The sequence below is a fragment of the Tachyglossus aculeatus genome, chromosome 3 (genome assembly GCF_015852505.1).
Source record: "Tachyglossus aculeatus isolate mTacAcu1 chromosome 3, mTacAcu1.pri, whole genome shotgun sequence".
NCBI lineage: Eukaryota > Metazoa > Chordata > Mammalia > Monotremata > Tachyglossidae > Tachyglossus > Tachyglossus aculeatus.
The window spans coordinates 38,765,151-38,901,642 of NC_052068.1; the positions used below are offsets into that span (position 1 = coordinate 38,765,151).

General features: G+C 43.6%; 1 protein-coding gene across 1 annotated transcript; it reads right to left on the minus strand.

Moving 5' to 3' along the window:
• Positions 1-41,306: 41,306 nt before the first annotated feature.
• On the minus strand, positions 41,307-121,594 carry PTEN (phosphatase and tensin homolog). Its single transcript, XM_038743579.1, has 9 exons — positions 121,284-121,594; positions 96,921-97,005; positions 78,728-78,772; positions 75,298-75,341; positions 73,936-74,174; positions 60,794-60,935; positions 52,099-52,265; positions 47,929-48,156; positions 41,307-44,988 (listed from the first exon to the last, which is right to left on the minus strand). The coding sequence occupies exons 1-9, from the start codon at positions 121,360-121,362 to the stop codon at positions 44,803-44,805; spliced, it is 1,215 nt and encodes a 404-aa protein (XP_038599507.1). The 5' UTR covers positions 121,363-121,594; the 3' UTR covers positions 41,307-44,802.
• Between the last annotated feature and the right edge of the window lie 14,898 nt (positions 121,595-136,492).

Consider the following 136,492-nt stretch of genomic DNA (forward strand, 5'->3'; position numbering starts at 1 on the left):
GCTACGAATCGGAAATGACTCGGCGGCACTTAATGAAAGTAATAAATTAATAAACATTTATGGCGTATTCATTCATTTAATCGTATTTATTGAGCACTTACTGTGTGCAGAGCACTGTACTAAGCGCTTGGGAAGTCCAAGTTGGCAACTTGTAGAGATGGTCCCTAACCAACAGCGGGCTTACGATCTAGAAGGGGGAGACGGGCAACAAAACATATTAACAAAATAAAATAAATAGAATAAATACATACAAGTAAAATAAATATTCATTCATTCATTCAATCGTATTTATTGAGCACTCACTGTTTATTCACTCAATCGTATTTATTGAGCACTTACTGTGTGCAGAGCACTGTACTAAATGCTTGGGAAGTACAAGTTGGCAACATAGAGAAACGGTGCTTACCCAACAGCGGGCTCACAGTCTAGAAGGGGGAGACAGAGAACGAAACAAAACATATGCAGGAGCAGCGTGGCTCAGTGGAATGAGAACGGGCTTTGGAGTCAGAGGTCATGGGTTCAAATCCCAGCTCCGGCAACTGTCAGCTGTGTGACTTTGGGCATGTCACTTAACTTCTCTGTGCCTCAGTTACCTCATCTGTAAAATGAGGATTAAAACTGTGAGCCCCCTGTGGGACAACCTGATCACTTTGTAACCTCTCCAGAGCTTAGAACAGTGCTTTGCACATAGTAAGCGCTTAACAACCACCATTATTATTATTATTATATGCACAAAATAAAATAAATAGAATAGTAGATATTCATTCATTCAATCGTATTTATTGAGCACTTACTGTATGCGGAGCACTGTACTAAGCGCTTGGGAAGTACAAGTTGGCGACATATAAAGATGGTCCCTACCCAACAGCGGGCTCACAGTTTAGAAGGGGGGAGACAGACAACAAAACAAAATATATTAACAAAATAAAATAAATAGAATAGTAAGTATTCATTCATTCAATCGTATTTATTGAGCACTTACCATGAGCAGAGCACTGTACTACACGCTTGGGAAGCCCAAGTTGGCGACATCTAGAGACGGTCCCTACCCAACAGCGGGCTCACAGTCTACAAGGGGGAGACAGACAACAAAACAAAACATATTAACAAAATAAAATAAATAGACTATGTACAAATAAAACAGAGTACCTGTGCGCAGATCACTGTACCAGGCTCTGATAGACATCACACATCCAGAAGGTGGAATGTGCAAAGTGAAGTGTTGGATCTTCTATTACCTCAATGGCAGAATGGGGTGACGATATTGAGTTATGTGACAGATCATCATCATCAATCGCATTTATTGAGCGCTTACTATGTGCAGAGCACTGTACTAAGCGCTTGGGAAGTACAAATTGGCAACATATAGAGACAGTCCCTACCCAACAGTGGGCTCACAGTTTAAAAGGGATGTAAACAGGGATCTAAATCCATACGCCTGCTAAGCATTTTGTTACTCCAAAGCACTTCTGTACATATTTTTATTCTCTGTTACTTTCCCCTTCCTGTAACTTCTTTTAAAGTTTGTAAGCTTCTCAAAGGCCAGGATTGGTTTATCTACTATACTGCATTCATTCATTCATTCAATCGTATTTATTGAGCGCTTACTGTGTGCAGAGCACTGGACTAAGTGCTTGGGAAGTCCAAGTTGGCAACATATAGAGATGGTCCCTACCCAAGAGCGGGCTCACAGTCTAGAAGACAGCGGGCTCACAGTCTAGACGCAGTAAGTCAATCAACAAATGTCATTTTTTGATCACTTAGTATATGCAGAGCACTGTACTAAGTGCTTGGAAGGGTACAGTACAAAAGAGTTGGTAGAAAAGTTCCCTGTCCACAATGCGCTGACAGTGAATGAGAAGCAGTGTGGCTTAGTGGAAAGAGCATGGGATTGGGAGTCAGAGGTCGTGGGTTCTAATCCCGGCTCTGCCACTTGTCAGCTGTGTGACCTCGGGTAAGTCACTTAACTTCTCTGTGCCTCAGTTCCCTCATCTGTAAAATGGGGATGAAGACTGTGAGCCCCCCGTGGGGCAACCTGATTACCTTGTATCTACCCCAGCGCTTAGAACAGTGCTTGGCACATAGTAAGCACTTAACAAATACCAACATTATTATTATTAGTGTAGAGGGGCAGACAGACACTAATATAATTTCTAATACGCAGTTTATAGATTTGGACATATGTCCTCAATAAATACTATCAATCGATTGATGAAAATCTTTGGCTGTGTATAAGACTTCCAGAGGACCTCTCTTCCACTGACGTATTGGCTCTTTGTGAGCCGAGAACATATTGTTGTACCTTCCCAAGTGTTTAGTAGAGTGCATTGCCAACTCTGTATGGGTTCAATCATCAACATCATCATCAGCCGTATTTATTGAGCGCTTACTATGTGCAGAGCACTGTACTAAGCGCTTGGGAAGTACAAATTGTCAACATATAGAGACAGTTCCTACCCAACAGTGGGCTCACAGTCTAAAAGGGGGAGACAGAGAACAAAACCAAACATACTAACAAAATAAAATAAATAGAATAGCTATGTACAAGTAAAATAAATAAATAAATAAATAAATAAATAAATAAATAAATAAATCCTCCTCCTCCCTGTATGAAGCTTCAGTTTCTTCAGGTTTATGTTCAGCCCAAAACTCTGCAGAGCAGTTCAATATCACCCCTTGCCCATCGGATTTGCGCTCTGAATAATGTCTTTTATATTGCCATTGTGTTTATATTATTTCACCTTTTCTATTGTACTTTTTCCCTATGTGATTCTTCGATTGTGGGTCCCTGCAGGGTCAGGGCCCATCTAACTTTCATCCACATTTTTTTCCCCAGGGTTTAGTACGGGGTTCTGCACTCACTAGGTGCTTAATAAAACGGTTACCACTGCATGTGTTCACACAGATGAGCCTCCAGATGATGATAATGATGATGATGGTGGCATTTATTAAGCGCTGACTATGTGCAAAGCACTGTTCAAAGCGCTGGGGAGGTTACAAGGTGATCAGATTGTCCCCTGGGGGGGCTCACTGTCTTAATCCCCATTTTACAGATGAGGGAACTGAGGCTCAGAGAAGTGAAGTGACTTTCCCAAAATCACACAACTGACACTTGGCCTTCCCAGACTGAGCCCCCTCCTTCTTCTCCCCCTCTCCATCCCCCCCGCCTTACCTCCTTCCCTTCCCCACAGCACCTGTATATATGTACATATGTTTCTACGGATTTATTACTCTATTTATTTGTTTATTTTACTTGTACATATTTATTCTATTTATTTTATTTTGTTAATATGTTTTGTTTTGTTCTCTGTCTCCCCCTTCTAGACTGTGAGCCCACTGTTGGGTAGGGACCGTCTCTATATGTTGCCAACTTGTACTTCCCAAGTGCTTAGTACAGTGCTCTGCACAAAGTAAGCGCTCAATAAATACGATTGAATGAATGAATGAACTTGGCAGAGCCAGGATTTGAACCCATGATGTCTGACTCCAAAGCCTGGGCTCTTTCCACTGAGCCATGCTGGATCACAGTCCAGTCAATCAATGTTAGAATAATAATAATAATAATAATGGCATTTGTTAAGCGCTTGCTATATGCAAAGCACTATTGAACAACCTGTCATGTATTAACAAGTACCATAATTATTATCCTTCCTCAGGCTTGGAACTTCCTGGTTAAGAGAAGCAGCGTGGCTCAGTGGAAAGAGCTTGGGCTTTGGAGTCAAAGGTCATGGGTTCAAATCCCGGCTCTGGCAATTGTCAGCTGTGTGACCTTGGGCAAGCCACTTAACTTCTCTGGGCCTCAGTTCCCTCATCTGTAAAATGGGGATGAAGACTGTGAGCCCCCCGTGGGACAACCTGATCACCTTGTAACTTCCCCAGTGCTTAGAACAGTGCTTTGCACATAGTAAGCGCTTAATAAATGCCATTATTTAAAAAAAAACTTCCTCCCCCTCTATATGCACCAGACCACCACTCTCCCCACCTTAAAAGCTTAAATAATCTCACATCTTCTCCAAGAGGCTTTCCCCAATTAAGTCCTTTTTTCCCCCCCGATTCCTTCTCCCTTCTGCCTTGTCTATAACTTTGGATCCAAACCTTTTGGGCATTTAGTATTTACCCCACCCTCCACCCAACAGCATTTATGTACGTATCTGTAAATTATCTATTTATGTCAGTGTAAGCTCACTGTGGGCAGGAAACATGCCAACCAACACTGTTGTATTGCACTCTCCCAAACCCTTAGGGGAAGCAGCATTGTGTGGTGGTTAGAGCACGAACCTGGGAGACGTGGGATTCTAATCCCAGCTCCGCCACTTGTCTGCTGCGTGACCTTAGGCAAGTCACTTCACTTCTCTGTGCCTCAGTTACCTCATCTGTAAAATGGGGAATAAGAGTCTGAGCCCTATGCGGGACAGGGACCGTGTCCAACCCGATTTGCGACAGGGACTGTCCAACCCAATTTGCTTGTATCCACTCCAGCACTTAGTACAGTGCCTGGCACATAGTAAGCACTTAACAAATACCATAATTATTATTATTATTATAGTGCTATGTACTCAGCACATGCTCAATGACTATCTTGTACTTGCCAAGGCGCTTAGTACAGTGCCTGAAACCTTGTAAACACTTTAGCTAGTAACCTCCGAGAAGCTGGATGGCCTAGTGGATAGAGCACAGGCCCGGGAATCAGGCGGACCTGGGTTCTAATCTCAGCTCCGCCACTTATCTACTGTGTGACCTTGGGCAAATCACTTCACTTCATTGTTCCTCAGTTCCCTCATCTGTAAATGGGGATTAAGACTGTGAGCCCCATGGGGGACAGGGAGTGTGTGCAACCCAACTTGTACTTCCCAAGCGCTTAGTACAGTGCTCTGCACACAGTAAGCGCTCAATAAATGCGATTGAATGAATGAATGAACCCGATTAGCTTGTAAATAACCCAATGCTTAGTACAGTGTCTGGCACATAGTAAGTGCTTAAATACCATTAAAAAGCACTTAAGTATAATAATAACAACAACAACAATAATAATAATGATATGGTAAGCACTGGGGTAGATACAGTATGATCAGTTTGGATATAACTGATATAACTCCCCCTTTTAGACTGTGAGCCCACTGTTGGGTAGGGACTGTCTCTATATGTTGCCAACTTGTACTTCCCAAGTGCTTAGTACAGTGCTCTGCACCCAGTAAGCGCTCAATAAATACGATTGATGATAATCCTGTCCCACCCAGGGCTCATAATCTAAGAGAGAGGGAGAGTAGGTATTGTATTAAGAGAACTGAGACACAGGGGGGTTAAACGACTTGCCCAAAGTGCCACAGGAGGCCAGAGGCAGAGCTGAGACTAGAACCCAGGTCTCTTGACTCCCAGATGTGTGGTCTTTCTACTAGGCCATTAATGGAGGCTATTTGTCTGTCTGGGGTCCCCTTCATTTTTCCAGAAGACCCAGAAGAGTTTCACAATTTTAACTGCTTCCGGAGGTCCACCTATTTATTACTTGCTGCTTTTTTAAAAAAAAAAAAACACTTAAAGCAAAAAAATACAAGGAGCAAACCCACTATTGAAGGAAAACGAAGCCATAATTGTGCTCAAGAGACGTCAGAGTATTATGAGCAGGAAGTGTTTAAGTGGAAAATCCTGAACTATGGAACCAATACGGCAGACATCTGAATGTAAGTATGAAAACTGGTTAAAAGATGTGAGGAAAAAGAGAGAGGCTCTTTTGCCTTTGAGTCAATTCATTGGTAAATGATCCTTGATGAATCCAAAATTACATAGGGATTTAAAACGTTCCATGCTCTTCTATTTCATCAGCTGCTTTTAGTTACTTTAAAGAAAGATATTTTTAATGAGAAATTTTGACAGAGAATGCGATGCAGATGGAAATCTGAGGAACAGTTCTTTACTTTCCTCCTGCTGCTGACACAATATGCTTTAACCATTTAATAAAATATCGATTAAAACCCTACCCTTTTCAGGGTGCTGGTCCTAACTATGACCCTCGGGAAGCAAATCCCTTCCCATCAAATGCCCAACTGATAGGGAAGCCCAAAAGGGAAAAGTAGCTCCAACTTTCTTATATATGCTGCGTCCCATCCTCCCTCACTGCCCTCAACTACTCAGGATGCCGACAGTGGTGATTTGTTAAGTACTTACTAGGTGTCATGGGTTGTACTAAATAATAATAATAATAACGGCATTTGTTAAGCGCTTACTATCATCATCAATCGTATTTATTGAGCGCTTACTATGTGCAGAGCACTGTACTAAGCGCTTGGGAAGCACAAAATGGCAACATATAGAGACAGTCCCTACCCAACAGCGGGCTCACAGTCTGAAAGGGGGATACAGAGAACAAAACCAAACATACCAACAAAATAAAATAAACGGAATAGATATATATGAATAAAATGAATAAATAGAGTAATAAATATGTACAAACATATATACATATATACAGGTGCTGTGGGGAAGGGAGTTACTATGTGCCAAACACTGTTCTAAGCGCTGGGGAGGATACAAGGTGATCACGTTGTCCCACGTAGGGCTCACAGTCCTAATCCCCACTTTACAGATGAGGCAACTGAGGCCCAGAGAAGTTAAGTGACTGGCCCAAGGTCACACAGCAGACACGTGGGGGAGCCGGGATTAGAACCCATGACCTCTGACTCCCAAGCCTGTGCTCTTTCCACTAAGCTTCTCACTTCCAGGCCAGACTCGGCCTCAAATGGCAAGACAAGATCAATAATAGTGAAGTTCTGGAACATTGTCAGTCTCCTGGCATTGACGCTCTGGTCACCTTAACTCAGTTACCCTGAGTGGTAACACCTGGAGAAAGAATGAGCAACAGCAAGACACCTGAGCAACTGCTGTATAGACAGCTTGTGGTGTAGATACAGGATAATCGGGTTGGGCGCAGTCCCTGTCCCACATGCGGTTCACAGTTTAAGTAGGAGACAGAAGGATTTAATCCCCATTTTACAGATAAGGAAACAGGCACAGAAAAGCAAAGCGACTTGTCCAAGATCACACAGCAGGCAAGTGGCAAGCGCTGGGATTAGAACCCAGGTCCTCTGACCCCCAGGCCTGGGCTCCTTTCATTAGGCCACAGTGATTCTTGTGCTATTATTACTACTACTGTTAATAATAGTGGCATTTGTTAAGTACTTACTATAAGCCAAGCTAATAGCTGGAGATCAATCGATAAATGGTATTTATTAAGCGTTTACTGTGTGCGGAGAACTGCGCTAAATGCTTGGAAGAGTACAATACAACAGAGTTGGTAATGGTAAACACGTTCCTTGCCCACAAGGAGATTGCAGTCTAGAGGCTACAGTCTGGAGATAAAAGATAAAAGATCATCAGATACAGCATGGTCCTTGTCCCACAGGAGTTGCCCGGTCACCATTCATTCATTCATTCAATCGTATTTATTGAGCGCTTACTGTGTGCAGAGCACTGGACTAAGCACTTGGGAAGTACAAGTTGGCACCAAGGGGGAATATCAAGGATCCATGGAAAGTCAGTTCTAACAGGTGATAGGAGGCAGACCGGGGTGTTTCTGGAGTCTTAACAGGACACGGGGGCCACGGAATCCGTTCTTCTCCAGGAACTGCCAACTGTTGCCCTTTACTCAATCAATCAATCAATCAATCGTATTTATTGAACGCTTACTGTGTGCAGAGCACTGTACTAAGCACTTGGGAACTACAAGTTGGCAACATATAGAGACAGTCCCTACCCAACAGTGGGCTCACAGTCGAAAAGGGGGAGACAGAGAACAAAACCAAACATACTAACAAAATAAAATAAATAGAATAGATATGTACAAGTAAAATAAATAAATAAATAGAGTAATAAATATGTACAAACATATATACATATATACTCTGCTCTTTAGGGGTCATAGCCACTCGCTCCGCCACTCAACTCTCCAGACAGCATGGCCTGGTGGAAAGAGCCGGAGCCTGGGATTCAGAAGGACCTGGTTTCTAATCCCCGCTCCTCCGCTTGTCCGCTGTGTGACCTTGGGCAAGTCACTTCACTTCTCAGGGCCTCGGTTTCCTCATCCGCTAATGGACTGTGGGCCCATGTGGGCCATGGATTGTGTCCCACTTGATTAGCACCAATCTCCTCCAGTGCTTGGCACATAGTAAGTGTTGAACAAAGACCATTTTAGAAAAAAAAAGACAAACAAAAGCCTCCTGGAATGCCGGGATCCTGGGCCGCCTATTTCCTCTTCCCGGGAGAGCCGTGCTACAGCTTGCCAACGACCGGGCAGTTGCGTGTCATGGAACGTCTGACTTACAACTGGATTTTTTTTTTCAATAAGCAAAAGATTATTGCCCAGAAACTGCCATCTGGAGAGAAAACCAGAGAGGGCGAAAATACTTCTCAATTATCTTGGTATCTTATTGCCGGACAACTTTCTCTTCTGGACCGAGGCCACCGCGGCCTCTCTGAATATGCCAAGAGACAAAATGGAAATCGCTTCCCAGGAACCCTTCCCACCGATAGCTCAGGCCGAGCCAACTGGGAGTTCCCAGGATGATGACTTTCAATATGTCTTGGAGCGGCAGCGGAGCAGACTGAAGACCCTGGGCCACGCTCGTTAACGGGGGGCTTGCCTGCATTTTCCAGCTCTGTTGCTTCTCCCAGCTCTTCCTGTCGCTTTATGCTTTCGGCAATTTCTCAGTTCAGCAGCACTCCTCCAAGAGGATGCGCAAGGATGAGTCAAGCTGGAAATTTTGCCCCTCGCTGGCATCTCTGGAAAAATATTGTGTGGGAAAGAAGGTTAATCACTGGTGGCATAAGGACGAAGCAGCATTTGTCTGTAAGCTCATTGTGGGCAGAAAATGTGTCTGATTATTGTTATATTGTACTCTCCCAAGTGCTACTAATAATAATAGTAATAATAATGGCATTAGTTAAGCGCTTACTATGTGCAAAGCACTGTTCTAAGCGCTAGGGAGGATGCAAGGTCATCAGGTTGTCCCATGTGGGGCTCACAGTCTTAATCCCCATTTTCCAGATGAGGTAACTGAGGCCCAGAGAAGTGAAGTGCCTTGCCCAAAGTCACACAGCTGACAAGCAGCGGAGCTGGGATTTGAACCCATGACCTCTGGCTCTCAAGCCCGCGCTCTTTCCACTGAGCCACTAGTACAGTGCTCTGCCCACAGTAAGTATTCAATAAATACGATTGACTAACTACTGAGTGTCCATTTGGGGAGGTGCATTTTATTAACCTTGGGAAGTTCAAAACCAAGTGATAAGTTCCCCTTGAGGGCCAAGGATCTTGTCTAATTCCCACATCTGTTTAATTTCCTGGAGCTTAGTAGAGTGCTCTGCGCACAGTAAGTACTTAATAAATTCATTCATTCATTCAATCGTATTTATTGAGCGCTTACTGTGTGCAGAGCACTGTACTAAGCGCTTGGGAAGTACAAGTTGGCAACATATAGAGATGGTTCCTACCCAACAGCGGGCTCACAGTCTAGAAGGAGGAGGTAATAAATATTATCACTACTGTGAGGCTCGCCTATATTTCACATATAGCTGTATAATTGTCAGCTGTGGGACTTTGGGCAAGTCACTTCACTTCTCCGGGCCTCAGTTCCCTCATCTGTAAAATGGGGATGAAGACTGTGAGCTCCCTGTGGGACAGCCTGATCACCTTGTAACCTCCCCAGAGCTTAGAACAGTGCTTTGCACATAGGAAGTGCTTAATAAATAAATTATTATTATTATATAGACTTTTTCAAGTCCTACACCACCTAAGCCAGTCTTCAGCATCGTATATATCAATCTTTACTGGATAAATACCGGATCGTTGGGCATTAGTTGCAATCCAATCTGAAACTTGGTTAAGTAACTATGTCATACAGGAAAAAGGAACCAGGCCTTAGGAGTGAACCAGACTATCAGTCAATCCCGTTTAGACTGTATGCTCCTTGTGGGCAGGGAACATGTCTACCAATTCTGTTGTACTGTACTCTCCCAAGTGCTTAGTACTTATTTATTAATTATTATGTATTTATTGAGCCTTTACCACGAGCGGAAGACTGTACTAAGTGTTTGCTCATGGTAAACGCTCGATAAATACGTAATAAGTAATAAATAAATAAGACTGTGAGCCCGCTGTTGGGTAAGGGACCGTCTCTATATGTTGCCAACTTGTACTTCCCAAGCGCTTAGTACAGTGCTTTGCACACAGTAAGCACTCAATAAATACGACTGAATGAATGAATGAAAGTACTAAGCGTTTGGGAGAATACAACTGAGTTGATAGACACGTTCCCTGCCTATAAGGAGCTTACGGAGGCCTTCCCAGACTGAGCCCCTTCCTTCCTCTCCCCCTCATCCCCCTCTCCAATCCCCCCATCTTACCTCCTTCCCTTCCCCACAGCACCTGTATATATGTATATATGTTTGTACATATTTATTACTCTATTTATTTATTTTACTTGTACATATCTATTCTATTTATTTAATTTTGTTAGTCTGTTTGGTTTTGTTCTCTGTCTCCCCCTTTTAGACTGTGAGCCCACTGTTGGGTAGGGACTGTCTCTATATGTTGCCAATTTGTACTTCCCAAGCGCTTAGTACAGTGCTCTGCATGTAGTAAGCGCTCAATAAATACGACTGATGATGATGATACCAGAATCCTTCAGATCTTTCCAATCCTTCCATGACTGACTAACGAATGTAAGGAAAACAGTAGCACCAAGAGAGACAAGTGGACGTAAATTCAGAAGAGGAACCACGTCAGCAGAATGTTTGGAACACTCAGATGTGTCCCGGGAATCACTCAAAGGACGGTCAAGAAATCCCTGATAAGGGAAGATAAATGGGAATCCTCTCAAATTGAAAGCCTAGACAGAGGTGCGGTGAATCAAGGACGGGTTGTCACCCATCTTGCAGGGAATTTCCTTTAGTTGCCCTATCAGTCATCCCCGGGTCGCTGTTGCTTTTGACCTACTGATAACCCTGCAGCAAGAGATGGACAGAGGAAGCCAATGACCCTGGTCGGAGACAGGCTGCGGAGACAGAGCCTAAGGAGGAAACTCATCTTTGCAAGCCCTTGTAGATGAGAAAATAATAATAATAATCATAATAATGGTATTTGTTAAGCGCTTACAATGTGTCAAGCACTGTTCTAAAAGCTGGGGTGGATAGAGGGTAGTTAGGTTGGGCACAGTCCCTGTCCCACATAATAATAATTAAAAATTCTGGTATGTGTTAAGCACTTACTATGCACCAGGCACTGTACTAAGTGCTTTGGTGGATACAAGCAAATTGGGTTGAACGCAGTCCCTGTCCCACGTGGGGCTCACAGTCTCAGTCCCCATTTTACAGATGAGGTAACAGGCCCAGAGAAGTTAAGTGACTTGCCTAAGCAGACAAGTGGCGGAGCCGGGATTAGAACCTATGACCTCCTGACACCCAAGCTCATGCTCTATCCACTATACCATACTGCTTTTTTTGGCATTTGTTAAGCGCTTACTATGTCCAAAACACTGTTCTGAGCGCTGGGGAGGTTACAAGGTGATCAGGTTGTCCCACGTAGGGCTCACAGTCTTCATAGGGAAAATAATAATAATAATGGCATTTGTTAAGCGCTTACTATGTGCAAAGCACTGTTCTAAGCACTGCGGAGGATGCAAGGTGATCAGGTTGTCCCACGGGGGGCTAACGGTCACAGTCCCCATTTTACAGATGAGGCACAGAGAAGTGACTTGCCCAAAGTCACACAGCTGACAAGTGGTAGAGCCAGGATTAGAACCCATGATCTCTGACTCCCAAGCCTGGACTCTTTCCACTGAGCCACGCTGTTTCTCAGACTACTCCTGACGTGGTTAGAGAAGCAGCGTGGCTCAGTGGAAAAGAGCAAGGGCTTGGAGTCGGAGGTTATGGGTTCAAATCCCGGCTCCACCAATTGTCAGCTGTGTGACTTTGGGCAAGTCACTTCGCTTCTCTGGGCCTCAGTTACCTCATCTGTAAAATGGGGATTAAGACTGTGAGCCCCACATGGGACAACCTGATCACCTTGTAACCTCCCCAGCGCTTAGAACAGTGCTGTGCACATAGTAAGTGCTTAATAAATGCCATTATTATTATTATTAAGCAATTTCCTTTTCTTGAACCATCCCAGATCCCTACATCTTGGCAAGCCCAGGTAGATTGTAAACTCTTTCACTTGACTGTAAGCTCTTTGAGGGTAGGAGTCATGTCACCCACCTCTGTTGTACTGTACTGTCCAAAGAGTTTAGTACAGTGCTCTGCACATAGTCAGATAAACACGCGGTAGATTGATGGAAGACGGACAGCTCTGAGGTAGAAAAATGCTCAGGTCCCAGCAACATCCCCTTGCTTCTCCTGGGAATGGAGGAGATTAATCCATTCAGTCATATTTATTGAGCGCTTACTGTATGCAGAGCACTTTACTTAAAGTTTGGGAGAGTACAATACAACAATAAACAGAGAATTCCCTGCCCACAATGACCTTACAGTCTAGAGATGACACCACAAAGTCCCAGGAGGGCACCTAGGAAAAAGAAAACCTGGGAGGTGGACATTCCTTCCCTTGCATTTCAGGGCAAAAAGGGTCAGCTGGGAATGATTTAAGTGGCATCTTTACCTCCCTATTCAGGATGTGGCTCTGCTTTCAGCCGGAGGTTGGTAGAAGGCATCGCGGAGTACGCCGGGGTCCCACCGTTCTCCGGGATCATCCGAAGCGGGATAGATTCGGAGGTGGGAAAAGTAGGAAAGATGTGGAGGAGAGGAGTATCTAGCCAAAGGATTCCAGCCAAGTCCAGGCTCCTTTCCAACTAGTCCGGGCACCCGGCCATCGTAACAGCTGGGTGGGTACGGGATGTTGGCTGCATTTCATCTTTCTGTTCTCTGTGGATTCTCCTGTTTGAAGCTTCTTAATATGTGAGCTGTAACAACTAATCCCAGGGACTATTCCAGCCTAACCCACAACACGTAGGCTGCACCATCCAACCCTATGGGATAAAATGAGGTTTGGGGACTAAAGACTTCAGCTCTCTTTCCCCCCCTTCCCAGGATTAATAAGGAGATTCAGTCCAGATCCACATCTAGCATATAGAGTCCTGAGCATCGGCTTTAAAGGCACCCAATCAGATCTCTCCTTCCTACTTACCCACTTTTTTCCCGTTACCCCCCAGCTTGCTCTCTTGGTTCCTTTCAAGCTCACCTACTCTCTGTACCTCACTGTCTCTCCTGCTGACCCCTTCGTATCTGACGGTGCACAGATTCACCATCATCAATCAATCAATCAATCAATCGTATTTATTGAGCGCTTACTATGTGCAGAGCACTGTACTAAGCGCTTGGGAAGTACAAATTGGCAACATATAGAGACAGTCCCTACCCAACAAAACCCTTCTGAAATCACGTGGCCACCAGGAGACCTTCCCTGGTTGATTTCTAATCCTGCCATTTTATCCGCCCCCGCAAGAAAATGCCACTTCAGCGTCAACCACCTAAGTGCTTAAATACTCTCCTCCTCCCTTAACACACGCACCATATTCTTGTCTTAATAAATAATAATAATAATAATAATGGCATTTATTAAGCGCTTACTATGTGCAAAGCACTGTTCTAAGTGCTGGGGAAGTTACAAGGTGATCAGGTTGTCCCACGTGGGGCTCACAGTCTTAATCCCCATTTTACAGATGAGGGAACTGAGGCCCAGAGAAGTGAAGTGACTTGCCCAAAGTCACCCAGCTGACAAGTGGAGGAGCCGGGATTTGAACCCATGATCTCTGACTCCAAAGCCCGGGCTCTTTCCACTGAGCCACGCTGCTTCCCTAATAATAAAAATGATAATAATAATAATAATAATGATAGTATTAAGTGCTTACCATGCAGCAAGCACTGTTCTAGACTGTTAGCCCGTTGTCGGGTAGGGATCGTCTCTATATGTTGCCGACTTGTACTTCCCAAGCGCTTAGTACAGTGCTCCGCACACTGTAAATGCTCAATACATACGATTGAATGAATGAATGAATGTTCTAAGCACTGGGGTAGATACAAGGTAATCAGGTTGTCCCACGTGGGGCTCACAGTCTTGATCCACGTTTTACAAATGAGGTAATTGAGGCACAGAGAAATGAAGTGACTTGCCCAAAGTCACTCATCTGACAAGTGGCAGAGCCGGGATTAGAACCCATGACCTCTGACTCCCAAGTCCGGGCTCTTTCCATTAAGCCACACTGATTCTCTAGCAACCTTCCTATCTGTAACTTCAACACCTGTTTCCCCTGGTAGATTGTAGGCTCCTTGAAAGCCACAGGGCAGAGATAATGTTTATTATATCTCGTCACTCATTTGATTATATTTATTGAATGCTTACTGTGTGCAAAGCACTGTACTAAGTGCTTGGGGGAATACAATATAACAGGCACATTCCTGCCCACAAGGAGTTCACAGTCTAGACGGGGAGACAGATGATATAAATAAATAGATAAATAAATTACAGATACATAATTAATTAATGATGGCATTTATTAAGCGCTTACTTTGTGCAAAGCACTGTTCAAAGCGCTGGGGAGGTTACAAAGTGATCCGGTTGTCCCACAGGGGGCTCACAGTCTTCATCCCCATTTTGCAGATGAGGGAACTGAGGCCCAGAGAAGTGAAGTGACTTGCCCAAAGTCACACAGCTGACAATTGGCGGAGCCGGGATTTGAACCCCTGACCTCTGAATCCAAAGCCCACGCTCTTTCCACTGAGCCATGCTGCTTCTCTATACCTACGTACAGATATATACATATGTGCTGTGGCAATAATAACAATTTTGGTATTTGTTAAGCACTTACTATGTGCAAAGCACTGTTCTAAGCTCTGGGGAGGATACAAAATGATCAGGTTGTGCCATGTGGGGCTCACAATTTTGATCCCCATTTTGCAGATGAGGGAACTGAGGCCCAGAGAAGTTAAGTGACTTGCCCAAAGTCACACAGCTGACAATTGGAAGAGCTGGGATTTGAACCCATGACCTCTGACTCCAAAGCCCGGGCTCTTTCCACTGAGCCACGCTGCTTCTCCGTATGATACATCATGAGAATCATGAGAATGAGAATCACACATCCCCGTATGATTCTCTCCAGCTTCTCTTTTATTTCAATGGATGTCAGAAAGACCTGGGTCCTAATCCTGGCTCCACCACTTGTCTGCTGTATGACCTTGGGCAAGTCGCTTAACTTCTCTGTGCCTCAGTTACCTCATCTGTAAAATGGGGATGAAGACTGTGAGCCCCATGTGGGACAGGAACTGCATCCAACCTGATCAGAAGCAGCGTGGCTCAGTGGAAAAAGCCCGGGCTTTGGAGTCAGAGGTCATGGGTTCAAATCCCAGCTCCACCACTTGTCAGCTGTGTGACTTCGGGCAAGTCACTTCACTTCTCTGGGCCTCAGTTACCTCACCTGTAAAATGGCGATGAGAGGGAGGATGAATGAGGGAGCAAGTGAGAGCGGTGCAGAAGGGAGCGAGAGAAGAGGAGAGGAGGGCCTAGTCTGGGAAGGCTTCTTGAAGAAGATCTGCTTTCAATTTCTACTTCAATTTCAGTCCCATTCCATTCTATTCAATTTCTCTTCCCACAGCTGGTTAATACAGTCCTCTCCCTGCAGTAGGGGCTCAATAAATACAATTGATTGATTGACTCTATTCAACGCATGGGGTTCTGAGAAGAATTTGAATAAACAACAAAGAGCCTGCCTCCAAATTAATCTAAGAAAACAAGCAGAGGCACAATTACTCTTACAGCCGTTGATTCGGTGCAGGGTGGGGGGGACTGGATTGAGTGGGTGGAAGGAATAGGAATTAATCTGGGGAAGGCTCCGAGCAAGCCAGCGGGATGGAGACATAAGAATCATCCATGGAGCGGGGCCAGATGTGAGGAGGCGAACCTCACCCTGCTCTGGGAGGACTGGGTTGGAGTCTCATTTTACAGTCTCATCTCTAGTCTGTAAACTCACTGTGGGTGGAGAATCTGTTTATTGTCCTACTGTACTCTCCCAAGTGCTTAGTACAACGCTCTGTACACAGTAAGCGCTCAATAAATGTGATTGAATGAATGACGGGGATAAACGTTTTCCCGTATTCTCCTGGATTCTTTCATCCCCACCTAGAAAAGCACTGTGGTAACCACCACTTTCCCGCCCAACCCAGAGGGTCATTCCTCCGGACATGCTCCGTTCACGCCAGGCCTAGGATAAAAGCTGCTCCTGCGCATTCTCGGACCTCTCCGTCCCCGCCGAGACATGAGCCTGGGAAACATCTTGACCTAGCGGAGAGAGCACGGGCCTGGGTTCCAGTCCCACGACTTGTCTGCTGTGTGACCTCAGGCATGTCACTTCACTTCTCTGGGCCTCAGTTACCTCATCTGTACAAAGGGGATGAAGACTGTGAGCCCCATGTGGGACAGGGTTTGTAACTAACCTGATTAACTTGTATCTGCCGCAGCGTTTAGTACAGTGCCTGGTGTATGGTAAGCACTTAGATACCATTAAAAGAACCATGAGCCTATTTTATGTATTTGCTGATGCTGCGCTTTAGGAGTTCATCTTCCTGATGTGCCTGTGTCCAATCCCTTCTCCCCACAAATTCTTAGATTGTGAGCCCTAAAAGAGACAGAGACCGCGTCCCAACCATGTATTCTCTCCCAGCACTTAGTTTACTGGTCTGCACACAGTAACTGCTTGATAAATACTACTACTACAGCCAGAGGAGCAGAGATCCGGTCCCCTAAAACCCAACCATTTAAAAGATCAAAAGAGAAATAGGCTTCAGCTGGGGAAATCTGTGAAAATCCCAGGGAAGCAATGAGGCCTAGTGGAAAGAGCTCAGGCCTGAGAGTCATAGAGGCTGGGTTCTAATCCCGGCTCCACGACTTGCTGTTGTGGGACTTTGAACAAGTCACCTGACTGCTCCGTGCCTCAGTTTCCTCATTTGTAAAACGGGGATTAAATCTTACTCCCTCTTAAACTGTGAGCCCCATGTTGGACTGGGTCTGTGGCCAATCTGATCACCTTATATCTGTGCCAGTGCTTAGTACAGTGCTTGCCACATAGTAAGAGCTTAACAAATACCATAATTAGTATTCTTATAAGGCACCTGGAATCTACTGAGCCTAAGAGGTAGGAGAGATCAGCCAAATGAGAGTGAGGCGGATTGCTGAGGGCTACGAAAATGTGATTAAAAACGAGGGCACTTTTTCAAGTGGCTGTGTACTGATTGGATAGGAGAAGTTCTCCCTCAAGAATGGTGGAGAAGGGATGGAGTGCTGGGGTGGAGGGAAGAAATTCCATTCAATGCATTATATCAATCAATCAATCATATTTATTGAGAGCTTACTTTGTGCAGAGCACTGTACTAAGCGCTTGGGAAGTACAAGTTGGCAACATATAGAGACAGTCCCTACTGAACAGTGGGCTCGCAGTCTAAAAGGGGGAGACAGAGAACAAAACCAAACATACTAACAAAATAAAATAAAATAAAATAAATTATAAAAATTATAAAAATAAATTATAGACTGCGCGCCCATTGTTGGGTAGGGACCATCTCTATATGTTGCCAATTTGTACTGCCCAAGTGCTTAGTACAGTGCTCTGCACACGTAAGTGCTCCATAAATATGATTGAATGAATGAATTCTGTTCCAGAGGTCATTCCAAAATGGCCCTTTAAAGACCCTGCTCCTCATTTTCCTAGAATTCCATATTTAAGTCACAAAGCGTAAAAAAAAACTATATAGACAGAGAGGAATCCACTCAGAGAGTGGGGAAAGTTCAGAACCCATGTCTGGGAGTCAGAAGGACCTGAGTTCTAATCCCCGTTCCATGACTTGTCTGCTGTGTGATCTTGAGCAAGTCACTTCCCTTCTCTGGGCCTCAGTTCCCTCATCTGTAAAATGGAGAGTAAGACTGAGTTCCATGTGGGACAGGGGCTGTGTCCAACCTGATGATCTTGTATCTACTCCAGAGCTTAGAGCAGTGCTTGACACATAGTTAGCACTTAAAACCATCATCATCATTATTATTATATAAGAGGGGGTTCAGCTGCTCAATTCAAGAGGGGATTCCTATCTGGGAGGGTAGATAGGGGACTGTAGGCTGCGAAAAATGGGCGAGTGGAGGGAAGAGGAGGTTAAAGGAGAATAAGTCTTAAGCAGATGGGCAGTCCCCCTCTCTCAGGGTTGCACCTGGAAAATTTCCAATACTCCTCCAGTCTCGGTCCATTTCAGCTTCCTAGCTCCTTGTCGGCAGAGAATGTGCCTACCAACTCTGTTGTATCATACTCTTTCAAGCGCTTAGTACAGTGCTTGCATAAAATAAGCACTCAATAAATTCCACTGATTCATATCGGGGTGGAAGGCTGTAGAAAAATGATGTAAAAAACACTTTTTCATTCATTCATTCATTCATTCAATCGCATTTATTGAGCGCTTACTGTGTGCAAAGCACTGTACTAAGTGCTTGGGAAGTACAAGTTGGCAACATATAGAGACGGTCCCTACACGACAATGGGCTCACAGTCTAGAAGGGGGAGACAGACCAAAATATGTGGACAGGTGTCAAGTCATCAGACCAAATAGAATTAAAGCTAAATGCACATCAAACATAATAAATAGAATAGTAAATATGTACAAGTAAAATAGAGTAATAAATCTGTACAAACATATATACAGGTGCTGTGGGGAGGGGAGGGAGGTAGGGCCAGGGGGATGGGGAGGAGGAGAGGAAAAAGGGGGCTCAGTCTGGGAAGGCCTGTCGCTGAAGAACTTTGTCTTGTCAAGTCAGAAAAAAGATGCCCACAATCAATCAATCAATTGTATTTATTGAGTGCTTACAGTGTACAGAGCACTGTACTAAGCGCTTGGGAAGTACAAGTTGGCAACATACAGAGACAGTCCCTACCCAACAGTGGGCTCACAACTACCCTTTCCCCACTGCAGCACTTTATGTTTATATTCTCTTACATAATGATAATTGTGATAGATAGAATTTACTATTCTATTTATCCTATTCCATTCTATTTATTTTCTTAATGATATACATCTAGCTTTATTTCTATTTATTCTGATGACTTGACACCTGTCCACGTGTTTTGTTTTGTTGTCTGTCTCCCCCTTCGAGACTGTGAGCCCGTTGCTGGGTAGGGACTGTCCCTATATGTTGCCAACTTGTCCTTCCCAAGGGCTTAGTACAGTGCTCTGCACACAGTAAGCGCTCAATAAATATGATTGAATGAATGAATGACTAAGGGAGGGAGAGTTAAGCAGAGGGATATCCACTCCATTCCTAGATTGGCCAGTGGCTAGCGAGTGGAAAGCAATCTGCTGCAAGTCAAAACTCACCTGTGCTGGGTGAGTTAAGAAGCAGCGTGGCTCAGTGGAAAGAGCCCGGGCTTTGGAGTCCGAGGTCATGGGTTCGAATCCTGGCTCCACCACGTGTCTGCTGTGTGACCTTGGGCAAGTCACTTCACTTCTCAGGGCCTCAGTGACCTCATCTGTCAAATGGGGATGATGACTGTGAGCCCCACGTGGGACAACCTGATCACCTTGTATCCCACCCAGCGCTTAGAACAGTGCTTTGCACATAGTAAGCGCTCAACAAATGCCATCACCATCATCATCATCAACAGCAGCAAGGGAGAGAGTCGAGGGTGGAGACTCGAGTTTACTGAGTGGAAGGAGGCAGTGGTAAACCAGTTCCATATTTTTACCAAGAAAACTCTATGGATCCACTACCGGAACGATTGCAGATGGAGGTGGAGCACTGCCCATGTCGTCTCTATGGGTCAGAGGTGACTCATTCATTCAATCATATTTATTGAGCGCTTACTGTGTGCAGAGCACTGTATTAAGCGCTTGGGAAGTCCAAGTTGGCAGCATATAGAGACGGTCCCTACCCAACAGCGGGCTCACAGTCTAGACAGTGTAAGACAAGAAAGGCAGATGGGCAGCCCCGGGTGCCCACTGTCAGACCACCGGCTGAACTGTACGGGTGTGGGAGCAGGCAAGAACCCAAAATTCAAAGCTTGGTTCGTTGTTTTTGGGATGGGGAAGGAACCAGTTGGATGCATGGCCTAACAGAAAAAGCATGGACCTGGCCATCACCTGGGTTCTAATCCCAGCTCTGCCAAGTGCCCGCTTATAACCTTGAGCAAGTCAATTAACTTTTCTAGGTCTCAGTTCCCTTAACTGTAAAATGGGGTTTCAATTTCTGTTCTCCCTCCCACTTAGGCTGTGAGCCCTAAGTAATAATAATAATAATGGCATTTATTAAGCGCTTACTATGTGCAAAGCACTGTTCTAAGTGCTGGGGAGGTTACAAGGTGATCAGGTTGTCCCTCGTGGGGCTCACAGTCTTCATCCCCATTTTCCAGATGAGGTAACTGAGGCACAGAGAAGCTAAGTGACTTGCCCAAAGTCACACAGCTGACAACTGGCAGAGCCGGGATTTGAACCCATGACCTCTGACTCCAAAGCCCATGCTCTTTCCATTGAGCCACGCAGCTTCTCTAAGTGGTACAGGCTCTCCATCTGACCCAACTGTCTAGTATCTACCCCAGTGCTTGGCACATAGTAAGCACTTAAATGTCACTATTATCATTATTATTATATGATACATTGCACTATGATCATTATCATCACCCTATAGACTGTAAGCTCCATGTGGGATCACATCTCCCAACCCTGTTGTATTGCACTTTCCCAAACTCTTAGCATAGTTCTCTACACCCGGTAAGTGCTCAGCAAATACCACTGATTGTTCAATTGTACAACAATAGCCTTACTGAATGCCTACTGTGTGCAGATCTTGGAAGAGTAAAGTAAAAAAGCATGGCTCAGTGGAAAGAGCCCGGGCTTGGGAGTCAGAAGTCATGGGTTCACATCCCAGCTCTGCGACTTGTCAGCTGTGTGACCTTGGGCAAGCCACTTAACTTCTCTGGGCCTCAGTTCCCCCATCTGTCAAATGGGGATGAAGACTGTGAACCCCACGTGGGACAACCTGATTAACTTGTATCCCCCAAGCACTTAGAAAAGTGCTTTGCACATAGTAAGTGCTTAACAAATACCATCATTATTATTACATATTCCCTACCCTCAAGGTGTTTACAGTCTAGAAGGAGCCACAGGCAGACATGGAATTTCTTCATTCAATCATATTTATTGAGTGTTCACTGTGTGCAGAGCACTGTACTAAGCTCTTATTTATTTATTTTACTCGTACATATCTATTCTATTTATTTTATTCTGTTAGTATGTTTGGTTTTGTTCTCTGTCTCCCCCTTTTAGACTGTGAGCCCACTGTTGGGTAGGGACTGTCTCTATATGTTGCCAACTTGTACTTCCCAAGTGCTTAGTACAGTGCTCTGCACACGGTAAGTGCTCAATAAATGCAATTGATTGATTGATTGGTGAAAAAACAGAGACCCAATTAGTAATAGCCAAAGTATGAAAAGATGGCTAATTGAATAAATACTAAATACGTGGCGCATCACTATGTACATAGCAGGTAAGGGGCTGGACTGTGAGTCCATTGTTGGGTAGGAACCGTCTCTATATGCTGCCAACTTGTACTCCCAAGCGCTTAGTACAGTGCTATGCACACAGTAAGCGCTCAATAAATATGACTGAATGAATGAATGGTGGGATGAAATTATCTGGAGAGCTAGAAAATACGTGGGGAATGTGTCCTGGAGAAGGTGGGATTTCATGAGGGTTTGACGACGAAGAGCACTGTGGTTTCATGGGTTGGAAGGGGCTTGGAGATCCTGCAGTCAATCCAAAGGAGGGTGAAAGTGGTGGCCATGATCATGTTCTCCTGTAGTCGAGGTTGGTCGCCACCCCTCCTGCCCACCTCCCCCAGCTCTGCCCGGACCTCCCACCCACAGAGACGGGCCGATTCTTCCAAAATCCCCCGCCCAGGACTTTCAGAGCCAGGAGCTTTGAGTGATCTCCCCCGACGACCATCAGCCACCTTTGCAGCTCAGCCACGTCGGCCCTCTTTACTTGTACATGTCTATTCTATTTATTTTATTTTGTTTGTACGTTTGGTTTTGTTCTCTGTCTCCCCCTTTTAGACTGTGAGCCCACTGTTGGGTAGGGACTGTCTCTATATGCCGCCAACTTGTACTTTCCAAGCGCTCAGTACAGTGCTCTGCACACAGTAACCGCTCAATAAATACGATTGATTGATTGATTTACTCTCTCTATATATATATGTTTGTACGTATTTATCACTCTATTTTACTTGTACATTTCTATTCTATTTATTTTGTTAGTACGTTTGGTTTTGTTCTCTGTCTCCCCCTTTTAGACTGTGAGCCCACTGTTGGGTAGGGACTGTCTCTATATGCTGCCAACTTGTACTTTCCAAGCGCTCAGTACAGTGCTCTGCACACAGTAAGCACTCAATAAATACGATTCATTGATTTACTCTATATATGTATATATGTTTGTACATATTTATCACTCTATTTATTTTACTTGTACATTTCTATTCTATTCTATTTATTTTGTTAGTATGTTTGGTTTTGTTCTCTGTCTCCCCCTTTTAGACTGTGAGCCCACTGTTGGGTAGGGACTGTCTCTATATGCTGCCAACTTGTACTTCCCAAGCGCTTAGTACAGTGCTCTGCATACACACAGAGTAAGTGCTCAATAAATACGATTGATTGATTGATTTACTCTATATATGTATATATGTTTGTACGTATTTATTACTCTATTTTACTTGTACATATCTATTCTATTTATTTTATTTTGTTAGTATGTTTGGTTTCTCTATATGCTGCCAACTTGTACTTCCCAAGCACTTAGTACAGTGCTCTGCACACAGTAAGCACTCAATAAATACGATTGATTGATTGATTGACTCGATGGGGTAGATTGGTGCATCCGGTGTCCTCGGCCACCAAAAGACAGAACCTGGGGACTCAAAATGCAGCTGTTGTGGAGAGCACGGGACGATCAGAGCAGATGCCATTAGCTCCCTTTCTAGTTCAGCATCCTCTCTCGACCGCATGGGCCCACTCACCTCAGTCTGATATTGCTCTATCAGAGCCAACCAATTGCTCCGAGAACAGAAACCTATCCCTGGATCATTTTTCTAAAAAAACAAACATTCAGTCTGTGCCGACTCCTCAAGAATCTCCAAATCAAGCAGAAACTCCTTACCACTGGCTTCAAAGCACTTCATCAGATCACCCCTTCCTATCTAGCTCCCCTCCTCATCCCTCCCCGCCTTACCTCCTTCCCCTCCCCACAGCACCTGTATATATGTATATATGTTTGTACATATTTATTACTCCATTTATTTATTCTATTTGTACATATTTATTCTATTTATTTTATTTTGTTAATATGTTTTGTTTTGTTCTAGACTGTGAGCCCACTGTTGGGTAGGGACCGTCTCTATATGTTGCCGACTTGTACTTCCCAAGCGCTTAGTGCAGTGCTCTGCACACAGTAAGCACTCAATACAGTTTAATGAATGAATAAATCTAGCCATGCTGCTCTCTTACTCCAGTCCAGCCCGCACATTTTGCTCTTCTAGTGCTGCTTACTTACTGTGCCCCGATCTTGTCCATCTCGCCATCGACCCCTTTCCATTGTCCTGACTCGGAACTTCCTCCCCCTCCATATACACCACACCACCACTCTCCCCACCTTCAGAGTCTTATTAAGGTCACAACTCTGAGAGACCCACCCTGTTGAAGCCCTCTTTTTCCTGGCTCCCTCTCCCTTCTGCTTTGTCTGGACACTTGGATCTGTGATCTTTGGGAATTTGGTATCCGCCCCACCCTCAGCCCCACAGCACTTATGTACATTACATATTACAAATTATTTCTTTGTATTAATGCCTGTCTTCACCCACAGCACTTATGTACGAAACGGTATGTTACATATTACAAATTATTTCTTTGTATTAATGCCTGTCTTCACGTCTATCAATCAATCAATCATATTTATTGAGCGCTTACTGTGTGCAGAGCACTGTACTAAGCGCTTGGGAAGTACAAGTTGGCAACATATAGAGACGGTCCCTACCCAACAGTGGGCTCACAGTCTAGAAGGGGGAGACAGAGAACAAAACAAAACATATTAACAAAATAAAATAAATAGAATAGATATGTACAACTAAAATAAATAAATAGAGTAATAAATCCGTACAGACATATATACAGGTCTAGATTGTCAGTTCGCTGTGAGCAGGAATGTGTCTACCAAATCTCCCTAGCACTTAGTACAGTGCTCTGCACACTGTAAGCGCTCAGTGAATACCACTGATAGATTAATGGATGCCCTCCCAGAATGCCAGCAATCATCCCCCCCCCCCAAAAAAAGGGCACTATATAATAATAATGGCATTTATTAAGTGCTTTCTATGTGCAAAGCACTGTTCTAAGCGCTGGGGAGGTTACAAGGTGATCAGCTTGTCCCAAAGGGGGCTCACAGTCTTTATCCCCATTTTACAGATGAGGGAACTGAGGCCCAGAGAAGTGAAGTGACTTGCCCGAAGTCACACAGCTGGCAATTGGCGGAACCGGGATTATATGAAGTATTCATTCATTCAATCATATTTATTGAGCGCTTACTGTGTGCAGAGCACTGTACTGAGCGCTTGGAATAGCCTTTGGTCCTGAGGGCAACCTCAGGCCGCTCTTCCCTCTCCCCCACCACCCCGGAATTGAGTCGGGGGGACAACTGGGGTTCTCTTCCTTTCCTTGCTCCCAGGGCCATCCCTGCTGGTCTTTCTGGTCGCCCAGCTCAAGGTACGGCCCTCGGACTCTCACAGGCCCCGTGAAACCAGTGTCCTGGCAGGAGGGGCAGAAGTGCTGGCTTAAACCCTATTGCTGCTGATCTTGGGCCACCAAACAATTCTCTCCACTTCCCACTTCGAGAGAAGACACTGTCAATCAATCAATCAATCAATCGTATTTATTGAGTGCTTACTGAGTGCAGAGCACTGTACTAAGCACTTGGGAAGTACAAGTTGGCAACATATAGAGACAGTCCCTACCCAACAGCGGGCTCACAGTCTAGAAACTGTGGACTCTCCCCATCGTCCCCCTCTCCATCCCCCCATCTTACCTCCTTCCCTTCCTCACAGCACCTGTATATATGTATATATGCTTGTACATATTTATTACCCTATTTATTTACTTATTTTACTTGGACATATCTATTCTATTTATTTTATTTTGTTAATATGTTTGGTTTTGTTCTCTGTCTCCCCCTTCTAGACTGTGAGCCCATTGTTGGATAGGGACTGTCTCTATATGTTGCCAACTTGTACTTCCCAAGCCCTTAGTCCAGTGCTCTGCACACAATAAGCACTCAATAAATACAACTGATTGATTGACAGAAGATAATAATGATGGTATTTAGCTCTCCTGACCCTTTGACCCCTAGGGCTCAGTGCCCCTGGCACACTAATGCCCCAGAGAGGATTGTGGTTTGTACATATTTATTACTCTATTTATTTATTTTACTTGTACATATCTATTCTATTTATTTTATTTTGTTAATATGTTTGGTTCTGTTCTCTGTCTCTCCCTTCTAGACTGTGAGCCCACTGTTGGGTAGGGACTGTCGCTATATGTTACCAACTTGTACTTCCCAAGCGCTTAGTACAGTGCTCTTCACACAGTAAGTGCTCAATAAATACGATTGATTGATTGATTGATTGATAGAAGATAATAATAATGGCATTTAGCTCTCCTGACCCTTTGACCCCTAGGGCTCAGTGCCCCGGGACACTAATGCCCCAGAGAGGATTGCCAATTTGCCAATGTTGCCAATTTGTACTTCCCAAGCTCTTAGTACAGTGCTCTGCGTATAGTAAGCGCTCAATAAATACGATTGATGATGATGATGATGATTGCGGCTCCATCTGCCAGACTAAGGCCCGGAGATGGGACGGCCTGCCCTGGGACGCCCAGTGAGGCAGTTAGAGGAGGCCAGGTGAGGGCAGGACCTAATTCAGGGCAGGACTTGGGCAAGCCCCGGCTTTGGAGTCAGAGGTCATGGGTTCAAATCCCGGCCCCGCCGCTTGTCAGCTGTGTGACTTTGGGCAAGTCACTTCACTTCTCTGGGCCTCCGTTCCCTCATCTGTCAAATGGGGATTAAGATTGTGAGCCCCACGTGGGACAAGCTGATCACCTTGTGTCCTCCCCAGTGCTTAGAACAGTGCTCTGCACATAGTAAGCGTTTAACAAATACCAAAAGCAAACAAATAAACAGTCTGCCCCCAGATTTCTGCAACACTTAGACACTTATCCATCCTCCCACCCAAGTTGGCACTGTGTCAAGTGCTCTGTGCCTGGCTCCTTTCATCTTTCTTCATGAATCAAGCCCCACACTCCCTTCATACTTCTTATCCTCCTCTCTGGACTCCCTCCTAGGGGTTACTGCCTCTCTGGACCTGCAAAGCACGGTTGCATCTGGATTCCTTCCTTCATTCGATCATATTTATCGAGCGATTACTGTATGCAGAGCACTGTATTAAGCTCTTGGGAAGACGTCAATAAACAGTGACATTCCCTGCCCACAAGGAACTCAGTCTTGAGTGGTGGGGGTGGGAGGGAGGGAAATGGACATCAATACAAATAAATAAAATAACAGATATAATAATAATAATAATGGCATTTGCTAAGCGCTTTCTATGTGTAAACCACTGTTCTAAGCACTGGGGGGGGGGGGGGATACAAGGTGATCAGGCTGTCCCACGTGGGGCTCACAATTTTAATCCCCATTTTACAAATGAGGTAACGGAGGCCCAGAGAAGTTAAGGGACTTGCCTGAAGTCACACAGCTGACAAGCGGCGGAGCCGGGATTTGAACCCGTGACCTCTGACTCCAAAGCCCGGGCTCTTTCCACTGAGCCACGCTGATTCTCTACATTATTGTCTTGGGGCTGGGATTGGGGAAGAGCAAAGGGATAAATAAAAGTACAGAATAATAGGCTTCTCCAGACAGGGTGAGCATCCAATTTTTTCCTCCTCCTCACCCCCTTCATCCTCACCACAGAAACGGCTTTAAGGCACATATAAATCAACTCTCTCCTCCTCCCCATCTTAATAATAATAATAATAATAATGGCATTTATTAAGCGCTTACTATGTGCAAAGCACTGTTCTAAGCGCTGGGGAGGTTACAAGGTGATCAGGTTGACCCACGGGGGGCTCACAGTCTTAGTCCCCATTTTACAGATGAGGTAACTGAGGTCCAGAGAAGTGAAGTGACTTGCCAAAAGTCACACAGCTGACAGTTGGCGGAGACGGGATTTGAACCCATGACCTCTGACTCCAAAGCCCGGGCTCTTTCCACTGAGCCACACTGCTTCTCAGCGTCTCTTCTTCACTCCTCTCACACTACAATCCACCCCACACAATTTGCTCCTTAACACCAACCCACTTACTGGGCCTCAGTCTCATCTGTCTTGCCACCAGCCTCTCGTTCATCCCTTCTCTCCTGACAGGAACTCATGGCTTAGTGGAAACAGCCAGGGCTTTGGAGTCAGGGGTCGTGAGTTCTAATCCCGGCTCCGCCGCTTTCATTCATTCATTCAATCGCATTTATTGAGCGCTTACTGTGTGCAGAGCACTGGACTAAACGCTTGGAAAGTACAATTCAGCAACAGAGAGAGATAATCCCTACCCAACAACGGGCTCACAGTCTAGAAGGGGGAGACACACAACAAATCAAGTAGACGGGTGTCAATACCATCAATAGAAATAAATAGAATTATAGATATATATATTCATTCATTCATTCAATCGTATTTATCGTATTCCTTTCTCCCCCTCCCCATCCCCCCGGCCTTACCTCCTTCCCTTCCCCACAGCACCTGTATATATGTATATATGTTCCTTCCTCTCCCCCTCCTGCCCTTCTCCATACTCCCGGCCTTACCTCCTTCCCTTCCCCACGGCACCTGTATATATGTATATATGTTTGTACGTATTTATTACTCTATTTATTTATTTATTTTACTTGTAGCTATCTATTCTATTTATTTTATTTTATTAATATGTTTTGTTTTGTTCTCTGTCTCCCCCTTCTAGACCGTGAGCCCACTGTTGGGTAGGGACCGTCTCTCTATGTTGCCAACTTGTACATCCCAAGCGCTCAGTACAGTGCTCTGCACACCGTAAGCACTCAATAAATATGATTGAATGAATGAATGAATTTATTGAGCGCTTACTGTGTGCAGAGCACTGTACTAAGCGCTTGGAAAGTACAATTCAGCAACAGAGAGAGATAATCCCTATCCAACAACGGGCTCACAGTCTAGAAGGGGGAGACACACAACAAATCAAGTAGACGGGCGTCAATACCATCAATAGAAATAAATAGAATTATAGATATATATTCATTCATTCAATCGTATTTATCATATTCCTTCCTCTCCCGCTCCTCCCCCTCTCCATCCTCCCGGCCTTACTTCCTTCCCTTCCCCACAGCACCTGTATATATGTATATATGTTTGTACGGATTTATTACTCTATTTATTAATTATTTTACTTGTACATATTTATTCTACTTATTTTATTTTGTTAATATGTTTTGTTTTGTTCTCTGTCTCCCCCTTCTAGACTGTGAGCCTGCTGTTGGGTAGGGACCGTCTTTATACGTTGCCAACTTGTACTTCCCAAGCGCTCAGTACAGTGCTCTGCACACAGTAAGCGCTCAATAAATATGATTGAATGAATGAATGAATGAATGAATGAATTTATTGAGCGCTTACTGTGTGCAGAGCACTGTACTAAGCGCTTGGGAAGTACAAGTTGGCAACATATAGAGATGGTCCCTACCCTACAGCGGGCTCACAGTCTAGAATGGGGAGACACATTATAGGTACACATAACTGAGAAGCAGCATGTCTCAGTGGAAAGAGCGCGGGCTTTGGAGTCAGAGGTCATGGGTTCGAATCCCAGCTCCACCACGTGTCTGCTGTGTGACCTTGGGCAATTCACTTAACTTCTCTGGGCCTCAGTTACCTCATCTGTAAAATGGGGGTGATGACTGTGAGCCCCACGTGGAACAACCTGATCACCTTGTATCCCCCCCAGTGCTTAGAACAGTGCTTTGCACATAGTAAGCACTTAACAAATGCCATCATTATTATTATTATAATTAATAAAATAACTAGAATACTAAATATATACATATATACACACCTGTGCTGTGGGGTGGGGGGTGGAGGGGAAGGGCAGAGGGAGGGAGTCTGGGTGATGGGGAGGAGGAGCAGAGGAAAAGCGAGGGCTCAGTCTGGGAAGACTTGTCAGCTGGGTGACTTTGGGCAGGTCACTTCACTTCTCTGGGCCTCAGTTCCCTCATCTGTAAAATGGGGATGAAGACTGTGAGCCCCACGTGGGACAACCTGATTACCGTGTATCTACCCCAGCGCTTAGAACAGTGCCTGGCACATAGTAAGCGTTTAACAAATACCATCATCATTATTAACTACTCACCTCTTTGATATCTGACCTACCACCACTTTCTCACAAATTTCCCATCACAGACCACCACGTGAAGCAGTAAGGTCTAGTGGAAAGAGCAAGGGCCTGGCAGTCAAAGGACCTGGGTTCTAATCCTCGCTCTGCCACCACTTTGCTGTGTGACCTTGGGCAGGTCACTTCACTTCTCTGGGCCTCAGTTACCTCATCTATAAAATGAGGATAAAGACAGTGCTCCATGTGGAACTTGGGCTGTATCCTACCTCATTAACTTGTATCTATATCAAAATGAAACAATATACGTAAGAGCAATGGAGACAAACTCATTAAGAAGCACACCTGGGTAGAGCAAATCACTTTAAACGTTGGATTAAGTCATTCCAACAGGATTACACAAACAGCAGGTGGAAGGAACACAACACAGGTCCTAATTTTGTACTTTCTGAAGCGTGGTGTTTAGGATATTTACAAATAGAATATTTATACCTGCATATATCTGTATATTTATACCTGCATATATGTATATATGTTTGTACATATTTATTACTCTATTTATTTTACTTGTACATATTTATTCTATTGATTTTATTTTGTTAATACGTTTTATTTTGTCTTCTAGACTGTGAGCCCGCTGTTGCATAGGGACTGTCTCTATGTGTTGCCGACTTGGACTTCCCAAGCGCTTAGTACAGTGCTCTGCACACAGTCAGCGCTCAATAAATACGATTGATTGATTGATTGATTGTTTTGTTGTCTGTCTCCCCCTTCTAGACTGTGAGCCCACTGTTGGGTAGGGACCATCTCTATATGTTGCCAACTTGTACTTCCCAAGCACTTAGTACAGTGCTCTGCACACAGTAAGCGCTCAATCAATATGGTTGAATGAATGAATGAGTGAATTTATCCCAGCACTTAGTACACTGCCTGACATATAGTAAACATTTGGCAAATACCATTAAAAAGAAAAAGGAAGCATCACCCACCTCATCTCCTAATTCAGTGATCGTCAACCAGTTGCGTAGTTCTCACTGCTCCCGAACCTGTTGAGGGATGGACATGAGATTTTCAAGCGATTCTAGTGCCACCACCATGACTTCCACTGTACTAATCAATCAATGGTATTTGAGCACATTCTGTGTGCAGAGCACTGCACTAAGCACTTGTACAAAGCAGCAAGAACACCCTAACAAAATAATAATTACGGTATTTATTAAGTGCTTACTATGTGCCAACCACCGTTCTAAGCACTGGGGTAGATATAAGGTGATCAGGTGGCCCCACGTGGGGCTCAGAGTCTTAATCCCATTTTACAGATGAGGTAACTGAGGCACAGAGAAGTTTAAGTAGGCTGAATCACAGTCAATGCAACTCACCACAGAGAGTGAGATTTGCTAGGACTTTTGGCGAAAATAGAAGCAGTGGGCAACTGCTTTAATTGATCACAGTTCCACTGCTTGCAGAGCGGTCCCCTTTCAGGTGACTCTTGGGGTTTCTGAAGTGGCGAGGGAGGGGGAGATTTTGGAAAGAGAAGGAACCTATTTTGACTCAGGAAAGGAGGTAGAGGACAGAAATGCGCTTAGTACGGTGCTCTGCGCACAGTGAGTGCTCAGTAAATGTGATTGAAAGAAATGGAGATTCATTTCTAACTGGGGAGGAAGAGAGAGAGAAAGAGAGAAAGGCTTGAGGCCCAGGGGACTCTGTAGTCAAGGGGAGGGGCCATTTCTCGGGACAGGAAGAAGCCTGGCTCATTAGCTCCAGGCAGCAGAGGTTGGAAATAATCCCAGAGATCTGGTGGCTTCTGAATACACCATCCTCCTGCTCTCTGGAATTGGCTAGAATCCAAAATTGCCCAGTGGGGGCCATTTGGCATGTGCTGCTCTTCCTGGTTTCCCCAAGCCTAGACCACCTCCCCAAGAGGGAATAGAAAAAATAAAGAGATAGGCAGGAGCATTACTCTTTCCCTCATTCCCAACTTCTTCTGGGTTTCGCCTTCGCTTCTAACAGCAAGGGAGCGGGGCTACCTTTCTGGAATTATTGCTTTGCTTATCTGGGTACTTGCTTGTTCTTTTCCCACCGGAGACCGGATTAGAAAGGGCTTTCCTTAGCATCCTGAAGATGACTGAATTCATTTAGCTTTCGTGCTCGCTCGGACTTTTACGAACGTGGAGACAGCGAGCATTCGGCCCCCTCCTATTCCCCCAGATTTTCCAAAGAGCGATTTCTCTGCCGATTTCTAAACTGCCCTCTGCAGGCTTTTTCTTGAAGGTTTGTAAAACTTCTCCCTGACAATCCTCCCTGTCCTTTGTTCAAACCTGGGGATTATTAGGGCTTCGATCCCTGATGGCCCGCAGCTGTCTGGACTCCTCCCAGACTGGTTTCTGGGCCCTCTAAAAAGCCCTCGAGGGCAGAGCGACAATTTCCACCCAGTAAGCCGCCAATAAACCCATTCCAATTGACCACCTCAAGCAAGTGGCCCCTGCCGCCAGCACAGAAGGAAGCCTCACTGCAACACACTGACAACTCCCCATTGGTGATTAAAAAAAAAAGGCCAGTTTAAAATTGGGGAATGCACAGACCAGCAGGTTGGAGGGACGGAGAGTGTTGTTGAACCCAAGACATCTGAGGGAGCCCGGAGGGTGGAATGCCTGAGACTTTACCTGGAGACAATCTGTAAAATTCCATTTGTCAGGCTGAATTAGAAGGTTTTAAAAGGCTCTGTTTGACCCGTCCTTTTTCTGCTCGTGCGATCAAGTGGGAAAATGGATAAAAGGATTGGGGAGCGGGGTGTAATCAATCAGTCGTACTTATTGAGTATTTACTGTGTGCGGAGCACTATATGAAGCCCTTGGGAGAATACAATATAACAGAGTTGGCAAACTCGTTCCATTCATTCACGGAATTAATGGGGGCAGCATGGCCAGGTGGTAAGAGCACGGGATTGGGAGACAGAGGACGTGGGTTCTAATTCTGAGTCGGCCACTTGCCAGCTGTGTGACCATAGGCAAGTCACTTCACTTCTCTGTGCCTCTGTTACCTCATCTGTAAAATCGGGATTAAGCCTGAGAGCCCCACATGGGACAACCTTGCATCTATCCCAGTGCTTAGAATGGTGTTGAGCATACAGTTTGTCAGCTGTGTGACTTTGGGCAAGTCACTTAACTTCTCTGGGTCTCAGTTACCGCATCTGTCAAATGAGAATTAAGACTGTGAGCCCCCTGTGGGACAACCTGATCACCTTGTAACCTCCCCAGCGCTTAGAACAGTGCTTTGCACATAGTAAGCGCTTAATAAATGCCATTATTATTATATAGTAAGTGCTTAACAAATACCATAATTATTATTCATTCATTCAATTGTATTTGAGCGCATACTGTGTGCAGAGCACTGTACCAAGCACTTGCAAAAGGACAATTTTACAATAAACATACACAATCCACATTCAGAGAAGCAGCGTGGTTCAGTGGAAAGAGCCCGGGCTTTGGAGTCAGAGGTCATGAGTTCAAACCCCAGCTCCGCCAGTTGCCAGCTGTGTGACTTTGGGCAAGTCACTTAACTTTTCTGTGCCTCAGTTCCCTCATCTGTAAAATGGGGATTAAGACTGTGAGCCCCCCGTGGGACAACCTGACCACCTTGTAACCTCCCCAGCGCTTAAAACAGTGCTTTGTACATAGTAAGTGCTTAATAAATGCCATTATTATTATTATTATTATTCCCTGCCTACAACAAACTTACAGTCTAGAGAGGAAGACATTAATTCAAATAAATTACAGATATGTACATACATGCTGTGGGCCTGGGAGGGAGGATGAATAAAGGGAGCAAGTCAGGGTGATGGAGGAGGGACTGGGAGAAGAGGAAAGAAAGGCTTAGCCAGGGAAGGCCTCTTGGAGGAGATGTGTCTTCAATCATCATCATCATCAATCATATTTATTGAGCGCTTACTATGTGCAGAGCACTGTACTAAGCGCTTGGGAAGTACAAATTGGCAACATATAGAGACAGTCCCTACCCAACAGTGGGCTCACAGTCTAAAAGGGGGAGACAGAGAACAAAACCAAACATACTAACAAAATAAAATAAATAGAATAGATATGTACAAATAAAATAAATAAATAAATAGAGTAAAAAATATGTACAAACATATATACATATATATAAATAAAGCTTTGAAGGTGGGGAGAGTAATTGTCGGATTTAAGGAGGGAGGGCATTTATTCCTTGCTCACAAGGAACTTACAGTCAATATGGGAAGACAGACATTAATATGAATGAATTACAGATATGTACATAAGTGCTGTCGGTGGGGGGGATAATGGCTGCAAATCCAAGTACAAGGGTGAAGCAGAAGGGAGTGGGAGAAGAGGAAAGGAGGCTGTAGTCGGGGAAGGCCTCTTTTCTAGACTGTGAGCCCACTGTTGGGTAGGGACCGTCTCTATATGTTGCCAACTTGTACTTCCCAAGCGCTTAGTACAGTGCTCTGCACACAGTAAGCACTCAATATGATTGATTGATTGATTGGAGGAGATATGCTTTTAATACGGCTTTGAAGGTGGGAAGCAGCTGTCAGATATGAAGAGGGCAGGAGTTCCAGGCCAGAGGCAGGACGTGAGTGAGAGGTTGATGGAGAGATAGACTGTAGACAGTCCTCTAGACTGTAAACTCATTTTGGGCAGGGAATATGACTGTTTATTGTTGTAATCAATCAATCGTATTTATTGAGCGCTTACTGTGTGCAGTGCACTGTACTAAGCGCTTGGGAAGTACAAGTTGGCAACCTATAGAGACAGTCCCTACCCAACAGTGGGCTCACAGTCTAAAAGGGGGAGACTGTTGTAAGGTACTCTCCCAAGCTCTTAGAGCTCAGCACGCAGTAAGTGCTCAATACATCCGATTGAATGAATGAATGGACGAGATCGAGACGTGGTGAGTAGGTTGGCATTTGCGAGCCCGCTGTTGGGTAGGGACCGTCTCTCTATGTTGCCAACTTGTACTTCCCAAGCGCTTAGTACAGTGCTCTGCACACAGTAAGCGCTCAATAAATACGATTGAATAAATGAGTTTGAGGAGCAAAGTGCACGGGCCAGTTGTAGGAGGAAATCAGTGAGGTGAGATAGGAGGGGGCAAGGGGCAAGAAAACCAGCAGCCCCACCCCAGCCTGTGGGATCTGGAGCAGTGATGCCATGCCAACAGAATGGTAATCTTGCCATTCTCTCAGGGAGTAAGAAACAAGAGAAATAGTCACCCATCACCTCGTAGCCCTGTTACTGGCTCTCCCGCCCCTTTCCTCAAGGGTTGAAGAGAGGCATCGAGACAGCCCATATTGTAACGGTCCCGTGGAAGAGGATGAAGGGGATTTGAGGGGTGGTTGAAACGGCAGAACCCTTCCGCCATCAGCTATCTGGAGGCCCAGCTAAGTGGGGAAATAACGCAAACACTGTGAACCCTGGGTAGTGCTTCACTCTCCATATGTTTGTACTTATTTATTACTCTATTTCACTTGTACATATTTATTCTTTTTATTTTATGTTGTTAATATGTTTTGTTTTGTTGTCTGTCTCCCCCTTCTAGACTGTGAGCCCGCTGTTGGGTAGGGACCGTCTCATTGTGTTGCCAACTTGTACTTCCCAAGCGCTTAGTCCAGTGCTCTGCACACAGTAAGCGCTCAATAAATACGACAATGAATGAATGAATAGTGGCTCTTGTACTAGCAGATACAAGATACAATAGCTATCTGATACAAGATATAATATATCTACAATAGATACAAGATACAATGGCTATCTGAGTCACGATCAGTTAACAAGGGAAGTCTAATTTCAATTGGCCCAGTTGGTAACAGATGATAAGGAAAGGCCAGGGGCTGCATGAAACACTTTCACCTACTAAGTAAGCGCTCAATAAATACGATTGAGTGAATGAATCGGAGTCAGGACTGTGGGGAGAAAGGAGGGAGATGGGGGAAAAGATGAGAAGAAGGGTGGGGAGTGAGGAAGAACGGGACAGTGGAGAAGGAAGTTGGGGGGAAAGGAGAGCAGCAGTATTAATGTACATTGCTCAAAAGTGCCACCATCCTAAATATTGCCCAGTCCCTTGGAATCACGTGCCAGGCAGCCGCTCTACATTCTAACCAACTGCTGGAACAGCAGGGAGATTTCTCTCCATCCAAGATCAGAGCAAGGGACTGTGTCAACTGCGGGGGCTACCACGACAAAGAGCAATTCCCAAGTCCAGAAGTCCACCTTCTCCGGTCAACACTTGGTCAGAATGCATTTGCTTGATCCCTGCAAACAAGCGATCCATCTTTATTTGGAGAGAAACGCAGTTAAGGCCGCTCGACCATCTATTTACACTATTAGTCAAGGCAGTGCAAGGTTGAATGCAGACCACTAGATCCAAGAGAGGGTGCATTCGGTCGGTCCATGAACACACGGCCGAGCCTCTGAGAACCTGGAGTTATGGAGACTTAGCCCGGTCCACGGAAGCGAAGGTGTTGGGTTGGGGGAGCGGGGAATGACAAAAACACTGTGAACCCTGGTAAATGCTTCATTTTCCCCTTTCTATTGGAGCCAGGACTGTGGGGAGAAAAGAGGGAGATGGGGGAAAAGAAGTGGTAATAAGGAAGGAAGGAGCAGAGGTCACGACTCTCAAGTTGGCTTCAATTACTTTGCTCTCTGAGGGTCACCACTGGGTGATTTAACCTGAAGCAGCACGGCGCGTGGTGACCCCTCCCCATCCTCCCCTGCCCAAGTCACAAAAGCACAAACTCGGAGCCCTGGGCTCTTGAACCCGCTATTGGATCGGGACCGTCTCTATATGTTGCCAACTTGTACTTCCCAAACGCTTAGTACAGTGCTCTGCACACAGTAAGCGCTCAATAAATACAACTGAATGAATGAACGGGGGGAAACTGATGCCAGAAGTCACCTTGGCAAGAAAATACTTACACGGCATAAAGATCAAAGCAAATGTGGAGCAGTGGAGTGACCCAGATGTGCAACCAAGAAGCTGAGGGGTCCATGTACAGAGGGAGAGGAACACACAAAAATTATGTCAAACTGTTAGAGAATATACCCAAAATAACCCCCCTGGGGAACCTATTTCTCAGGAACATAGGCATGCCCACCATACACTGGCCTTTTTTTCTAATTGCAACCAGTCCACAGACGTGCAGCTGGTTTCTGAACACCGTCTTACATCGAAACTTTGTCGATCACATCTCATTTTCTCACAAGAAGATGAAGGTAACAGCCATGCTGCTTCTCAACTCTACCGACGGTGTTATGTTGTATTCTCCCAAGCACTTAGTACAGTGCTCTGCACACAATAAGCACTCAATAAATGCCATTGATTGATTCCACCCAATTCTTCGATAAAGGGAAGGGAGCCACGAGTCAATAACCTGGAACAAAAATAAATATACTTGGATTTCTGTCTTTTCTCATGACCTGTTTCAGGAGAAAGGGACCAAAAGTCTAAACCTACATTCCCTAAGGGTCGGGAATATTTTAAGATGATTGAACACTATGAGTGTTCGCAGCAAACACTATTTGCAGCAATTCGGATCCGATCAGCACATTGGCAAGAAGAGCCATTTATCACATTTAAAACCACCAATTTCATCTACTCATCCCTCCCTTAGTACCAATTCCATCTGCTCCAGTAATTTCTAATTGGTTCCTGCACAAAGCAGAACCCAATTTATCTCTCTGGTCTTTTCTGAGAAATGACTTGGAATTCAATATTTAACAAATCATAAAATGGACCATCACGTGCTTTTTTAAAAGAGGGGCAGGGTAGAAAACGACTGTTTAAACCAATAACGATTGCTCGGCGCAACTCAAAGGTCCCAGCTCCGCCATGTGTCGGCTGGGGCAAGTCACTTCACTTCTCTGAGCCTCAGTTACCTCATCTGTAAAATGGGGATTAAGACCGTGAGCCCCATGTGGGACGTGAGCTGTGCCCAATCTGATTAGTTTGTATCTACCCCAGCACTTAGTACAGTGCCTGGCACATCGTATACACTTAATATTTTCTTTTAAAAGTCCAGGTTTCACCTAATACGCAAAAACTAAACGTTATCAGCCTTCTAATTTATACGATTATCAGCGATCTCTTTTTTAAAGTCATTTGCGTCCCAGTCAGAAACTATTTCCTGGGAATATAATTTTTTGAACAGGGGAGACATTTCTCCACACCGGTATTGATTTGGAAATTGGTGTATCGAGCTCCCCGAGGAAAATTTGACAGGAGGGCAGTACAACTGAGTAATTCGGGTGTACGCCGCAGGAACACAGATTATTTGGAAAGTAAATGGGAATCAGCAAGAAATCCGATGCAGATGTAAAAGTTAATGATACTGGGGCCTGATGACTGCCAAGAGCAGGCTTTTTTGGTTACACTAGGGCAGTAGGAAAAATTTCTCATTTTCTTCCACTTGCCAAACAAGATCCATTTGTCCCTTTTACTTAGCAACATTAGTGATACCCTTAAGATGTGCCATGGCTCAGCGCATCCACCAAAGTGCCAATAGCCCACTGAATAAAGGGTTTTCTTTAAATATTCACTCCCCACCAACTGTTTTTTCAAACCCTTACACAGTTGAGCAGAAGGGAGACAGAAAAAGTACAGGAGGGAAGAGGCTGGCAGGGGAGGGGAAAAAAAAAGAGATGGCGAAAGGAAAAAAGCGAGAAGCAAGGAGAAAGAGATACCCCTGCAGGATACATAAGGCACATGATAAAAACAGAAAAGTACACAGGCTTTAGTGAATGCAGTGTCCCTGAACAATTAACTACGGAAAACTTTAACCTTGTCATTTTATTCAAACTCAAGACTTGGCACATTAAATAATTCAGAATGCTCTGGCTTAATTTGATCTCTAAGGTTCCCTTTCCATTTGAAAACGTAAGCTCTGCACACAGTAAACGCTCAATAAATACGATTGAATGAATAAGCGTTTAGTACGGTGCTCTGCACACAGTCAGCACTCGATAAATACGATTGAATGAATGTGTGGTGTCACCTTCAATCCACAGGTTATTCATTTATTCATTCAATCAGATTTCTTGAGCGCTTACTGTGTGCAGAGCACTGTACTAACCACTTGGAAAGTACAATTCGGCAGTAAAGAGAAACAATCCCTGCCCACACCAGGCTTACTCTTTATATTACCACCTTCGATTTAGCACTCGATAAATACGATTGAATGAATGTGTGGTGTCACCTTCAATCCACAGGTTATTCATTTATTCATTCAATCGGATTTCTTGAGCGCTTACTGCGTGCAGAGCACTGTACTAAGCACTTGGAAAGTACAATTCGGCAGTAAAGAGAAACAATCCCTGCCCACACCAGGCTTACTCTTTATATTACCGCCTTCGATTTAGCACTCGATAAATACGATTGAATGAACGTGTGGTGTCACCTTCAATCCACAGGTTATTCATTTATTCATTCAATCGGATTTCTTGAGGGCTTACTGCGTGCAGAGCACTGTACTAAGCGCTTGGAAAGTACAATTCGGCAGTAAAGAGAAACAATCCCTGCCCACACCAGGCTTACTCTTTATATTACCGCCTTCGATTTAGCACTCGATAAATACGATTGAATGAATGTGTGGTGTCACCTTCAATCCACAGGTTATTCATTTATTCATTCAATCGGATTTCTTGAGCGCTTACTGCGTGCAGAGCACTGTACTAAGCGCTTGGAAAGTACGATTCAGTAGTAAAGAGACGATCCCTGCCCACACCAGGCTTACTCTTTATATTACCACCTTCAATTTCAACTCTTACCTCTACAGGGGAGCTTTCCTTCTGAAATCTCTAAAGGATTGCTTAGACAGTCACCATTTCTCATTCCCATCATAGCCACTGACTGCTTACTGTGCGCAGAGTATGTGGGAGAGTACAACACAGTTGGTGCTGAGCCGAATTTTACCGACTTGGTCAAAAGGCATCATTAAAATATTTAGCAGCGGGACACGGTAAGGCAGGAAAGATTTCCAATCTGTCCCCTCTCGATTCAGCGGCATCTATTTATTCCTGTAGTCACTCCCTCCACACTCTCCCCAATGGCTTCGGGCTCAGCAGCCCTGCCTCTCCAACCTTATCTTCCCTCTTCTCCTCCCTAGGCACCATCTGGGAGCCATCTCCAAGCCAGAGGACTCAGCAGTGACTCTGAATCTTTAATGAAACAAACAAACAAAAAAAGTGCTGACAGTTTAGAAAGAGCAGCACCCAACCAGGAGGACTGGATTTAAGACGCCGGTCAACATTTTGCCAGGCGGCACGGGTCATTTTCGATGGAAACGCCCCTTTCGACTCTGTTAAACCTCGTTTTCCAGAAAGTCTTCACCTGCAAACGTCGCCTCGGTTTTACCGAGCTCCAGAAGCACAGTACGGTTTTCGGCCAGATCCGTTCATTACAGAGGCCTAAAGAAAAGCTAAAAGTGTCAAAAATACACCGCCTCAAATACAGATGTACATCAGTGGTATTTATTGAGTGCTTAGTACACATTTAATGAATTCCCGTATCTTCTAGGATTTTCAAGATAGCCGCGCAAATGAAATCGAGTTGACTTTTTTTTTTTAATCCTTCCGAGCGGGGAATAAAAAATGGGGGAACCCACACTTTGGTCTTATATGTCTAATCTTCACAAGGTGCCAAAATACTGCCGACTAGGAGTGCCCATTTGGGGACCAGATTATAGAGGGGGTGTCCCTTTTCTAGGCTGGTCTCTGTCATCATCAATAGTATTTATTGAGCGCTTACTATGTGCAGAGCACTGTACTAAGCGCTTGGGAAGTACAAATTGGCAACATATAGGGACAGTCCCTACCCAACAGTGGGCTCACGGTCTATTATCTGTCAATACCAGATAAAGGAAATGGGAGAGAGGGAGGATTCAGGCACCGTCCCTTTAGCTTTGGCGGATCCAGTGTCTTATGGGCAAGGAGGGGACCACACTACTTCACGCCAAACCAAAGGCAACCACTGTAGGGAAGCTGCGTGGCTTAGCGCTTAGGAATCAGAGGTCATGGGTTCGAATCCCAGCTCCGCCGCTTGTCAGCTGTGTGACTCTAGGCAAGTCACTTCCCTTCCCTGGGCCTCAGTTCCCTCATCTGTAAAATGGGGATGAAGACTGTGAGCCTCAGGTGGGACAATCTGATTACCTTGCATCTACCCCAGCACTAAGAACAGTGCTTGGCACATAGTAAGTGCTTAACAAATGCCAACATTATTATTGGGCAAAGGCAGGCCTCGTTGGTTACCTTTCAAATACAGCAAGGAACAACTTGCGTGTGCTTTTTTTCCCTGGGCTATTGCGTGCAACTCACCTGTTTTGAAAGCTGTGGGTCAAATTCTAGATAAACAAACGCGGATCTGCAAAACGCTGGAGAAAAATGGTCCACGGGGCCAATCAACACGCAATTTCCTTTAAAAATGGGGGAGTTCATTCTTAATTGGGGAGAGGGAGGAGGAGACGGGACGGGGGACGAGGGGGAAGGAAAGCTGCTGATCTTTTGGAGAAGCCTGAACTTTTTCAAATCCCTGGGATACTTCTTAGGGTAGCGAAAACTAGCATTTATCATCTGGAATCAGGTGGTCTAAAACTTCCGGCTTCTCCATTTAACACAAAACAAAACAAAAAAACCCAAAAATGTCTTTTACAACTCTAGTGTGTAATCATTATAAAGATGAATATACAGGAAAAATAGCATAAAGAATTGCTTTCATTTAAAAGGACAACACATTCTAAACAAACGTATAGTCAAAATACTCTTATTTAATAAAACACTCACACAGTGACAAGAATGAGACTTTAATCAGTTTTAAGTGGAGTTTATAACACTAAGAGATAGATAAAGGGTTGTTAACAAACACAATAACAAATGGACATCTGATTTGTATGAGGCATTATCCTGTACACGTCATTGTTGTTTTTGTGTATCCTCAGTGCCTAGCATTACACACAGAGCCACTGCTGCACAGCACAATAGTATCTGAAGAGGCTGCATCAGAGTAAGGCTGTTTAACAGACTGAAGTTTTTTGTTTTTTTTTTTTTAGTATATATATTCTATATGAAAACAGATTGAAAATTTGAACTGGCAGAGTAAAAGGCATCTCTGCCAAACACTGCAGTTAAAGCCCCCATTTTAGTGCACCGTTCCACCCCTTCCATCTGCATGCATGACACATTTTAACAGTATTTAAAGGTAAACGAGGCACTTTGTGGCAACCACAGCCTTCGTTGACATATTGCACAAATTTTCTAGAACTAAACACGGAACTCGCACCCTCATTTTATTTTATTTTTTTTTAAAGCTGAAACATCTGATGCTGCTTGTAAACTCCATTTCAGTTTTCCACCTGGGCCACAGAAAAGAATCTTGATGCTATTTCTACAACTGCCCTTTAATAACTGGGGGGTTTGGGGGGGGGGAAGTCCAGTGGGCTACAGATGACTAGGGATGGTACAGGGCCAACGGCAAGCGCGTTTTTAAAAAGTGATGCCTTCAAGTAGTTTCAGACACGTAAGTTGTTGCCCCTCCAGAAGTTATAAGCGAACAGTCCAGAAACTGAGAGATTACCTACCGAATGCGTTTCGGGCTAATGATGAATACTGTCATAAATAAAGTTCAATAAGGACTCAAAAACCTTTCAGTCATAACAATTCTTGTCAAGTTCTATGGGGATGGTAACTGAAATAAAGTATAGGAGAGTATGTATAATATATATATTTATATATATATATATATATATAATATATATAATGCCATTTTTCCATTTCCAATGACTACACCATAAAAATGTAAGCAAGGCTTCTCAAAAACGCTGAAACATTCAAAATCAAAACCCTCATTCAGACCTTCACATTCCAAAGGAAAAATAAGAACAGTGCAAAAGCCCATTATAACGTCATTATTTGCAACCTGGCCCTCAGCGTGCCGTACTGGAATGCCACACGAACTAAGGTTCGGTGATATCTTGAGCCCCAAATTGGGGCCAAGACCGTATCGACATCAGTGTTTCCTCCCTGTATTCGTCAGCGTGACTTTCAGCTGTCACGAAAGACTAGATGGAACGTGAACCTCAGGGTCAAATCTTAAGCCATCAATGGTATCTACTAGGCGCTTACTACGCGCAGAGCGCTCTAACTGGGCGCCCGGGAAGGCATACCGCCGCAGGGTCGGCAGACACGCTCCCCGCCCGCAACGAGCTTCAGGTAGCTGCTTCCTGAGGCTCGTTTTTCCCCCGAAAGTGGAATCGGGACGCTCAGCACGTGAACCCATTCCTACATCTGGATGCAGAAGTCCTACTATGGAAGCGTTAATGGAAACAATGGAAATCGTCGGCTGACCGGACGGAACTGACCCACGGATATCCGAAGCACGATCGCTACATCGTCTATCCAGCTAATCGGATAACGTCTCGCCGCCTTCTAATCGCCATTCAAACGCAATGAATTAATGCGGTCTTCGAGCGGGCCCTACGGCTTCTGGATTCAGTCACTCGCTAGGTCCGGCTCCCGGCTTCCGAGCAGTGGCAGCACCGGGAATTCGAAACGGGACTTCTCGCCACGAGCCAAAAGAAATGTCGGGAGGCTAGTCAGTCAAGCGCTCGGGTGGCCTGGGCATCTTTCAGAGACCACAGTCAACGGCAACCTCACCGCTGCTCTACAATTCTATTTATTTTGTTAATGATGTGCATTATCGTACTCAGCTTGACCATTTCAGGCAGCCCAGGCACTGTCAACGTACGACCCTAGTCCAGAGGGGAACTCAAGCCCTGCTCCTGTCTGTAGCCCCATGAAGAAATGATACAACACTGCCAGTTTAGAAATCTATTCTTTTAATGGCAAAAACATCATAAGAAAGAATACCTGGGAAAATTTCTATTTAAAAAGTAAACGATTTGATAGCTGTGCAGTGTTGTGAATTTATTACAACACTGGTTTCCTTTTGATCATGTATAATGTTCTTTTTTTTTTTAATATATAAACATCGAAGGTACTAAGTATTCTTCAAGTAAAATTCCCTAACAGTTAATGACATTAAAAAAGTGTGCAAAACTGCAAAACTCACTAAAGTAGAATGTGTAAGGTCAAAAGGGTGGAACTGCTGACAGCTATTTGATTGAATAAATGTATCATAAATTTTAATAAAAAAAAAAAACACTTACTGTAGAATCTCAAATTGAAATTTCCCGTGCAGCGTTACAAAATATTTTATATTTAATGAGAAAAAGAAGCTTGCAGGCAGCACATGAAGCATTCACAGCAGGTATATGATTGAAAACTAATAAAATAAGTGAAAATTGTTGACTGATGAATGGACTAATAGCATCTGACTTTGAGAACTGGCCTTGATTACAAGGAGATGGGGCAGCCATCACAATCGAGAAACCCAATTTAAGAAAATCACTGTCAATCTTGTATAGCGGTTGTTTCAAGCTCATTTTATTTTGGTAGCCTCCACATCTGTATGGTTCAGTCATTGCTGCTGTGTTTCTCTAGGACCCTATGATCTCTCTATCCCTTCGTTCGGGGGTCGTGGCGGTGTGGTGGAAGGTTCACTCCGGTACCCCTCTTACAGAATCCCTCCCTCTAGCTGCCTTTTCTAGCACCATTTTGCTTAAAAAAATAAAACGCACAAACCACAAGCAGTGACGGCGGCCGATTCCTCAAATGTCCAGGAGTAGTTACTGTAGCATGTGCTGAAAGAAAGGTGCATATATGTAGCTGGCGATGGTCCAGCATAAAATAAAGTTCCTTTCTGAACATCCCTCTCCATCTCCCTGGCCAAAACACATGCATTCGAATGCAGTAAAACCCTTGAAGCTTCTCTGAGCCCACTGCAGATCCATCTGTTGCCACATAAGTGCAAAGGGGTAGGATGTGAACCTGTACATTGTGAAGCGCTTTTTTTTTTTTTGCCACTTCAGTGGGTGACAGAACACAAAAGGAAAAATTCCTACGTATACACATCAGATCTGTCTCCACTTTTATAAAACCAGAATAAAATGGAAAGTGCCATCTTTATTTTCCTAATTGAAATTTTAAATGTCCTTTTGACACAAAAAGGAATATACATAACAGCTACTTAACCCTTTTTCAACTGGACAACAAGTGTCAAAACCCTGTGGATGGATAGGGCAAAACAAGATTGGTCAGGAAAAGATAAATTGTTCCTATAACTGGTAATCTGACACAATGTCCTATTGCCATTAAAAAAGGTCCTTTTTCAGTTTATTCAAGTTTGTCTTTTTTGTGGTTTTTTTTCCTCTCGATAAAAAAAATATTCAGACTTTCGTGATCTGTGTATGCTGATCTTCATCAAAAGGTTCATTCTCTGGATCAGAGTCAGTGGTGTCAGAATATCTATAATGATCAGGTTCATTGTCACTAACGTCAGGTGTTACTGAGGTTGAACTGCTAGCCTCTGGATTTGATGGTTCTTCTACTGTTTTTGTGAAGAATAGCTTCACCTAAAACAAAAAAAGGAAAAATACAAAAAAAAAAAACCCAAGAAACAAACATCACGTTAGATAGTCTGTGAGTTATATTTAGTCAAACAATGCCTGTAACAAAGAGGCTGCTTTTACAGAGCAGTACACTAAGCTGGACCTTTACATATATTTTAAAAAAACACCCACACCGATCACTTGTAATCACAGCAATCCCCTAAGCCCCCTTTTTCCTCTCCTCCTCTCCATCCCCCTGCCCTACCTCCTTCCCCTCTCCACAGCACCTGTATATATGTTTGTACAGATTTATTACTCTATTTATTTCACTTGTACACATTTACTATTCTATTTATTTTGTTAATGATGTGCACCTAGCTTTACTTCTATTTCTTCTGATGACTTGACACCCGTCCACATGTTTTGTTTTGTTGTCTGTCTCCCCCTTCTAGACTGTGAGCCCGCTGTTGGGTAGGGACCGTCTCTGTATGTTGCCAACTTGTACTTCCCAAGTGCTTAGTACAGTGCTCTGCACACAGTAAGTACTCAATAAATACGATTGAATGAATGAATGAATAGTGGCTCCTGTACTAGCAGATGCTGAACAGCTATTTGAGTCATGATCAGTTAACAAGGGAAGTCTAATTTCAATTGGCCCAGTAGGTAACAGATGATGAGGAAAGGCCAGGGTCTGCATGAAACACTTTCAAATACTAAGCCTGATAATAATAATGATGGTATTTGTTAAGTGTTTACTATGTACAAAGCACTGTCCTAAGCGCTGAATATAGGAACCCTTGCAGAATACTTGCTACCACTCCCCTCGAATCATATCTGTGTTGTTAGACTGCAGGCATAATGACCAAAATTCACTTAAACTGGAAAGAAAAGCGATACCCCCTAAATTGGAAATTGTCACAAGTGATGTTAACTTCTCGCTGAGGTGGTCAATTTCTACCAGCATGAAGACCTCCAGGCTTTTTGTGCTGAGCTGAGCTTATAAACTCCCCTCAAGAAACCAAGAAGTGTTGGTTCATACACTGGGACACAATGCATTTTCCCTTTCATCATCAATCGTATTTATTGAGCGCTTACTATGTGCAGAGCACTGTACTAAGCGCTTGGGAAGTACAAATTGGCAACATATAGAGACAGTCCCTACCCAACAGTGGGCTCACAGTCTAAAGGGGGGAAACAGAGAACAAAACCAAACATACTAACAAAATAAGATAAATAGAATAGATATGTACAAGTAAAATAAATAAATAAATAGAGTAATAAATATGTACAAACATATATACATATATACAGGTGCTGTGGGGAAGGGAAGGAGGTAAGAAGGGGGGATGGAGAGGGGGACGAGGGGGAGAGGAAGGAAGGGGCTCAGTCTGGGAAGGCCTCCTGGAGGCCTTTCCACCCTTCCCCCCAAAACTAAGGGAGTTAAGTCATTAAAAACCATGGCGAGCTAACCAAGAGTAATTTTGGTGACCTGCAGGGAAAATATTAAACGAATCTGGGACTTATTCAGAAGAGGACTACCTAAGCCATTGAACAAACACAGACCATACACTTCTTAGCCCCCCTGCACACCAAACGTGAACTCCAGTACCTACTCCTGCTGTTTGGAGGGGGCAGAAACTACTCGCTCCCAGCAATCCGTCAAGGGTTTTCTAATGAAGAACTGAACTGAGGCACACGGGACCGGGGACGGGCAGAAAAAGCATTTTTACCAACTTGCAGAAGAAGGGGGCTCGTCTCTATATTGCAAGCTCGTTGTGGGCAGGGAATGTGTCTGTTCATTCATTCAATCATATTTATTGAGCACTTACTGTGTGCAGAGCAGTGTACTAAGTGCTTGGGAAGTACAAGTTGGCAACGTATAGAGACTGTCCCTACCCAACAGCGGGCTCACAGTCTAGAAGAGGGAGACAGACAACAAAACAAAACATATTAACAAAATAAAATAAATAGAATAGTAAATATGTACAAGTAAAATAGAGTAATAAATCTGTACAAACATATATACAGGTGCTGTGGGGAGGGGAAGGAGGTAGGGCAGGGGGGTGGGGAGGGGAAGAGGAATGGGGGGGCTAAGTCTGGGAAGGCCTCCTGGAGGAGGTGAGCTCTCAGTAGGGCTTTGAAGGGAGGAAGATGTGCGGAGGGAGGGCATTCCAGGCCAGAGGGAGGATGTGGGCCGGGGGTCGATGGCGGGACAGGCGAGAACGAGGCCCAGTGAGGAGGTTAGCGGCAGAGGAGCGGAGGGTGTGGGCTGGGCTGGAGAAGGAAAGAAGGGAGGTGAGGTAGAAGGGGGCGAGGTGATGGACAGCCTTGAAGCCGAGGGTGAGGAATTTTTGCCTGATGCGTAGGTTGATTGGTAGCCCCTGGAGATTTTTGAGGAGGGGAGTAACATGCCCAGAGCGTTTCTGCACAAAGATGATCCGGGCAGCAGCGTGAAGTATAGATTGAAGTGGGGAGAGACAGGAGGATGGGAGATCAGAGAGGATTTTGTGTACTCTCCCAAGTGCTCGGTACAGTGCTTTGCACACAGACAACGCTCAATAAATGCAACTGAATGAATGAAAGCAGTCTCCAACCATGTGGCACTTCTGCAGATGTCTGGGAGACCACCACAGTAAAGCGGCCTGGGGAATGGAAATCAAGTCAGGAGTTGCTCCTCTGTTCTCTTCTTGGTAGCCTGCCACTGTCCTCTTTGAGACCAAAGGTTTCAGCAAACCTCAGCAAAGATAAAATGCTTTCTATAGTCGTTGCTTCCTTAGAAGATTTAATTGGACTTGTTTGAACGTATTTTGAAAAAGGTCAGACCCATACCGAGCTGATTATGAGGCCTTATTATATTTCTCAAGGTAGAACTCTCATGCAGAGAATCCACAGCACTCCGACAGCCAAAGACAATAAACTAAGTTTTTCAAGGATAATACTCGACAATATTTTTAGTTTACTGACCTTAAAGTTTGGTGAGAAGTATCTGTTGGCCTTGTCTTTATTTGCCTTGTCTAAATCGTTTTTTGTTAATGTAAGGATTAGATATTCCTTGTCATTATCTGGGCGCTCTGTACTAGAAATGCTATCAATTTCTTGATCGCCACATAGACTTCCATTTTCTACTTTGTCTGAATTTTCTTCCGGTCCTGGTATGAAGAATGTATTTACCCAAAAGTGAAACATTTTTTCCTGCAAAACAGAAAAGAAAGCCATTTACACAGCCGTTTAATCAAGTTCACTTACTACATCAAACTCTCTCTCTCAAAATCAATTATAGGGTGTTTTTTAAAGGCAGTTTCAAATTGTATTCAACGCTACCACAGGAAGACAGCAAAAGAATACTGGGTCAATGGTGAAGACACGTTCCCTCATCTATCTCAGGATCCACAAGGGATCGATTATTCAACCCTCATCTACCTCAGGGTCTGCAAGGGATCAATCACTCATCATTTCCGCTAACATAGAGCACTGAGAAATAATTACACAAGTACTGAAATGAAAATAAAATAATTAGCTGTGGCTTTTTATCCCCTCCCTTCGGCCTGCGCAAAACATGACAGACACTGGGTGGGGAGAGAATGGCTCTCCAGGCCGTCGCGCACACCGAGTGCTCAAAATACACAATCCATGCTTAACATCTAGGCTGCGGATCCCTAGGTGGGATGGTGGATGGAGACAGATCTGGGGAGGAAACTGGGGGTCTCCCTGCCCACCTCTCCTTAGCTCCCTTGCTCTATTCTACTGTCAACTGCCACGTGGAGTCAGCAGCGCAGCAGGTGCTTTCTCAAGGTTGGAAGCATCATCTTTCCAGAAAAGCCCAGGAGCGTAGCTCATTCCGTTGAGAGGACATAGCCTCTCCCCACCTTTCGTATATCCCAGGTGAATATCGTTTAAAGACTTTCCAAATGCTCACTTGGCATTTCTGCAGGTCATAAAAAAGCAACTTTTTCTGGAATAGTACACCACCACTAGGTGGTCTACGGTCAGGGAAAGGATATTGATTCCAAAGTGTCAGGCCGATTTTTCCGCTTCTACAGTTCTCCAGGGTGCCTGGATGGATGGAACTTAAAATACTGAATTCAATCTTCACTCTTCGATTTTTACATGCGCTAATGTGACGGGGAACCAGTTACGGCTAGTCGTTTACGGACGGGATTACGGCTACGGTGTGGGCGAAGCGTGAGGGGCGGCGAGTCCTTTCACATGCCCTGCTGGGCAGGTAACAACATGTACACACATGCAATATCTAAATTAAGCCTCAAGGGAATTAAGCTACTTGAACAGTTTAAAGTTTCTCCTCCCTGCCCTGAACGTTACATCTATTTGCTAAAACCTCTTGAGTGTGTCCCCAGGACCAGAAGTATTCTTGTTTCATCGATGAAGAAATTTTCACAGCATTTGTTTGGAAAGTAAATAAGACTAAATACAGAAGTCACAATGATGTGGCTATACTTCTCATGACTCTAGAATAATCTCGCTTCCCATTTAGACCTGACTCCTTTTCCCCACCCACAAATTTACTGTTTCCCATTTACTCATTAATTCATAAACTACTTCTTCCTTGTAGTAGTAAAATTCACGGTGTTTCTGAATACCTGCAGAATGCCTTGCACTGCACTAAGAGCCTGGGAAGTACAAGAGAAGCAGAAGACACATCGCCCGCTCATAAGGAGTGTACGTTCTTCTCTTTCCATTCTCTCACGCTTAATCTTTCGAGTACTGTGTACGCACGTGTGTATCTGTGGGTGGATATTAGAATTCATATGTAATTGTGTCAACCTGTGTGTGCTCTTCCTCTTGCTGAGGGATAGGGCAATCCGGGCACTACTTCCTTATTTTATGAAATAAGAAGGCTGAGGCAATGAGGACGAGGGGAGAGAGGCATGGAAAGCTCTCTCCTTTGAACATCCATTTTCTATTCCCACCACATTCCCTCTGTTCCTCTTGCACTAACTTACTCACTGGCCTTCATTCTCATCTCTCCCGCCTCCCTCTTCCCTGGGACAGCCTCCCGCTTCACCTCCAACAGACAATGAATAATAATAATAATAACTGTGGTGTTTGTTAAGTGCTTACTATCTGCCAGGCATTGTACTAAGCGCTGGGGTGGATCCAAGCAAATTGGGTTGGACACAGTCCCCATCCCACATGGGGCTCACAGTCTCAATCCCCATTTGACAGATGAGGGAACTGAGGCCCAGAGAAGTAAAGTGACTTGCCCAAGGCCACACAGCAGGTAAGTGGTGGAGCCAGGATTAAAGCTATGACCGGCTCCGCCAGTTGTCAGCTGTGTGACTTCGGGCAAGTCACTTAACTTCTCTGTGCCTCAGTTACCTCATCTGTAAAATGGGGATTAAGACCGTGAGCCCCCCGTGGGACAACCTGATCACTTTGTAACCTCCCCAGCGCTTAGAACAGTGCTTTGCACATAGTAAGCGCTTAATAAATGCCATTATTATTATTATTATGACCTTTAGACTCTCACACCCCTACTCTAATCTCCATGCCTTGCTTCTTCCCATCTTCAAAGCCTTTGTGAAATTACATCTCCTCCGGGATGTCTCACTGATGTCTCATTCTTTACCCTATATTGCCCTGCAACTACCGTTTCAGCCTTCCAAGCTACCCAGTGCTTAGAACAGTGCTTCGCACATAGTAAGCGCTTAAAAAATGCCATCATCATCACATAAGCACTTGGAACGCAGACCAGGCCCTGCCCACAGTACTTCCACATATATCTTTAAGTTCTATTTCTTCCTATCTACAAATTAAATGTCTACCTCCAGTGCTAGATTGAAAGCTCAGTGATCGAAAGATATCTGCAACCCACAGTAGTATTTATTTGGGACTGGTTGGAGCCCTAACCCAAAGAACTGTTCAGCAGGTTTCGGGACTTTAAGGCTACTCAAGAAAAACAAGCGGCAGCCTGTTTTTTTTTTTAAAGTTATATTATTTCTAATGACATTTTCAAAGCTTGTCTTTCATTCATAAGACGAAGTATGTTCGTTACAGAATTCTAAACCACTCAGGGACCTTAGCCAACCTTCTGCCTCCAATTGTCCAGCACATTTTTTATAAACCTCCAAGGATAAGCTCCTGAACCTGATTTTAGGTTCCAGTGGTTGGTTTTTTTCAAAATCACGCCTATAGTCAACATTGGTTATACAGTATTTTATGTAGCCCAAGTTACCTATCACTCAGCTAAACTATTATCATAATTCTTCTAGATAGCAGCCCACTTAAAAGGGGACACATCTGTTAGATAGTCTATTCAGTAAACCCAGAATCTGAGCATCCCACAATACACAAAACCCGGAAATATGTCCTATACTCTTTAGTGTGAGCCCACTGTTGGGTAGGGACCCTCTCTATGTGTTGCCAACTTGTACTCCCCAAGCGCTTAGTACAGTGCTCGGCACACAATAAGCGCTCAATAAATATGATTGAATGAATGAATGAATGTACCCTAGAATATGTAAACTCTGCTCCCCGCCCCGCAGGGCGTTCAATCTCTGCAGGTAAATTAATTATCCCTCCACCCCCACCCTGAGTCCCAAGGTCAACCCAATTCTGGTTGCTTGCACCCTCCCGAGCCGTCTCTTTAATCAGTCGTGTGTGCTGTGAGGTGATTTTTTTTTTTGTTTTCTCATTCACCTTTAATTCTAACCTTAGGAGCAGCCAATACAGCCACTGTTCCCCCTGTAGTGTCCCATTTCTCTCTCCACCTCCCCCAGCAGCCTGCTGCCTCCTAAAAAACCTTCTTCCTGCTAGTTTAGCAGGCAATCACATTTTTCCCACCGTGGCCGGGCACGGCACCTGAAGGAGAAGGGATGGAGGGGGACCCCTACTCCCGACCCCTGATTTGCCCCAAACCTAACTTGCTATCTTCAAAAACAACAGCACTCTCTCCCAAGAGAGAAAATTACCTCAGACCTTAACAAATATCCAAGAGGAAGGAAAGAATCAAGGGATCCATTCAGTAGTCCGTCAATCATAAATACATTCGTCTTTTAATCATCTCATTGCAGAGAATGATTCCTGACCAACGTTAACCCATACAAACGGAAGCACCTCGGGTTCTTCCTTTACAGTAAAACTACGCATCTCTCCCAATAAAAGTAAAATGCAAACCTTTTTAAGCATCTTGTTCTGTTTGTGGAAGAACTCCACTTTGATGTCACCACACACCGGCAACGGCTGAGGAAACTCAAAGAACATGTACTTATCTTCGCGTCTTGTGGGTCCTGATGGGGAGGTGTGTATCTTCACCTTTAATTGGTAGACCACAAACTGAGGATCTGCACGGTTAAATACAGACCAATGTCATTTTACAGGAAATTCCTCTAACTGTCATAACTTAGGTAAAGTATCAAATTTATTTGCAGCTTGTATAACAGAATAGGAAGCTTAGTGCCTATACTAAGTGTATATCAGCCTGAAATGAACGGGAATAAAATTCAATTCACTTATATGCAATTTTACTATCAGAATAACTAAAGGCATGACAGTGGAAAAAAAAAGTGGAGGACGCAAAAAGTATCTATTGCAATCTACTGCAATCACTTCAAATTCCTAATACTAAAATTAACTGATAAATCTAGGCCCCAAAGTCACACTATAAACACTTCATATAATAAATATTTTCTACTGCACTAAAAGACCCATATAATTAAAATTTTTGAAGTTAAATTTTCAAATTTACTGTAGGGTTTTAAAGAACAAATTGGGAACAGATAGCAAATAGTGGTAATCCATAATTGTTACAAATGGCTTAACATTAAAAGTACATGCTAGAAAACTATATACATTTTTCAACTATTCGTCACTGATTTCATCTAGAGTTTTTTTCACACATATAAAACCTGCAACATGGAAGAACAGGAAGGGAGGAGGCTTTAAACATCTGCAAGGAAGGTAACAATCAACCACCAAAGAGTTCATATTACACAAATATCTTGCTAACAGTCTTGTGGTTTTAGCCAATTTTAGCCTAACCAGCCACATATGTAAATCCAATCTAAATCATTGGATTTTTATATAATTTAAGTATTGCTTGAGGGATAGGAGGGACAAGTCAACAGATTTAGCTTTTTCTTTTGTTTTTTTAAAAAAGGCCTATTACAATTTCATATTTACTGTGTTTTAAAGAACAAGTTTAGGAATAGAGAGCAAATAAGGCTAATCCATAATCCATCCTTAGCTCCTACAAATTATTTTAGAATTGGAATAATTTCAACACTAATAGCTAATCATTTCCATAATTTGTAAATTTCCTTAAAAAACTTCTGAAAAGTACTAAACTTTAATATTCCCTAATTGTAAAATGAGCCCCCTCCTTCCTCTCCCCCTCGTCCCCCTCTCCATCCCCGTCTTACCTCCTTCCCTTCCCCACAGCACCTGTATATATGTATATGTTTGCACGTATTTATTACTCTATTTATTTATTTATTTTACTTGTACATGTCTATTCTATTTAATGTTGTTAATACGTTTGGGTTTGTTCTCTGTCTCCCCCTTCTAGACTGTGAGCCCACTGTTGGGTAGGGACTGTCTCTATATGTTGCCAACTTGTACTTCCCAAGCGCTTAGTACAGTGCTCTGCACACAGTAAGCGCTCAATAAATACGATTGATTGATTGATTGAAGAAATAGTTTCAAGCTAGCTAAAAAATGAAAAGATCAAAAACACAATGCCTATAGAAAAGTCCTTCATTTTCAAAGAAGACCCCACTGACAGGGAAGTTCTCCTATGAAAGTGTGTGGCTGAAAAGCCCAATGCTGAACTTAAGAGTCCTCACCACGTTCAGTATATATATGTATATATATATGAATAAAAGATGTGTCATGTTGTGCTATCATGCTTAATGTCTGAAGTGCCAAGTGCTAACTTTCTTGTCTTTGGTTCCTTAGAAATAGTTTGCTCGAATACAGCCACAACCTTCTTAATAGCGGTGTGCCACGCTTGTCTGTGCTAAGCAAGTTAACTCCCAGCTTTCATCTGAGATGCAGCGCTTGGCACCTAGTAAGCGCTCAACAAAAACCATCATTATTATGGTCTGAGACTTGTTTTACCATGCCCGTAAAAATGGTACCTCTGCCCTCTCGGTTTTCTGTTTCCCAGTTCCGGCTTTCCAGACAGCAGGTTGGGTATCCTACAACAGTTCACTCCCTTCACAAGTCCTTCCCAGGGTAAGGTGGGCACGGCTTCGCTGCTAGGCGACTTAACGACACTCCAGAAATTCACTGTCCATGATCTTGTCTCGCCTTTCGATTCGGAGTTCAGTCCAAAAATGACGCTGGAGCCTGTGTGTGGTCCAGGTCTTACCGTCTCAGAGAAGGTTGGACACCACTAACAGCTTTGTTTGGTCTGTAACCTCTGTTTAACAGTTGTCCAGGACCTCCTGCATCTAAATATTAGCTCTCATTCATTTGACAACTCCTCTAGGGAAATGCCTTCCCTTTCCACCCTGGGATTTATTAGAAACTTCTCAAGGAACAGACGATTTCACCCAATTAAAATTGCTTTACAATAAAATCTTCTGGAAACAAACTTTCCCTTGAGCAGCTGCGTGGCTTAGTGGAAAGAGCAAGGGCTTGGGAGTCGGAGGACGTGGGTTCTAATACCAACGCTGCCTCTTGTCTGCTGTGTGACCTTGGGCAAGCCATTTAACTTCTCTGTGCCTCCGTTACCTCATCTGTAAAATGGGGATTAAGACTGTGAGCCCCATGTGGGACAACCTGCTTATAATTACTATTATTACCTGGATAAAGAGTTGGTTTTGGCATATAGTTGAATTTACAGGGTTACTGGTGAGAGTGGGAGAAAGCAAAGTGGGGCATGATGACTTGGGAGAGAGACAGAGGAGCTGAATGTTTTGCAGCAGAAGAGCACCTGAGCCAAAACAAGGGAGCCAGGAAAGAGGGAAGTGGGGAGGCATAAAAAAAAAAAAAAGGTGAGGGGAGATGAAGAGCAAACCTTTTTCTGGACTAATAGAGTTTTTATATATCCAATTATCAAAGTTGTCCTATGAGATAAATGTCTAGAAATATGTTAAAGAAGCCTATGTCTGAATGCATTACTGAAGAATTTCAAATTGGCTGAACTCTAGACTGTAAACTCGGTGTGGGCAGAGAAGGGGTCAACTCATTCTGTTGTGCTGTACTCTTCCAGATGCTTAGTACAGTGCACGGTAAGCATTCAGTAAATACCACTGATGGTGACTTAAGGAAATAATTCTCCCTATTGTGGCCGTTGAGATACTTTATGTAAACTGTATTCACCAAAAACCCTTTTCTAATTGAGTTCCTCTATCATTCAAGCAAAGATGCAAGATCATACGCTGCCTCAGAGACGAGAGACTCAAAGCAGTGTGGCTCAGTGGAAAGGGTGCGGGCTTTGGAGTGAGAGGTTCAAATCCCGGCTCCACCAATTGTCAGCTGTGTGACTTTGGGCAAGTCACTTCACCTCTCTGGGCCTCAGTTACCTCATCTGTAAAATGGGGATGAAGACTGTGAGCCCCCCGCAGGACAACCTGATCACCCTGTAACCTCCCCAGTGCTTTGCACATAGTAAGCGCTTAGTAAATGCCATCATTATTATTATTATTATTATTATCAAGGACGGAAGATGGTACAAAGGTCTGAGGGGACCATTCTGAAGAGAGTAGGTGCAGAAACTTAGAGCGTGTGGGAAGAGAACAAGTAGGTGTACAAAACTGGAGGTATTGTGGAGGCAATGAAGCAGGTGGTGAGGAAAAAAAGAAATAAAAGAGGATCTGAAAGTTAACCAGATCAAACTAAGTCCTTAAGAGAAAAATGGGTACAGTACAGCTTGAAGGGTGTGATTGCTGGAGTAGGAAAGGGCCCTGACAGAGAAGTGAGGCAGGAGTCTACAAATGGTCCCTTTAGCTGTACTGTTTAACTGCTGCAACTCCTTATTTTGTGGTCATCATTATTGTTAAATCATTGTAATGCAATACACCTTGAAATTTCTTGTGTGGCTGCTAGTTCTTCCCTACATCTTTGCCCTTTTAGACTTTGGGTCCATTGTGGGCCCAGGACCTCTGTTTGAATCAAGGCCCTTGCATCTTACCTCAGCAACTGGTGGCACTATGGGCTCAAAAAATGCAAAATCCAACACAAACACCACCACCACAATAGCAGAAGTTCTGCCACATTAAATCTTTGAGGCATATGCAACAACATAACGTGGCAGAAACACGTGTAGGATATTTGAACAGGAGTGTGGCAGGTAACAAGTGGAGCATTTGTAGGCTGCTTAGGATTTGGCATTTTTATTTGGGCCTCCCCACCCAAAAGGTGATGCGCCCAGATTGTCTAGAGAATGAGCCCCCTTACAATAGCCTCCATTTATATTTCCTTAAATGGCAGCACATAAGGGTCCAGAAATGGGGACTGTATTGTACTCTTCCAAGTGCTCTGTAAGCATACAGCAGATGCTCAGAAAATACCACTGATTGATCGTATCACACAAAAAAACCCCAAATTCTAGAAATTGTTATTTCCGCACCTACAAACAGAAAAAATGCCTCCCTAAGAAATATTCTCCAAAATCAAAGTAGACACCAACTACAGACTTCAGAAAAGCATTACACACCAACTACAGACTTCAGAAAAGCAAAAGAAAGCAATCTTGTCATTGCTTCAAAAAATTATCAATGGCCTTAAGATATTTAAGGCCTTGAGAAACCACTGAAATAATCTGGTTTGGCTTCAAAGTCAAATGTTCTAAAATAAATGCTCCTTAAAATGCTTAACACTGTTCTAAAGATGCTTGAGTAGTTGAGAGAACGGAGCACAAAATTTAAGCGAATTTCCTCAGGCATAGCCATTTAGGCTATGTAGGAGAAGCAGCGAGCTTAGTGGAAAGAGCACGGGCTTGGGATTCACAGGGGTTCCAATCCCGGCTCCGCCGCTTGTCAGCTGTGTGACTTTGGGCAAGTCACAACTTCTCTGTGCCTCAATTCCCTCATCTGTAAAAGGGGGATTAAGACTGTGAGCCCCACGTGGGGCAACCTGATTACCTTGTATCACCCCTGGAGCTTAGAGCAGTGCTTGGCAAATTGTAAGCGCTTAACAAATACCATTATTATTATTATTAGGCACGTCATTCTAGATACGAAAGTACACCAATCACCCATAAAAACTTTTATTAATGCTTAAGCCTCCACCATATAAACAAAATCCCTATCTTGCAGAGTTTATAGTCTAAAACAGTCTGAGGTAATTGTTTCAGCAAACAAGCATGTACTTAGAGAACTTTGGGAAGCATTACGGCTTAATTGAAACAAGCATGGGCCTCGGAATCAGAGGACCTGTGTTTTAATCCTAGCTCTGCCACCTGCCTGCTGTGTGACTCTGGGCTGTTACCTAACTTCCCTGGGCTTCAGTTTCCTCATCTGTAAAATGGGAATTCAAAGCCTGCTCTCCCCTTCTGACATAGACAGTGAGTCTCATGTGGGACAGTAAATGTACCAAATTCAATGGCCTCTACTCAACCTTAATCCTGTTTGATCTCTCAGCTGCCTTCGACACTGCTGAACACCCCCATCTCCCTGCTTCAATACCACTCTTCTCTCCTGGTTCTCCTCATCTCTCTGGCTGTTCACGTTCAAGCTTTTCCCCGGGATCCTCCTCTGTCTCCCACCCCCGTGTGGGCGTCCCTCATGGTTAACTTCTGAGCCCCCTTCTGTGCTCCATCTACATCTGCTCCTTTGGAAAACCAACAGAGGAGCAACCTGACTTAGTGGATAAAGCACGAGCCTGCAAGTCAGAAGGTTCTAATCTCAGCTCCACCACGTGTCTGCTGTGTGACCTTGGACAAGTCACTTCACTTCTCTGTGCCTCAGTTACCTCATCTGTAAAATAGGGATTGGGACTGTGAGACAGGGACAGGGACTGTGTCCAACATTATTTGCTTGCATCCACCCCAGTGGATACAGTGCCTGGCACATAGCAGGCGCTTAACAAATACCATTATAATAATAATTCACTTCAACTACCATCTCTCTATGGATGATTCCCAAACATACACCTCCAGCCCTGACCTCCCTCCCTCTCTGCAGTCTCGCATTTCCTTCTGCCTTCAAGACATCTCTACTTGGATGTCCTGCCATCACCTCAAACTTAACTTGTCCAAAACAGTACTCCGTATCTTCCCACCCAAACCCCGTCCTCCCCCAACTTTCCCATCACTGTAGACTGTATCACCATCCTTCCTGTCTCACAAGCCCGTAACCTTGGCATTAGCCTTCACTCCTCTCATTCAACCCACGTAATCGATCCATCACTAAAACCTGTCGGTTCAACCTTCACAACATCGCTAAAATCCACCCTTTCCTCCATCCAAACTGCTACCACGTTAATTCAAACACACCTTATCTCACCTTGATTACGGTACCAGCTTCCTTGCTGACCTCCCAGCCTCCTGTCTCTCCCCTCTCCAGTCCATACTTCACTCTACTGCCTGGATTGTTTCTCTAAAGACCATTCAGGACCTGTTACCCCACTCTCTCAAGAAACTCCAGTGGTTGCCCATCCACCTCCTCATCAAACAGAAACTCCTTACCACCTGCTTTAAAACACTCCATTACCTTGTCCCCTTCTACCTCCCCTCACTACTCTCCTACTACAACCCAGTTCACACAAATCGCTCCTCTAATGCCAACTTACTCACTGTACCTCAATCTCATCTATCTCACGGCCGACCTCTCGCCCACATCCTGCCTCTGGCCTGGAACACCCTCCCTTTTCATATCCAACAATTACTCTCCCCACCTTCAAAGCTTTATTGAAGGCACACCTCTTCAAAGAGGCCTTCCCTAAGTCCTCATTTCCTCTTTTCCCACTTCCTTCTGTGTCGCCCTGTCCCACAGCACTTATGCACATATCCATAACTTATTCATATTAATGTCTGTCTCCCCTCTAGACTGTAAGCTCACTGTGGGCCGGGAATGTGTCCGTTATATTGTGTTGTGCTCTCCCAAGAGCTTAGCGCAGTGCCCTGCACACAGTAAGCACTCAATATGACTGACTGTGTCTGAACTGATTAACTTGTATCAACACCAATGCTTAGAAGAGTGCTTGACATAAAGTAAATGTTTAACAAATACCATAATAATAATGACCATTTGTAAGCATTATAAGGTTTCTCATATAAATGAGTCTTAAGCCTTATGAAGTAAAGGTTTGTTGAATAGAATAACAGAGGAAGACAAACAGGAACACAACAAGAAAACAAAAGCTGTCAAGATCACTGGGTTGAGGAAGAGAAAGTGAACAAGGGACAAAAAAATAAAACACGATAGGTAGACCTGGGCAAGAATGAAGTGATGAAGATGACCCTTAGCACTAATCAATCTGTGGTATTTATTAAGTGCTAACTGCGTGCAGAGCACAGAACAAAGTGCTCAGAGAAGGAAAGTTTAGATCGGATGCCAAGTTAGCCGTTGATCAACAAGAATTTAATAAGCACCAAGGGGGACCAACCACTGGGCTAGATCCACTGTGTTCTGCTCTTAGCAGAGGGCAGCAACAAAAGCAAACAGTCTCTGACTGAAGGAGGAAGGTGAGGGAGAGCTCCTTCTCACTAAGGTCTCCAACAAGGTACCACCTGTGGTCCCTAGAGCACAAGACCCCTGGCCTCAGTGGTGAGAAGCCTCCAACTAACCATCAGCCGGGGGAGAAAATACGCCCTTTCCTCAGGCGTCCCCCCTACACTCTAAACTGGTGGGCAAGGGCTTCAACTATATTTAAGACCAAATATTTTGCAAAACACGCTCCATGCAAATCAAGGAGGGATTTGCAGGTGAAAATATGTGGTCCAGGGAACAGGCAAAGCAGAATAATTAAATCAGTAGAGGTTAATGAGCTGACTGATGCAGTAAGCTGGAATTCGGCTACTGATGCCTGTGTCAGAGGGATGGCCGCGGTGACCCAGATCCAGAAGTAGCTGCAGCTCTCCCCGGGAACTTACTACTTTCTTTTCATTCATTCATTTAGTCATATTTATTGAGCGCTTACTGTGTGCAGAGCACTTGTACTAAGCACTTGGGAAGTACAAGTTGGCAACATATTGCCAACTTTCTTGCCAGTTTTCCTACATCCCGTTCTTCACATTAGCAAGGCTAGGAAGCAAAGGATGCTGACGGCTAATTTAGTTCTTGACACTCTTAGAAACTGGACATTTCTTTGACTCTCCCCTATCTGGAAAGATATCTCAGGGTTGACTCTGGGGGATTACAGGTTAAAGGTGTTGCAAGCACAAGTAACTCCCCCAACCACATTCTACTTTACTACATGGTTTAACCCACATACCTAAACTCTCAGGCCCTTAGCTTTAGGGAAAAAAGTTCAGCACCTATGCTTAGCACCTACACTGCACCAGCACTACATAAAATAACTCTTTCTGATTAATAGCAGACTAAGGTTCTTTCCTAAACATCTAATTAACACCTAGGGAGGAAAATCAGGATCTGGACAAAACAGACCCAAAAGATATATTTGTACGAAATTTCCCCACATGAGCAGAATAAAGTTGCACGGGGGGGAAAATTACAATTTCAACAAATTATCACTAAAGCGATATATTAAGAGCAAGAAAAAAGGGACAGTTAAGTAAAAAAAACCTAAAATGGCATAAATCATCATTTAGCAACATAGGAGCCCAGGCTGAAAAGTCATTTTAGAGCAATATTTCCAATGAAAAGACTATACTCATGAATTTCAAACATTTTTAATATATCACTCTACCTTATTCCTACATAAGATGAGTCATACGGGGAGAAAAGATTTAAAAAGCACTTACTGCATGTTCCACTACTGAACATTGGAATAGTTTCAAACATCATCTTGTGAAAAAGCAATGCCACTGGTCGATAATCCAGATGATTCTTTAACAGGTAGCTATAATAGTACACATAGCGCCTCTGACTGGGAATAGTTACTCCCTGGGAAGAGAGAAAAAGAAACTGAATTTTAGGGTGCAATTAATTATTTTGTTAGATATGTTATAATTACCTTCCACCCACTGAACACCATTCATATTCATTAGAAAGGTCTTTAATTCAATAATGATCATTTTTTCCAAATCAGGTAAAGAGTTCAAAATCCAGAAAAGTCAACACTAGAATGGACTGAAAGAAGCCAATCAGGTTATATTAAAATATGTCTAAGGGGAAACACCCATTTTCCTTGCTATCGTTAATTTCGCATTCACTTCCTACTAGCTGAACACTTGGCACAATTCCAAAGCCAAACAATCACCGTTTCACAGGTTAAATACAAACAAATCCCCATCTGCTTTTAGAGGCATACACAAAGCCCCACAGTAAAGTAAGGGAAAATATCTGCAGAGGTTGTTTCCGCAAAAATTGCTCTCATTTACCTCCCAGACACTGAGCACTGCGGTTTACTTGTCCTAGGGCTCCTAATGGATCACTCTGTAAGGAGTGATGTCTACCCTCCTGGAAATGCACATTTAAGACAGTCATCCATCCAAGTTTTGTTCTCTGGGAATACCCCGGAACAGAGTTCAGACACCACTAGTTCTCTCACTGGGTGGATCCCAACGTTCCCCTTCAGGCCACACATCTGTAATTTGCTTATTTCAGACGACAAGTCCAGTAGTTGCCTGCACCCATATTATACGCTTCCCCCACTTCTCACATAGACAAGTTCACATCCACAATAGGCATATTTGTTGATGGGGAAAACAGGTGTAAGTCCTACAATCTCACTTTACTATAAGAAAACAAAAGAACAAACTGTCACTTCATTCTTCAAAATACTGCTGGAAATCATTTCTTCAACTTTGAACACTTCAAAAGGACGAGTCACTAGTATTTCATTAAAAATACAGAAAACCTGGGCCGTTTGATGAGTTGAGACAAGGCATATCAACTAAAGTATACGAAGCCTCGGTCAGCTTCTTCGTTTGCCACCGTTCGGTGAAAATCACAAATCTCTAAAGTAGCATTCAAATGCCTAAAGACAGTTTTGAGGGTAAAAAATGTTACACTAATGCTGAGAAAACCAATATAATCCTAATAAAGTCTTTCACACGGACACGCTACTTTCATTATCGAGATCTCATTCTAACTTCACAGAGCACTTCCTATTGGTGGCAAATGTTACAAACCCCTTGAGGCCGTGTTTTCCAAACTATCTTAATATTTGAAAATGGACCTAACCCCTAGAGAGACCCTAAGAGTGCTTGTATATCTGTTCCAAGTAAATAATACAAAAACTCAGTTAATACTGAACCTGATATCATACGAATTAAGTGAACAGTTTTGGCTAGCTATTAAAGTGCATCGCAACACACTAAACTATCCACTAAAAGGTTACAACGCAGCATTTGAATAAGGAAACATGCTAGCCTAGACAGATCAATTTCTAGTTTCAGCATTTAACTTTTACTTGAACAAAATTCACAAGTCAGTTTAAGAAAAAATGTTTGCTTATGAAACAGATGCCATAATTGAGTTCCAAAACAGATCTTAAATCGTAAGACAGAGAGATCGGCTGACAATTTTGAAACATCAATAAACCAGATCGAAGCATGACTGTACTACACTTCAAAGATGAGCGATCTGCTGACAACTTCGAAAAAAAATCAATAAACCAGAGGAAAGCACATCTGTAACACACTTCCAAAATGAGATCCAGCTGACGATTCTGAAACTCCAGTGAACCAGATCGAAGCACGACTGTGCCACACTTCAATCATGAGAGATCAGCTGACAATTTTGAGAATCAATAAACCGGGTGGAAGCAGAACCGCACCACACTTCGGAGATGAGCTCAGGCGACGATTCTGAAACACGAATGAACCAGGTCGAAGCACGACTGTACCATACTTCAAAGGTGAGCGATCAGCTGATGATTTTGAAAATCAATAAACCAGATCGAGGCACAACTGAGCCACGCTTCAAAAATGCTTGGACAGCCTCCAAATGGTAACATATTTTATCCACTGCAGAGCTTAACACGGTACCCGGCACATAGCAAGCACTTTAATATCACTACTAATTTTATTTTACTATTAGTAACCTACGATTAAGGAGTCTACCGACAGAGTGACACGCTAGGATACAGCTAAGCGTGGTAGGGGCAGTCTCTGGAGCAGAAAACGATATCCCCAGTTCCTCTAATCATCAATTGTATTTACTGAGCGCTTACTGTGTGCAGAGCACTGTACTAAGCGCTTGGGAAGTACAAGTTGGCAACATATAGAGACAGTCCCTACCCAACAGTGGGCTCACAGTCTAAAAGAGTTTACTCTAATCTGTAAACTCATGGTGGGCTGGGAACATGTCCACTGGCTCTGTTACACTGTACTCTCCCAAGCACTTAGAATACTGCTTGGCACCTAGTAAGTGCTCAGTAAATACCACTGATTGATTCTGCCTGATAGACTAGCCTATAATAATAATTAACAATAGTTATGGTACTTGCTAAAGTGCTTACTATGTGCCAGTCATCGTTTTAAGTACCGGGGTAGATACAAGATGATGGGGTTGGACACGGTCCCTGTCCCACATGGAGCTCACAGCCTTAATCCCTTACAGATGAGGGAACTGAGGCACAGAGAAGTTTAGGTGACTTGCCCAAATTCACCCAGCAGACAAGTGGCAGAGCCGGAATTAGAACGCAAGACCTTCGGACCCCCGGGCCCGTGCTCTATCCACTAGGCCATGCTGCTTCTCAGCCTATATACTGCGGGGATATGGAGGTCAGAATGGCTTTGATTTCCTCATGCCACCATTCTCTAGATCCCCCTCTGCCAACCCCGGCACCTGCATCCCCCCGTCAATCCTGGTGGGCTGTCCACAGAATCTCGATCCTACGGAGCAGAAAAAGCTTCTGAGTGCAGCCAAAAGATGCTAACCTGGAGCCAGCACGCATTATTCCACTCCCCTCAGTCCTCTCCCTGCTTAGTACAATGCTCGGCACACAGTAAGCACTCAATAAATACGACTGAATGAATCAATTCCGCTTGCTGCAAAAGAAATCAACTTTGCCAGTATCTGATGTGGCATGTACCACATCATGTACCAAACCCACTGTTTTGGGAGCTGAAATTACATTAGACCACAAAAATAAATATTTCTGACCTGCTAAAAGGGGGCAGAGGGAACAGAACAATGAAAATGTAAACTCTCAACAACACAAAGTATAAAAGAGCACAGTAATCACTAAAAGAATCATCAACGAGGAGGAGAACATTTTCTAACTGACAAAAACCTGAGCTTTCCTTCTCTCCCAAATGCTCTCTCTGCCTTAATTTTTCCACCATTGTAGCCTGCTCTCACTCATCTATCTCCCACAGGTGCCCATGGGTGCCAGGACTGGTAACAGCCAGGTTAAATAATAATGATGGCATTTTTTAAGCGCTTACTATGTGCAAAGCACTGTTCTAAGCGCTGGGGAGGTTACAAGGTGATCAGGTTGCCCCACATGGGGGGCTCACAGTCTTAATCCCCATTTTACAGATGAGGCAACTGAGGCACAGAGAAAGTTAAGTGACTTGCCCAAAGGCACACAGCTGACAAGTGGCAGAGCTGGAATTTGAACCCATGACCTCTGACTCCAAAGCCTGTGTTCTTTCCACTGAGCCACGCTGCTTCTCTAAATGCCAGTGGTGGTGGGGAAAGAGCCCTGAACAGAGCATTTGGGAGCGTGCAAAAGAGTTAATAAGCTTAGAACCTAGCTGGGGAGAGAGACACAAAAATTACAGATGGGGAACTAAATGGGTATTTAAGATATACACCTATAAGGCCCTAGAGGGCTGAAATGGGTGGGAGTTAGGGAGAGATGGTGGGAAGATGAGATATAACTGATGGAAGGCCTCTTGGAGAAGATGTGGTCTCATAAAATCTTTGAGGATGGGGGGAGAGATGGTCTGTTCCACGAATGGGGAGGGAATTCCAGGCTGGGGGGTGGGGAGAAATGAGCATGAAGTCAATAGGGGGAGAGATAGGAACGGGACAGTGAATAGGTTACCTTGAGAGGAACAGAGATTGCAAGCTGGGGTGTAATTAAGTAGTGTAGGAAAAGGGCTTTAAAGTTGATGGTCAGGAGCTTCTACCTGATGTAGAAAGCAATGGGCAACCATGGAACTGTTTGGCGAAGGGGATGTGAGCTGAATGACTTTTTAGAAAAATGTTCCAGGCAGCAGAGTGAAGTATGCAGAGGAGAGAGAATGGAGGCGGGGAGATGCATGAGGAGACCGAATGCCAATTTTTTCTAGCCCCCACTGGCAGCAGCAGCTGTTGCTATGAAACAGACGCTACAATGACACTACATTGTGCCGTGCGCAGTGTGACATAATGGCATCCACGTTGGGTTGGCCGTAAGTTGCAGGGCACTTTGCCCACCATTTGCTCAAAGGTTTCATTTTGGCTTTTTCACCGAAACAAGTTGCTTAAGCATGGTTCGATAGGGTTTCATGGATCCACACTCTGGTCTCCAGCTTCCCCAGCACCCTGGTAACAAGCTCTCACCACCTTAACAGCTGGTCCACAATAACAGTTTTCTTACTGGCCTCCCTGATTCAAGCTTTTTCCCCCCCTCTTCAATCTATGCTTCATACAGCTCCATATAACACAAGCACATCACTCTCTTCCTCAAAAATAGCCAATGGTTTCCCATTACTTTTTATAAGATCCCACTCTATAAATTCCTTGTGGGCAATATAATTGTTATAGTCTCCCAAGCACTTAGTATACTGCTCTGCAGAGTGCTCAATATCTACCACTGATTGAAAAATCCTGTCCATTGGTTTCAAAGTTGCCTTGCTAATTTCTTCTCCTCCTCAATGATCTGCTCTCCTAATCTCTTTGTTCCTTCCATGGGAAGCAGCATGGGCCTGGGAATGAGAGGCCCTGGGTTCTAATTCTGGCTCTGCCAAGTGCTTGCCGGGTCATCTTGGGCAAGTCACTTGACTTGTGTGCCTCAGTTTCCCTGTTCTCCCTTCTAGTCTGTTAGCCCCACGCAGGACAGGGACTGTATCCAACCTAATTAACTCATATCTACCCCAGAGTTTAGACAGATAGTAAGCACTTAAGTACCAAAAAGAGGTAATGTCCTATCCATCCTTCACTCACAACTCCTCCATCTCCAACATATCGCTCTCTGCCTAGAAGGGTGAAGTTCCAGCTTCACCACAGAACAATCCTCAGCTCCTTCAAAGCCCTCTTAAAGACACCTCATCCAGGAGAAAAGGATTATTTCTGCCCATTTCCAGTCACACTAACCCAGGCACCTCAGTTTCCAATGATTTCTGAAATACCTATGTCTTTGAGATCTATTCTCTTTCTCTTAATTATATTTGTCAATCATATCTACTGTCTCACCTATCATCTGGCAGGATCTTTGACAGCGGGGAATCTTTATTTAATATTTTTGCACATTCCCCAAAGCCTCATACAGAGCTCTGCACAACAGCTAAGCTGCCACTAAGAAGTGGTCATTCAATAATCTATAAAAGGACTCATGTCTGAATAGGTGCTGTATTTTACACCCATACCTGACCTGCAACTGCACACCATCCATCCATACCCAACCTCCTGCATCCATAAAATAGATCTGCCAACCCAACTCATATTTTTGATGATTGCTTAAATTCTCATGCAATAGTTCTAAGAAGTCCTAAACTGAACCTCTCTATTTTTAAAGTTTCTCCCAAGGGAGATATAGATCAACACTCCATATGATTTCTTTTTGTTTCTGTTTGGCTGAAAAGGACTGGGGTTTGCTGGCTGTGATTTAGCAAGAAATCACTGCCTACCCTTAACCCCTACCACAACAATTACACAATCCACAATTTTCCCGGGTTGCATCTGGTAGATTGCAGATGAGCATATCTCTAATGAGGGGCACATCTTTGCCCGTTCAGTTCCATTTCTAATATTTACAAAAATTATTTCCAAGTACATTCACATCCCAAACTCATAGTAATAAAGATGTTTAAGGGCATAATGTGTGCCAACCACTGTACTAGGCACTAGGATAGATACATGATAACCAGATGATGATGATGATGGCATTTATTAAGTGCTTACTAGGTGCAAAGCACTGTTCTAAGCACTGGGGAGGTTACAAGGTGATCAGGTTGTCCCACGGGGGGCTCACAATCTTCATCCCCATTTTACAGATGCGGTAACAGGCACAGAGAAGTTAAGTGACTTGCCCAAAGTCACACAGCTGACAATTGGTGGAGCCGGGATTTGAACCCATGACCTCTGACTCCAAAGCCTGTGCTCTTTCCACTGAGCCACGCTGCTTCTTTACACCAGGCCCCACATGGGCTCAAAGTTTAATTGCATGCAAGAACAGGCATTGACTCCCCATACTCTCCCAAGCTCTGCACATAGTAAGCGCACAATAAATATGATTGATTTATCTATTAAATGAGGAAACTGGGGCACAGAGAAGTTAAGTGACACGCCTATTGTCACACAGCACACAAAGAGCAGAACAAGGACTAGTACCAAGGTCTGAGCTTTTTCTGCTAAGTCTTGCTGATTCCCTTCCTCCTTCTGGTAAAAATTCTCAGTTACAGCTCTATATGGGTCAACACGAATGCCCAAGGGTAAACGTATGCTCAAAAATCACGCCTGGATATTATTCCTTTATTCAGTACACTGAAAGATCAAGGTAACCTTCTCAATAAAAATGTCTTTTACCTCTACTTTACAGGATGTGACAAACTCAAGGAGCCTGAGCAGAAGATTCATCTCCAGGTCACTCAAGAGTATTGACTGAAAGCCCTACTGAGCGCAAAGCCCCGTACAGTCAGTTTTCAATTTTAGACATTTCAAGTTAGGACAAACACCACATTTTTAAATTTATGCCCTGTTTCAGCACAATACACCAATTACAACTTCACAAAATGCCAATTTCAAAGTTACAAATCTGGTCTCCTTTATGGCACGAGTTCCACAGGGACGAGGGTACGCTGGAGCCGCAAGGAAATGAGGAAACAAGTTTCACAGCCGTGAAAGGTGGGCAGGGGAATATGGGAGAATGGAGCAGGAGGCCCTGGTTACTTGATCTCCAGAAAAAGTCACCAAGGCAGGGACAATATGTCCATTTTACTACCCATGGAATCAAAGTTGGCCACCCCATCACGGAACCTTTCTGACAATGTAAATAATTAACACTGTTAAACTACTCTTTTTTTTTTTGTATTTGATAAGTGCTTACTATGGGCCAGGCACTGTACTAAGTGCTGGGGCAGATACAAGTTAATCAGGTTGGACCCAGTCCATGTCCTACACGCGGCTCACGGTCTTAACCCCCATCTCTTACAGATGAGGTAACTGAGAAGTTAAGTGACTTGCCCAAGATCATCCAGTAGACAAATGGCAGAGTTGGAATGAGAACTCTGGTCCTTCCAACTCCCAGCCCCACGCTTTCATGTGTACTCGTGTATAATTAACGGAGTACACAACTCTGGGTAATTTTGGTAAAAGCACGGTATCTGATCTGGGTTCAGGAGCCAATCCCCTATTGCTCCTACGTAAAAATTACTTCCAACCTAGAACATTTACACAGGACAAAACTGCCAGGAACTAATAGCAAAAAGTCTAAGGACTTTCTAGACTAAGCTCTTGAACTCTTGAAAGAGTACAAAAGAGTAAAAAAAGATGAAGTTAGATAATACCCAAACCTAAAACACCACCATTAAATCACCCTTGTCACGATCAATTTTACCTCTTGGCTACTCCAGTAAAACAGCCAGACCAAATACCTGAATTGAAAGCATTTTCAGAAACATGTATGGAACCCTACTGATACTATCTTGAGTTCTAAGTTACTACAGAACACCATAATTGTTGTGGTGAACACAAAATCAGATGTTCTTCCCAGTTACCTCATCTGTTAAAATGGGGATTAAGTATGTGAGCCCCACTGTAGGACATGGACTGTGTCCAACTTAATTAGTTTGAATCTACCCAGAGCTTAGTACATGCCTGGGACATAGTAAGTGCTGAACACATACCATTAAAAAAAAAGTGTGTGCAGAACACTAATACTCTGATAACAATTCTCTCCAGAATGAATTATAAGTGATCAGCAGAAAAGGGGAAAGAATGTTATTTCAAACAAGAGTGCAAAGCGAATAGAGCAGCAACCAGAAAGGACCATCCATACACAAAGAAGGCCATTCCCAATCTCCAATGTGTACCATTTGTTTTTCCTCCTTGCAGTTCATTAGGTATCACGTGGTTTTTATTTCTGGCCATTTCCCAGTCTTGTTGAATTCAAAGTACAGCCAAGGTTTTAGTCGTGACTCTGTTGTTGTTGTAGTAGGAGTTCTCCAAAAATGGGTAGCCACTAGATTAAACTGTGGGAACGAACTCATTTGTTGTGCTTCTCATTAAACAGAAGCAGCATGGCCTAGCGGAAGGGGCACAGGCCTGGGATTCCGGGGACCTGGGTTCTAATCCCAGCTCTGCCTGCTCTGTGACCCATGGCAAGTCTTTTAATTTCTCCGTGCCTCAGTTTCATCATCTACGAAGTGGGGCTACAATACCTGTTCTTTCTCAGACTGTGAGCCCCGTGGGACAGGGAATATGACTGACCTGATTATCTTGTACCTACCCTCAGTGCTTGGGACATAATAAACGCTTAACAAATACGATGATAATAATAATTACTATTAGACTTCTAGACTTACTAGTAGATTTCACTAGGGCCTCGGCCAGGGGACAGCTCATTTCTTTCTGTCACAGAAGATGGTTCTTCAGTCGTCTTATCCCTCGCACCACCAAAGGCCATCTAACCCTGGGCCTCAGTTCCCTCACCTGTAAAATGGGGATTAAGACTGTGAGCCCCATGTAGGGAAAGCTATGGCTGGGCTAAAAGTATGTCAAGAAGATGGGTGCAGGCCAAACCTTACTACTTTCAGTACAAGTTAATGTTTCTACAGCATTCACTGAGTATGATTTATGGATTGAGATCATATTAGTCATCCAAACTTCACTTGAAAATCCAATATCCTCTAACCTCCAACTGTTAGAAATGAATACTGGCTACCTCAGGAAGCCCGGAACTAAGTTTGGCATTTCACAAGGTGTCTTAAGTGTCAATATGAACCGAATTATCATCTTGTTTTTCTCTCCATTCACCTCATCTCCAATATGCTTCTAGAAGTTCTTTTCTTGTTTGTATATGTGTGTTTTTTGGAGGGGGGCGGGGGAGGAGAAGAGAAGCAGGGGAGACTGGTTTACCTTGCAATTTTGAGTTTGTACCCCAGTTTAATTTGACATTTCTGGTGGGAGATGCAAGGGGAAAATGGCAAGCAAGTGACAGCAAGGGTAGGGTGCAGAAAGGACTGGACTGGACAGCACAGTGCAAGCCACCACCAGTGAAGGGAGACCCACAAGGTATACGATACCTGGCTTCTCACTGTGTGATACATAGCAAAGATAGAAGAACAGCACCTAGGGTCACCCTTACTTCACTCAATCATATTTACTGAGCGCTTACTGTGTGCAGAGCACTGTACTAAGTGCTTGGGAAGTACAAGTTGGCAACATATAGAGATGGTCCCTACCCAACAGCGGGCTCACAGTCTAGAAGGGGGAGACAGACAACAAAACCCATTAACAAAATAAAATAAATAGAACAAATATGTACAAGTAAAATAGAGTAATAAATATGTACAAACATATACATATATACAGGTGCTGTGGGGAGGGGAAGGAGGTAAGGCGGGGGATGGGGAGGGGGAGGAGGGGGAGAGGAAGGACGGGGCTCAGTGTGGGAAGGCCTCCTGGAGGAGGTGAGCTCTCAGTAGGGCTTTGAAGGGAGGAAGAGAGCTAGCTTGGCGGATGGGCTGAGGGAGGGCACTCCTGGCCAGGGGGAGGATGTGGGCCGGGGGTCGACGGCGGGACAGGCGAGAATGAGGCACGTGAGGAGGTTAATTACTACAATATAAGGACTGAAAAAGGAATAAGGGCTGACTAGAACCAGGTGAAGACCAGGTGATGTCCGCTAGAGCGCAAGTGACCCGAAATTCACTTGGATCTTTGAAGAGATTGCTTTTATATTAAATTTCTTCCACGCCAATCATAGGGGGATTTCCAATTTCGACTGTTCCATCACATTGTGCAATACTGCTGAAGTAATACTCTAAACCCAATTAAAAAATGAGTTTGATGTAATTTAGAATGACTGAAGCAAACGTTCTCCGAAAACTCCAAGCAACCTACAGCTGTGATTTATGATTCCCTCTTCAGTGGAAATTGGGACATTAGGGTCTTGGGACCTTTGATTTTTCATATGTCTTATATTACAGACTAAAAAATGATTTTTAATTTTAGGTCACCATGCTGGCCCAGGTAGGTGTTTATGTACTGGAGTCTTACCATGGCTTGAGCCTGACTAGTGGATTCCAAATGCCTCGCGCCTGGTTTCCCAGTACCTCGAGGATTTGGGTCAGGCTCATAATGCCCTCTAGTTCAATAATAATAATAATAATGGTATTTGTTAAGCTTACTATGTGCCAAGAACTGTTCTAAGCGCTGGAGTAGCTACAAGGTTATGAGGTTGTCCCACACGGGGGTCACAGTCAGTCCCCATTTTACAGATGAGGTAACTGAGGCCCAGAGAAGTTAAGTGACTTGCCCAAAGTCACACAGCTGACAAGTGGTAGAGTCGGCATTCGAACCCACGACCTCTGACTCCCAAGCCCGTGCTCTTTCCACTAAGCCACGCTGATTCTCAATAGTTCAATGGCGCCATCCTCTCACTGTAGATTTAAGCTGGGGAAGAGAGGCCGTTTTGCAGTCCAGTGGCACTGCCCTGCGTATTTAGTGCATTCTCACGGGTATGACGGTTTTCCTGAAGGCAGCCCACTGTAAATAGTGAGGTCCCCCTCACCAATCTATCCTTAGCAGTGACAGACGGTCTAGGCAGGTGGGGAAGGGGAGCCATTCAGTTAGCCACGGTTCAGTACTGCCTTGGGGAATGGAGTGGAGTTGCTCCATGAGGTGTCTCCAGGGTTAGATGGCCTTTGGCGGTGCGAGGGATAAGACGACTGAAGAACCATCTTCTGTGGCAGAAAGAAATGAGCCGTCCCCTGGCCGAGGCCCTAGTGAAATCTACTAGTAAGTCTAGAAGTCTAACAGTAATTATTATTATTGTCGTATTTGTTAAGCGTTTATTATGTCCCAAGCACTGAGGGTAGATACAAGATAATCAGGTCAGTCATATTCCCTGTCCCACATGGGGCTCACAGTCTAAGGAGAAAGAACAGGTACTGTAGCCCCACTTTGCAGATGATGAAACTGAGGCACGGAGAAATTAAAAGACTGGCCATGGGTCACAGAGCAGGCAGAGCTGGGATTAGAACCCAGGTCCCCGGAATCCCAGGCCTGTGCCCCTTCCGCTAGGCCATGCTGCTTCTGTTTAATGAGAAGCACAACAAATGAGTTCATTCCCACAGTTTGATCTAGTGGCTACCCATTTTTGGAGAACTCCCACTACAACAACAACAGAGTCACGACTAAAACCTTGGCTAGACTTTGAATTCAACAAGGCTGGGAAATGGCCAGAAATAAAAACCACGTGATACCTAATGAAATGCAAGGAGGAAAAACAAATGGTACACATTGGAGATGGGGAATGGCCTTCTTTGTGTATGGATGGTCCCCAAAAAACAAGACAGACAGCCGTAGCTATCTTAGTGAACCTGAAACCGACCATGAGCTAGCAACAGATCGCTGTAGTTAAAAAAATAAATAGCATTTTGGGATAAATGACATTATCACCCTATATAATGACAGTCAAGAGTATTATGCCTTAATTTAGCTAAGGCCCCCAAACTTGAGGGTTGTAGCAAAGTTGGAGAGGGGTGGTAAATATAACTTAAGGAGAAATTTCTGACAGAGAGGACAAACATTGGAATGGGTGGTTACCATGGGTAGGTGAGGGCCTTGAATTTTTTTTTAGCTTTTGAATAGCCTAGGTTTCAACCTGAAGGCTAAAAGATGGACTGATTGGCCTATCCTTCTAAATAAAATGCTCCCTCTTTGCCATATTTACCATCCACAATCACTTCTCTAGAAAAACGCAATGCTTCCCAATTACCACAGTACCGATCACCGCCTAGCCGTATTTCACCCCTCCACTGCATCTACTCACACGTTTTCTACGTTTCTGGCAGAAACACCTAAGCTGAACTCTTCCACCAAAAGGGGCTACACTTGTGACTAGCTGTACCAGCGACCATAATCTTGAGGTCTACTGAGAAAGGAGAGCCAACAGCAATTTACGCGGGGGGGACGGAGGGGAACCCTTCCAAAGGTGAAATTACTAGATTGTGTACATTTCGATACCACTCCAATCAAGATTTACGCTCCTTCCGCAGTGCTCTTTTTATCGCTAGCTATATAAGAAAGAGATCATTCAAGGGCAAATTTACACTAAGGGTAAAGCAGAGGGTTTTTCTATTCCAGTCTTAACAGGAAAAGGCAAGGAGGTGCCTGGTAGCAGCTTGGCATTGAGCAGATCCTCCCACAGTGCACCTGCTGCTTCAGCAGTTGAGGGGGCAGGCAGATAAAGCAACAGCACCTCAGATGAGTGACAGAGATAATGGCCGGGGAACTGGAACTCAAGGGATGGCTAGAGGCTGCTGTGCCAGGCAGGAAGGCCTGGTGTGCCACCTTCTGGCATTAATGCCAGGCCTTGCCAAGCTGCGGAATTAAGAACCGCCACTTCTAGACACAGTGTGTGAAATTCTCTAGCCAGAAAAGCAGACAGAAGGGATTAGGTAATCTCGTAGCATCCTGCCTCCCGACGCTCTATCTCGAAAAAATCGTTCCAAAGCCCTCTGGACCCAAAATGAAGCAAAGGTAGGTACCGATCGAACTTACTAAAAGGAGTAGATCCGGAAGCTGCCGAGATGGGGCCCGGAAACCAAACGAATCCACTCACCTTTTTGTCTCTGGTCCTTACTTCACCATAGAAATCTAGGGCCTCTTGTGCCTTTAAAAATTTGCCTCGATGTAATAAATATGCACAAATCATTACACCAGTTCGTCCCTTTCCAGCTTTACAATGGATCGCTGCAACATGATTGTCATCTTCACTGAGCCATTGGTCAAGATCTTCACAAAAAGGCTTGATAAGCTCTAGCTGTGGTGGGTTATGGTCTTCAAAAGGATATTGTGCAACTGCAATTAAAAGAACACACACAAAAAAACTTCAATATAAATTACTATTTTTCCCAAGTTGTATCATCGATTTTTAAATGAGTCAAAATAAGTTAACTTTTCTGTAATTCTAAGGTTCTCTTAAGTATAGGTGAATTCTGGAGAAGCTTTTTTCAGAATCTTTTTACCCCATCTCATTTCTTCTCAAACTTTTCCTAAGCCTATTCATGCTACGGATGACGGTGGCACTAGAGCAAAATGTCTCATCAGTAATAATAATAATAATAATGATGGATGGCATTTGTTAAGCGCTTACTATGTGCCGAGCACTGTTCTAAGCACTAGGCACTGTTCTAAGCGCTGGACTTGTTCCTCCAGTTCAGTCTTCTAGTAGACTCTAGTCAGGGTCCATGTCTTCTACTTTCATTGTAGTCTCATGAGTACTCAGTACAGCATTCTGCATACAATATGCCTTCATTAAGTTTAGTACAGTGCTCTGCACACAGTAAGCGCTCAATAAATACGATTGATGATTAAGTACAATTGACTGGACTTGGCATCTTCCAAAAGTGTACCAGAAAAAAAAAATCTCAATATTTATGCAGTAGCCTGTCAGTAACATTTTACATTTTTAAAAAATTACCAGACAATAAGAAAAATGAACCACATCTTCTTCTGACATCATAAGGTACAATGCCCTGAATTATGGGTTAATAGGCTGTCCAGGTGCTAATTCTGTGTTTCACACGACGTGAGGCATTTCAAGAACTTCTAGCCAATCACGTTTTCATATTTTCTCTGCTACGTGTGGCAAATACGATTTTAAAAAACTATTTTAATGGCTGAATAATAATAATGCCTAAATCACTGGTGCTGAATGATAAAAAAAAACCTTGTGAGTTGCCTTTTACATCACAAATAAAGCAAAAACATGTTTCAGGTAAGCCTTCTAAAGGCTAATACTTGCCCATTTCTACTAACACAGAGAAGACGTGCAACCAAATTACAATCGCAGTTTCTCCGTTCTTGGGTTAAAAGTTTTCCCTTCGTATTTCAAGTTTGTTTTCCTGCTTTTCATGGGCATAATACAAAGCCCTAAATGTTTAATGGTAAGTCATATAGCAAATAAAAGTTTCCCATTTACCTCTGCAGTTAAATTTGGCGGTGTCATAATGTCTTTCTGCACATCTAGAAGAAAAGGAAAAATAATCTTTAATTCCAATTTACAAAATTTACCCCTTTACAATCTAAAAATCCCCTGCAGAGATATAATATTCTTCATAAAAGCTTAGTACGTCACTAGTGTACCAGTGCCTGAACTTTCTGATAATTTTCACAGCCTTCCTTCTCAATGTGTTAGGAATCAATTTCTAGCTTTAAATGTAACAAAGTCTCTGACTGATTTAAAAAAAAATTTAAATTCATAGTTTGACCCATAGTTTGACTCACTCTTAACCACTGATTTCAGTCAAGAGAATACGTTCTTTGTTGAACTTACATCAGTCAGATTACGGATCTATTTTGGTCTACTGTAACCCCAACACTACATTTAGATTAAGACAATTATAATAATAATGGCATTTATTAAGAGCTTACTATTTGCAAAGCACTGTTCTAAGCGCTGAGTTTGCGGGAGATCGGAAGAGGTCAACATGTAAATCATCTCTCTCATGTGATCCCTACTTCTTATACAGAGGAAACGTGAAACTAAGGATCTGAAATTAGTGATCTACTTTTTCTGATTCGTTACCGGAAATGTAGGTTCACATTTAAATATCACTTATGGGCTGACCGCAGTCTATCAGCCACCAACTGAATAGCCCTGAATTAGGGTATTAATGTCAATTCCTCTGAACAATCCTAAACCAGAATTCTATTCCTTTAACCTTAGGTTTTCCTTAGGTTTTCCCCAGTAACCTACTGGGCTTTGGTATTGAAAGAAGAGATATGTTTGTATTTCAAGAAGAAGTTTGATTTAAAGATAGATAGATTTTAAAAACTGAAGAAAAGGAGCTCTCGTAAAGGTTGCTTCTCTCAAAATAAGTGGGGGTGGGGAGGAGAGTTGTGGGGGGGGCCAGAAGACCTCAGATCCCAGTGAAGTTCATGGAAACTGATAGTCCTGTTTTGGGAGTGATGCCGGCTTCAATGCTCTCTGGACTGCAAGGCTACCACTCCTGCTACAAACACAACGACAACTAGAACGCTGCATATGCGAGGCCACAGAACCACGGGGATGGATTTGGGCCAAACTAAATACAATTTCAGGTTCCCTCTTGTCAGAAGGGTGGGGGCTTCCTACGTGTGAGGGAGCTTCGATGCCACCACGAATGCATGCAAATCAGAAACGTGAAGTACCATCAATTCCGTGGCTCACAAAGACAACGATGCATGTAACGCTCCACCCCACGCTGAAATGTGGTCAGACCTCGCTGGATCCCCCACTTCAAGCTAGAGAAGGGTGTGTGTTTTTGGTGGCGGGGGGGTTTCAGCTGAAGCTAGCTGAACTTTGAGCTTTGTAGAGACACACTCTGGGGGTCGGTTGCCGCCAATATTCACTGGGGGTAAAAATATCATCAACACTCCTATTCCTCCTTCCCATTTGTCCGCTTAGGCAACAGGAACTTGTCAACTCCAGTTCACTGACCCAGCTGCTTCCTCTGACTTGACATTTCTCTGCTTTCTCCACCCTATCGGCCCACATGCAGTGAAGGCAAAAGAGCAAGAAACCTCAAATCAATTGTGAGGCCAGGTAAATAAAGGGATAAGACAGCATGAATGAGGAGTAATTCTCTCGGTACGACCGTGAGCCTGATTTTGAATTTTCTTTTTTAATTTGGAAGGTGATTTGACATATGGTAATCATAGATCGCAGGTGGGGAATGGGTAAAGGGAGAGGAAGGAAGGGGAGTTGGAAAAATTTGAGAAACAGTAAAGATCATCTGCAATGGTCTTCCTGAACTTCGTTTTCTCTTCCAACCCTTCCCAAGAGGAAGAAACAGAGAACCTGGGTCACACTCTAGAATGAGTAGTAAATAATTTTCTTAAATTATAAACTAGAACTTCAAATATGCTTTTCAAAAAGATAGTGCGTGTTACTTTAAAAAATAATTTAAATAGTCCAAGTAAATTCCTCAGGCTATTAAAGAGCTTATTGCCTCACTACTGGATACTGATCTTCATATTATTTGCTTAAGTATTTCTGAAATTGTAAATACAGACAATTTTTGAAAAACCCTTCCAAATACTGAAGTTTTGGTAGGAAATCAGGTCCCCTGAGCCTGAAATGGAAAGATATTATAATGGACGGAGAAATTGGGAGTAGAATAATTTTAATGAACATGTTAAATGTGAGGAGCATCACGGCCCAGTGGAAAGAGCACGGGCCTGGATCCAAATTCCGGCTCTACCACCTGCCTCCTGTGTGACCTTGGAGGAGTCACTTAATCTGTAAAATGGGGATATGAGAGCTGTTCTCCCTCCTACTTTGATTATGAGCCCCACTGGGGACAGGGACTGTGTCTGACCTGATTATTTTGTATCTATCCCAGTGCTGAGGGCACTTAAACACCACTAAAAAACAACTTCACCCTACATTAAAACTTCAATCCTATACTTCCTCACATTTTGGGCATTCATTTCCAGATTCAGGCACCGTTAGGACTTAATTATTAGTAAGTGGCACTAACAGCAGGTTTTTTTAGTAGCCTGTAGAGTCACACTTAACTTTACATAGGATTGGACTGAGGTCGGAAGTGAGGTTGGAGGGGAGAGAAAGAAACCTCATGGGCTAGTTGCCAACCACAGGGAGTGTGGATGAGAGGAGATGAGGATGGCAAAGCCCTTGCAAGGACTGGATCTGCCAGCCTGATCCTAATCTGGTTCCCATCCTAGCCTGGCCAAGCCTGGCCCTGGCAAGGCCGAGCGGGCACGGCAAAATGGAACAGGCCCACCCCTTGCAGGGATCAGGAAAGCAGCAAAAGGGAATGCCAGAGAATTAGCCACGTGGAACCAGTATCTTCCCAGGAAAAATAAGATGACCACCAGGACTAATTAAAGTGGGATAGGTGGACTCATTGCTGTCACATGGGCCTCAACCACAGGTACACACGCCAAACCTGGCTAGCACAGATATTCAAGAAGCCACTGAGGCAACTTTTGTAGCAGGAAAAGAGAAGGCACAAGCAACTGCCACAATGCTATCTATAGGAACATAAAATAAATACATCAATTTTGCCGTTTTTCTTCAGTGAAGACATCATTAATGCATTAACAGAAGCCCTACTGTGAATTACATTTCAATTTGCCACATGGTTCCAGATTCAAAGATGGGCTGGATGCCAAGTCGTTTAAAGTAGATCAAGTAACATGAATCTGGGCCAACATTCCATTTAACCTCATCACTACACTTTCTAAATGATCCAACCGTACTCTCAATCAGGCTTCTTGGATTAATTGTTTTAATGCAATTCTGTAAAATAATAACTCTAATTCTACTTCCCTCTAAAAGGAAACCACTTTCACTGGGGCTATTTTTAGGGGAGAAATTTTCAAAATTAAATTCAAAAAATACTTACAGATTGTATATCTTATAATGGTTTTTATGCTTCGAATCCAAAAACCTTAAAGAAAAGAAATTACCGTTAACAGAACTGGACTTTTCAGGAATTTTGCATTATATCTCAAAATATCAAAAGATCAGATCATATTTCTTTATCTCAACTATTTTAAACAGTGACAAGAAGACAATATTTAAACATCCTAGAATTATATCTACCTACATGCCATTCTGAATTAATTACATCATGCACTGTACACAAATATTGTAAATCACATCTATTCTTATTTATGCATAAAGAAATAATTGTTAAGACTATTAGAACTTAAACTACTTTGGCATAATTTAGAATACAAGAAAATTTCAAGAACTTTTCAGGGTCTAGTCATATGCAGTGGGTACTAAAATGTGCATGCCTTTAAATTTCACTGTGCTTAACCCAACAATGCCTTTGAGCGCTTCACCAATGACATTTACTGAGTGCAGGGCACTGTACTAAGCACTTGGGAAAGTGCAGTACAACCAAGTTGGTAGAGGCAATCCCTGTCCACAAGGATCTTAGGAAAAACTAATTCACTATTCAATATGTTTAAATGACAGTCTGGAAATCTAACAAAGTTACAAATTCCTCCGTTACATATTTAAACAGGATAATGAACATAATCAATAGTGTTTCTATAAGCACCAAATTGTGATAAACTCTGCTTCCCAACCAATCAGGGATTATCAATTTTGGACAAATGGTATACATGTGACTTTTGCTCTCCTAGGCACTTAATAATATGGAAAGCATTAAGAGAAGGGAAACTATAGAAGCAGATATTGGCAGGTGAAAAATCTCACAGGCCCAGAGATTATTTGAACATTTTGATTTTCACAGCAGACGGTACATTAGTAAAATAAGACTATTTCAGTAGTGCAGAAAATAGAAATTATACAAAATGAGTTACCTTGTACGGAACGATGTTTCAACAAGTCAACCAATAGCACAGTCAAAATTTGCCCCAATATCCTTGTGATACCCAATATTAAGTATTTATTTTAAAAACCTAAAAACAGAAATTTTACCTTCTCATCGGAATATGATTCACCAATTAAACGGATTAATAAAATAAATGGCTTTCTCTCTGGACCTTAGCTTTTGGACACTCTGTTCAAAACTTAGTGGGCAAAAAAAAAAAATCAATTGTATTTATTGAGCGCTTACTATGCGCAAAGCATTGTAGTACGTGCTTGGGAGAACACAACAAAGTGCTAAGGTAAATGACTTTGTGAATAATAGGGCCTTAAAAATCAGTTATTCCCTTGAGTAAAGCAACCAGGTTACCTTTCAAATAAATATTTTCTAGGTAGCTCTTTACTGTATGTTATTTGTCCTTTTAAGAGTATACGGCTGATTATAATTGAATAGAATTTTCTGAGCAAAAGACATGATCCAAAAAAGTCTGAAGCCTGGTTTTTACTTACACAATAAAATTACCATAATTGCACTTAATGTGTCACCTGGCAGTGTTCAATAAGAAGTACTACATAAATGTTTACACTCAGCACCAACAATGTGTGTATGCACATCAGCCAGAAGAAATTAAATTAGCCATGGCAGGACATGCTGTTCATACTGGGGGAAAAAAAAAAAAACACGAGCTGCTAAAATCCTGGAAAGCTCAAGCAAAAACAAGCTCTAGTTATCAGTCATAATATTCCTAAAGAACCTAGAAGAATTTGGTGGTTACGTTAATGTGTTAAAATAAGAATAGATCCATGTGGTTTTTTTGTTGTTGCTGTTTCACTACAGCACTGCATATTCAACCTAGGCACATATTTTTACCAAGCACATTCAGCTATACCTGGAACTTATACTGGTGGTCACAGGAAAGGAACCAGTGAATCAATAAATGCAATTTCTCACCCATAAAAATCAGTACATGCCAAATATTCTACCCTTAATCTCCTCAATTTTCCTTTGGGATTGATAAATTTTCAAATTACTATTTCAGATACGGTTGAATTGAGGGACAGTTGAGTTAATTTGCCTCTAAACATGGAGCAAACAGGCGGAGCCCAGGAGAGAAAGCTGTTATCACGATAAGCAGCCAGTGGCCTAGTGGAAAGAGGATCATCATCAATCATCAATCGTATTTATTGAGCGCTTACTGTGTGCAGAGCACTGTACTAAGCGCTTGGGAAGTATAAGTTGGCAACATATAGAGACAGTCCCTACCCAACAGTGGGCTCACAGTCTAAAAGGATGTCACTGGGAATCGGAAGACCTGGGTTCTAATCCCAGCTACGCCACATCTGCTGTGTGACCGTGGGCAAGTCACTTCACTTCTCTTGAGTCTCAGTTTCCTCAATCGGTAAAATGGGGATTACAACTGTGAGCCCTATGTGGGACATGGACTGTGTCCAACCTGATTAGCTTGTATAATAATAATAATAATAATGGCATTTATTAAGTGCTTACTATGTGCAAAGCACTGTTCTAAGTGCTGGGGAGGTTACAAGGTGATCAGGTTGTCCCACGGGGGGCTCACAGTCTTCATCCCCATTTTACAGATGAGGGAACTGCGGCACAGAGAAGTTAAGTGGCTTGCCTAAAGTCACACAGCTGACAATTGGCAGAGCTGGGGTTCGAACCCATGGCGTCTGACTCCAAAGCCCGTGCTCTTTCCACTGAGCCACACTGCTTCCCAGCCACGCTGCTTCCCATCCCCAGCACTTACTACAGTGACTGGCATATAGTAAATGTTTCAAGACCATTTAAAAAAAAAACCAATAAGCTCATGACAATTGATTAGGAAGGGTAGCTCCTCTGCAATGAAGTCTAAGTTATCTGCTCACTCATTAATAAAATCTTTTGAACCCTGAGGCCCATTTGTCACTGTACTAAGCAGTTGGGAGTGTACAACATGCCAGAGTCCCTAACCACAGTCTCTTCTCACAGGGAACTTGAAGTCTAGAAGGGGAGATGGACATTAAAATTAATTATGGATGTGTACAGCTATGGGGCTGAAGGTGAACAAAAGGTACTAAGCCAAGGGCAAAGATGATGAAGAAGGAAGAGGGAATAGGAGAAATGAGAGATAAGGGAGGGCTTCTTGGAGGAGATGTGATTTTAATAAGGCTTTGAATGGGAGAAGAGTATGGACTGTCGGATATGAAGGGGGTGGGAGTTCAGGCCAGAGGCAGGATGTGAGAGGGGGCTCAGAAGCGAGAGACTAGATCTATTTTTTTCTAATCCCCAAAATAATCTAAACAATAATAATGGCTTTAAAGCAGTGTGGTTCCGTGGAAAGAGCACAGAACTGGCAGTCAGGAGATCCGCCTTCTAATCGTGGCCCCACCACTTGTCTGCTGTGTGACCTTGGGCAAGCCACTTAACTTCTCTGTGACTCGGTTACCTCAACTGCAAAATAGGGATTAAGACCGTGAGCCCCATGTGGGACAACCTGATTCATTCATTCATTCAATCGTATTTATTGGGCGCTTACTGTGTGCAGAGCACTGTACTTTACCCCAATGCTTAGAACAGTGCTTGACACATACTAAGCGCTTAGCAAATACCATAATTATTATGCTTACTGTATGCCAAGCACTGTGCTAAGCATTTGAGAAGATACAGGATAATCACATTGGACAGAGTCCCTGCCCCAAACAGGGCTCACAGTCTCAATGACAGGTGAAGAAACTGAGGCACAGAGACATTAAGTGATTTGCCCAAGGTCACACAGTAGGTGAGCGGCTGGGCCAAGATTAAACGGCCGATCTCCTGAATGCCAGCTCTGTGCTCTATCCATTTGGCCACACCGCTTCACAGTAGCGACAATCACCTTTTATGCTCACTGTTTCAACTGTCTGTCTACTACTCAGGGCTTTCCCCAGCACATTCTTAATCAAATATTGGCTTCTAACTGTGGTCTAATCAAACAATGGTATTTACTGAGCATTTACTGTGTGCAGAGCACTGTATTAAGTGCTTGGAAGAGTACAATAAAACAGAGTTGGTGGACAAGTTCCTGCTCACAATAAACTTAGTCTAGTCTATTATCAAATTCCAAATATACCAGTTTTTTTTTTGGCAACCCCAAAGGAGTGGGGCCATTATGTGTAAGCATGCAAGAATTGAGTCCAGCAACTAGGGGAACGGGAGGGGGGAAAAATAAAGAAAAAAGGAGGAACCAAAAGAGAAAGGTAAGAGGGCACTTGTGACTTCGTCTTACTTTTACTGCACTCTCCCAAGTCACACTTTCTTAATAGACACTCAGTGAATCAACCTCTACATGACCCTTTCTCTTTCTATCCAGTTCTCTGGTTTCAGTGAAGACCATGCTCTGCTCTCTTCTTCTCCAGATACAGGAGCACATTATAGAGAAGATACTCTCTCCCCAGACCAAGCCTGTATCTGCACCTTTTTCGTGTACTGGCCCTTTTCTTCTACTTACTCTGGCACGCAACGCTATCACCGCTTAGAAAAATCGCCTTTTTTTTCTCCGCCACAAAAAGTGTGATAGGGAGGAGGCAATTAGGTGAGTAAGCATGGTGCTGATTTCCTGCTTGCAGGCCCCTCCTACCTAGTCACACAGTAGATAAGTGGCAGAGCTGGATTGGAACTCAGGCCCATGTTCTATCCACTAGACCAATACCACTTCTCATCTTTATCTATAAATCCTACCAAGTTATCCCTCATCTCATCCCTCCTCTCCTTTAGAGCTTAGCTTAAGGCTGCCACCTTCAAGTAATATTATCCTTGAGTTTTCCAGGTCAACACAATCTGTGTGGCCCACTCCACATTCCCAACTCTTTCTTGAAATTGGATTTATAGGCAGATTTACGTTGCGCCGCAGATCAGGCTTCTACCACGGAGACTGGGCGGGGCTGTATAATTTCATTTTTTATGGTACTTGTAAAATGCTTACTATGTGCTAGACACTATATACTAAGAGCTGAGGGAGAGCCAAGATTATGAGGCCAGACAGTCCCTGTTCCACATGGGGTCAACAGTGTAACCGAGAGGGAAGTGGACTGAATCACCATTTTACAAGTGAGGAAACTGAGGCACAGAGAAGTGACTTGCCCAAAGTCACACTGCAGACCAGTTGCAGACCCGGGATTGGAAGCGAGGTTCTCAGTCTCCCAGCCCAGTGCTTTTTCCACTAGGTCAAGCTGCTTTTCAAGGGGTGTATTGGGGCCCCCTGTGCCTGCTATAGGACTGTACCCTAGGGAGAAGCTGAAGAGATGATGCTGGAGCATGGGGGCTACAGCATATGGGAAAACCTAGATCCTTTGCTTCCTGTTTTGAGTTCCAAGAAGTCAATAAACCTAACTATCAGCCAACTGTTTTTCAATAACTTGAAAATGCACTGTGAATACAAACTCCAGTTGATTCTGGTGTAGTGGACAGAGCAAGGGCCTAAGGAGCAGCGTGGCTTAGTGGAAAGAGCACGGGCTTGGGAGTCAGAGGATGTGGGTTCTAATCCCGGCTCCACTACTTGCTGTGTGTCCTTGGGCAAGCCATTTAACCTCTCTGTGCCTCAGTTCCCTCATCTGTAAAATGGGGATTAAGACCGTGAGCCCCACATGGGACAACGTGTTCACCTTGTAGCCCCCCCAGTGCTTAGAACAGTGCTTCACACATAGTAAGCACTTAAATACCATCATTATTATTATTATTATTATTGTCTGCTGTGTAACCATGGGCAAGTCACTTAACTTCTCTGTGCCTCAGTTACCTCATCTATAAAATAGGGATTACGACTGTGAGCCCCACATGGGACAACCTGATTACCTTGTATCTGCCCCGGCACTTAGAACACTGCCTGGCACATAGTAAGTACTTAACAAATACCATAATCGTTATGGTTAGTATCAGTATTAGTGCAAAGGAGCTTCCATTTTAAAGGAAGGAAAATCATGAAGTTTTGGAAGACTACTAACGTGTCTTGAGTGGCTCATAAACTCTAAAAGGTGGCAGATCATGTTTCCTATATGATATTATAAATGCCATCATTATTATATTATGTAAATAAATATGGTGTGACAAAGTTGTACTTCTTTATGCTAATAAACAGGCCCTAAGCTTCCAGTGCAATGCTCCCTTATAAATATCTATACTTTTGTTTTCTTGTTAATCCTTACAAAGGGTTGCCTATTACTTCAGTAGCCAACAAAACTCCTGAGATTTACTTTCTTTCCACTACTTCTTTCAAAAGATGAAAATTTTTCACTGCCAACTGTACTTTTAAAATCAATTTGCACCATCATGAATTTGTTTACTTTCACAGCCAACATTCCCAGCAATTATTAACCTCTAATTATGCAAGCAATAAAAATAGCAGATCTAGCGATCGGGCATATTCCAGATTCTTCCTCACGAACGCTCAACTTTCTAGTATTGCCCAATTGACCATTACTATTTTCAAATTTGGGATTTAAAAAACAATGACTGGTTTTACAGATATCCGGAAAACACCTGAGCCAAATGCGAAGATACAAGTGATAAAATTCTATTTATTCCCGTTAGAGAAGTGAGAACACAAACTCTTGGGCGAAGTGCCCTTCTCCAAATTAAAAGCTAAATAACAGTTCCTGTTTCACCATCTTGACTCTCTTTTCTAACTTGGTAACTATTAATGAACACACTCAGAAAAGACAAAAGGAGTACTCTTGGAATGTCAACAAGATGTAGGAGATGGCATTAGAAAACAATGACAGTAGTGGGGGAAGAGGAGCCTAAATATAACCCTTTTTCCCTCTACCATCCATTCTCAATGGATTTGCTTGTTGAGCAGTTACTGACTTTAGGCAGTCACTTAACCAATCTGGACCTTAGTTTCCTCATCAGTAAAATGGCAATAAGATATCTGTTCTTCCCTCAGATTGTGAGCCAATCAATGGTAGTTATCCGGAGCTTACCTGTGTGCAGAGCACTGCACTAAGCACTTGGGAAAGTACAACAGAGTACATATACAGAATCCCTGCCCTAAATGAGTTTACAATCAAGTGTGAATTGGAGATAGCTGAGCTGATGATCCTATACCTACTCCAGCCCTTGGAATAATGCTTTGGCACAAAGGAAGCACTTAATCCTATCATTCTAGAATGCATATAGCTATCCAGCTCCACATCAAGTGGAAATTCCTGACCACCAACTTCCAGGCACTCAGTTCTCTCCCCCATTATCATTCCTCTCTCTTGTCCTACTAGAGAAATAGCATGTACTATAGTGGAAAGGGCACAGGCTGGGAGTCATGAGGCCCTGGGTAGTACTCATTCATTCATTCAATCGTATTTATTGAGCGCTTACTGTGTGCAGAGCACTCTGCCACTTGCCTGCTGGGTGCCCTTGAGAAAGTCATGTAACAATAATAATAATAATAATAATGGCAGCATTTATTAAGCACTTAGTATGTGCAAAGCACTGTTCTAAGCCCTGGGGAGGTTACGAGGTGGCGCTGAGGAGGTCTGTGCCTCAGTTCCCTTATCTGAAAAATGGGGATTCAATACCTGCTCTCCTCCCTACTTAGACTGTGACCCCTATATTTGGGACGCGATCATTTTTTTATCTACCCCAGCACTTAGTACGGTGCTTGGCACAGAGCAAGTGCTTACATGGCTCAGTGGAAAGAGCACGGGCTTTGGAGTCAGAGGTCATGGGTTCAAATCCCTGCTCTGCCAATTGTCAGCTGGGTGACTTTGGGCAAGTCACAACTTCTCTGGGCCTCAGTTACCTCATCTATAAAATGGGGATTAAGACTGTGAGCCCCCCGTGGGACAACTTGATCACCCTGTACCCTCCCCAGCGCTTCGAACAGTGCCTTGCACATAGTAAGCGCTTAATAAAATGCCATCATTATTACTAAATAGCAAAATTATTGTTACTAATACAGCCCAGGCCAGACACTTAGGTACTCCTCACTGCCTTGCTTTATCTCTCCACTAGCTCATAACCTCCCTCAACCTTTACACCTGACAGACTATTACTCTCCCATCTTCAAAGGCCTATTAATATTACAACTCCTCCAGGCAGCCTGACTAATCTCCCATATGTCCATCTTATTTAGCCTCCCTGTGTCACCTCTGCTCTTGAGTTTATAACTCCTAATTATTTGGCTAATCAGCCAGTCCGACATTCCCCCTACCCCCAACCCAACGCATTCCTACATATGTCTTTACTCAATTGCTTCCCAACCCCCGTAGTTTATCTTCTAATGTCTACCTTCCACCCGCTCCCCCACCCCCCATTAGATTGGATGCTCGTTCAGGGCAGGCTCATTTCTACTAACTCTACTGTACTCTGTCAAGAGCTCAGTGCTCTCACTCAGTGACAGTGCTCAGCACACAATAAGCACTGAATAAATACCACTGGTTGACTGATACGGCTACCTCACCTACATTAGTTGAGACTCATGAAATAAGGGCTTGATTTTCTGGGTACTCTCCCACTTGCTTCCCCTTCTTCCTTATCTTCCTTCCCAAGTACTGCCAAAACAAGTTCTTCACCTGGCTTCCTGGACCTCCCCTCCCGATTGAGCCCAGGTCTGTGAGTTCTGATACCCCACACAAAGCTACAGACATCCTCACTGTTCCCCAGTTTCGGCCGGGGTGACTGTGCACCCCGACCAGAAATGGTCTGGACCCCGTGTCAGAAAGATATTGATGTAGAGATGCAATAATGTCACATCGGTAAAACTCCAAACTCCTCTGTGGGTAAACACACTTACAAAAGCACCAAATGTAAAGGCTGGGTGCTTTCAGTTTTGTGTATCCTTTGGACTCCATTCACAGCCAGGAGCAGAACCAGGCTCGGCGATTTAGGGCTCGTTCCTTGTCTCGGGGTTCAGGTTTGGGCTCTCTCCTGGATTCAGTGCTTGGCCCTGGGATCAATTCCTATGGCTTCCCTCTCTCTGCTATCCACAGAGAAGCAGCATGGACAGAGCATGGGCCTAGGAATCAGGAGGTCATGGGTTCTAATCCCGGCTCCACAACTTGTCTGCTGCGTGACCTTGGTCAAATCACTTCACTTCTCTATGCCTTGGTTCCCTCATCTGTAAACGGGGGATTGAGACCTTGAGCCCCATGTGGGACAAGGACTGTGTCCAACTTGATCTGCTTCTTAGTACAGTGCCTAGCACATAATAAGTACTTAAACACCATTATTATTATTATTATTTGCACAAACACTGTGCCAATGAGGGAGACCCTAGTGTTTCTATGCAAACAAACATTTACATGGAGTACTTTTTTAAAAACATAAAATGAGCATCAGTAACTTGGGTTAATTTTACCAGACAACTTTCCCCTTTTACATAGGCAACAATTAAATCTGAATTAGAACATTTTATTATAAAAACTAATTTTGCTTTTTAGCTGGCCTAACCTCGTGACACTCAGGGGCCCTTGGTTCCATACGAAGTTATACCATTGTGTCAGTCTGTGACTTTCAAAAGTCACTTAGAGTCATTTTCCATCTGTATGGTGGAGATAATAAATACCTGCCATTTGCCATCTGGAAAATGGGGATAATTACCTGCTACTCCCCATCTGAGGGATCTAGTGAAAATAAAGGACAAAGAAAGCAGGTAATAAAGACATGTAAATTTAAGGTGGCATTCTATTTATTCCATGCAGATTTAGAATATTTCTGTCTTCCAGAGGCGATATGTTCTCCAAATTTGCAGGAATCCAGTTCCCTGTTCAATTGAGTTTTTTGTCAAATGCATTATTTTTTCTCTACATCACCCTAAGGGCTCGGGTAACAATTTGTGGAGCTTTGTGAAGATGAAAAATTCCTGAATTAAACTGAATGAAAACCCCACTGATAATTCAGGGTCAAAACCGGACAAATCTCAGACTACTGACTCGAAGGATGAAAAAACAGGCCTCGTGAATCTGGGCTGATTTTATTCGAGAAAGTGAAGACCTGCGGAGGACACCGTCTCATCCAGCCAAATGAAAAGTTAATCAGAGCTGCTAAATTGTTCGGAAGCTCCAGCTTCGCTGAAGTAGGAGCGGCCAATACCCGAGCAACTTGATATCACAAGACCTCAAGAATGAAACACCTGCTCTGGGCAGCTGGGGAAGCACCACCCAATGAACCCCCTTTAGTGCCCCACGCCCAATTATTTAGCACAGTGGACAGCTCCCAGGACAGCGCTTGTCTGGAAACATCCACAAAACCTGGTAGGCGTGCCGGGCAGGGCAGAACTTCATTAAAACAAAATAATCTTATCTTCCTTTTTCTAGAGTCCACAATCTTTGGACACCAGTCTTCCAGTTCGCTCTGAATGCTAAAAAAAAAAAAACCCAAATTCATAAAAATTTCACTAACTATAAGTTGGTGTTTTCTTCATAATCTCTTTGATTTAACCCTTTCCCGCTCACAGCTTGCTTCTGGATAATGCTTATTTCAAAACTCTGGTTATTTAGTTCCTTGACTACCATTTTTCCTATCCTCTCCTGCTTCAAATCCAGCTGTGGCAGGGTGGGAGAGAAACAACAAAAAACCCTTTCCATCATTTCTTTCTAGCTCAAGACTCCTATTCTGCCCAATTTTCCTTAGAGTTTAAGAACTCATAGCAAGAGGTGTAAAGACAGAGTCACACTAAGTCAGCTGTGCTAAACCCTCTACTACACAGTGGTTAATGTTTTGTTTTGTTGTCTGTCTCCCCCTTCTAGACTGTGTGCCCGTTGTTGGGTAGGGACCATCTCTATACGTTGCCGACTTGTACTTCCCAAGTGCTTAGTACAGTGCTCTGCACACAGTAGGCGCTCAATAAATATGACTGACTGACTGAATGAATAATAGAAGCTAAACCCCTCCTTTGGTTTAGCAAGGTAGCAAATACACATTTGAAAGGTTGTTTCAATCCCTCCCCTTTACTCAAAAGGCAATTTTCCTTACAAACTTACTTTTTCCCAGACCACTACCCGAGGTTCAATGAAAAAATGAAATAATATTCACTTACTCAAAATCATATTCATTTATTTCATATTTTCTCTCATTCATTGTCTCCATCTTGCCCAGTGCTTAGTACAGAACCTGATATATAATAATAATAATAATGGTATTTATTAAACACTTACTATGTGCTAAGCACTGTTCCAAGCACTGGGGTAGATACAAGGTCATCAGGTTGTCCCACATGGGGCTCAGTGTCTTAATCCCCATTTTACAGATGAGGTAACTGAGGCACAGAGAAGTTAGGTGACTTGCCCAAAGTCACACAGCTGACAAGTGGCAGATCTCTGACAACCTCTGACTCCCAAGTCCGTGCTCTTTCCACTAAGTCACGCTGCTTCTCATATAGTAAGCACTTAACAGATACCACACAATTATCATTATAATTACTCCAAATAGGATGATGACTTTATTGCACTCAGTTCTCTTGGCTTTCTTTTTAATAACTTGTTAAAGTAATAAGACTTGATATGTTTTAATTTTTAAAAATTAAAAATCAAAGCAGCTTGTTTTAGAAAAGGCCTTCTCTTCAACACTTTGACACTCACCCCAGTACTTTCTACTCTACTAATACCTATCTCTCCCTCCTAAACTGTAAGCTCCTGGTATGAAGGGATCACATCCAACTAATATACTGTACTTTCCCAAGCATTTGGTATGGTGCTCTGAAAACAGTAAGTGCTGCATGAACACCACTGATTGAAAGATCACTCAGATTCAGTGATGAGAAATGAGTTTAAAATACATATTTCCCAAGGCAGTACAAGAAAGAATCTGCAGGCTCACTCTTTTCAACTTTCAAGTCATCCCATGAATAATATTTCCTTGTGCAAAAATAGGATCTTTTCCACTGGGGTTTGCCATAATGTGTTTTCAAAGCAAGTTTTGGCTGACATTGTTAAGGAATTAGGGAATGTTCAGACATCACGAACCTGTTGGGATTACAGTTTGCCGCGGTGTCAGAAGAAATTATTTGTGGGCGTGTGTGCATGTCTATTGTGGGAGGAGACATGGTGAGAACTGCAACACCAGTTTTCCTTAACAAGGGGTTCTGCAAGAATGCGACTTCAGTGTTCAAGAGGGTGTACGTTAGAGAAGGGATTTGTCAACTACTAAGTAAGGGGTTGATGATAATATAAAAGCAAGGAAGCGACCGAGGAGACAGGAGGTAAGTTAGGTTAGCAAGCCTATGGAATACTTATGAAGGGAAAACTACATTTTCACATAAACATAATAAGAATAATGGTATTTGTTAAGCGCTTACTCTGTGCCAAACACTGTTCTAAGCGCTGGGGTGGATACAAGATAATTGGGTTGTCCCAGGTGGGGCTCTCAGTCTTAATCCCCATTTTCCAGATGAGGGAACTGAGACACAGAGAAGTGAAGTGACTTGCCCAAGATCACACAGCAGGCACGTGGCGGAGCCGGAATTAGAACCCATGACCTTCTGAATCCCAGGCCCTTGCTCTAGCCACTACACCATGCTGTTCATATACACATATGTATAAACACATATTTAGTTTCTGAATATTATAGGTTTTCCTCATCAAACCACTAACGAACATCATAGCATTTTACCAAAGATCCCTCTTCCTAAAGGACCCTAAAGTCATACAATTAAAAACCTGGCATGTCCACCATCCTTCCAGGCTCACAAGCTCGTTACCTTTATGTTATCCTCGACTCATCTCTCTCATTCAACCCACGTATTTATTCAATCTGTCGCTAAATTCTGTCGCTTCAACCTTCACAAGGTCACAAAAATCTACCCTTTCCTCTCCATCCAAACTGTCACCACGTTAGAACAAGCAGCAGCCCGCCCTACCTCCTTCCCCTCCCCACAGCACCTGTATATATGTTTGTACAGATTTATTACTCTATTTATTTTACTTGTACATATTTACTATTCTAATTATTTTATTTTGTTAATATGTTTTGTTCTGTTGTCTGTCTCCCCCTTCTAGACTGTGAGCCCGTTGCTGGGTAGGGACCGTCTCTATATGTGGCCAACATGTACTTCCCAAGCGCTTAGTACAGTGCTCTGTACACAGTAAGCACTCAATAAATACGATTGTAGTGTATACAACCCGGGCCTGGGGGGCTGAAGGACATGGGTTCGAATCACAGCTCCACCACTTGTCTGCTGTGAGGCCTTGGGCAAGTCATTTCACTTCTCTGGGCCTCAGTTCCCTCACCTGTAAAATGGAGTCCCATATGGGACAAGGACTGTGTCCACCCGATTTGCTTACATCCACCCCAGAGCTTAGTACGACGCCTGGCACATAGTTAAGTGCTTAAATACCACAATTATTACTGGAGAAGCAGCGTGGCTTAATGGACAGAGCACAGGCCTGGGATTCAGAAGGCTCTGCCACACGGCACTTCACTTCTCTGGGCCTCAGTTACCTCATCTGTAAAATGTTGCCAACTTGGACTTCCCAAGTGCTTAGTACAGTGCTCTGCACACAGTAAGCGCTCAATAAATACGATTGAATGAAATGAGGATTGTGTGAGCCCTATGTGGGACAGGAACTGTGTCCAACCTGACTAACCTGTGCCTGCCCCATAGTAAGTGCTTATCAAGTATCATAATTATTATTATGACTGTCCTATCCCGCCTTGATTACGCTATCAGCCTCCTTGCTGACCTCCCTGCCTCTCGTCTCTCCCCACTCCAGCTCATACTTCACTCTGCTGCCTGGATCATTTTTCTACAAAAACGCTCAGCCCCATTTCCCTTCCCCTCAAGAACCTCCAGTGGCGGTCCATTCGCCTCCGCGTCGGACAGAAACTCATTGCCATTGGCTTTAAAGCAGTCGATCACCTCGCCCCCTCCTATCCCACACACTTTGCTCCTCTAAGGCCAAACCCACTCCATGAACGTCAATCTCATCTATTTTACTGCTGACCTTTCGCCCACGTCCTGCTTCTGGCCTGGAGCTCCCTCCCTTTTCATATCTGACAGGCAATCACTCTCCCCATCTTCAAAAGCTTATTGAAGGCATATCTCCTCCAAGAGGCCTTCCATCAGTCAATCGGTCATATTTATTAAGCACTTACTGTGTGCAGAGAGCACTGTATTAGCCACTTGGGTGGGTAACAGACATTCCCTGCCCACAAGTTTACAGTCAACACTAAGCCCTCATTTTCCTCTTCTCCCACTCCCTTCTGTGTCACCCTTGCACCTAGATTTGCTCCCTTTGTTCACCCCTCTGTCAGGCCCACACACTACTGTACATATCTGGAAATTATTTATATTAGTGTCTGTCTCCCCTCCCAGACTGGAAACTCACTGTGAGCAAAGAACGTGTCTACCAACTCTGTTATACTGTACTCTCCCAAGGGTGTTTATTGTACAGTGCTCTGCACAGAGAAAGCACTCAAATGCGATTGGGTTTTCATTTAAAATCAAACCCGCAGGAAATATTCTACAGTGATGCACCCAGAATTATCAGATCATATTTCAGAGGTGGGGAGTGTTGTTTTTATCTAATCCAGAAAGGGGGAATTAGGCAGAAAATACAGTCTGAATTCAGGTAAAGACCACTTGGATTCACACCCTGATTCTTTAAGACAAGGCAACTCATCAGGAGCTTTATTTCATCCTGCTTCTATAGACAGGCCAGTAGCTGCAGCCTCTACCTTTGGATTCTATTACCGTGCAATTACGCCAATCCCTCTTTATAATGCTTTTGTTGCCTTTCCACAATAGTGCTATTGGATTATGTCACCAGTTTCCCCATAGTGCTTCATTTTAAAGCTCTGATTTGGCTTCGCATGCCCAGGGAGCAGCATACATGCCGAGACCACGGTACATCATGATCCAAAAGCAAATCACAAATATTGTACGATTGTCACAGTTTGCTGGGAGGCTACATGGATCTATTTCCTGGCATGCAGCAATCAGGTGGCTCTTTGAGCACAGTCAGATGCTGCAAGTAATGGAGCCTCTCATTAGGAGTGAAAGATGAGTTCTAGCCCTAGAACCTGAGAAGAACTGATTATTGTGCACGAGAAGCGGCGAGGCCTAGAGGAAAAGCCTGGGCTTGGGAGTCAGAGCACCTGGGCTCTAACGCCAGCTTTGCTTCTTGCCAGCTGAGTGGCTTTGGGCAAGTCACTTCATTTCTCTGGGCTTCAATGTCCTCACCTATAAAACGGAGATTCAATACCTGTTTTCTCCTACTTAGACTGTGATCCCTACGTGGGGCAGGGTCTGTGCCCGGCCTGATGTTTTTGTAGCTACCCCAGCATTTAGTGCTTGGTGCATAGTAAGCTCTTAAACTCCACAAGTGCTGTTATTATTAGTAGAAGCTTGTTCAGTACCACTCGTGTACTCTCACTTTCCTGCCAGTCAGCCGTCTTTCTGCTGATTCCCAGGGAACAACAAACAAACAGGTAGGCAAAGGGGCAACGTATTGCAAAGGGCACATGTGGTCTTTGACCAAGTTTGTCAGTTGCAGGCAGAGCCAGGATTAGAACCCAGGTGCCCCGATTCCCAGAGCAGCACTATCTACTGGACCAATTACAGTGTTGGTGTTGAAAAAAAACACACACTGAAATTCCTTAAATCTGGCAGGTAAATTAGATGTATCTGTATTTGGGTGGCTGGCAAATCAACAAATCTTCTATTACTGGCAAACATGCATACTACTAGCTGATCATACAGGTTAGATAAGGTGCTAACTGTTACAAAGTGCATTTTACTTTGCATCTTCAGAACACATTAATGCAACTTTGCACTGTTTCGTATAGGAAACCATTCTTAGAGTTCTTTCATTTGGTACTATTTGCAAAGAACCAATTCAGAGCTCTAACTAATGTTTTTCAATACCTGAGATTGAACACTCAAAAGCCTAAAAAGCCCTCATATCTAAAAGAGTCAGCTTAAAACTGAATCTCTAAAATTAAAATTAAGTCATGTGAAGGTTGGCACTGCCAATCCACAATTTCCCTTTATGCTCCTGCTGGCTACTATATGCACGCACTAAAACTTGATATTTGCAATGTATTTTTCAAGCACCTCCCAACAGCAAAACCAGACCGCTTAGAAGTAGAAATTTCCATAACAGTCCCTAGGCCCCAGCTGACTGTGCACAGGCTAAGATGAATAGCTCTGTTCCACGAAACACATTAATGAAGGAAACAAATGAGGACAAAAATATCTAAGTTTACACTCCACAGGTAAATCCACCCCCCACCCGGAACCACCTCCACCACAACAAAAAAAACCCTACTTGAAGTTTTTGCCCAAAAGAGGAAAGAACAGCACAATCTTGAACCCAACCATCTGGAACCTATTCTTTCCTTAGCCGTATAGTTTATTAAGCACTCCCTTGATGGGGCTGCAATGTACTTGGGAATTATGATGTATCACGGTCTCAGCCCACAAAGAGTGCACAGTGGGGCAACCGACTCAGAAGACCCAGCCTCCATCAGAGGAGAGGAAAAATTAACTGGAACAAGAACATCATTTCAAGTTCCTAAAAGTTTTGTCCATGTAATTATTCCCCTCCTTTCCTCTTCCACTTCCTTCTGCGTCACCCTGACTTGCCCTCTTTATACTTCCCCCCCCTTAGCCCCACAGCACTACTGTACATTGTAATTTCTTTATTTGCATTGATGTCTGCCTCCCCCACTCTAGACTATAAGCTTGCTGTGGGTAGGGAGCATGTCTGTTTATTGTTGTATTATACTCTCCCAAGTGCTCTGCACAGCGCTCAACAAATATGACTGAATGAATGAATTCAAAACTTAATGGAAGGTCCTAGGTGTAAGACATTTTTCAAACTAGCAAACTGCCACATTCACCTCGAGATATAAGGCTAAGCATTTTCTAAAATGTATTCAGAATGGTCCTGAAATAAATTTAGTTCACTGAGCATAAAGTGGGAAAGAACTCTAACTCTACCTCAGATATGGATGGAAAACACATGCAGTTGGGGTGGAGAAAGGGGCTTTCAAGCTAACTCAAAGAGTACAACCCAGAATCTTCTACTCTAATGCCAAAAGATAATGGGAATTTATCTACCCGCCAATCTCACTATGCACTGATTTACATTGCCATAACTCTGCCACAATGACCAGCATATTACGGTTTCTACTTTTTCAAGCATCTCCACAAAACACGCCACTCAGTAGTCATCCGATCATGCTGCTACTCTAACGTAATAATTCCCCAAACTTTATCCTAGCATTTTGGTGGTGCAACTCCCCCATCCCCTAGAAGTTACATAATTGGTGTTTAAAAGATTCACCAATTCACTTCTAATTTAAAATTATCCAAGTTGCATAGGTATAAAAACAGGTGTTAAGATCAGTTGCCTTAAAAAAAAAAAGAGCGACAGTGCCTCATGGGTTAAATAAATTATTCATTCATTCAATCGTATTCATTGAGCACTTACTGTATGCAGAGCACTGTACTAAGCGCTTGGGAAGTACAAATCGGCAACATAAAGAGACGGTCCCTACCCAACAACAGGATGACAGTCTAGAAAGGGGAATCCTCCACCAAAATCACACAGATGACTTGTTTGTAACACTTCATTAAAGACTCACCTGAGGGACACTTCACTAGTCTGCGGTCTCCTCAGAGAGGCAGGACTCCATAACCATAGGACATCTGACGCCAGTTTTAACAGCTCACTGAAAAGAACATTCATCCTATGGTCTACACGGCCTTTCACACCTAATACTTGTAAAGCCTCTTTTCTGAAAACATGAACAATTCATAAAACTTTTTAAGTACATGACATCAACTCCAAATTGAGATGATGTCCTTTGGAGTACTACTAATAATGATGGCATATGTTAAGCGCTTACTATGTGCCAAGCACTGTTCTAAGTGCTGGGGTGGATACAAGGTAATCAGGTTGTCCCACGTGGGACTTACAGTCTCAATCCCCATTTTACAGATCAGGCAACTGAGGCACAGAGAAGTTAAGTGGCTTGCCCAAGGTCACACAGCAGACAAGTGGCGGAGCGGGGATTAGGAACCTACATCCTCTGACTCCCAAGCCCCAGCTCTTTCTACTAAGCCATGCTGCTTCTCTACATTGCACTATATAAACTGATCCCAAAATATACTTCAGGCACCACCAACATGAAGATAAAATTCATCTAGTAGACCAGATTTCCCCCCCTGCACCTCTTCGGGGAATGTTGGAAAACTGCACACCTGAAATTAAGTGACTGCAGAGACGTAATCCACCACCTACTTTGAAGATATCAATCATACAAGTAACAAAAGAGTCCTTACCTTACTACATCATCAATGTTGTTTCTGTATACACCTTCAAGTCTTTCTGCAGGAAACCCCATAGCAATTATGTTTGGATAAATATCTGATTTTTTAGAGTTAAGGAAACATTTGCAACATACATATACCTGCAAACAGAAGAATATGAATCATAATGGTTCAGCTAACGCTGTTCGTTCAACTAAATCAGGACAAAATTTGAACATCAGCTGAAACAAATGAAACAAATGACAAAATGATACCAATATTTTCACATTTTATGTTCAGTTTCATATGAGTGCTCATACCACATTTTAAATTAATTTGTTATTCTACCTTACTACTGAAGAAAATTAGTTATAGAAAGCCTAAACACACTTGAACACATGACAATGAAGGCAAGGCTTCACACGTCTACACAAGATTTGCACAGTATGAAGAAGGGTTTTTCTTCCCAATAACCACCGTAATTAGAAATTTAACAAAATCCCCTGAAACTTACTCTATGCTCAAGGGGCATGATTCCTAAAACTATACTGAAATGGACCTGAAATCCCTTCTTCTTGGACAATACATATTTTACCTTTTCGATTATTGTCTTCAAAAAAAGGGATAGCTACCAAAAGAAAATGAACTCAAGCACACATTAAGGAATCATCTCCCAGGCATCTCAAAATATTTCACAAGCACTACAGCTATTAAACTTTTAATAGCTAGATTAAAGTTTGGTGCTTTTGAAAATGATTTACAGCTGTAGAATCTAAGGCTAGTAATGGAGATGCTCAGAAAAAAAAGTAAAATATTTTAATAGGTAGCTATTACTTGGTAAAAGTTGAATATTCTTAAAAAAACCCATCATGCCTTCCTTCATGTTTCTACCCTGTCAGGAACTAACAAGACTTGACTCAGAATAACATAAAATATGAAATTCTTCAATGTTTTTCCCAATAAACTGCTGAAACACTGGTAGTTATCAAAACACACTTTTGAGAATAATAATTCCTTTCTCCAATTCGGATAATTTACCTTATCTTAGTTCAGTATTGCACTCAACTATTCCATAAGCTTACTACACCCCCATTTTTCTATTTGCATATATTTTCATTTTAGATGACATCAAAAGAGAACAGATCCATGCATATTTGGCTTATTAAAAATGAGAAAGAAACAAAGTCTAGCAGCTAATTAAAATAGAAATACATTTCAGAGAAGAGATCCAGTTTCAGCCGTGCAAATAAAGCTTCAATTAGAAAATCTAAAAAAAGGCTAACCCTTCATACAAGTCACATGCTAATAGTGAAAACACTCTAAAGGATGGCAAAGTGCATTGAAAAAATGAATTTTATTTTTTTAAATAGAAATACCTCATCTAGAATTTTGATAGGTGGATTTCTTGTCTCCTTTAAAAAGAAAAAGAACAAAAAAAGACTGTGTTTCTGTTCTGTAGGGCTGTAACTGTCATCCCCTAAAATGTTTCAACTGAAGCCACTCAGCAAATTTAGATAACCCTTTCAAAAACTTAACATACCTAAACTTATTTATTTATATAAATTATACAGTTGTCCTTTGGTTCAGAGACAATTAAATATATACACAAACATGAAACTACTAGGTTCACACACTAAAAAAAATATTTAAGATGACAAATAACTCCTTACATTCATTCATTCAATCGTATTTACTGAGCGCTCACTGTGTGCAGAGCACTATACTGTTTGGAAAGTACAAGTTTTTTTTTGATGGCATTTATTAAGCGCTTACTATGTGCAAAGCACTGTTCTAAGCGCTGGGTAGGTTACAAGGTGATGAGGTTGTCCCATGTGGGGCTCACAGTCTTAATCCCCATTTTTCAGATGAGGTAACCGAGGCCCAGAGAAGTGACTTGCCCAAAGTCACCCAGCTGACAAGGGGCGGAGCCAGGATTTGAACCCATGACCTCTGACTCCAAAGCTCTTTCCATTGAGCCATGCCTCCCCACCCAACAACAGGCTCAAAGTCGTATTTACTTTTGTGCTGCTGCCATTATCATCTATACCCAGTGGTAAGGGAACAATTTTGAAAAAAACCAAGAGTATGATTGTAACCCAGAGGAAAAAAGTGAGACACACTAAAAAAGATATCCAGTCAAAAACAGAATTCCTTATCTTCTCTCCCAAACCCTGTCTTCCCCCTGATTTTCCCATCACTGTAGAAAGCACCACCACATTTCCTGCAAGCCCCTCACCTTGGCTTTATCCTCAACCCATCTCTCTCATTCAACCAATTTTTCAATGTCACAAAATCCTTGTGGTTTAACTTTCATATCATCACTAAAATCCATTCTTTCCTCACCTCACCCCCTCTTACCTTACCTCGCCGCTCTCCTATTACAGCCCAGCCCACACACTTCACTCCTCTAATGCCAAAGCACTCAAACTACGTCAATCTCGTCTATCTCACTGCTGACCTTTTGCCCACCACGTCTTACCTTTGGTCTGGTACGCCATATCGGACAATTACCCTCCCCACCGCCTTACTGAAGACACATCTCCTCCAAGAAGCCTTCCCTAAGCCCTAATTTCCTCTTCTCCCACTCCCTTCTGCGTCACCCTCGCACCTGGATTTGCTCCCTTTGTTCACCCCTCCCTCAGCCCCACAGCACTTATGTACAGACCCATAAATGATTTATGTCACTGTCTGTCTCTTCCTCTAGACTGCAAGCTCACTGTGGACAGGGAATGTCTACACAATTTTGTTATTCTGTACTCTTCCGAGCACTTAGTACAGTGCTCTGCACACAGTAAGCACTCAATAAATACGGCTGATTAAAATAGCTGCATAGGATTGGAAAGTTACATTGCCAATATTTAAGACAACTGAAAAACATGGGGTGTTGGGTTGAGAAAGATGTATAACCGCAGTCAAGCAAACAAGTACAGAAGAATGTAAAAAACAGATACTTTAAGAATATAAAAAATAGATGTCAACATCAAAGTGAAGCACTCCAATAATAAGCCCTATACCTGGAAAAATGCACGGTCTTGCCCTCAAGCAGCCAACATTCCCTTATTGGGCATTTTGGCAACTGGGATTTTCAAGTTACATACTGAAATGGTGTTCGAAGATGATTTTCACTGCAGTGTTTAGGATTTACAAAAAGACATTTTTAAACTTAAATCTGATCTACAAAACTTCAAGTGATCAAAATGCACTTGATGAACTCTATACGAAAGACAAATATTTAGTTTTGACAAATCCAATATTACAGCTAAATTACAATGAAGAAAAGGCCAAGGTTACCCAAGTTCACAATGCCGACTTCAGTATTTAAGGAAGACGGAGCAGGGCCTACAGGAAACAGCCACGAGTTTGGGAGTCAGAGGACTTGGGTTCTAATCCCCGCTCTGCCACTTGTCTGCTGTGTGACCTTGGGCAAATCACTTCTTTGTGCCTCAGTTACCTCACCTGTAAAATGGGGATTATCTCCTACTTCCTCCTACTTAGACTGTGAGCCCCAAGAGGGACAGGGACTGAGTACAACCTGATAACAACAGTAACCTATTGTTACACAGTACTCTCCCAAGTGCTTAGTACAGTGCATTGTACACAGTAAGTGCTCAATAAATATGATTGAATGAGTGAATGAATACAGTGCTTGGTACATAGCACTTGACTACTATTTTTTTAAAAAAATCCATAATTTGTACCGAAAATAAAGGAACCCATAAATTCTGAAATTTCCTCTGGGGGTCACAGAGCTGCAGTACCTGTTCCTGCTCCCAAAGGTCTAAAGACCACATTCCTAACATATCCACTAACTAAAAAAGATTTAAAATTAAACGTTTAAAAATCCACCTCAAATATTCAGGGTCTTAAAACAGTGGCTAACTGCATTTTCTTAAACCTGACAGGGATAAGATCTTCCCTAGATCATTAGCAATTAAAAATCCCTAAGGGACTGCCTCAGCTAAAGCAACAATACCTCTTCCTTTCTGACGTGTTGTGGAGCTGAGGTTCTTGGACGGCAAAAGAGGAGACACACAAGCTAAGACTGCACAGCCCAAGAAAAGTGCAAAATTGAGCAATTATCTTAGTTGATTCACTCCAAGATGACAGCTCTGGTGAATAAATCAGCCTAAAAAAAGTGTGCTGTATACAGAGTGACCCATTTAGAGACACAGAATACCTCTTGTGAATTAATCAGTCAATTTCTAAAATAAGCCCATCTTCATTTTTCCTTCTTCAAGAGAATTTTTTTTTCTGTGACTGCAAGGCATGACTTCATTACTAAAAATCCCAAAAGCCAATAATTCAGATTCTGGTTAACTCTTAGTAATTAACTAGGTAATTAACTAGTAATCCTCCTTGGCCCTGGTGCAACAGGATTACTACTTGTGGGTGTCCCTCAAGACTCAGCTGTCCCCCTCTGTTATAAACCTCCACTCACTCTCTGGGGGAGTTTATCCACTCCCACCATTTTGACGCCCAAATCTACCTTGCCAGGCCCAACTTCTCCTCTGTAATGCCACGTTTCCTCCTGCCTCCTGATAGTGGCTCAGGTTGAACGTGCCCAAGACTGAACTCACCATCCCTTGCAAATCCTCTCCTCCCAATGACTTTCCTATCACTGTTGACACCATCATCCCTGTCTCACAAGCCTACAACCTTGGTGTTATCCTTCACTCATCTCTCTCCTTCGACCCGCATCATTCAGTCAGTTCTATCTTCACGACGCCCCTAGAATCCACCCCTTCCTCTGAATCCCAACTGCTACCACCAAGGTCAATCAACTGTATTGTACTCTCACATGCACCACGAACAGTACTCAATAAATACGATTAATCGACACTGCTATTTCAGTGCTTTCTGTGGATAGAGCACTATACTGACAGCTTGGAAAAGTACCATGCAATAGAGTTGAAAGGCATACTCTCTGCCCACAAGGACCTTACAGTCAAGAGGCATGACAGTTAATAAAATAAACTACAGATGGAGAAACAGAGTATAAGGATATATACATAAGTGTTGTGGGGCTGAGAATAGGTAAGAGGGAGAGAGCTGATTGCCTCAAAGCCGACAGCAAGGTTTTTATGCTTGATATATACGCGGATGGACAACTTTTGAAGGTTTTGGGGGAGTACGGAGATATGGGCTGTAGTTTTTTTTTTTTTTGGAAGAATGATCCAGGCAGCTGAGTGGAGTAAGGAATAGAAAGGGGGAAGGCAGGGAGGTCAGGGAGGAGGCTGGTGCAGTAGTCAAGGTGGGATGTGGATTAGCATGACAGCAGTCTGGATGGAGATAAAAGGGATTCTAGAGATGTTGTGAAAGTAGAACCGACAGCACCTGGTGACAGACTGCGTACAGGATTGAGAGAGCGGTGCCGTCTCCGGTAATGGGAAAAAAACAAGGGGAGGACAGGGTTCAAGTAAAAAGAAGAGTAGTTCTGTTTGGGACACGTTAAATTTGAAGTGTCAGCAGGTCATTCAAGTAGAGATATCCTGAAGGCACAAGGAAATGTGAGACTACAGAGAAGTAGGGAGGTCAGGACTGGAGAGGAAGGCTTGGAAATCAACTGTGTAGAGATGGTAGCTGAAGCATGTGAGGGAATGAATTATCCAAGGAAATGGGGGTAGATGCAGTATAGAAGAGGATCCAGAACGGAGCCCTGAGGGACCCCCAAAATTAGTGAGTGGGAGGTAGAGGAACAGCCATCCAAAAAGATGGAGAAGGAACAAAGAGATAGGAGGAGAACCAGAAGGCGACAGGTCCCTGCACGTTATCATATCCTGATTTCCTTATTGCGTCAATTTCCTGGCCTCAGGTCTAAACTTCAGTCTGCTGCACAGATCATTTTTATAAAACATCATTCTGCACACATCCCTCCAACTCCGCATGAGCCTCCAATAGTTGTCGATTCCTCAACGCATCAACCAGAAACTCCCAGCCAGAGGTTTTAATGCCCTCCCTTCTCTCTTTTTCCTTCTCCCACTATCAGGAGCCCATGCTCCCTTCATTCCTCTCAAACAAGCCTACTCACTGTATCTTGTCTCTCCCAGTGTCGACCGACCTCCTGCCCAGATGCTCTCCCCCTTGTCTGTAACTCCGGCCCACCACTGTTCTCCCCCGTCTCTTCTGAAATCACATCTCCTCCAGGAGGCCTACCCCGGTTAATCCCTCATTTCCCCCCACTCTATAGCCTCACCGACTGCCACTTCAGCATTTCCATCACTTCTAAGCACTTGGGAATTTATATCCCCCTCCCCTTACCCTCTTAGCACATATGTTCACATTTATACCTTATTGAGTCCATCTATTTGTAACCTATTTCCATGTCTGTCTTCCCTACCAGACTGTAAACTCCTTGAGGGCAGGAATCATTTCTATTGTACTCTCCCTAGTGCTTAGGATTGTGTTCTGCACACAGTAAGTGTCGAATAAAGATGATCTACTGATTCTGTTGACTGGGTCTGCACAATCCTAATGAAGTGGGGGGTGTATCCAGTTGGTAGCACACTCACAACAAAAATTGACCATATCAACTGGAAAATTGAGCAAGCCTCCATTTCCTTTGGGCTATGCAGACAGACCCAACCGCTGTGTCATTACTTTGATGGCTCCTATCTCAATATCCAATAAGAGGATGAGTCCTACCTACACTCCTGACTTAAAAATTCAACTCTCAGGAATTATAGAGCTATAATTTCTTTTCCAAATAACTCAAACTCATCCTTTACATCTTCCAGATTATGTATACTTTCCAGGGCCTTGAATGGTCCAATTTCTTCACTCTTGCAAAGCCCATACCTTTTGCTTAGATTGATTTCTTTACCTCTCAAGATTCTCTACACTTCAAAGATGAAAAGTTCTTAAAATGTATATCTACTATGCACCCACAGACGCAAAATTAACATACACTCTAAACCCGAGTGCTTTAAATGTACTTTGAGAGCTCTTTTACCAAATTATGAAGGCAACATTAATACCAAATTTGCTCTTAAAACCCGACAAATTTTAAAACTCCAGCGGGTCTCAAATTATTTAAACTCCACTACAACGAGCTGGGGCTCAAAAATATATAATTGATCATTCCTAACCGTCTCACCCTACTTGTTCACGCACAATTAGGCCATGACGACACAAGACAAGCATGTTTAACCACATTTTTCAGCTGAGCAGATTTCTTTGGCCCGAATCAACACGGGCAAATTGTGTAAGTACACGTGTAGCCGCTCAGTGGGTGGCTTGCCTTCTAACTCCAAAGGCGATTTCATATATAGACTCCAGTCACTTCCATGCCTCTCTCGAAACTCCGGGACATCAGAGCATCTATATTATGGATAGCATTTGTGGTTTCGTCCCTGACAAGCACTAGATTCCTGCCTTCGTGGTCCTGCTCACCGAGTGCCAGGTGTCCAGAGCTCCGCTAAACACTTAGAAAGGTTCTCTTTGTAAAAAAAAAAAAAAAAAAAAAGAGCCCCCACACAATGCCCAGGGCAAAAAAATCTAAAATCTAGGCCACCTCCTCTCCTTCCTGAGCCAGTCTGGCATGTGATCCCATCTCCAACAGGCCATGTCCCAGAATTTACTCCAAGGAGCACTGGCTGCATGGACTCGGTTGCCCGATGGGGTTCTGGAACTCTCACTGCACACGTGAAACAACACCCTTTGGGAGTCAGAGGTTTCTTCTCCTTTTGTTACGCGGCTCCCTAATCTTAAAAAGGAGGGTTGCAAGTGACTGGTGGAGAGGAGGAGGGAGAAGAGGACTTCTGGGTTCCTATGGAATTTCAGACTCTGGACCAACTGAAATATGCCTTTAGGGGAAAGAACCCCATAGGCCTCAGCTCTCTTTGACAGAGGAACTGGACTAGAAACAATAGCATTAATTTTCTGAGTGATCGCTGTGGGCAATGCATCGTGCTGCACACTTGCACAGTACCAAACGAGTGACACAGTCCCTGCCCACAAGGAGCTTACTCTTAGGGGTACCGTGACTTCTGATGGGATTTATAGTCCTGTCATGCGTAAAGTTCTCAGTTGCCAACATGAAGAATCTAATACAGTTGGCTCAGCTGACAGACGTACATCACCCAAAAACTAAAAAGAGAGACCACATTCCCAGCCATTTTCTTCACCCGAGAAAGCAGCTGAGAATCACTTTCAGACAGGTAGGCACTTGTCATCTGAGCAGACAGAAGGTAATCCCAACCTCCCTCATGGATTAGGCAAGCAGCCTTCAGCTGTGTCAGCTTCAACTGCTTACTCAGCAGAGGGGTGTTCCCTAAATTCCTTAAAGCCCACAGAACATCTTCAGGACGCACCGAAGAGCTCTTATTCAACGGGAAGTTCTCCGGGAGCACTCCAGGACTCCTGGGGCAGAGGAAGACACGGGACAGCTCTCGATCGCTCGGAGCTGACGTTCACCAGCCAGAACACCCAGTCAGGCAGCCGACGCTAGAGCCGGGCGTCCTCGATATGCCGGACCCCTCGTGAACCAAATCGGACGACTGGAGGGACCAAGTATGATGCCGTTCACTCAAACTGAACAAAGGGCAGCACTGCAGTTACACAAGCGTGAAAGCCTCCACAAACTGCCCTACACCCTACATAGGCCTTACTGGTTACCTAGCCCTAGCACCTTTTTGATGAACTAATTTTAAAGTACTCACTATTAAAGTTTTCTTTTTCATTTTATGAATTGTACCCGATAATTATGTATTACTGTAAATACAAATGCCCAGACTACATCTGTGAACCACTTAAACATTAAGTTGCCCAACTAACTGGTTTTAACGAGTACACCCAGTAATTACTTTCTTCCTAGTTCTCTGGATGAGTATGATAAGGCTGGTTTCCTGTTTCAGAACAGTTCAAAAAAAAAAAAAAAATGATTTGCAGTTTGCACTTACAAACCAGGCTTCACCACCAGTACCAAACCAACCAAAATACAGACATAACTTACATAACTAATTTTATAAAGACTATCGGTTTTAACCACAAACACTGGCGATATAAGCTGTCCCACATACTTGTCAAGTACATTCAAGAAATAGTCACATTTTAAATGCAATGCTTTCTATTAAAAATGAAGTCTCTACATTGTCTAAAAGTTTTGGGGAGATCATACATCTGATTAAGTACATCCAAGAGTCAGTCAATCCACTGTTGCTGAAAAATATCATAAAGAAAATCGAATTCTTGGGCAGTACTGCTAGCATTATCATTAGTGGATGTGAATCCACATCCCTCTAACCTCAAAGTCCTAAACATACCCATTTAACTCAGTGACTCTGGAAATTAGGTTTTAGTGAGTTCAAAGTGCAAAACTGACTCCCTCCGCATATACCAGGGTGTCAAAACAGATCATTTTTATCACAAACGGCTACCACTTGGCCCAAAGAAGGCTTTCTTAAAATTTCTAAATTCTAAAAATCTGTCCAGGTGACTGAAAATGAAACAGTCCCTGCAGGCCAGAAGTAAACAGAGTGGTGCTCAAAGTTGGAAAAGGAAGAGTCTCTCACTGGCTGAGAATTTCAGACAGGCCTGACTGTCATTCTCAGCTCTCAATGTGTACGTGTGACTTTTCCCCCATTTCCTTTCCCCTCCTCCTCCCCCTAAGCTCCAAGCAACCCAACCTACCTGTATTTTCATAGACAAAATCCAACTCAATAAGCTACTTCTGTCAAATGCCATTAAATCCCAAAGAGAGATGAGAGAAGTTAGGGGAATAGGTAACTACAGAAGACTAACACAACATGAGCCACGAGTTCTTTCTGAATTTCAAACTACCTAATGGCAAAGCAGAGTTTCCTGGATTCCAAGACGGATTGATTCTTCAGATTCAACAATGCCCTGGTGACAACAAAGCTAATTCAAGTCTCACAAGTGGGAAGACCCCCCTGTTTGGTAATCAGAGGAACTGGGTTCTAATCCTGTCTCCCCACTTGCCCACTGAGTAAACTTGGACAAATCACTTAATGTCTCTGTGCCTCAGTTTCCTCATCTGTAAAATGGGGATTCACTCCCTCTTCCCCCGCCTTACACTGTGAACCACATTAAGGGCAGGGGCTGTGTCCGACATGATTGCCACGTATTCACCTCAGAGTTTAGAACAGTTTGACACATTGTAAGCGTGTAAATACAATTATCATTAGTATTTTTTTAATTTCCTAGCACACAGGCTGAAAAGCTTAAACATACTGAAGATGCTGAAATGAACTTACTCATAAATTTAAATAATATTTCTCCAAATCTACCAAGAGCCTCCGGATCTAGTTAAACATGTCCACCAAATTCCAGAAACAGGAGTCTGAAAAGGGCCCAAGAAATGTAATTTTGGATGACGCTAACGGTCCAGCCAGGCCAGTTTCCTCTCTCCAATCGACAAGATTTACTGAGCAGTTAGCCTACAAAGAGAACTGTACTAAGCACTTGGGAGGATACAACAGGCTTCATCCCTGCCTTCAAGGGCTTTACAATCTAACAAGGGTGAGAGACACTAAAATATATTACAAGAGGGAAGCAATAGAGTTTAAAGATCTGCACCTAAATTCTACTGGCAGGGGTGGGCTTAGAGGGCGAGTACCTCAGTGTTTAATCAAAGTCAACCTTTGCTTAGTCAAAGAAGGGCCCCAATGGCAACAGGGAGAGGGAACATGGGGGCGAGACCATCAGTGGCACCAAAGAGTGCCTGGAGTGCCATGGTTGTAACCCTCAATCTAAGAGAGAATAGTACACCTACCATTTCCCCAGCTCTTGGGTACACACAGAAGGGCTATGGGTCAGGCGTTATTGTTTCTCAGCAAATTGGGCGCAGGTAAGTTTTGCTGAACACCATAATTATCTCATCCAAAGTATTCCAGGATACATCATGGCAGGGACTGCATTACTATGGTCCACTCTGACACTGCCCCATTCCTCTCCTCCCCCACCCTCGCATCTTCCCTTTCCCTCCCTCACCCACTCCCAACTGGGATGTGGTCTACATCCTTCTAGCTCAACGGGGGAGGACTGTAGCCAGGGAGGGCAGCTGCCTTTGTCCCCTGGGAGCCTCTTTGGACTCACATACCTGCAACATTCCCAAGACTAGCCTGGTCTAGGTCTGGTCACGTTTGTCTGCGGATACAGGTCAGGTACGGACATATAGTTTGTCAGGGGAAGTCAGTTACAGGTGCCAAATACAGGGCCTGGGCAGGTCTCTATCTCATCTCCATCCTCACATGCCGGCTCCTTTGAACTTTAATGTTACAATCACATTTCCCATTTGTCTTTATTGCTATTGGCTTTTTTTTTTTAATTTAGAACACAGTACTACAAATGTTATTAGGTCCACGGGGAGAAAAATTCCTGCTTTGGATAAAAATAGTCTCACACGTTTGACAAATGAAAATATGGTGCAAGGGATATTAAAAAGGGATAATAAACAGACATGGCTAGGCACGTAATCATATCAATATCGTCAGAGACTTTGGGGATGGCTGCCTTACTTTGTGAAGTACAACTCTCTGATAACAAAATTCTGATTCTTTCTTATTCAAATTTGGCAGTCTTTCCTCAGTGTTGGATGCCAACACTTTCTCTTTATGATCTTGAAATCATACAGCCCCTCTATAATACACCAGCTAGTAAAACCCAGCTGCTAATGTTAAATTCCAATATCCAATCACAGAATAAGTCTTCAAACTCCAAATTGTTAAGTGGTTAGACCAGCAATTAAAATTCTTACCAATTTTATATCTTTCAACTACAGAATATTATTGTTCCTCAAGAAACAGAACGTTTTTGGACAACTGTCGTATTAACCTTGAAGGGTAATGTGTTTAGTAAAAACTAACAATGCCAAGGGGGGTGGGATGGAACCTGAATACAGGATACCTTCTGTTTAGCACCAAAAAACCTGTATTAACTGGATAATGGCTACAGCTGCACAGGGCAAAACCGATGTTCTTTGGCAGAAAAAGTCCTGACGTCACATGCTTCTTAACGGCAGAATAATTTTCATCCTCTCTTCAACACAATGAAAGAGGGCATTTGTAATTGCAGCTTCGGTCAGTTTGTATGGGTCAACTGAATTCCATTTGTTTAAAGACCTTTAGGGCGACTTTTTTCTCCCCCGTAAAACTGTTTCCTCAGACTCTGCTCCCGATGGACAGAGGTTGCCTGGGGGATGCCAGCCAGATCCAGGGATCACCTGGAAAACCAGGATGTTAAATTTCATCAGTTTGTTCTTTTTACCTAAATCAGGCGTTCCAAATTCATTTTTGCGGGCGAGTTACAAAATGGGCTATATATTCCTACCTGAACCACCCTTTTACGGCTGCAAATCACTATTATCATTACATTATTAACAAATTCTTCGGACAATCATTAGCCGCTTCCCTGGGGAGGCCAGCTGCCTGCACGGTACTCAAGGCTGGGGAAGACTGCAAGAGAAGCAGCACGGCTTAGAGGGCAGAGCACGGACGTGGGGGTCGGAAGGACCTGGGTTCTAATCCTGGCTCCACCGCATGTCTGCTGTGTGACCTTGGGCAAGTCACTTCACTTCTCTGCGCCTCGGTTACCTCATCTGTAAAATGGGGATGAAGAGTGTGAGCCCCACGTGGGGCTTAGAGGGGTTGAGCCCGTTGTTGGGTAGGGACCGTCTCTATATGATGCCCATCTGTGCTTCCCAAGCACTTAGTACAGTGCTCTGCACACAGTATGCGCTCAATAAATGCAACTGAATGAATGAATGACAGGGACTGTGTCCAACCTGACTGACTTGCCCCCAGTGCTTGGAACAGTGCTTGGCACATAGTAAGCGCTTAACAAGTACTATAATTATTATTATTATGTTTTCTAGGAGGGGGACATATCTGATGTGATTTTCAGAAGAACAAACAATCGGAAGGGGGAAAATTTCCTATGATAATGAATACTCCTCCTGGAGACAGCACAGAGTGGAAATGTGCTCCCATGAACAGACACAGTGGAGATCAAATGGGGAAACAGAATAATTTTTCAATAGTACTGGCCAAATAGGAAATGTAAAATACCTTTATTCCACAAAATAGAATTCTCGCCCAACCTGCTGAAGCAGCATTACATGAGCTGTCCCCTCATAAATACTGTATCTTGTTTAGCACAATTTTTAGCCTTTCATTAAGAATTAAAGCAGAATTTCAATAGTTTCCATGTCCTCCAGCCTACTTTGATCGACCCCTTCTCTACTCAACTGTCAAGCATATTTAGGGTATTATTCGTTTATGTCAAAGGTATAGTATGGAAGGCCAATCACAGCATGATTTTCTAACTAAATGCCAGTACACCATAAACACTGCCCCATGCTCGACTAATTTTACCCTACACAAAATAAAACTAATCTCAATCTTTCTGTAAATGGGTTTGCTTCCTACCCTCTCCTCATTACTTCACAGCAAAATCATTCAGAAACCGAAATCTGCCATGTACTCAGAAGACTAGGCGCAACTAGAAGCAGTGGGGCTCAGTGGAAAAAGCACGGGTTTGGGAGCCAGAGGTCACGGGTTCTAATCCTGCCTTTGCCACTTAGCTGTGTGACCCTGGGAAAGTCACTCAACTTCTCTGTGCCTCAGTTACCTCATTTGCAAAATGGGGATTAAGACTGTGAGCCCCACGTGGGACAACCTGATCACCCTGTATTCCCCCCAGCGCTTAGAACAGTGCTTTGCACATAGTAAGCACTCAACAAATGCCATCTTCATCATCATCATTTGGGGAAGGGAAAAAAAACCTTAGTATCCTAAAATTTCAAAAAGAGCTCAGCCATTTCTATTTGGCTAGGGTATTTGGGTAATATTTTATGTTGTGCACTGTTTGATAAAAATGTTACACTTTGCCAAGTGCTTTAAATCATTTCTTAGATCACACAAACTCCAGTTCTTAAGAAGGTTTTTTTTCCACAAGTTTCTAAACCCCAGCACAAAGTTCTCTGAAAATAAAAGAGAACCCTAGGAGTACTGCAAACTCATTGCCATGTAAAACGTAGCACTTGTCTATTTGGGTGAATGGCTGTCACTTTAATGGATCGTCATTCAACATAAACAATGCAAAATAGTGGTGAGGAACGGACAATGGACTATTTCATGAAAAATTATCCTTAATTTTTTTCTGCAAATTGCTCTGTACCCTCTGGACCCTACTTGGCCCCGCCGAGCTGCTACGATGTCCCAACGGTAGAGTTTGCGCACCTGGGCAACAGTCCTGGCTCACTGTGGGCAGCCTAGCTTATGTTTTCAAATACGAATTGAGGGGAAAAAGCAAAAACAAGAACATCGTTCACCACAGATTGAGAACTGAGTGAAAACAGTTCCAACAACAAAATGAGATCAAAGTCTGTCGGGCCAGCACAAGCAGATGCAGAAGTGTACACACACACACAAACCCAAAATGGAAAGAATGCTACAAAAGTATCGATGCTTAATATAATTACAGTCAAATTCTTGAATTAATGATGTTCAAAGTCTTCCTGCCTCACCTTTCCTTACGCATCTGTTAGTTACAGGATTTCATGGCTCATCCAGAGAGATCACGAGTAAATTAATTTTCAGCAATACTTACTACTAGTTTCCTGTTAAATCAATATTATATTTCTAAGGATCTTTTTTAAACCCTAATGTTACAATGCGAAATACGTCCTGGGCAATCTCAAGAGTTGGACAGGCAAAATGGCTGATTTAAGACAATTGGACTCTTTCTAGGCAACTGAAACCTATCCAGAAGACTATGAAAAAAGGTTACAGCTGTGTGGAACATATGATCTCTCAAAACGAGTTTCTCTTTGAAATGTAAAATAAAATATAAAATGGGATCGCTCGCATTTTCATCTTCTGTCCATTACACAGTTCTTAAACTGGTAAATACTCACAATACCCAAGAAATAATTTAGTTATCCTTGATGCCACATTCCTTCACTAAAAGGGAAATAGTTCTAATAAATCACATACTGTCCACCTCCAGGATCTCAAGATTTTTTGGGAGCCTTATTTTTCAACCTCATTTATGCTGGAGCAGTAAAGGTGTAGATCAGATTAAAATATCTGTGTTCATAATGGACTTTTAAAATGATGATGGGCGAACTGAAGAGGTAATGAAGTCAGGACCAAGTAACTCTACTCAAAGTCCTGATTTTAATTTCCAAAGTCACCTTCAAGTACAAAGTCCCCCAGGTATCAGCAATCCAAAATAATGGTAGTTTATGGCATTATACAGGTCTAAAGCAAAATTTTGGTGCAATAATACCAACTTAAATTTAGTTCTCAAAATTTTTTTGCAGTTCAAAATACCTTCTCCATATTTCACATAACGATGTCAAATACAAAATCATAACTTCTCATAGTCCAAAAACCATCCAGACCCATAGAACAGGCAACCTCACACTACAAACTTACAACTTAATACTTTAAAAAAAAAAACTGGTGATTGAATCCTTCCGCTGCACTCAGACTGACTCAGCCACATAAACATCCTTAGCCACTACCAGATTAGCCAAATTCACAACTTGAATGGGAAGTGGTTGCTAACACCGATCAAAAAACAGTAGAGGTGTGTTATTGTTTACAGTGTGGGTAAAAGTAACAGCGACTCACTTTTTACTAAACCCCACCACTGCAAAGGAGCTAAGAAGAAAATGTTCACTGCTAGGAACTAAAGATGAAAATATTTTTAGATTCCAGTTCATTCACTCTTTCAGTTTAATATTTAACTCCCCCCCACAACGCTGAGCAGCATAAAGACTTTTTTTCTAAATTGAGATCTAGCAAAGCATTTGGAAAAGTGACAAGATCTAAAGAATTTGGGTTATTATCACCTCTAACAAGTCAGCAATGCTTACAAAATTAATTTCCCCCAATTTTAACATAGCAATACCCTGTTCCTAGAATTAATTACTCTAAGGAAAAAATGCACAGGCACAATACAAAACAGAGGTAAATGTTTTAAAGAGCAAGGCATGTTTAACTTACTTAATACAAGAGCCCAACTCCTCTATCACTCTCCCAAGAATGATTTCAACCTGTCACATTTCCTTAATAACGTTAACGCAACATAATGAATTCCTCAACACTAAATTTGACAGAGGAATTTCCTACAAAAGGAAAAAGCAGGGGAGAAAAGATGGGGCTAGAGTGCAGGATGCCTTGCTCTTGGGAGGAAGCCACATATACTATGCCTATTGGAAGTTTACTTCAGACAATGATATTCCTGCAATACTATCATTAATTATCAGTTTCCCGACTCAGTGGATAAAAATCAGAGAAATACATTCATTCCAATAACAGTTCACCAGCAAAAGTACATGATATATATGGACAAAACTGAATTGTGAAATAATTGGACCTTATATTAAATAAGATAAAAAGTATATTCTACACTTTCTTGAAAAGGGAAGGTAAAGCAAGAATTTGCTAAGGGTGGATTAGATGTTTATACTTTTTTCATTTAGTTTTATATGGTTCTGAGAATTGGCTTTCAATTTCTAAACAGAGTTCTCAAACACAGTAAATAGTCATTTTTCGCCCCCAAAGAGAAGTTTTGTCATGTTCTGAGAATTTGCTTCCAATTTTTAAACAGAGCTCTTACACATGGTAACTACTCCTTCATATATTTTTCCAAAGAGTAGCAAATCACTCAAAAGATTATCGCAGGTAAAGGTCCAGTGAAACCAATAGAAAAATGAAAATTAAAATTGATACACTGAAAACAATCTAAGATTATTTCCAAATAGTAGGAATTGCACAACAATTGGCAAGTACATTCTATAAGATTCCAGAGCAAAACCCCATATTGCTCTTTGTCAATTTAAGGCCAGTCCAACAAAAACACCAGCTAGCTTTCTCAAGTAATTATAATCAAACTGCTGCAAATTAAATGCATTAGAAAGGTGATTATCCAAACTAATTGAGACTGAGGTTAGTTCAGCTAATTGAAAGTTTGGATTTTGTTTGTCCTAATTTTATTTGGATAATCCCTTCTTTCCGGCTTCCCAGATCTTTCCTCAAAAAAAAAAAAAAAAAAGAAAACCTATATAACTTAAATAACCTCAGTTTACAACACTAGTTGGTTTAGCTATCTGACTTTCAGATAATGGGGGGGGGGGGGGTCCCCCAGGCTACTTAAATAAGAAATCCAAACATTTTACCTATGTCTAATTTCCTAATCTATAGTCACTTCCCAAATGAGCTCTCCATTATACTATATTTAATGATTGCTTAATTCTCTAAGATTTGAGCAGGTCTTAAAATTCAAGCTACTGGTTTGTGAAAAGGAAAGTTGTCAAACAATAATAGCATTGATTTCTGAGCGTTCACAATTTTGCTCCGTATTATTCCACAGAAATGAACTCACATTCAATTCAAAATGAGATGAAAAGTTTTTACTTTTTAAAAAGATAACTATTTTAATTATTTTTTTCCAATTCTTCTACAAATCTTACATAATCTTATTTTTAAAAAAAACCTGGTGGGGTTTTTTTGTGACTACCTTGTGTTCCAATTGTAAAATATTGGGAAAGTATAAAATTCAATACAGAAAATACACACACACACTCACCCACGCACCCAGCCACCCACAGGTAATACTAAACTTTCTAGCACTTTGGCTTTTTAGTCTCTGTGGTCTGTATGATGTGACAAGCATTCTTCCCATTGTTGGTTTTAAGATACAAATCTATTTCAACGATAAAAATGCATCTAAAAAATATGCAATCCTAAAAGAACCTACACCAGTTCTAATGACAGGGGGCCTTAACTCTCCCATATATAAGTACACTTTTTAGACTTCTGCCGAAAGAAAATCCTTTCCTGAAAAAGAAAAATAGTGCATTTATGTCAATTCCATTCAAATTTTACTTTTAAAATGTCTTGAATGAGGGAAAATGGGCCACAATATGGCCTGGTTCCTTCAGGGTAAACAGATTACAATATTCCATTTATTTGTTCTTTTATGAGATTATCCAAGGGTAACTAACTGCCCTTCAACTTATTCCCAAGTTGAATTCCATTTTTACCCCAATAAGGGTATTCATTTAATTGACATTAACAGTTTATCACGAGTATGTAGTGGGTTTTTTTCCATATTTTCCATTTGAAAGTCTTCCACAATAAACAGAGGGACCTGGGAAAACTGAAGCCAATCAAATGTTCTTTTGACAGAGTACTGTACTTGGGAATTAAGGTCCAATGAAAGCGACTTCCACCTAGACCTGCTGCGTTAAGACATTTAAAAAACAGGAACTCAAAACGCGCAATACTAAAAATCATAGCAAACGAAGCTACGCTATTTTCAAGGGAGTTGCTAATAAGTCATTTTGTAGCAATATGGACACTCTTCAAAATGAACTGAAGGAAATGACATCATAAAAGGTCCCTAAAACTCTAGGCACTGAAACCTACCCGCATAATGACAAGAAAGTTTCCTTATTTTTTTCTCCTACCATGTACTGCTAAGGAATTAAGAAGGCTATAAGAATGCACTGGACTTATAAAGCAATTAGTACCCCTCCAAACGATTCAGGTGCTGTATACGTACTACCATTTGGGCATTGTAGACAACTATAAACTGATTTGCGTAATCGTAACCTTAAGTAATTTGACGACAGCATCAGATACGACTTTCTAATGATTAGATCAAGAAGCGAAGTTGGGAAAATAATTTCAGAGGGTAAACTTCCTAACTCACTAAATTATTTATACACTGATTAATAATTTCTTGAAGATGAAATTAATAAATTCGAAAGATAGAGCTTTCCAGCCAATGAGGTATATTCTCACTAAACCGCCAAACCCAGATTTACTTCAACTGTTTAGTCTCCAAAATTTCCCAAGCCACTTTAAAAGTTCTAACACACACAAACACACCTGTTAAAGTACAAGTATTCTAGACGGGAACAATTTATCAGTCTCCAAAGATGCTAAAAGTAAAAGCTTCAAAATACCTATTCCCAAGCCCTGTTACACTGTAAAGATTATGAGAGCCATCAGTCAGAAATACAATATTAACCAAAAACAGAACTATAGCTTCTTTCGAGCACTAAATATTTTCATTTTTCCCCAACCGAGCTTTTACTTAAATGAAATGCAATGCATCAATCTACTTTTAGTCAATAACTCACTGACAAGAATCTCTGGTTAGGAAGTCTTTTGGTAAAGAAAGTTTTCCTAAATACAACACAATTACACGTTGAACTAGAGTTTAAAATATTACTTGCTGCTGCTGCAATATACGATACATTTTTGATCTGATGAAGAACGCATATTCTCCATACTATACTGGAAAATGCAGGATCCAAAATGTTTGTCACCTGACCTCAAGAAGATCATCTCCTACTTTCACAGATGAAACAGACTTAGCGTTCAAGAACCACAACTGAGGCAGGACTACGTTTTCAAAACCGAATGCTGGCCAAAGTCGCTCTCGCTCCTAATTCTGCAAAATAAAGAACTGCATCCTTCTCAAGTAAAACCATTCAACTAGAATCAAGGGGGATTTTAATGTCTTTTGGTAACTGCCCTCTAAAAAAAAAAAAAAAAAAAAAAAATCAATGAGCTGAAGTTGGTCAAGCGGAAGCCACACAGTTGCTGAAATTCTGGGTTTCTACCTCATCCAAAAAGCTGACTCGGGAAATTTATAAAACGAGAATCACATTCCAGGTACCATAACAACATCATTTTCAGTAGTCATTTCTCCTTAATCTGAAAGTGGCTAAACGGGCCCCTCTCCACAAATCCGATGGAAGAGGTTGACTTGGAAGACGATATTTACCCAATTTTATATTTGACCACAAAATTAAAGGACGCCTCTCGACATCAGCGCCCCCGAAACCTAAATAAGACAGATCTCAACCCAGGCCGGCCAACACCGCTTGAAATTCCAGGTTGGCACTAATGGCTTTTTGCCATCATCATCTGCCACGCGAATTACCCATTAATCAGCACAACAGCATTATTGGGGACCCAAGAACCACTCCATCTCTATTCTATTACGGACGACACAGGGTGCTGAACGCAAAACCCTACTGTGCGGTTCATTTTCACGTCTTCGCCAGTCTGTTACAAAAAGCCACATTTAAAGATCTTCAAGCTCTGATGGGGTCATGTGCGTTTCGTGGCAGAAACCTACTTCTGCCCCCTGACTAAAAAAAGAGCTACAGGTTCTGCATCTGGAGTCAGTTCTCAAAACGTGGGCTATTTTGAATCTCTCGGTGCCACCCGGGGAGCAAAAAAAGCTCAACACACACACACACACGAATAAAAATCACGGCAAGGTTCTGATGCAACCCTAATTTTCATTTTAATCTGATTTAGACCCTCCATCTCGGGCCTAGGCCAAGATCTGATGATAGGCCGACTGCCCTCTCTGGTCCCCAAAGCAGCCCCGATTCTGGGGCCATTTCGTCCCCGTCCCGGCCGGACGATTTTTGGATGGTATTTATTAAGCAGCGTGGCTCGGGCTGTGGAGTCATTCATTCATTCAATCGTATTTATTGAGCGCTTACTGGGTGCAGAGCACTGTACTAAGCACTTGGGAAGTACAAGTTGGCAACACAGAGATGGTCCCTACCCAACATTCATTCATTCATTCAATCGTATTTAGAGTTGAGCGCTTACTGCGTGCAGAGCACTGTACTAAGCACTTGGAAAGTACAAGTTGGCAACATAAAGAGACGGCCCCTACCCAACATTCATTCATTCAGTCGTATTTATTGAGCGCTTACTGTGTGCAGAGCACTGGACTAAGCGCTCGGGCAGTCCAAGTTGGCAACATATAGAGACGGTCCCTACCCAACAGCGGGCTCGCAGTCTAGAAAGAGGTCACGAGTTCAAATCCCGGCTCCGCCAACTGTCAGCTGGGTGACTTTGGGCAAATCACTTCTCTGGGCCTCAGTTCCCTCATCTGGAAAATGAGGATTACGGCTGTGAGCCCCAAGTGGGCCAACCTGATCACCTTGTATCCGCCCCCCCAACCCCCAGCGCTTAGAACAGTGCTTCGTAGCCGGCGCTTAATAAATGCCATCATTATTATCATTAAGCGCTTACTATGTACAAAGCACTGTTCTAAGCGCTGCTTCCGGAGGACAATGGCCACAATGGAAAGAGCCCGGGCTCTGGAGTCGGAGCTCATGGGTTCAAATCCCGGCTCCGCCAATTGTCAGCTGTGTGACTTTGGGCAAGTCACTTCACTTCTCTGGGCCTCAGTGCCCTCATCTATAAAATGGGGATTAAAATTGTGAGCCCCCCGTGGGACAACCTGATCATCATCATCATCTTCATCAATCGTATTTACTGAGCGCTTACTATGTGCAGAGCACTGTACTAAGCGCTTGGGAAGTACAAATTGGCAACATATAGAGACAGTCCCTACCCAACAGTGGGCTCACAGTCTAAAAAATCACCTTGTAACCTCCCCGGCGCTTAGAACAGTGCTTTGCACATAGTAAGCGCTTAAGAAATTCCATCATTATTACAAAAGGAGGGCTGTTAAGGCCCAGAGAGGGCAATCGGTGCCCTGACACCGAGGTGGGGGGCCTTTCCATCCCCTCCTTCTAGACTGCGGGCCCGTCTCTGTTGCAGCCGGCGCTTAGTCCAGTGCTTTGCACACAATCAATCAATCAATCGCATTTATTGAGCACTTACTGTATGCAGAGCACTGTGCTAAGCGCTTGGGAAGTCCAAGTCGGCAACATCTAGAGACGGTCCCTACCCAACAGCAGGCTCACAGTCTAGAAGCAGCGTGGCTCAGTGGAAAGAGCCCGGGCTTTGGAGTCAGAAGTCATGGGTTCAAATCCCGGCTCCGCCAATTGTCAGCTGGGTGACTTCACTTCCCTGGGCCTCGGTTCCCTCATCTGTCAAATGGGGATGAAGACTGTGAGCCCCGCGTGGGACAACCTGGCTCCCCAGCGCTTAGGACCGTGCTTTGCACATAGTAAGCGCTTAACAAATGCCATTATTATTATTAGGAGGGCTCACAATCAATCAGCCGTATTTATTGAGCGCTTACTGTGTGCAGAGCACTGTACTAAGCGCTTGGGAAGTACAAGTTGGCAACATATAGAGGCGGTCCCTACCCAACAGTGGGCTCGATCGGATCAATCATATTTACTGAGCGTTTACTGTGTGCAGAGCACTGTACTAAGCGCTTGGGAAGTACAAGGGGGCAACGTATAGAGGCAGTCCCTACCCAACAGTGGGCTCGATCGGATCAGTCAATCAATCATATTTACTGAGCGCTTGCTGTGCGCAGAGCACTGTACTAAGCGCTTGGGAAGTACAAAGGGGCAACATATAGAGACAGTCCCTACCCAACAGTGGGCTCACAGTCGCCTCCCTCTTCTAGTACTTGCCAAGCGGTTGGTACAGTGCTCCGCGTGCAGTAAGCACTCAATAAATACGACTGGATGAATGAATGTGGGGCCCAAAGCAGCCTTCCCGGGGGGAGGGGAAGGAAAAAGGGAAAGGCGGCCAAGTCGTACTTCCCAAGCGGTTGGTACAGTGCTCTGCACGCAGTAAGCGCTCAACAAATACGACTGGATCAGCATCATCACCAATCGTATTTATTGAGCGCTTACTATGTGCACAGCACTGCACTAAGCGCTTGGGAAGTACAAATTGGCAACATACAGAGACAGTCCCTACCCAACAGTGGGAATGCGGGGCCCAAAGCGGCCTTCCCCGGGGAAGGTGGGGGGGCGGGGGGGGGGGGAGGGAAAGGCGGCCAAGCCGTACTCGCCAAGCGGTTGGTACAGTGCTCTGCGCGCAGTAAGCGCTCAATAAATACGACTGGATGAATGAATGCGGGGCCCAAGGCGGCGGCCAAGCCGTGCTTCCCAAGCGGTTGGTACAGTGCTCCGCGCGCAGTAAGCGCTCGATAAATACGGCTGGCTGGATGAATGAATGCGGGGCCCAAAGCGGCCTTCCCGGGGGAGGGAAAAAAAGGGAAAGGCGGCCAAGCCGTATTTCCCAAGCGGTTAGTACAGTGCTCAGCGCGCAGTAAGCGCTCAATACGACTGGATGAATGAATGCGGGGCCGAAATAGGCCTTCGAGGGGAAAGGGGAGGGAGGGAAAGGCGGCCAAGCCGTACTTCCCAAGCGGTTAGTACAGTGCTCCGCGCGCAGTAAACGCTCAGTAAATACGGCTGGATGGATGAATGCGGGGCCCAAATAGGCCTTCGATGGGAAAGGGGGGGGGGGGGGGAGGGAAAGGCGACCAAGCCGTACTTCCCAAGCGGCTAGTACAGTGCTCCGCGCGCAGTAAGCGCTCAGTAAATACGACTGGATGAATGAATGCGGGGCCCAAATAGGCCTTCGAGGGGAAAGGGGGGGGGAGGGAAAGGCGGCCAAGCCGTACTTCTCAAGCGGTTAGTACAGTGCTCCGCGCGCAGTAAGCGCTCAGTAAATACGACTGGATGAATGAATGCGGGGCCCAGAGCGGCCTTCCCCGGGAGAGGGGAAAAAAAAAAAGGGAAAGGCGGCCAAGCCGTACTTCCCAAGCGGTTAGTACAGTGCTCAGCGCGCAGTAAGCGCTCAATACGACTGGATGAATGAATGCGGGGCCCAAATAAGCCTTCGAGGGGAAAGGGGGGGGAGGGAAAGGCGTCCAAGCCGTACTTCCCAAGCGGCTAGTACAGTGCTCCGCGCGCAGTAAGCGCTCAGTAAATACGGCTGGATGAATGAATGCGGGGCCCAAAGCGGCCTTCCCCGGGGAAAAAAGGGAAAAGCGGCCAAGCCGTACTTCTCAAGCGGTTAGTACAGTGCTCAGCGCGCAGTAAGCGCTCAGTAAATACGACTGGATGAATGAATAAGGGGCCCAAAGCGGCGGCCAAGCCGTACTTCCCAAGCGATTAGTATAGTGCTCAGCGCGCAGTAAGCGCTCAATAAATACGACTGGATGAATGAATGTGGGGCCCAAATAGGCCTTCGAGGGGAAGGGGGGGGGGGGAGGGAAAGGCGTCCAAGCCGTACTTCCCAAGCGGCTAGTACAGTGCTCCGCGCGCAGTAAGCGCTCAGTAAATACGACTGGATGGATGAATGAATGCGGGGCCCAAATAGGCCTTCGAGGGGAAAAGGGGGGGGGGGAGGGAAAGGCGTCCAAGCCGTACTTCCCAAGCGGTTAGTACAGTGCTCCGCGCGCAGTAAGCGCTCAATAAATACGACTGGATGAATGAATGCGGGGCCCAAATAGGCCTTCGAGGGGGAAGGGGGGGGGGGGGAGGGAAAGGCGTCCAAGCCGTACTTCCCAAGCGGCTAGTACAGTGCTCCGCGCGCAGTAAGCGCTCAGTAAATACGACTGGATGACTGGATGAATGAATGAGGGGCCCAGAGCGGCCTTCCCCGGGGGAGGGGAAGGGGAAAAAAAAAAAAGGGAAAGGCGGCCGAGCCGCGTCAGGAAAAGGGATACAGGTCAAGTCTAAGTCGAATCCATCCTCTTGGTATCTCCTTTTGTTTCTGCTGACGATCTCCTTGATGATGGCTGTCATGTCGGGGAGGAGGGAGAGGGGCGGCTGCGGCAGGAGGGGGCCCGGGTTTGCCTCAGGCGACGACGACGCTGAGGAGGAGGAGGAGGAGGAGGAGGGCTGAGGAGAAGGAGGCGTCCGTAGTGATGGAGGCAGGGCCACGGGCCCCCGGCCGGGCCGGCTAGAAGGAGGGGGACACCCTCCGCCGTCGTCGCCGCCGCCGCCGGCGGGCCGGGGGTCGGGGGGCGCCGCCCCCGCCGGAGGACGAGGAGGACGACGACGAGGAGGACGACGAAGAGGAGGACAGGGTCTCCGTCCCGCCGCCGTGGCTCATCTCCCTCGCCTCGCCTCAGCGCGGCTCAGCTCGCCGCCGTCGCCGCCATCATGGCTCCGGCCGCCGACCGGCCCACGTCGGCCGCCTCGCGCCCCGACGTCGCCGCCGCCGCCGCCGCCGTGTCCCGCCGCCGGGCGAAGTAGTCCGCGCCGCCGCCGCCGCCGCCGCCTGCCACATCACCGGCCGGCCCGCGCGCCCCCTGCCGGCGGCCGGCGGGAGGGCGGAGCATGCGCGCTGGCGCCCCCGTCGGGCCCTCCGCCCTGTTTACTGAGCGCTGACTGCCGACTAAGCGCTTGGCAACATAGAGAGACAGTCAATCAATCAATCAATCGTATTTATTGAGCGCCTGCTGTGTGCAGAGCGCTGGACTAAGCGCTTGGGAAGGACAGGTTGGCGACATATACAGTCAATCAATCAATCAATCAATCAATCGTATTTATTGAGTGCTTACTGTGTGCAGAGCACTGGACTAAGCGCTTGGGAATCACAAGTTGGCAACATATACAGACGGTCAATCAATCAATCGGATTTATTGAGCACTTATTGTGTGCAGAGCACTATACTAAGCGCTTGGGAAGAGCCTCCACCAGGCTGTTACCCATCAATCAATCAATCAATCAATCAGTCGTATTTATTGAGCGCTTACTGTGTGCAGAGCGCTGGACTAAGCGCTTAGGAAGTACAAGTTGGCAACATATACAGTCAATCAATCAATCGTATTTATTGAGCGCTTACTGTGTGCAGAGCGCTGGACTAAGCGCTTGGGAAGAGCCTCCCTCCAGCTCTTACCCATCAATCAATCAAATAATCGTATTTATGAGCACCTACTGTGTGCAGAGCACTGGACTGAGCGCTTGGGAAGTACAAGTTGGCAACATATACAATCAATCGTATTTATTGAGCGCCTACCGTGTGCAGAGCACTGTGCTAAGCGCTTGGGAAGAGCCTCCACCCGGCTCTTACCCATCAATCAATCAATCAATCAATCAATCGTATTTATTGAGCGCTTACTGTGTGCAGAGCACTGGACTAAGCACTTGGGAAGCACAAGTTGGCAACATATACAGTCAATCAATCAATCAATCGATCGTATTTATTGAGCGCTTACTGTGTGCAGAGCACTGGACTAGGCGCTTGGGAAGAGCCTCCCCCCGGCTCTTACCCATCAATCAATCAATCAATCAATCAATCGTATTTATTGAGTGCTTACTGTGTGCAGAGCACTGGACTAAGCGCTTGGGAATCACAAGTTGGCAACATATACAGACAGTCAATCAATCAATCGGATTTATTGAGCACTTATTGTGTGCAGAGCACTATACTAAGCGCTTGGGAAGAGCCTCCACCAGGCTGTTACCCATCAATCAATCAATCAATCAGTCGTATTTATTGAGCGCTTACTGTGTGCAGAGCGCTGGACTAAGCGCTTAGGAAGTACAAGTTGGCAACATATACAGTCAATCAATCAATCGTATTTATTGAGCGCTTACTGTGTGCAGAGCGCTGGACTAAGCGCTTGGGAAGAGCCTCCCTCCGGCTCTTACCCATCAATCAATCAAATAATCGTATTTATGAGCACCTACTGTGTGCAGAGCACTGGACTAAGCGCTTGGGAAGTACAAGTTGGCAACATATACAGTCAATCAATCGTATTTATTGAGCGCCTACCGTGTGCAGAGCACTGTGCTAAGCGCTTGGGAAGAGCCTCCACCCGGCTCTTACCCATCAATCAATCAATCAATCAATCGTATTTATTGAGCGCTTACTGTGTGCAGAGCACTGGACTAAGCACTTGGGAAGCACAAGTTGGCAACATATACAGTCAATCAATCAATCAATCGATCGTATTTATTGAGCGCTTACTGTGTGCAGAGCACTGGACTAGGCGCTTGGGAAGAGCCTCCCCCCGGCTCTTACCCATCAATCAATCAATCAATCAATCAATCGTATTTATTGAGTGCTTACTGTGTGCAGAGCACTGGACTAAGCGCTTGGGAATCACAAGTTGGCAACATATACAGACAGTCAATCAATCAATCGGATTTATTGAGCACTTATTGTGTGCAGAGCACTATACTAAGCGCTTGGGAAGAGCCTCCACCAGGCTGTTACCCATCAATCAATCAATCAATCAGTCGTATTTATTGAGCGCTTACTGTGTGCAGAGCGCTGGACTAAGCGCTTAGGAAGTACAAGTTGGCAACATATACAGTCAATCAATCAATCGTATTTATTGAGCGCTTACTGTGTGCAGAGCGCTGGACTAAGCGCTTGGGAAGAGCCTCCCTCCGGCTCTTACCCATCAATCAATCAAATAATCGTATTTATGAGCACCTACTGTGTGCAGAGCACTGGACTGAGCGCTTGGGAAGTACAAGTTGGCAACATATACAGTCAATCAATCGTATTTATTGAGCGCCTACCGTGTGCAGAGCACTGTGCTAAGCGCTTGGGAAGAGCCTCCACCCGGCTCTTACCCATCAATCAATCAATCAATCAATCAATCGTATTTATTGAGCGCTTACTGTGTGCAGAGCACTGGACTAAGCACTTGGGAAGCACAAGTTGGCAACATATACAGTCAATCAATCAATCAATCGATCGTATTTATTGAGCGCTTACTGTGTGCAGAGCACTGGACTAGGCGCTTGGGAAGAGCCTCCCCCCGGCTCTTACCCATCAATCAATCAATCAATCAATCAATCGTATTTATTGAGTGCTTACTGTGTGCAGAGCACTGGACTAAGCGCTTGGGAATCACAAGTTGGCAACATATACAGACGGTCAATCAATCAATCGGATTTATTGAGCACTTATTGTGTGCAGAGCACTATACTAAGCGCTTGGGAAGAGCCTCCACCAGGCTGTTACCCATCAATCAATCAATCAATCAGTCGTATTTATTGAGCGCTTACTGTGTGCAGAGCGCTGGACTAAGCGCTTAGGAAGTACAAGTTGGCAACATATACAGTCAATCAATCAATCGTATTTATTGAGCGCTTACTGTGTGCAGAGCGCTGGACTAAGCGCTTGGGAAGAGCCTCCCTCCGGCTCTTACCCATCAATCAATCAAATAATCGTATTTATGAGCACCTACTGTGTGCAGAGCACTGGACTGAGCGCTTGGGAAGTACAAGTTGGCAACATATACAGTCAATCAATCGTATTTATTGAGCGCCTACCGTGTGCAGAGCACTGTGCTAAGCGCTTGGGAAGAGCCTCCACCCGGCTCTTACCCATCAATCAATCAATCAATCAATCAATCGTATTTATTGAGCGCTTACTGTGTGCAGAGCACTGGACTAAGCACTTGGGAAGCACAAGTTGGCAACATATACAGTCAATCAATCAATCAATCGATCGTATTTATTGAGCGCTTACTGTGTGCAGAGCACTGGACTAGGCGCTTGGGAAGAGCCTCCCCCCGGCTCTTACCCATCAATCAATCAATCAATCAATCAATCGTATTTATTGAGTGCTTACTGTGTGCAGAGCACTAGGCGCTTGGGAAGAGCCTCCGCCCGGCTCTTACCCATCAATCAATCAATCAATCAATCAATCGTATTTATTGAGTGCTTACTGTGTGCAGAGCACTGGACTAAGCGCTTGGGAAGCACAAGTTGGCAACATATACAGACAGTCAATCAATCAATCGGATTTATTGAGCACTTATTGTGTGCAGAGCACTATACTAAGCGCTTGGGAAGAGCCTCCACCAGGCTGTTACCCATCAATCAATCAATCAATCAGTCATATTTATTGAGCCCTTACTGTGTGCAGAGCACTGGACTAAGCACTTGGGAAGTACAAGTTGGCAACATATAGAGTCAATCAATCAATCAATCCATCGTATTTATTGAGCGCTTACTGTGTGCAGAGCACTGGACTAAGCGCTTGGGAAGAGACTCCCTCCGGCTCTTACCCATCAATCAATAATCAAATAATCATATTTATGAGCACCTACTGTGTGCAGAGCACTGGACTAAGAGCTTGGGAAGTACAAGTTGGCAACATAGAGAGACGGTCAATCAATCAATGTCATATTTATTGAGCGCCTACTGTGTGCAGAGCACTGGACTAAGCGCTTGGGAAGAGCCTCCCCCCGGCTCTTACCCATCAATCAATCAGTCATATTTATTGAGCGCTTACTGTGTGCAGAGCACTGTACTAAGTGCTTGGGAAGTACAAGTTGGCAACATATAGAGACAGTCAATCAATTAATCAGGCGTATTTATTGAGCGCTTACTGTGTGCAGAGCACTGGACTAAGCGCTTGGGAAGAGCCTCCCCCCGGCTCTTACCCATCAATCAATCAATCGATCAATCAGTCATATTTATTGAGCGCTTACTGTGTGCAGAGCACTGGACTAAGCACTTGGGAAGTGCAAGTTGGCCACATATAGAGACAGTCAATCAATCAATCAATCATATTTATTGAGCGCTTACTGTGCGCAGAGCACTGTACTAAGCGCTTGGGAAGGACAAGTTGGCAACATATAGAGACGGTCAATCAATCAATCAATCAATCGTATTTATTGAGCGCTTATTGTGTACAGAGCACTGGACTAAGCGCTTGGGAAGAGCCTCCGCCCGGCTCTTACCCATCAATCAATCAATCGTGTTTATTGAGCGCTTACTGTGTGCAGAGCACTGGACTAAGCGCTTGGGAAGTACAAGTTGGCAACATATAGAGGCAATCAATCAATTGTATTTATTGAGCACTTACTGTGTGCAGAGTGCTGGACTAAGCGCTTGGGAAGGACAAGTTGGCAACATATAGAGGCAATCAATCGTATTTATTGAGCACTTACTGTGTGCAGAGCACTGTGCTGAGCGCTTGGGAAGTACAAGTTGGCAACATATGAAGACAGGCCTTTTCCCCCTGTAAATGAAGCCGGGGGCGGCCCACGGGGGGTGTGTGTGCGTATTTACTGTGCTATTTATTTTATTTTGTTAATCTGTTCTGTTGTCTGTCTCCCCCTTCTAGACTGTGAGCCCACTGTTGGGTAGGGACCGTCTCTCTATGTGCCAACTTGTCCTTCCCAAGCGCTTAGCACAGTGCTCTGCACACAGTAAGTGCTCAATAAATACGATTGATTGATTGATTGATGGGTAAGATGACTGTATCTATATGACTGATTGACTGTCTCTATATGTTGCCAACTTGTAACAGTAAGCGCTCAATAAATACGATTGAATGAATGAATGAATGAATGAATGAATGAATGAATGAATGAATGAATGAATGAATGAATGAATGTGCGTTAGTCTCCCAGGGCCCCTCTGCCGCCCCGATCCGCGCATGCGCAGTGTCGCGCTCCTCTCTCCGGGTTTTCCCCCCGCCCGCTCTCGGCTGCCGGGAAAACCCGGCCGCGCCGCTCCTGGAACGTCAGCCCCGACGCTGCGCATGCTCAGTGAGCCATTCGGGCCCCCCCTCCCCGAGGCGGAGGGATACCTCCAGCCGCCGCCGGGACTCGTTTTCCTCAGCGGATCACGTGGGGGGCCTTAATTGAGGAACTTTCCCAAATGGGCTTCCTCGGGTACCAGAGCTGAGGGAGGAAGGAAGGAGAGGAAGGAAAGGAAAGAAAGGAAAGGAAAGAAAGGAAAGGAAAGAAAGGAAAGAAAATCGATTTGGGATTATTCCCGCCGGGCAGTGATGGCCTGACCCTTCCCAACCTGCCCCTGTGGGAGCAGTGGCTGGGCTGGCACAGGCTTGGGTTGGCAGCCTTCCCTTCCCCACAGCACCTGTATATATGTTTGTACAGATTTATTACTCTATTTTACTTGTACATATCTATTCTATTTATTTTATTTTGTTAATTTGTTTTGTTTTGTTCTCTGTCTCCCCCTTTTAGACTGTGAGCCCACTGTGGGGTAGGGACCGTCTCTATATGTTGCCAACTTGTACTTCCCAAGCGCTTAGTCCAGTGCTCTGCACACAGTGAGCGCTCAATAAATACGATTGATTGATTGACTGTCTCTATATGTTGCCAACCTGTACTTCCCAAGCGCTTAGTCCAGTGCTCTGCACACAGTAAGCGCTTGATAAATATGATTGATTGATTGATTGATTGCCCCTCTGGGAGCAGCGTCTGGGATGACACAGGCTTGGGTTGGCAGCCTTCCCTTCCCCAAAGCACCTGTATATATGTTTGTACATATTTATTTCTCTATTTATTTTACATGTACATATCTATTCTATTTATTTTATTTTGTTAGTATGCTTGGTTTTGTTCTCTGTCTCCCCCTTTTAGACTGTGAGCCCACTGTTGGGTAGGGACTGTCTCTATATGTTGCCAACTTGTACTTCCCAAGTGTTTGGTACAGTGCTGTGCACACAGTAAGCGCTCAATAAATACGATCGATTGATTGATTGACTGTCTCTATATGTTGCCAACTTGTACTTCCCAAGCGCTTAGTCCAGTGCTCTGCACACAGTAAGCACTCAATAAATACGATTGATTGATTGATTGCCCCTCTGGGAGTAGCGGCTGGGCTGGCACAGGCTTGGGTTGGCAGGACCAGGCCTGCAGTTGGCCCCAAGTGCCCACCCAGCGTCCATTCATTCATTCAATCGTATTTATTGAGCGCTTACTGTGTGCAGAGCACTGGACTAAGCGCCAAGTTGGCAACATATAGAGACGATCCCTACCCAACAGTGGGCTCACAGTCGAGTCAGAGAAGCAGCGTGGCTCAGTGGAAAGAGCCCGGGCTTTGGAGTCGGAGGTCATGGGTTCGAATCCCAGCTCCGCCACATGTCTGCTGTGTGACCTTGGGCAAGTCACTTCACTTCTCTGAGCCTCAGTTACCTCATCTGTCAAATGGGGATGAAGACTGGGAGCCCCACATGGGACAACCTGATCACCTTGTATCTCCCCCAGCGCTTAGAACAGTGCTTTGCACATAGTAGGCCTTCCCAGACTGAGCCCCCTCCTTCCTCTCCCCTTCGTCCCCCTCTCCATCCCCCCAGTCTTACCTCCTTCCCCTCCCCACAGCACCTGTATATATGTATATATGCTTGTACATATTTATTGCTCTATTTATTTTACTTGTATATATATATATATATATTCTATTTATTTTATTTTGTTAATATGTTTGGTTTTGTTCTCTGTCTCCCCCTTCTAGACTGTGAGCCCACTGTTGGATAGGGGCCGTCTCTATATGTTGCCAACTTGTACTTCCCAAGCGCTTAGTCCAGTGCTCTGCACACTGTAAGCGCTCAATAAATACGATTGAATGAATGAATGAACAAAATAAATAGGATAGTAAGTATGTACAAGTAAAATAAATGAAGGAGCATGATAGAAGTCTTACCTGGTTAGAAGTCTTCTAGACTGTGAGCCCGCTGTTGGGTAGGGACCGTCTCTATATGTTGCCAGCTTGTACTTCCCAAGCGCTTAGTCCAGTGCTCTGCACACTGTAAGCGCTCAATAAATACGATTGAATGAATGAATGAATTAACAAAATAAATAGGATAGTAAATATGTGCAAGTAAAATAAATGAAGGAGCATGATCGAAGTCTTACCTGGATAGAAGTCTTCTAGACTGTGAGCCCGCTGTTGGGTAGGGACCGTCTCTCTATGTTGCCAATTTGTACTTCCCAAGCGCTTAGTCCAGTGCTCTGCACACTGTAAGCGCTCAATAAATACGATTGAATGAATAAATGAATTAACAAAATAAATAGGATAGTAAATATGTGCAAGTAAAATAAATGAAGGAGCATGATCGAAGTCTTACCTGGATAGAAGTCTTCTAGACTGTGAGCCCGCTGTTGGGTAGGGACCATCTCTATATGTTGCCAGCTTGTACTTCCCAAGCGCTTAGTACGGTGCTCTGCACACTGTAAGCGCTCAATAAATACAATTGAATGAATGAATGAATGAAGTCTTTGGATCTCCTGAAGTTAGCAGCAGCATGAAGGAGCGAAAGATTCCCAATCGTGCGCTCAGCCCGACCCCAAAGGGGTGAATCGCACTCGCCCCTCCATCCAACCCCGGTCGTGCTGGGCCTTGCTGCCCGCTGTCAAGCCCTGGTGGGAAATGCCTCAGACCTTGCCATCCCTTCTCACCCCCTCTGCACTGCTCCGGCCCTTCTCTTCGCGCACCCTAGGCCTCGGGTGTGCACAAAGTCTATATACGAATATACATTCAATCGTATTTATTGAGCGCTTACTGTGTGCAGAGCACTGTACTGAGCACTTGGGAAGTACAAGTCGGCAACATAGAGAGACGGTCCCTACCCAACAACGGGCTCACAGTCTAGAAGGGGGAGACAGACAACAAAACATAACAAGTAGGTGTCAGTACCATCAGAATAAATTCATTCATTCAATCGTATTTATGGAGCGCTTCCTGTGTGCAGAGCACTGGACTGAGCGCTTGGGAAGTACAAGTCGGCAACATATAGAGACGGTCCCTACCCAACAACGGGCTCACAGTCTAGAAGGGGGAGACAGACAACAAAACAGAACAAGTAGATGTCAGTACCATCAGAATAAATGCATTCATTCAATCGTATTTATGGAGCGCTTCCTGTGTGCAGAGCACTGGACTGAGCGCTTGGGAAGTACAAGTTGGCAACATATAGAGACGGTCCCTACCCAACAACGGGCTCACAGTCTAGAAGGGGGAGACAGACAACAAAACATAACAAGTAGGTGTCAGTACCGTCAGAATAAAGAGAATTATAGCTCTAGACACATCATTAATAAAATAAATAGGGTAACGACTACGTATAAATAGACACAAATGCTGTGGGGAGGGGAAAGGGGGAGGGCAGAGGGAGGGGAAAAGAGGGGGCTCAGTCAGGGAAGGCCTCCTGGAGTCTCTTTTAGACCGTGAACCCACTGTTGGGTAGGGACCGTCTCTATATGTTGCCAACTTGTACTTCCCAAGCGCTTAGTACAGTGCTCTGCACACAGTAAGCGCTCACAATTGATTGATTGATTGACTGGGGCTCCGTGATGCTGCAGCCGAGCCCCGGCCGCTGTCTCGGCCTTGCGTTTGCTCAGGTTTTGGCCGATGTAACGCTTCCTCTCATTTCTTCCTTTCTCCCACCTTTAAAGGAGAGACGGAGGAGATCTGTCAAGTTCGCAAGCTGGCAGAATGCCACCCCAGCAGGCGCGACGGCCTAACCATCGGCTCTGATCCGAAGTTCCCGGGGCCTCCTATCAATTCCGTCGCCCTCATGGCAGGACTCGGTGGCAGGGATGGTTGGGATTCATCCCAGGGGTGAAAGAAATGAGCGGTCTCCCACCGCCGGACCACGTTGACTTCCACCTAAAGAAGTCAGTTCATCCCGCGAAGAACCCCCCGATTCCCCGTCTTCTGTCTCTCTGGGATAATCCGACTTGTACATATTTACTACTCTATTTATTTTATTGTGTTAATTTGTTTCGTCGTCTGTCTCCCCCTTCTCGACTGTGAGCCCGCTGTTGGGTAGGGACCGTCTCCATAGGTTGCCAACTTGTACTTCCCAAGCGCTTAGTCCAGTGCTCTGCACACAGCAGGCGCTCAGTAAATACAATTGAATGAATCCAGGGTGTCCCAACAGGCCCGGACTCTCCTTGCCTGGATCATCATCATCAATCGTATTTATTGAGCGCTTACTATGTGCAGAGCACTGGACTAAGCGCTTGGGAAGTACAAATTGGCAACATATAGAGACGGTCCCTACCCAACAGTGGGCTCACAGTCTAAAAGGGGGGAGACAGAGAACAAAACCAAACATACTAACAAAATAAAATAAATAGAATAGATATGTACAAATAAAATAAATAAATAAATAAATAGAGTAATAATAAGTCTTTGGAGCTCCTGAAGTTAGCGGCAGACCCGAGAGTCACGGCTCCTGAGCGGTGGCGTGAGGTTTTGTGATTCTTGGGTGCTGGTGGAAGGATGCTCATATTGTTTCCATCGCTTTACGTATTTATTGAGCACTCACTGTGGGCACAGCGCTGTACTAAGTGCTTGGGAGAGTACAATAAAGCAATGAATTGTATTGGTACCCAGTTGTTGGAAGAGCGTTTAATTTTTTTAAAAAATAGCTTTACGTATTTATTGAGCACTCACTATGGGCACAGCGCTGTACTAAGTGCTTGGGAGAGTACAATAAAGCAATGAATTGTATTGGTACCAAGTTGTTGGAAGAGTGTTTAATTGTTTTTTTAATGGCTTTATGTATTTATTGAGCAGTCACTATAGGCACAACGCTGTACTAAGTGCTTGGGAGAGTACAATAAAGCAATGAATTGTATTGGTACCAAGTTGTTGGAAGAGTGTTTAATTGTTTTTTTTAATGGCTTTACGTATTTATTGAGCACTCACTATGGGCACAACGCTTTACTAAGTGCTGGGGAGAGTACAATAAAGCAATGAACTGTATTGGTACCAAGTTGTTGGAAGAGCGTATAATTTTTTTTTAAATAGCTTTACGTATTGATTGAGCACTCACTGTGGACACAGCGCTATACTAAGTGCTTGGAAGAGTACAATAAAGCAGTGAATTGTATTGGTACCAAGCTGTTGGAAGAGCGTTTAATTTTTAAAAAAAATAGCTTTACGTATTTATTGAGCACTCACTATGGGCACAACGCTGTACTAAGTGCTTAGGAGAGTACAATAAAGCAATGAATTGTATTGGTACCCAGTTGTAGGAAGAGCGTTTAATTTTTTTTAAAAATAGCTTTACGTATTTATTGAGCACTCACTATGGGCACAGCGCTGTACTAAGTGCTTGGGAGAGTACAATAAAGCAATGAATTGTATTGGTACCAAGTTGTTGGAAGAGTGTTTAATTGTTTTTTTAATGGCTTTACGTATTTATTGAGCACTCACTATGGGCACAACGCTGTACTAAGTGCTTGGGAGAGTACAATAAAGCAATGAATTGTATTGGTACCAAGTTGTTGGAAGAGCATTTAATTTTTTTTTAATGACTTTACGTATTTATTGAGCACTCACTATGGACACAGCGCTGTACTAAGTGCTTGGGAGAGTACAATAAAGCAATGAACTGTATTGGTACCAAGTTGTTGGAAGAGCGTTTAATTTTTTTTTTAATGGCTTTACGTATTTATTGAGCACTCACTATGGGCACAGCGCTGTACTAAGTGCTTGGGAGAGTACAATAAAGCAATGAATTGTATTGGTACCAAGTTGTTGGAAGAGTGTTTAATTGTTTTTTTAATGGCTTTACGTATTTATTGAGCACTCACTATGGGCACAACGCTGTACTAAGTGCTTGGGAGAGTACAATAAAGCAATGAATTGTATTGGTACCAAGTTGTTGGAAGAGCATTTAATTTTTTTTTAATGACTTTACGTATTTATTGAGCACTCACTATGGACACAGCGCTGTACTAAGTGCTTGGGAGAGTACAATAAAGCAATGAACTGTATTGGTACCAAGTTGTTGGAAGAGCGTTTAATTTTTTTTTTAATGGCTTTACGTATTTATTGAGCACTCACTATGGGCACAGCGCTGTACTAAGTGCTTGGGAGAGTACAATAAAGCAATGAATTGTATTGGTACCAAGTTGTTGGAAGAGTGTTTAATTGTTTTTTTAATGGCTTTACGTATTTATTGAGCACTCACTATGGGCACAACGCTGTACTAAGTGCTTGGGAGAGTACAATAAAGCAATGAATTGTATTGGTACCAAGTTGTTGGAAGAGCATTTAATTTTTTTTTAATGACTTTACGTATTTATTGAGCACTCACTATGGACACAGCGCTGTACTAAGTGCTTGGGAGAGTACAATAAAGCAATGAACTGTATTGGTACCAAGTTGTTGGAAGAGCGTTTAATTTTTTTTTTAATGGCTTTACGTATTTATTGAGCACTCACTATGGGCACAGCGCTGTACTAAGTGCTTGGGAGAGTACAATAAAGCAATGAATTGTATTGGTACCAAGTTGTTGGAAGAGTGTTTAATTTTTTTTTAAATAGCTGTACATATTGATTGAGCACTCACTATGGGCACAACGCTGTACTAAGTGCTTGGGAGAGTACAATAAAGCAATGAATTGTATTGGTACCAAGTTGTTGGAAGAGTGTTCAATTTATTTTTTAAATAGCTTTACGTATTGATTGAGCACTCACTATGGGCACAATGCTGTACTAAGTGCTTGGGAGAGTACAATAAAGCAATGAATTGTATTGGTACCAAGTTGTTGGAAGAGTGTTTAATTGTTTTTTTAATGGCTTTACGTATTTATTGAGCACTCACTATGGGCACAACGCTGTACTAAGTGCTTGGGAGAGTACAATAAAGCAATGAACTGTATTGGTACCAAGTTGTTGGAAGAGCGTTTAATTTTTTTTTTAATGGCTTTACGTATTTATTGAGCACTCACTATGGGCACAGCGCTGTACTAAGTGCTTGGGAGAGTACAATAAAGCATTGAATTGTATTGGTACCAAGTTGGAAGAGCGTTTAATTTTTTTTTTAATGGCTTTACGTATTGATTGAGCACTCACTATGGGCACAACGCTGTACTAAGTGCTTGGGAGAGTACAATAAAGCAATGAATTGTATTGGTACCAAGTTGTTGGAAGAGCGTTTAATTTTTTTTTTAAATAGCTTTACGTATTGATTGAGCAGTCACTATAGGCACAGCACTGTACTAAGTGCTTGGGAGAGTACAATAAAGCAATGAATTGTATTGGTACTAAGTTGTTGGAAGAGCGTTTAATTTTTTTTTAAATAGCTTTACGTATTGATTGAGCACTCACTATGGGCACAACGCTGTGCTAAGTGCTTGGGAGAGTACAATAAAGCAATGAATTGTATTGGTACCAAGTTGTTGGAAGAGCGTTTAATTTTTTTTTTAATAGCTTTACGTATTTATTGAGCACTCACTATGGGCACAGCGCTGTACTAAGTGCTTGGGAGAGTACAATAAAGCAATGAATTGTATTGGTACTAAGTTGTTGGAAGAGCGTTTAATTTTTTTTTTAAATAGCTTTACGTATTGATTGAGCACTCACTATGGGCACAACGCTGTACTAAGTGCTTGGGAGAGTACAATAAAGCAATGAATTGTATTGGTACCAAGTTGGAAGAGCGTTTAATTTTTTTTTTTAAATAGCTTTACGTATTGATTGAGCACTCACTATGGGCACAGCGCTGTACTAAGTGCTTGGGAGAGTACAATAAAGCAATGAATTGTATTGGTGCCAAGTTGTTGGAAGAGCCTTTAATTTTTTTTTAATGGCTTTACATATTTATTGAGCACTCACTATGGGCACAACGCTGTACTAAGTGCTTGGGAGAGTACAATAAAGCAATGAATTGTATTGGTACCAAGTTGTTGGAAGAGCGTTTAATTTTTTTTTAAAATAGCTTTACGTATTTATTGAGCACTCACTATGGGCACAGCGCTGCACTAAGTGCTTGGGAGAGTACAATAAAGCAATGAATTGTATTGGTGCCAAATTGTTGGAAGAGCGTTTAATTTTTTTTTTTAATAGCTTTACGTATTTATTGAGCACTCACTATGGGCACAATGCTGTACTAAGTGCTTGGGAGAGTACAATAAAGCATTGAATTGTATTGGTACCAAGTTGTTGGAAGAGCGTTTAATTTTTTTTTTAAATAGCTGTACATATTGATTGAGCACTCACTATGGGCACAACGCTGTACTAAGTGCTTGGGAGAGTACAATAAAGCAATGAATTGTATTGGTACCAAGTTGTTGGAAGAGCGTTTAATTTTTTTTTAATGGCTTTACGTATTTATTGAGCACTCACTATGGGCACAGCGCGGTACTAAGTGCTTGGGAGAGTACAATAAAGCAATGAACTGTATTGGTACCAAGTTGTTGGAAGAGCGTTTAATTTTTTTTTAATGGCTTTACGTATTTATTGAGCACTCACTATGGGCACAGCGCTGTACTAAGTGCTTGGGAGAGTACAATAAAGCAATGAATTGTATTGGTACCAAGTTGTTGGAAGAGTGTTCAATTTATTTTTTAAATAGCTTTACGTATTGATTGAGCACTCACTATGGGCACAGCGCTGTACTAAGTGCTTGGGAGAGTACAATAAAGCAATGAATTGTATTGGTACCAAGTTGTTGGAAGAGCGTTTAATTTTTTTTTTAAATAGCTGTACATATTGATTGAGCACTCACTATGGGCACAGCGCTGTACTAAGTGCTTGGGAGAGTACAATAAAGCAATGAATTGTATTGGTACCAAGTTGTTGGAAGAGCGTTTAATTTTTTTTTAATGGCTTTACGTATTTATTGAGCACTCACTATGGGCACAGCGCGGTACTAAGTGCTTGGGAGAGTACAATAAAGCAATGAACTGTATTGGTACCAAGTTGTTGGAAGAGCGTTTAATTTTTTTTTAATGGCTTTACGTATTGATTGAGCACTCACTATGGGCACAGCGCTGTACTAAGTGCTTGGGAGAGTACAATAAAGCAATGAATTGTATTGGTACCAAGTTGTTGGAAGACCGTTTAATTTTTTCTTTAAATAGCTGTACATATTGATTGAGCACTCACTATGGGCACAGCGCTGTACTAAGTGCTTGGGAGAGTACAATAAAGCAATGAATTGTATTGGTACCAAGTTGTTGGAAGAGCGTTTAATTTTTTTTTTTTAAATAGCTTTACGTATTGATTGAGCACTCACTATGGGCACAACGCTGTATGAAGTGCTTGGGAGAGTACAATAAAGCAATGAATTGTATTGGTACCAAGTTGTTGGAAGAGCGTTTAATTTTTTTTTAATGGCTTTACATATTTATTGAGCACTCACTATGGGCACAACGCTGTACTAAGTACTTGGGAGAGTACAATAAAGC

What these genes read in the sequence shown, in the direction of transcription:
- PTEN (XM_038743579.1), bottom strand. Translation starts at nt 121,362, where the DNA reads ATGACAGCCATCATCAAGGAGATCGTCAGCAGAAACAAAAGGAGATAC. An exon ending in GTTCAGTAGTGGAACATGCA is followed by an intron (nt 52,266 to 60,793) that starts GTAAGTGCTTTT and finishes TTAACCGTGCAG; the next exon opens with ATCCTCAGTTTGTGGTCTAC. An exon ending in AGAACAAGATGCTTAAAAAG is followed by an intron (nt 48,157 to 52,098) that starts GTTTGCATTTTA and finishes TCTGTTTTGCAG; the next exon opens with GAAAAAATGTTTCACTTTTG.